Source organism: Zootoca vivipara, chromosome 2 (genome assembly GCF_963506605.1).
Source record: "Zootoca vivipara chromosome 2, rZooViv1.1, whole genome shotgun sequence".
Lineage (NCBI taxonomy): Eukaryota > Metazoa > Chordata > Lepidosauria > Squamata > Lacertidae > Zootoca > Zootoca vivipara.
In genome coordinates this window covers 25732-155174 of record NC_083277.1, presented here as the reverse complement: position 1 = coordinate 155174, position 129443 = coordinate 25732, and the positions used below count along the sequence as shown (strand labels likewise).

Genomic DNA, 129443 nt, shown 5'->3' with positions numbered 1-129443 from the left:
CACTTTTCACCATCCAAAGGCGGCCATAGTTGAGGAAGAAAGAAGATTCCACCTCAACATTAGGAAGAACTTCCTGACAGTAAGAGCTGTTCGGCAGTGGAATTTGCTGCCAAGGAGTGTGGTGGAGTCTCCCTCTTTGGAGGTCTTGAAGCAGAGGCTTGACAGGCATATGTCAAGAATGCTTTGATGGTGTTTCCTGCTTGGCAGGGGGTTGGACTGGATGGCCCTTGGGGTCTCTTCCAACTCTAGGATTCTAGGATTCACTTTCACCATCCAAAGGCGGCCATAGTTGAGGAAGGCTTTCTGCCTTGCAGGCGGTTGGACTAGATGACCCTTGGGGTCCCTTCCAACTCCATGATTCTATGACTTGCCAGAAGCAGGTCAAAAGCAACACCTTGAATGGCGCCAAGGAGCCATGGGTCCTGGCCGCCATTGTTCCATGGAGGTGGCAGCGAAAGTGTGGGTCTTTGTGCTGGTTGCAAACCCCACCCCACCCCACCCCCAGGGACCTGGGCTTTCATTGCAAGGGGTTTGGCCTGGATCAGTCCTTTACAACTCTCTGATTCTATGAGAACCCACCTCCTTCCCAAGGAATCTCTTCCACTGTCAGAAAGTTTTTTCTTGCTGTTTATTTGGGGTCCCCTATGTCGCCCCCCACCCTGCGACCTGGCTTTTTATGGCTGGGCAGTACGGGAAAAGCCTGGGAAGACTTAATTCTTCCATAGTGGGGGGGTTTGTGGCGGGTGGAGAAGATTCAGGGCCCTGCCGTTTCTTCAACCTCCCCGTTCTGAGCAGGAGCAGCAGAGATGTCCAAAAAGGAGGGAGGTTTGTTTGGAAGTCTGCAGGAGGCGGAAGCTGCCCAGGGCATGAAGATTTACTTAAAATAAAATAAAATGAACGTGCCCCCAGCCCTGGTGCTAAAACTGGTTTTCTGTGTTTCCGCTAGATACCTTTCTGCATTGCGTGTTGCTTCTCTCACTGCCTGCTAGAACATCCAGTGCCAGAAGCACAGAAGCAATGAGAAGCAAATGCTTGGGGGGGATAACCTGGTATTTTAATTGGGGGGGGGGACGACAAAGAGTCAGTAGCTGTGGAATGGCCAGAGGTGGGGGGTCAGGTATCCCGGAGGCGCAAGAGGAGCAAGCCCATCCTGTTGGGGGGGGGGTGGTCTCCACGACAGCATTTCACGGCAGCTCTCGCTTGGAGCAAATAAACACTCTTCCAGTCGCATTGTCTGACAATCATTTATTGGTTTGTAAAAAAATATATGCCGCCTTATCCTAAAGTGGTTTGCAGCAATGCAAGAACACAAAACCAAAACGTAAAAATTGTAATGAGTAAAAAAAGAAAGAGAGAAATTAAAAGCCTCCAAAGACCATGTATTCTTAGCTGCCTGCGTAGGTCTGTGTCCAGTTCTGGGCACCACAGTGCAAGAAGGATACTGACAAGCTGGAACGTGTCCAGAGGAGGGCAACCAAAATGGTCAAAGGCCTGGAAACAATGCCTTATGAGGAACGGCTTAGGGAGCTGGGTATGTTTAGCCTGGAGAAGAGAAGGTTAAGGGGTGATATGATAGCCATGTTCAAATATATGAAAGGATGTCATATAGAGGAGGGTGAAAGGTTGTTTTCTGCTGCTCCAGAGAAGCGGACACGGAGCAATGGATTCAAACTACAAGAAAGAAGATTCCACCTCAACATGAGGAAGAATGCCATCCAGTCCAACCCCCTGCCAAGCAGGAAACACCATCAAAGCATTCCTGACAGATGGCTGTCAAATCTCCGCTTAAAGACCTCCAAAGAAGGAGACTCCACCACACACCTTGGCAGCAAATCCCACTGCTGAACAGCTCTTACTGTCAGGAAATGATATTGTCAGGTCCCCCGCAGGAAAATCCGAGGCTGTGATGAGAGTAAGCCAGGAATGTGGGAAGGGCTGCCTCGCTCGCAGTTGCCCCTTAAGCCTGCCCCAGTCTTGAAGGAGCGGGGGGACCTGGGCGGAAAGCGCCCGCGGGGGAAGGAACTCCTGGATGCCAACCCGTTCATGCCCGAGTCCCAACGCTTCAAAATACAAATTAGCGAGAAGTCTTGGGCATGCTTCAAACATAGGGACTCTTCCCAGTTCAAAGCAAGAGGCACCCTTTCAGATTCCCCTGGGCCGCCTCCTCTCCTTTGCCCCACTTTCCTGAGGGAGTTTTCCTCCTGAGTTTCCCTCTTGGCTGCTCCCCCTCCCAGCTGCTCATTCATTTCTCCTCCTTCCTCCTCTTCCTGCCACCCCCCCAATGTTTGGGGGAAGCTGGATTCCCCCCCCCCTCCCCATGGCCAGGCAGGCCCAGGAGGAGCCCATGGAGGCGGCAGGGCCAGGAGATGGTGTTTCCCGCCCTTTTCGTAAATGGCGGGGACGCCATTTTGTTTCTCAGATTCTGAAAGGCGGGAAGTTGGGAAAAGGCGGGAAAAGCCCTTTCCCTCAGAGCTGCTGAGGGGAAGCAGCAGTGGGGGGGGAGGGGCTCCTCCTCTCTTTTCCCTCAGAGACACAACGGGGAGCCTCTTGTGAGGGGAGCAGAAAGGGGCGGAAGGGGGGAACCCCATTGCGTTCCTCTCATGGTGGAAGAAGGTGGGGGAGAAAAGAAACGGCCCTGCCTGTCTTAAAAGACGGAGGTTCTGTTTCCACCTCTGCTTACAAAAGGCTTGAACAGACACCCAAAAGAAGGGGGGCCCTTTGGAGAATGGCTTCCATAGCTGCCAAGTCTCCCGTTTTCCCCGGGAAAACCCCTTTTTTAATTACCTTTTCCCGGTGGTCCCCCGTATCACTTTGTCTCCCGTTTTTCTCCATTATTTTCTCCTGCCGGAGGCCATTTTTTTTCTTTCTGATTTGCCCTTCTATGGGCACCCAAAATGGCCGCCGCCAGCTTCAAAAGTCGTGTTTACGCATGTCCGGAAGTGCATAGACGTAACTTCCGGTGTTGGCGGCGGCCATCTTGGTGCCCATAGATGGGCGAAGCGACACCGGAAGTTGCGTCGGCACACTTCCTGACATGCGTACAAGCGACTTTTGAAGCCGCCAGCGGCCATTTTGGGTGCCCATAGAAGGGCAAAGTAACATTGGAAGTTACATCGACTCAACTTCCGGTGTAAAATGGCTGCCGGTCCCGGATTTTGCCGTCCGGAACCTGGAAGGTAAGATGGCTTCTCTTGACACCCTGAGTTGTTTCTGTCTCACAACCTGAGTTGCTGGAGACACTAGCAGATGTTGGACTCCACCAACTAGAAGACTCCCTCAGAGTCCCCTTTCCTAGCTAGTGTTACTGTGGGCTGAATGGCTGAACTGCTCCCCGGATGCTGCGTTCTGGCCCACAGTCGGCCATTGTCTCTTTGCTCTGCTTGTCCAGAGTTCAGTGGGTTTCGTTTTCCAAGAGGGGAGGAATCGTGGACGCTAAATCCCCTGGACTGTTTGTCTTCTTTTTGCTGTAACGTTTCCGAGCACAATTTCAAAGTGTTGGTGTTGACCTTGAAAGCCCTAAAGGGCCTCGGTCCAGTAGACCTGAAGGAGCGTCTCCCCCTCCATCGTTCAGCCCGGACACTGAGATCCAGCACTGAGGGCCTTCTGGCGGTTCCCTCCCTGTGAGAAGTGAGGTTACAGGGAACCAGGCAGAGAGAGGGCCTTCTCGGTGGTGGCGCCCGCCCTGTGGAACGCCCTCCCAGCAGATATCAAGGCAATAAGCAACTACAGTGGAACCTCGGTTTATGAACACCTCGGTTTATGAATTTTTGGTTTATGAACGCCGCGGACCCATCTGGAACGGATTAATTCATTTTCCATTACTTTCAATGGGAAAGTTCGCTTCAGTTTATGAACGCTTCAGTTTATGAACAGACTTCTGGAACCAATTGTGTTCATAAACCGAGGTACCACTGTATTTTACTTTTAAAAGACAACTGAAGGTGGCCTGTTTAGGGAAGTTTTCAATGTTTAATGCTGTACTGTTTTAATATTCGGTTGTATGGGACGCAAGTAAAGCAGTCATGAGAGGTTTCCTGATCCAGCAAAATTCAATAAGAAAGAAAGTTCAAAATGAAAGGAAGGACATTTTTTTTATATACAAATAAAGGAAAAGGAAAAAGAATTGAGATCTACACCTAAGAATCAGCAAATTCAAAAAGAAATAAAGGCATCGCAAGTACAGTTTTTGCAACTGATTAACCAGGAAATTGAATGGAAAATTAAAAGGATGAAACAAAGAACATTTGAATCTGCAAATAAGTGTGGAAAATTGTTAGCTTGGCAGTTTTAAAAAAAAGGCAGAAGCAAAGTACAATTACAAATATTATGCTGGTTGGGGAAAATGTTGTGAACCCTGCAGAGATAAGGAAAGGTTTTCAGATATATTACAAACAATTATATAAGAGAGAGAAAGAGGATAAAGATAGGTTGGAACAAGTTTTGGACAAAAATGGATTGCATAAAATCCCATTGGAGAAAAGGACCCGACTAAATCAGTAGATTTCAAGACAAGAAGTTGAAGCTGCGAGTCAGCAGATGTAGAATATGTAGAAGAGAGATTATTAATGATATTGAAAATAATAATTTTTAGACAAAAGAGATAATGTGAAAAAGTATGTTGAGGAGATTACTAAAGAGGAAATATGTTGAAAGGCAGGGGGATTTGAAGAAGTCACCCCATAATGTTAAGATCAGATGAAAAAATGAAAATCAAAGATTTTTGGTTTTTTTGTAGTTTTTGTTGTGTTTTTGTTTTGTGTGTGTGTTGTTAAATTGTTGGTTTTGTTTTATGACAAAATGAATAAAAAAAATCTGGAAATGAGAAAGATGGGCTCTGCTTTGGCAGGTAGCCCCCACCCCATCATATGTAAACTGAAGTTTATGGTAAGAAATTTTTTTGTTTTAAAATGCATTGCTGATTCATTTTTTGAATGTTTTAAAGAGTTGCTTCTACCAATAAGTATAATGTTTCAGTCTCCTAAATCACTTTCAGTTTTATTTTTATTTTTCAATCCGCCCAGTCAGCGGATTTTTCAATTACCGCCCAGTCAGCCTGACATCAATACCAGGAAAGATTCTAGAGCAGATCATTAAGCAAACAGTCTGTGAGCACCTAGAAAGAAACTCTGTGATCACTAAAAGTCAGCATGGGTTCCTGAAAAATAAGTCATGTCAGACTAATCTGATCTCATTTTTTGACAGAATTACAAGCCTGGTAGATGAAGGGAATGCTGTGGATGTAGCCTATCTTGATTTCAGCAAGGCCTTTGACAAGGTGCCCCATGATATTCTTGTAAAGAAGCTGGTAAAATGCGGGCTAGACAATGCTACCATTCAGTGGATTTGTAACTGGCTGACTGACCGAACCCAAAGGGTGCTCATCAATGGCTCCTCCTCATCCTGGAGAGTAGTGACTAGTGGGGTGCCACAGGGTTCTGTCTTGGGCCCAGTCTTGTTCAACATCTTCATCAAGGACTTGGATGATGGGCTTGAGGCATCCTGAGCAAGTTTGCAGATGACACCAAATTGGGAGGGGTGGCTAATACCCCAGAGGACAGGATCACACTTCAAAATGACCTTAACAGATTAGACAACTGGGCCAAAGCAAACAAGATGAATTTTAACAAGGAGAAATGTAAGGTACTACACTTGGGCAAAAAAAATGAAAGGCACAAATACAGGATGGGTGACACCTGGCTTGAGAGCAGTACATGTGAAAAGGATCTAGGAGTCTTGGTAGACCACAAACTTGACATGAGTCAGCAGTGTGATGCAGCAGCTAAAAAAGCCAATGCAATTCTGGGCTGCATCAATAGGAGTATAGCATCTAGATCAAGGGAAGTAATAGTACCATTGTATTCTGCTCTGGTCAGACCTCACCTGGAGTACTGTGTCCAGTTCTGGGCACCACAGTTCAAGAAGGATACTGACAAGCTGGAACGTGTCCAGAGGAGGGCAACCAAAATGGTCAAAGGCCTGGAAACAATGCCTTATGAGGAACGGCTTAGGGAGCTGGGTATGTTTAGCCTGGAGAAGAGAAGCTTAAGGGGTGATATGATAGCCATGTTCAAATATATGAAAGGATGTCATATGGAGGAGGGAGAAAGATTGTTTTCTGCTGCTCCAGAGAAGCAGACATGGAGCAATGGATCCAAACTACAAGAAAGAAGATTCCACCTCAACATTAGGAAGAACTTCCTGACAGTAAGAGCTGTTCGGCAGTGGAATTTGCTGCCAAGAAGTGTGGTGGAGTCTCCTTCTTTGGAGGCCTTTAAGCAGAGGCTTGACAGGCATATGTCAAGAATGCTTTGGTGGTGTTTCCTGCTTGGCAGGGGGTTGGATTGGATGGCCCTTGTGGTCTCTTCCAACTCTTTGATTCTATGATTAATCCAGTCATGTACTGTATATGTGGGAGAAATTCAAAAAGAGGTTCCTAGACTGGAGATTACCCACAGAAACCCAGAAGAAAAGGAGGAAGTCTCCAAGTGGAAAGATAGGCCTTTATTGAAAAACAAATTTCCTTGCAAAGAACCACATCCCAAAAAGTGTTTCCACAGAAACTAGGGAGCTAAAGATCCTTTTCTGGCAACGAGGCAGAATGTCATGGCGAAAGTCTTGAGGGCAGAGACCGGAAAATACTGGTTCCTTCCAGAAGGTTCTGTTTGTTTTCTGCTGAGGCAGCTGGATATATTAGGATTAGTGTTTTGTTATCTCAAGACCACAGTGAGCCAGAAAGATAAATCTGTCAGCTCAGTGGGCTGGTTTCTCTTTCTTACTTTCACGTCCACTAAATTTCCTGAAGTTTTTTTCAGTAACGAAGCTGAGAAACCTTTAGTCAAAAGTTCTTTTGCCAAAGATCTTTGCCTCTGAGTGATTTATTGAGAACCAGATGCATCCACTCCAAATAAGCTTCTGCAGCTCTGCCCTCCATCCAGACATGGAGCGCCTTGGCATTGAAGACCCAGAAAAAGAGACCGAGGGGAATGTGTGGGTCCGAAGCTGGGAGTGGTTGGAAAGGAGTCGCTGGGAGAGGCAGAAGGTTGTGTTGAGCAGGCGAGGGAAGAACAGGAGGACAGAGAAAGAGCTCGATTGAAAGACGACGTTGGGCTGAGCTGGCATGGGAATGATCGGCAGAGAAAAATTGACAGCCAGCAAAGGGGGATGCAATGCATCTCCTGAAACTGTTGACAACACAAGTTATGATCTTGTTTGATAAAAGGGAATTAAGTGTTGGCATTTGCCCGCCTGGGGCCAGTTGTGAAACTGCCCCAAAGCTGGAACAAAACCTTGTGCACATTCCCGGCTACTAGAAGAGTCCGGTGGCACATTTATATGCGATTGGTCCCCAGTGTGAAGAACAACACACACAAGTCATTGATAGAGTCTAAACTATTTATTGTATGCAAAACGCAGAGTGTGTCTCTGCTTGCCAGCTCAGAAAGTCAGCTGTGCATAAGAGTGTCCGGCATCTCTCTAGCCAGAAGAGAATGTCAGAATGTACAATAACATCAGATGGTAGAGAAAGCAGATAAGGCAGCCAAACAGAACTGGCTTTCTCACGGGTAAAGACAGACACTCGCTGCTGCTGCTGCTTTTGCAACTCAGCCTGTACAAATATCCCAGCATTAAGATGCCTTCTTCCTCATCCCCTGTGGATTAAACTGTCCAAAGATTAGGAAAAGAAGAAAGAACAGGAAGCAGGATTGGATGAACATTATAAGAAACAATAATTTTGGATGCACCCAGGGGAGAGGTGGGGGAGCCTGCCTTTCTATGTGTTTACGGATGATATGATATGATATATTGTCAGAAAACCAGCCGGCAGTGGTGTGAACAAATTGTGAGACAGCAGTCGGTAGATGCAGAAAGTGTGGAGGGAAGTGCTGAGATCTCACTCAGCCTCAGCCTCCTTATTAAGCATTCTCCCATCATAAGTATACATTAACCTTTAACTTAAACATCACTCATGCTGACAAGGAAGATGTGTAAACAGACAGACTGGCGCCAGTGGTCCTGTGGTCCTGTGGTAAATCACTTGATGGATTACCCACCAATAAACCTTGCCTTGTACAGAGAATTCCAGCTGCACACCCCCACATCACCTCTTTCTGTTAATTTTTAAGCAACAGAGTTAACTAACTCATCGGAAACCTCGTTGGGGAGTCGCTGATACCTCGCAATGAAGGCTCCACGTGAAATTCCAGTGGAGGGGCGTACAGCCTGAAACCAGGTCATACATTGACCAAGGAGAGAGGGTAAACATTGAATGCAGCAACATAACATAACCAATCCACAGGCTAATCCTATAACCGTCAAGAGTATCTTCCTTATCCAGTCACCGTGAGGCAGCCAAGACATCAGCCATTCCCAGGGATCAAAACCCACGGCAGGTTGCAGGGGCCTTTCAGCCACTTTGGGTAGTGACATTGAGAAAACAAGAACTACCATTAACATACTCATAAGTCCAAGTACAATAAGGGTAATGACCTAAAAATCTGCTACTATCGTGATTAAAACGAAAACATCGTGGAGCAATTTCTAATAATGATAATATAACGGGGGGTGAACTAATACGATTACTTTTCATATTATTACTAATTCTATAAGAGTCATTGATTGGAATACCATGAAATAATATACCCGAGTGTCTTGACTGCGGGGGAATATGTAAGCAAACCCAACAATCAGAGTAATTAAGCAATTTTGCAAACTGAGAAATATCCTGGTTACAGGTAGGTAGCCGTGTTGGTCTGGGTCGAAGTAAAATAAAAAAAATTCCTTCAGTAGCACCTTAAAGACCAACTAAGTTTTTATTTTGGTATGAGCTTTCGTGTGCATGCACACTTCTTCAGATACAGTGAAATAGAAGTCCCCAGGCACTTATGTAGAGAAGGGGTGGGGATGGGGAGGGGAGGGGGGATCACTCAGAAGGGTGGTGGAAGTGGGTGATTGACTGACTGATAGCTGTTGATGACCGAAAACGACTGCAAATGGTTTTGCATGAAAAAGCAAGGGTTGAGATGGCTGAAGATCGCTTATCATGTATAATGAGATAAGAATCCGATATCTCTGTTCAAACCAGGTCCCTCCATGGTTTTGAGCTTGGTGATAAGTTGTAATTCAGCAACTTCTCTTTCCAGTCTATTTCTGAAATTCTTTTGTAGTAAGACAGCTACTTTGAGATCTTGTATAGAATGTCCTGGGAGATTGAAGTGTTCTCCTACTGGTTTTTCTGTCTTCTGGTTCCTGATGTCAGATTTATGTCCATTTATCCTTTGGCGTAGGGTTTGGCCTGTTTGTCCAATATAGAGAGCTGAAGGGCACCGTTGGCATTTGATGGCATACACAATGTTAGAAGATGAACAATTAAATAGTCCTGAGATGGTATGTTGGATGTTGTTGGGGCCAGTAATGATGTTGTCCGGGTGTATGTGGCAGCAAAGTTGGCATCTGGGTTTATTGCAGGCTCTGGTACCAGTGTCCATGTTAAGTCTGGTGGTTGTATTATTGTGGGTGAGGAGTTGTTTAAGATTGGGTGGCTGTCTGTAGGCAATGAAAGGTCTTCCTCCCAGAGCTTGAGAAAGGGAGCTGTGAGAAATATCCTGTACATAGGTATTATTATTCCATATGGAATGATAAGAGTCGGGTCTTTGATTCTTCTGTAAAATGGCAGCACGCCTAGGGCGATTATGGCCTGTAGATCGAATAGATGGAAGGTGATCTTGACGGAGTGCAGCCATATTTAGAGCACGATGCCGCCAGGTGCAATGGTGGTTCAGACCGGGTGACAGGCGCTGTCTTCCAGAAAGAGTGTAGAAAGGTCTGTCTCCACTAGGCAAGGCGAGGCAACTGCAGAAGATGAACGCCAGGGCCGTACACAACGCGCTGGTACCCACAGGGGGTCCCCATCGATATCCACCGCGGCGTATCCGCGTCCCCAGGTAATCAGCGGTACAGGTCCACGCCATGCTGGATCTGGAAGTTTCCTGAAAGACACAAGGGGGCGAGGCAGCTCCTCCTCTTTTCTAAAATGCAATTCTGCTGGAGTATGCTGCTTATTATGTGGGTACAAGAGATGATTTAGAGTAAAAAGCACTTGATGCACAATGTTAGGAATTTCAGCAATAGGAGCGTTCTTTCCACTTAGTTGTTTAAAAAGCAGAGATTTAAAAGTTGAATGCGCTCGCTCAACAATTGCTTGTCCTGTAGAATTAAAAGGAATACCATGAGTTAATTTCACATTCCACAATTTACAGAAATCAGAGAATTGCTTAGAAATATACGCGGGGCCATTATCCGTTTTGATGCTGCTAGGCTTTCCCATGACCGAAAAACAGCGCAGAGTGTGCTGTATTATGTGTCTGGCTGTCTCCCCTTTTAGAGGGGTTGAGATGTAGCCCGAAGACGTGTCCACCGTGAGGTGAAGTTTCGAAAAAGGGGCTAGCAACGGGGTGAGAGTGACATCCATTTGCCAGATTGAAAGAGGGGCAATCCCTCTGGGATTAACAGCATCAAAAGGAATCATGGTAGGGGCTTTAGAACAAGAAGAACATTGCGAGACAATGTCCCGTGCCTGAGAAATTGGTATTTGAAAAGACTTGGCTAGAACCTTGGCGGATTGATGGAAGGTGGCATGGCTCAGCAGAGGGTCAGAAAACAAAGAAAAAACCTGCTCTTGCTGCAAAGCAGCATCTGCTACAGCATTACCATGTGCCAGAAATCCTGGCAAGTTAGAATGAGAGCGCAGGTGGGCCACAAAAAAGGAGTGCCTTCGAGCTTGTAGCAGACGCTGCAAAGAGAGAAATAATTGCAACAAATCATCATCGAGAGCAGGCGTAATGTATGCCACTGGCAAGGATGTTAAAAGTCTGGAGACATACTGAGTATCAACAATCAGATTAAATTGCACATCCTGAAAAAGATCAAATGCCAAGATCACCGCAGCCAATTCAGAACGCTGAGCGGATTTCTGCTCCATTGTAAATCTTGTCTTCCACGCCCCCTCCTCCCGCCACACTACCACCCCCCTCGCCTTTGTCCCATCAGTGAAGAGGGTGAGAGCAGAGGGGATGGGGGTGGGGGAGCACAGGGAACGGAGGGAATAGGAGACAGAGGAAAGAAAGGTAAGCCGTAAGTCAGTAGGTGGATTATGTAAAATCCTTCCAACAAAGTCTGCTAATGCCACTTGAGTACAAGTGGACATAGCAAATGCTGAACCTCGTCCTGTGAAAAAGGTAGAAAAATAGCTTCTACCTCCATTCCTGTCAATGCCACAGCTCGTTGTCTTCCCTTGATAACAATGTCCATGACAGCAGCTGGAGAAGTATATACGTTTTGCGGTGGTGTATGGGGCAAGTGTAGCCATTCAACAATACAAACGCAAGACTGAGAAAGTTCTGCAGGCCGGTAGAGAACAGCTGTAGGCAGCAATTTTGTGGCAAAAACTGCCAATGACAATGGTCCTGTGGAATCCAGGCGGTCCACCATAGATTTTTGCAAATGGTGATTAATCGTCGCCAGGGCTGATTCCATGTCCTGGGTTACCGGTATGATGTCCGCCGGTTGCTTATGTCCTTTCAGGGCAGTGTACAGGGGTGATAGTACACACGTTGGTAGGTCTATGTATGATTTTGCCCAATTCAGATGTCCTAATAACTGCTGTAGATCCACCAGCCGGAGTACCGCTGGAAAATGCAACTGCGGTATCAGGGGGGATGCTGCTTGTTGCGTAACCTTGTGTCCAAAGTATGTGATAGGCAGAGTGCGTTGAATTTTTTCCGGGGCGATTTTAAGCCCTGCAGAGGTGAGGTCCTCTGTTAACTGTTGCACCCATTTTTCCATAATTGAAACATTCTCTCCCAGCTGCTGGATTTACTGCTGGGGTTAAGGCAGCGGCAAGCAATTTTGCCTTATGGCTCTCGGTGCCCACTGACTGGCAAGCTTTAAGCATATCGGCAATTGCCACGTGTGGTGTGGATAACAAAGGGCGGAGCACTTGTTTGCAATCCTCATTGGTATTATCAAATGCCAGCTGCCTGACAATAACTTCTTGTGCCGCCACGTCTTGCACTTGGCGTTTAAGCGTGTTGTACAAACGATCAATAAACGCCCCATGAGGCTCAGAAGGTCCCTGACGGACACTGCCCCAACGCCCACCTTTTTCAATTTTGTCATCTGGGACCGCAGCAAGGGCTTCCTGGGCAGCTGCAGTGGTGGCTTCCCAATAAGAGGGATCCAGACCCAATTGTTGTTGTATTTGCATAAAATTTCCTTCGCCGGTTAAGCCGTTAAGCACATCAGCTGGAGTCAGCATGACGGGTGCCGGGGGGGCTGCCCCCGCACCGGCGGCGACCACGGCTGCTGCGTGGGCTACTTGGGCAGCATTATTGAGGGTGGTTTGAATATTAGCTACCCTACGTTGGCATGCCCAGGTCCAACCTTGCATAAAAATTATCATTTGATGAGGTTGGAGGACGGTGCCAAAGAGGCCGAGGGTGTATAGGGAATGCAATCCATTGTCCCTTACTGACTGGTATAATTCTTTGATGAAGCGGAGTTCAAATTGCTCATGCCGTGGGGCCCCACCCGCGGGTCCTGCGGGCACTATCACAGGAAAAGCAGCTGACATTTCAGTGGAATCAAACGCCAACAAGGGGGCTGCTGCTTTAAGAGATTCCTGCAGCCTTGTGGTATTTTTCCCCCCCCTGCGTTACGGTGGGCATGGTACTTTGAAATGCTGGCAAAACCTGAGAGACATAGGCTGGAGGGGGTGGGGTGGCAGGCAAAGGAAGTTGCTGTTTTACTGGCGGAGTTAGATTAGGTGGGTCCGGTGGCGGACCAGGAGGCATGGGCGCAGGCAATGCCAGATAAACAGAAGGCGTTGGTGGGGCAGGCGTGGGTGCGGGCGGTGCTGACGGAGGTGATAAGGCTGGATAAATGAACGGAACAGTTGGTGCAGCGGAGGATGCGGCCAGTAAAATATTTTTTGGTGTTACCAAGGCCAAGCATGCTCTGATTTTTCCCCACGTACTTAAAACACGCACCCCGATGCTGGGATGACCATGGAAATGTTCACCTAATTTATCCCATTTATCCAGTTCCCAGGTTCCATCTTCAGGGAACCATGGGCAATGCTCTGTGATGATATTAATGAGAGCAATTAAATCGTCCTCTGATACATGCTGACTGTTGGAATTCAGCAGGTGCTTTAAGTCTTTAAGAAAACGTTTCTGTGGCACGGAAAGCGAGGTGCCCATGGCAACGCAGGGAGAGAAGGGTATGCAGTAGCAGGGGCTACTCACCGGGGATCTGAAGATGAAGTAGGCGCCTGAAGCCCTTGCCGGGCGGGTGAGTAGCGATGCAGGACCATGACGTGCGTCCTTCCAACAAAGGCGTAGAACAGAGCCTCACACGGGGCACCACTTGCCGGAAAACCAGCCGGCAGTGGTGCGAACAAATTGTGAGACAGCAGTCGGTAGATGCAGAAAGTGTGCAGGGAAGTGCTGAGATCTCTCTCAGCCCCAGCCTCTCTATTAAGCATTCGTAAGTATACATTAACCTTTAACTTAAACATCACTCATGCTGACAAGGAAGATGTGTAAACAGACAGACTGGCGCCAGTGGTCCTGTGGTAAATCGCTTGATGGATTACCCCCCAATAAACTTTGCCCTGTACAGAGAATTCCAGATGCACCCCCCCACAATATATATAATACAAATGTGATAAAAGGTATTATTATTCTCCCCCCCCCTTTCTCTTTTCTATATAATTGTGTTTTGTAATGGCTGTTTAATAATTTTAGCTTCATTATGTTTCTTTTTGGGTTTTCCCTTTGTATGAATTCTTTGATGGGAAGTGAGACTCTCCTTCCGACTGAAGCTCTTTCCACATTCCAAGCACTGATAGGGTTTCTCCCCTGTATGAATTCTGTGATGGGAAGTGAGATTATTCTTCTGACTGAAGCTCTTCCCACATTCAAAGCACTGATATGGCTTCTCCCCTGTATGAATTATTTGATGGGAAGTGAGATTATTCTTCTGACTGAAGCTCTTCCCACATTCTGAGCACTGATAGGGTTTCTCCCCTCTATGAATTCTTCTATGTATAGAGAGATATCGCCTGTAACTGAAGCTCTTTCCACATTCAATGCACTGATAGGGTTTCTCCCCTGTATGAATTCTTTGATGGGAAGTGAGACTCTCCTTCCGACTGAAGCTCTTTCCACATTCCAAGCACTGATATGGCTTCTCCCCTCTATGAATTATTTGATGGGAAGTGAGATGTGGGCTTTGACTGAAGCTCTTCCCACATTCTGAGCACTGATAGGGTTTCTCCCCTGTATGAATTCTTTGATGGGTAGTGAGACTATCCTTCCGACTGAAGCTCTTTCCACATGCCACACACTGATAGGGTTTCTGCCCTGTATGAATTCTTCGATGCATAGTGAGATCTTGCCTATAACTGAAGCTCTTTCCACATTCAATGCACTGATAGGGTTTCTCCCCTGTATGAATTCTTTGATGGATAGTGAGATGTGGGCTTTGACTGAAGCTCTTCCCACATTCAAAGCACTGATATGGCTTCTCCCCTCTATGAATTCTTCTATGTATAGAGAGATATCGCCTGTAACTGAAGCTCTTTCCACATTCAATGCACTGATAGGGTTTCTCCCCTGTATGAATTATTTGATGGGAAGTGAGATGATCCTTCCGATTGAAGCTCTTTCCACATTCGAAGCACTGATAGGGTTTCTCCCCTGTATGAATTCTTTGATGGGAAGTGAGCTTAGTCCCCTTCCGGAAGCTCTTTCCACATTCAAAGCACTGATAGGGTTTCTGCCCTGTATGAATTCTTTCATGTAAAGTGAGACTATACTTCCAACTGAAAGTCTTTCCACATTTCATGCAGAGATATGGTTTCATCCCAGAATGCACTCTTTGATGGGAAGTGAGACTCTCCTTCCGACTGAAGCTCTTTCCACATTCCAAGCACTGATAGGGCTTCTCCCCTGTATGAATTTTTTGATGCAAAGCGAGATTCCCCTTCTGACTGAAGTTCTTTCCACACTGAAGGCATTGAAAAGGTTTCTCCCCTGTATGAATTCTTTGATGGAAAGTGAGCTTATTCCCCTCCCGGAAGCTCTTCCCACATTCAAAGCACTGATAGGGTTTCTCCCCTGTATGAATTTTTTGATGCAAAGCGAGATTCCCCTTCTGACTGAAGTTCTTTCCACATTCCAAGCACTGATAGGGCTTCTCCCCTGTATGAATTCTTTGATGCCAAGTGAGTTTCTGACGTTGACTGAAGCTCTTTCCACATTCACTGCACTGATACAATTTCTCCCTACTCTTTGTTCTTTTTTGTGAAGTGAGGCTATCCCGCTGAATTAAGCTCTTTCTTTGATGGGAGGTGGACTGGGAGCTTTGACGGATGTTCTCTCCACACTCTGAATATCTATTTGACTTCTCTGCTACGTGGATTTTGTTGTGGTCCCTCTTGTTCTTCCCTTCCAATTCAGCACCATCTGCAATGAAGAGAGAAGCTAATTAGAGCCTCAGAAAGAAATGAGAGCTCCAGATCAGGCATCCCCAAACTGCGGCCCTCCAGATGTTTTGGCCTACAACTGCCATGATCCCTAGCTAACAGGACCAGTGGCCAGGGAAGATGGGAATTGTAGTCCAAAACATCTGGAGGGCCGAAGTTTGGGGATGCCTGCTCCAGATTATTGAACAATATTAATGAATGCTTGTGAAAGAGGAGGAACTAAAAATAGATGTGGGGCCTTTCTATAGTTTTCACTGCCTTTGTTGGCTGGTATTTACTGACATATTGCTTGCCTTTTATCTGGAATGGATTTTGTTCTGGCTCCATCCTGGAATCCACTCCATCTCCAAGGTCAGTCATCTATTTGGTCAATCACATGCAAAGAGAAGCAAAAACAACAAACCTGACAGAAGTTACATCAACTTCCCCAAAAACTCTGAAGCCCACATTTAAGAAGGCCTGGGCGGTTCAGAGAAGCCTGGTCATTGTTTTAAAAGGCATGACTAGACGAAGAACATTCACAGAGGAAACAGTTGATATCCCTCCATTCAGGGTTCACAGTTGGGGATGTTAGAATCCCAGATGCTGTTAGTCTCCATCGAAATAGTGGAGGTTCACTTTGATCCAATGGGGAATTTTACCAAGAGGGTCCATGATCCTATGATTCCCCTCTTTGACTTTCTTATGGAAAGCTCTCTGGTCAGGATCCAGCAACATCCACGTCTCGTCTGTGAAAGAAACAGCAACATCTTCACCTACACACTCCCTATCAGCTGTTGCCTCAATCTGGTCGGTCTAAATTTAAATTTATACATAAGTCACTTACTTCACTTTGAACACCACTCCCATGTCCATGAGGAGACCAACTCTGTATTGTTCCATTAGCAACAGAAGAAGAAAAGAGACTATAACTCACGCTTAATCTAAGGCGCACAACGGCCACAAGAGCTCCTAGAATCATAGAGTTGGAAGAGACCACAAGGGCCATCCAGTCCAACCCCCTGCCAAGCAGGAAACACCATCAAAGCATTCTTGACATATGGCGTCAAGCCTCTGCTTAAAGACCTCCAAAGAAGGAGACTCCACCACACTCCTTGGTAGCAAATTCCACTGCCAAACAGCTCTTACTGTTTAGGTGGAATCTTATTTCTTGTAGTTTGAATCCATTGCTCCGTGTTCGCTTCTCTGGAGCAACAGAAAACAACCTTTCTCCCTCCTCCATATGACATCCTTTTCTATATTTGAACATGGCTACCATATCACCCCTCAACCTTCCAGGTGAGGTCTGACCAGAGCGGAATACAGTGGTACTATTACTTCCCTAGATCTAGATGCTATACTCCTATTGATGCAGCCCAGAATTGCATTGGCTTTTTTAGCTGCTGCATCACACTGCTGACTCATGTCAATATTGTGGTCTACCAAGACTCCTAGATCCTTTTCACATGTACTGCTCTCAAGCCAGGTGTCTCCCATCCTGTATTTGTGCCTTTCATTTTTTTTTTTGCCCAAGTGTAGTACTTTACATTTCTCCTTGTTAAAATTCATCTTGTTTGCTTTGGCCCAGTTGTCTAATCTGTTAAGGTCATTCTGAAGTGTGATCCTGTCCTCTGGGGTGTTAGCCACCCCTCCCAATTTGGTGTCATCTGCAAACTTGCTCAGGATTCCCTCAAGCCCATCATCCAAGTCATTGATAAAGATGTTGAATAAGACTGGGCCCAAGACAGAACCCTGTGGCACCCCACTAGTCACTACTCTCCAGGATGAGGAGGAGCCATTGATGAGCACCCTTTGGGTTCGGTCAGTAAGCCAGTTACAAATCCACTGAATGGTAGCATTGTCTAGCCCACATTTTACCAGCTTCTTTACAAGAATATCATGGGGCACCTTTTCAAAGGCCTTGCTGAAATCAAGATAGGCTACATCCACAGCATTCCCTTCATCTACCAGGCTTGTAATTCTGTCAAAAAATGAGATCAGATTAATCTGACCTATGCTTGACTAGGCATTCGGCTTTGCGATGTTGAATGTTCTCTTTTCTCTGCTGTTTCCCCCTTTTTTATTTCAGTTTAAAGTAAAAATTAAATAATATTCCTGCAATTTTATTCTGCTATTTTTGAGATATACAAATAACATGAGAAGACTCGGTCTACATGTTTGTATCATAATTATTCCTATCTTCCTTGTTTTTCAAAGCAAATAAAGTGTTATTCTACAAATAAAATATAAAGGAAACACATGGAGGCCCTATCTGTGTTCAATCTGCAAAGCAGGATCAGGTTACTTTAAATAGTCGTGGCTTCTAGTGTTGCACGATGGATCAATGAGTTGTCTGACATTGGTAGGGAATCCAGATCATGGTACTGGTTTTAGACATTTTGAGCTGCCAATACATTGTGGTGGCCGGGGAGCTGTGATGTATTCCTAAGTCAAATTGCCTGAAGAGGACAAAGGCGAAGGCAGGCAGGCAGGTGGAGGAGCCCGGAAAGGTGCCCTCTTTCATAGAATCCTAGAGTTGGAAGAGACCACAAGGGCCATCCAGTTCAACCCCCTGCCAAGCGGGAAACACCATCAAAGCATTCTTGACATATGCCTGTCAAGCCTCTGCTTAAAGACCTCCAAAGAAGGAGATTCCACCACACTCCTTGGTAGGTGGTCTTTCTCCATCTCCATCTTGGTCTTTCTCCATCTCCCTCCGCCTGCCTGCCTCCCCCCACCCCCAAGCTGAGCAAGCCCCAATACCTCTCTGGCTCCATCCCTCCATGTCCCCATCTCCACTCCCCTGGAACTCACCAGATCTCTCGAGGGTCCCTGGGAGGGAACGCTCAGAGGTTGTGGGGAGGGATGCAGGAGACAACCTGACCAGCTCAACCGTCCATCTTCCCCCTTCCATCCTCACTAGCTTTGCAGGATCCGTCTCTTTCATCCTTCCTGAGGAGTCAAGGAGCCAAAAGAAGCTGCAGGGTCCTGGGAGAGAGGAAGAACCAAAGGGAGCCTCTGTGTTATTGTGGGTGAGGAGTTGTTTAAGATTGGGTGGCTGTCTGTAGGCAATTAAAGGTCTTCCTCCCAGAGCTTGAGAAAGAGAACTGTCCTTGTCCAGGAGAGGCTGTAGATCTCTGATGATGCGTTGTACTGTTTTAACTTGGGAGCTGTATGTGATTACTAGTGGTGTTCTGTTATTTTCTTTTTTGGGTCTGTCTACCCTACGCCAAAGGATAAATGGACATAAATCTGACATCAGGAATCACAAGACAGAGAAACCAGTAGGAGAACATTTCAATCTCCCAGGGCATTCTAGATAGGATCTCAAAATAGCTGTCATATTACAAAAGAATTTCAGAAATAGACTGGAAATACAAGTTGCTGAATTGCAACTTATTACCAAACTTAAAACCATGGAGAGACCTGGTCTGAATGGAGACATTGGATTCTTATCTCATTATACATGATAAAGCTATTTTTAGCCATCTCACCCCATTCCCACCACCCTTCTGAGCAGAATAATAGATTCTAGGATTACAGATCCAGCCTCTTCTAAACTATTTTGCTGAGCTCAGAAGTCCCAGGAATGAGGGAGAAGCAAAGGCAGCCTCACAGACCCTGCAGGGATTTTCTGGCTGGAGGGGAAGCCTCCCAATATGTCCACAGTTTCCACAGCATAATCCCTGATTCATCTCATTTCTGGCCAGAGAGCTTTCCCTCTTCCACCCTCCCTCCATGTCCCCATCTCCACTCCCCTGGAACTCACCAGATCTCTCGCAGGTCCCTGGGAGGGAACGCTCAGAGGTTGTGGGGAGGGATGCAGGAGGCAACCTGACCAGGTCAACCGTCCATCTTCCCCCTTCCATCCTCGCTAGCTTTGCAGGATCCGTCTCTTTCGTCCTTCCTGAGGAGGAGCCAAAACAAGCTGCAGGGTCCTGGGAGAGAGGAAGAAGGAAAGGGAGCCTCAGAGGCCCTGCAGGGATTCTCCTACCCTAGATGTTCTCCTGCCCCCAGAGAAGCACAAATGGGGCAGCCCCTTTCCAACAGAAGCCCCATTTCTAAACCTCTCTAGTGGTTCCAATTTCACCTGTTTGCTCCTCACCCCACTTCATAAGTCTGGCATGGTCTGCACAGTAGTGACCTCAAGGTAGAACCCCTTGAACTCAGTGGGGTTTATGGACAGGACTTGGTGCAAAAATCACTCACCATCCTGTCCCCAAGCCTGAAAACTGCCACCCCAGAGCATGGGCAGAAAACAGACGAGTAGCTCTTACATGTAGATGCCCCCATGCTAGGTGCTTTGTACAGAGCAGGCGCCGGCAACGTTTTTGGCCCGTGGTCCGGAGGAGTCCCACGGACGATACATGGGCCGCACAGGCGCAGAAGCAATTTCCAGTGCCGCGCTGCCCACGTCCGGAACACCAGAAATGGCTTCTGCGCATGTCCGCGGCTGTGCAGAAGCAATTTCCGGTGCTGGCTGCCCATTTCCAAAATGTCCGCAGCGCCAGAAATCGCTTCTATGGCTGCGTAGACGCGATTTCCGGTGCTGCCATGGTTTGAAAAGGCAGCACTGGTGGAATAATATTCCCGGACAGAACAGGAGATACCCCTCTATTGATAGTTTTCCATTCAAGGAGAGTTGTGGGTGTGTTAAAATTTCAGATGCTGTAGGTGGCGCTATTGGGGTCCCTCAAAATAGCAGAAGTTTGTCCTGTATGGAGTTTCAAAGCTGAACTTATGATCCAGCAGGGAGCCTTACCAGAGAGGCCATGATCCCACACTTCTCCTCCTTGACTTCGAAAGGAACAGCTAGGTCTTCAAAGCACACTGGACCCTAAGAGAAAGAGGGAGCATCAAGATGATCTTCTACCCATTGCTCTGTTCTTTTCTGAAACAATTTTGTTGTTGTAATGAAGTGAGGGATCGCCTTTCCATCTCTCCCCCTGCCCTCCAGCCCCTTCTCCGAGGGTCACTGGGAGGACCAAGCGTACGCCCCTGTACGTCAATGGATCGAGCGCTCAATAGCCTTAGGTATCGCTGCCACCACTGAACTCCTCGGAAGGAAGTCCAGACAAACTGTAAACCTGGCCGTGCGGGCGAGTGGGTTTAAAGACTGGATTCAGCAATGCAGCCAAGAAGAATAAAAGAAACCAAAGGAATACCTTTTAACTATTTATTCTAAGAAGCATAGTTAAACAAACAGAATACAGTATAACAGCTCTCAAATAAGGTTACAAAGTAAAACAATTAAAGCATACTAACTTACAGGTGCATACTCAGAAAAAGTAACAAGGTATCGAGGCTTCATCTTTTCCAAGTGGCAGGATGCAGCCAGAGCTGGCAAACCTTTTTGCAAAGCATTCCCCCTTAGCTCCCAAAAGACAAGGACAAGTTCCTTTCTAAAGGCAAAAGGACAGGTTCCCAAAGGCACAGCTTCACTCCCAGATTCCTTCAGCACATTTTCTGCAGTGAGCCAAAGTTTGGTTTGAACATACTGATTTTGCTACTTCATGACAGTTGTGTATTTAAACGATGGGTACGAATCTTTGTGTCAATGGGGCAATTCCACAAAATCATATTGTATTTTCTATACGGCACTCATCTTCAAGTTATTCTTTGCAAGCATTCCCATTTTCCAGATGGAAGGACCTCTCCTCTCTTCATCTGGTGGGGCGGACCCTCCCAATGCCCTCAAGCCAACTTCAAGGGGCGCCAGGAGGGGAGGGGAGGGGAAGCCCCATTATGCATTGTGTGTGTGTGGGGTGGGTTTGGTTGGTTGGCCTCCATCTGTCTTAGGAGACAATGGAAGAGTCTTCCTTTGGGAGTGAGATCTAGGGGAGAGACATGTGTTGTTGCATCTGGGGCAGAGAACGTGGTCCGTTTGTGCTGCTGCAGATGCAGAAGATCATTTCTTCTTCCATGTGGAAATGTTTCCATCTGGCTGCAGCCTCTGTTCACAAATGTGACCTTTCCCTCCATCTGAAGGGGGTTCATTTTCAAGCCCACTTTTCCTTGACCCAAAGCCCCCTCCCCAAAAAGGAAGGCAGCATCTGGACCCAAAGGAAGAGCAGAGCTCGCCCCCTCCCTGGCTTGGCAGAGAGGACAAGGGAGGACCCTCCGCTCCCTGACTTGGGGGTCTCCCCCCCCACCAGGCATGATCTGAACAGGGACCCCCATTCCCCCTCCCTGCACCCCTGGGTCCCCCTTCTCCCCATGGCAGCCTCAGGGGGAAGAGAGAGAGGGGAGACTCACCCGATTCCAGGAACCAAGGAAGCTTTTGCAAAGGAGAGAAGAAAGTGCAGGAAAAGATGCGGGAGGGAGGGAGGGAATTCAACCATGGAGGACCTCACCTCCCCCCTTCACTTCCTGTCCTCTCTAGGAATGCAGCTCTGCTCCTTTTAACCCTTGCACAGCCGAGCGCACGGAGCCCGCCCCTCTTTCTCCCTGCCTGCAGTTTTCCTGCTTCTGCGCCTGCGCTCTAAGGGCTGCCCCCCTCCCCTCTCTTTGCCAAGGACTCTGCCCCAAGGTGTGCCCAAATCTTATCCAGACTAACCGCAAGAGAGACGGGGGTGGCCATGGGGGGGGGTGTAGTAAGATTTCCCTAGCCAGGGGAGGGCTCCCCCCCCCCAAACCCTATCTTCACAAAACAAGCCAATTGATAAAACAAAATTTAAAAAATCCTTCCAGTAGCACCTTAGAGACCAACTAAGTTTGTCATAGGTATGAGCTTTCGTGTGCATGCACACTTCTTCAAATAGGTTAGTGTATCTGAAGAAGTGTGCATGCGCACGAAAGCTCATACCTGTGACAAACGTAGTTGGTCTCTAAGGTGCTACTGGAAGGATTTTTTTGTTTTGTTTTGACTCTGTCAGACCAACATGGCTACCTATCTGTAACTAAGCCAATTGATAGAAATGCTGCCCCCACCCTTTGCAAATAGCTGCTGCCAGCCCAAACCGAGGGAAAAAGGGATCAGTCCCTCTGCTTTTCCGGCTGCACAGCCTGAGTTCACTTTCCGTGAGCACAACTAAATTCCAGAACAGTTGGAGCGAGAAGTGTGGAGCACTTTAGACTTGGCTTTACCTCATGGAAGTTCCCAAAAAATCCACAGACTCTTTTTAAGGTTAATTTAAAGAAAACCACATATCATATCAAAATTACATAGTTCCCAATTACAGGTTACAGGTAAACAAAATAAAAACATTGTAAAATATACTGACTAAACTCAATAAAGTACAGACAAACAGAACAGAAATTAATAACACCTTGGCTCCTCTCCCGAAGGTAGGAATCAGGCAAGAGCAGGCATCCCCAAACTTCGGCCCTCCATATGTTTTGGACTACAATTCCCATCACCCCTGACCACTGGTCCTGTTAGCTAGGGATCATGGGAGTTGTAGGCCAAAACATCTAGAGGGCCGCAGTTTGGGGATGCCTGGGCAAGAGTCTTAGGCAGGTTCCTCCAAGAAGTGACTAAAATACTCTGCTTAGAGCAGGGCTAAGAACAATCCCCATAATGGTTAAATGGGCGCAGGATGTGGGCAAACCAATAATGTATGAAAGTTGGGAAAAATTGTGGTTAAGGGATATTAAAATGGTTATTAGTTATGATTTGAAGGAAAATATTTATAAAATGCAATTTAGGTGGTATCTAACCCCGGTGCGCCTGGCAAAGATATACAAGGGAAACAACAATACCTGTTGGAGGTGTGGGGAGGAGATCGGAACATTTAAACATGTCTGGTGGTGGTGTAAGAAAATAAGAAATTTTTGGGATGAGGTATATAAGGAGTTAAAAAAGATAATTAAGACATCATTTAAGAAAGAACCGGAGATATTTCTTTTGAGCATGGTAGGCGAAGAAATTAAGGCCAAAGATAGATGTTTGGTAATGTACAGCACTATAGCCGCCAGAATTCTAATTGCACAAAATTGGAAAAGTGACAAAATCCCAAATATTAAAGATTGGCTGATGAAATTAGTGGGATATAAGAATTTGGCTATTCGAAATGGGATATCAAAAGGATTGGGTAGGGAAAAAGCGGGTAAAAATTGGGAACCTTTTGAATCATATATGAAAAATAAGGCAAAATGAGCGAATCTTGAGGCAGAGATATGAAGGGCAAGGAAATTAAGGGGCAGGAGAAAATTGCATTAAGCATGCATCAGAACAAAGAAATATAATCAACATACAGGAATGACTGGAAGTCACCAGGGTGGAGGGTATGGGGAGGGTATTTAAGTCTCTCTTAACAGATTTAATGGTTAAGATGAATTGGACCAGAGTCCATAAATTAGGGGGTTGAGTATGAATGACTGTCTGAAGAGATATTTGATTTGTTTATTCATTATTTGTTTATTCATTATTTGCTTCTATTTTAAATCTTCTGTTTGATGATTAAGATTCTCACGTTAAAATTTTTGTTATAATTATGATTTGGATACTTCACAAATATTATTTGGATTCTGCTATGTCTTATTCTTACTTTGTTTAAGTGATTGTTTTCGAATATAAGGTTTTTCTTTATTTTCTTTTTTTGTATTATATTAGTTTTGTTTTTCTTTACTTTGACGTTATACGTGTATGTGTATGTTTGTGAGTGTGTGTATTTTAAATAATTCCAAATAAAGTTTATTTTTTAAAAAAAAGAACAATCCCCATTACAAAGAACGGGACTTTTATCCCTCTCAGACCCACTGATTCCTTCAGTAGCACCTTAAAGACCAACTAAGTTTTTAGTTGAGGGGGGGAGGATGGGGGGGCCTTCCCAGCCAGGAGATCCCTCCCCTCCCCAAAACAACCCCTCCTCTGCCAGGAAAAGGATCTAGGAGTCTTGGTAGACCACAAACTTGACATGAGTCAGCAGTGTGATGCAGCAGCTAAAAAAGCCAATGCAATTCTGGGCTGCATCAATAGGAGTATAGCATCTATATCTAGGGAAGTAATAGTACCACTGTATTCTGCTCTGGTCAGACCTCACCTGGAGTACTGTGTCCAGTTCTGGGCACCACAGTTCAAGAAGGATACTGACAAGCTGGAACGTGTCCAGAGGAGGGCAACCAAAATGGTCAAAGGCCTGGAAACGATGCCTTATGAGCTTAGGGCTTAGGGAGCTGGGTATGTTTAGCCTGGAGAAGAGAAGGTTAAGGGGTGATATGATAGCCATGTTCAAATATATGAAAGGATGTCATATGGAGGAGGGAGAAAGATTGTTTTCTGCTGCTCCAGAGAAGCGGACACGGAGCAATGGATTCAAACCACAAGAAAAAAGATTCCACCTAAACATTGGGAAGAACTTCCTGACAGTAAGAGCTGTTCGGCAGTGGAATTTGCTGCCAAGGAGTGTGGTGGAGTCTCCTTCTTTGGAGGTCTTTAAGCAGAGGCTTGACAGGCATATGTCAGGAATGCTTTGATGGTGTTTCCTGCTTGGCAGGGGGTTGGACTGGAGGGCCCTTGTGGTCTCTTCCAACTCTAGGATTCTATGAAAAGAGGCAGATGAGGAAGTGTCCCATGCAAGGATTGAAACACACCAGCGATCCGGGGGGGGGGGGCTCAAGGGGGCAGATGTGATAGTGTAATAGGAATTGCTGTGCTCCCCAAAAAGGGGTCCCAGCCTCGTAGGAAGGACCAGGGGGTTTTTAGGCTCCTCTCCGGTCGGGAAAAATGACAAGAGACCACGCCAGGATTCAAGAAAAGCATAGAATAATAGAATCATGGAATCATAGAATCAAATCATAGAATCATAGAATCAAAGCAAGGTCTGGTCCTTTATTTAAAAGATACAGAAGACTGCTGCAGCAGAAAGACCCAGAACGAAAGCCCGCCTGCCCCTATATAGACAATTTAAAATCCCCCTCGTCCAATCAGAGCCACCCCAGGATACGTCATAATACATCACATCATACATCGTATCTGAAGAAGTGTGCATGCACACGAAAGCTCATACCAAAATAAAAGTCTAAGAAAGAAATCGGAGTCCGTTGTTTTCCCCCAGGTCTGTTAATTTTCACTTGACAGGGGAATCTGGCCAGTCCTTTTGTAATTGAGACTTAGTTCCTGAGCCAGGACCTATTCACACCTTAAATGTGCCTTTAAGGCAGGATTTGTGAGCACAGAGAGAGACAATGAGGAGGGTTTTTTTTTGGAAGAGAAACATTTGGTCAGTTTGGGAGAGCCAAAGTGGCTCCAGGACTGTCCTCTGCCACTGCTTTAGACGTGTGTGTGTGTGTGTGTGTGTGTGTGTAACAAAAGCCCCCCCCCCCATATGCAGGAAAGGGGAAGCCCAGGATAGGGGAGGGAGAGCACCTGTTGCTCAGGGGGGCGGCCCCTCCCTCTGGAACTCTCCCCAGTTCAAAGCAAGAGGGACCCCTGTCATCCTTTCCCTGTTTCTCCAGGCAGAAAACCAGTTTCTACGGGGCTCCCAGAACCACCTGACCCCATTTCCCACCCCAGAGCAGGGATGGACCAATCAGAAGCCTCTCCATTGCACAGCTGGCCAATCCCCGTTCAGATTCCCCTTGGCCTCGTCCTCTCCTTCGCCCGGTTTCCTGAGGGAGTTTTCCCCCTGAGTTTCCCTCTTGGCTGCTCCCCCTCCCAGTATCTCCTTCATCCTCTTCCTTCCCCCCCCATTATTTGGGGGGTAGCTAGATTCCCCCCCCCCCTATGGCCAGGCAGGCCCAGGAGGAGCCCACGGAGGCAGCAGGGCCAGACGGCAGTGTTTCCCGCCTTTTTTCGAAAAAGGCGGGAACGCCATGTTGTTTCTTCCGGAGGCCTCAGCCGCTCCCAGAGACGCCATGGCTCCCCTGTGGGCCCCGTGGGCCCCACATTCTTGGGGTCTCTCTCTCCTCCCGGCTGAAGGAGGGCGGCACCTTTGGGTCCTCAGCAGCCTTCCTGCCATGATGGCCCAACGGAGGAGGCCTCTCTCTCCATTGGGAGATGGCAGGCAAGCAGCCTTGGGGGATCCGCCAGGTTCTGGGCCAGGACAGGCGAAGGGGGCCAGGAGGGAAAGGCCCTCTCTGTCTCGGAGGCCCAAGAAGGAGAATAATAATAATAATAACAATAATGGCTTCATCTCCTCAGAGGTGGAGGGTTCCCTCAGGGGAGTTTGACCCCCGGACCAGCTTCCTTGGTTACCCTAAGAGTCAGCATATTCGGCATATCCCCCCCCCCGAACCACCTGTAAACTGAACGTAATTGTCACAGTGGCCTGGGTGGGCTACTTCAGAGTAATGACTCCACACAGCTCTGCATTTTATCCTTTTATTGGTGCTGTGTATTTACAGTGCTCAAAGCAGTGCTATTTACAGATAGTGGTACATGTTGTCAGTCTTCCGCAGAACCTCCGAATGGCGATTCGCGCGTTTTCCCCCAGCAAAGTAATCTTGGCATACTGAATCTCTGCCCCCTGCGCTTTTTACGCAATTCCGGAGTAGCGGGGATCGGCCTCTTTCCCACCGTCTCCCTGCTTCCCTGTTCCTTTCCCCGGAGGTGCCTGTGCTCCGCTAAGGTACTCAAGCTCCTGTTTCCACTTCCTGAATCACCACTCGAAGTCTCCCCCTCCCCACTGGGGGAGGAGCTGGTATTCAGGATGGGAGGGGGCTGTCGGTACCTCTTATCCCTCACAGTAATGGTAAGAAAAGTTTCTGTTTAAAAATATATTGCTGATTCATTTTTTGAATGTTTTAATAAATCCACTCCTAAAGGCTTTACATTGGTTCCCAGTATGTTTCTGAGCACAATTCAAAGTGTTGGTCCTCATCTTTAAAGCCCTAAATGGTCCTGTATAGCTTAAGGAGCGTCTCCTCCCATTGTTCTGCCCGGACACTGAGGTCCAGCGCCGAGGGCCTTCTGGCAGTTCCCTCCCTGCGAAAAGCAAAGTTACAGGGAAGCAGACAGAGGGCCTTCTCGGTAGTGGCACCCACCCTGTGGAACGCCCTCCCATCAGGTGTCAAGAAAAGAAAGAGCTAGACAGGAAGCCCTGAATCTGAAAGTTTTTAATGTTTGATGTTTTAGTATGGTTTTATATGTGCTGGAAGCCGCCCTGAGTGGCAGGGGAAGCCCAGTCAGATGAGTGGCGCATTATTATTATTATTATTATTATTCACACGGGCTGCTGATGGCTTCACCCTGGTGCCTTGCCAGCACGGGAGAGGCAGGGGTCTTCCTAAAAATACTTAGCTGATCAAGCCTGGATGCAGCTCCTGTTCCCGAGAGTGGCACGTGCCAGAGCAGTAGGTGGGCTTGCTCACTTGAGAGGGGGCAGGGGTGTTTATCTGCTGCTCCATCACAAAGTTGGAAACCAGATCTCCCCCATCTTAGTGGCTCCTCCAAAGGATCCTGGGGACCGGAATCGGTTCAGGACGCTGAGTGGCGAGGAGACATGTCCAGTCCTGCTGCCCTGCGGTCCCAGGGCTGCCATTCCTAGAGGGGTCAGCAATCCGCACCTCTTGCCAGGGAACTCTGGGAATTGTCGTTGGGCAGAAGGGGGGAGAGGGTCTCCCATCCAGTCTCCACACTTAGGGGGCGGCCTCTCCCCACTCCCCAGGGCTTCCCCTGCCTTGGATTCCTTGGGTGCTTATCTCAGTGTTATTCCATGCAGCTTCGTTGTCAGGGGACTTACTCCCTCCCCCACTCTTCTCAGGCTTTAGGAGCATCGGGAAATGACTTCCCATCTGTAGCACATAAATCAGGGCTACTTTCTTGCCCAAGACCTGCCGCATCGGCACGTCGCATCTCCCTAACTCAGGGGATGGAACATTTTCTTCCCAGTTCCCTCCATGTAAACTTAGGGAATGGGATCCATTCCGCAGCTTAGTTCAAGCTGGAACTCTTACTGTCCTTATCAGACAGCTATAAATCCTGGCAAAAACTTCAAAAGTCTCATTGCCTTCTGTGTGCAAGCTGCTAGTGTTGGCACAAAACAGCCCAGCCTGCCTTTTACTTTCACTTTTAGGCAGCTCAGCATACTCACAGTCTCCGTGCACTTGCTTTTTCTCTTCCGTCTCTGAAGAGGCTTCCTTCACGCTGCTGGTTCCAGGAGACCCCAACCGGGACAAAAACCAGCCCTGCTGGCACTGGGTCTGTGGTCCCGATCCCTGGGCACATAACCATTGTTACAGGAGCGCCCTAAACATGAGTAGGACCTTGGTAAAGACACATGCCCGACTGGCATGTTCTCTCCCTCCTGGTTGATCGATTGGGAGCTTCAAAAGCTTTCTCCAACACGAACATCACAGCGACTCATGTCTTGGAGACATCAGCACACTTAGGAATCCGCAAAGTCTTCGCAGTTTGCTTAACAGACCTCAGCAACTCAGCATTTTGGCTAATCTACTTTTATTTACATATAATACACTCAGAGCACTGCAACATGGCTCCCTCTCTCTCTAGCATCAGACAGCAAAGAGAAAGAACAAAGGACTATAGTCCCACTTCACGGAACACAGTATCACAAACATCCTGTCTCCATCACTTCCCACACTGTGGAATGAAAAACAAACACTGTCATATGATAGACAACAATCCCATGACTGCAGACACTGGGAATGAATCTTCAACAGACGGGTCCCAAAAAAGGGACCGAGGGGAATGTGTGGGTCCTAAGCTGGCAGTCGTTGGAAAGGGGTCTCTGGGAGAGGCAGAAGCTTGTGTTGAGCAGGCGAGGGAAGAACATGAGGAGAGAGAAAGAGCTCGATTGAAAGATGACGTTGGGCTGAGCTGGCGTGGGAATGATCGGCAGAGAAAAATGTACAGCCAGCAAAAGGGGATTAAATTCAATTCCTGAAACTGTTAACAAGCCTGGCTTTCTATGGGTTGATGAATGATATGATATATATGATACAAATGTCATAAAGGGTATTTTTAGTTCATCTTCCCCCCTTTCTCTTTTCTATACAATTGTATTTTTAAGGGTTGTTTAATATTTTTTGCTGTAGTAGTGTTGTTGTTATTATTATTATTTGGTTTTCCCTCTGTATGAATTATTTGATGGGAAGTGAGACTCTTCTTCCGACTGAAGCTCTTCCCACACTTTTGGCATTGAAAAGGTTTCTCCCCTGTATGAATTCTTTGATGGGAAGTGAGTTGGGAGCTAGTAGTGAAGCTCTTTCCACATTCCACACACTGATAGGGTTTCTCCCCTGTATGAATTCTGTGATGGGAAGTGAGATGGGAGCTATTAGTGAAACTCTTTCCACATTCCAAGCACTGATAGGGTTTCTTCCCTGAATGAATTCTTTGATGCAAAGTGAGACTCGTCCAGTGACTGAAGTTCTTTCCACATTCCAAGCACTGATAGGGTTTCTCCCCTGTATGAATTCTCTGATGGGAAGTGAGACTCTGCCTAAGACTGAAGCTCTTCCCACATTCCAAGCACTGATAGGGTTTCTCCCCTGTATGAATTCTTTGATGGGAAGTCAGATGCTGGCTGTGACTAAAGCTCTTTCCACACTTGAAGCACTGATATGGTTTCTCCCCTGTATGAATTCTTTGATGGATTGTGAGATTAAACCCATCCCGGAAGCTCTTTCCACATTCCAAACACTGATATGGTTTCTCCCCTGTATGAGTTCTTTGATGGGACATGAGATTGCCCCTCTGACGGAAGCTCTTTCCACATTCTAAGCAATGATATGGTTTCTCCCCTGTATGCATTCTTTGATGGGAAGTGAGACAGGACCCCTCACTGAAGCTCTTTCCACATTCGAAGCACTGATAGGGTTTCTCCCTTGTATGATTTCTTTTATGGCGAGTGAGATGGGAGCTACGAGTGAAGCTTTTCCCACATTCCACGCACTGATAGGGTTTATCCCCTGTATGAATTCTCTTATGGGAAGTGAGATTGGAGTTATGAGTGAAGCTCTTCCCACATTCCAAGCACTGATAGGGTTTTTCCCCTGTATGAATTTTCTGATGCAAAGTGAGACTCAGCTTGTGACTAAACCTCTTCCCACATTCCAAGCAGTGATAGGGTCTCTCCCCTGTATGAATCATGTGATGGGAAGTCAGTTGATCCTTCCGATTGAAGCTCTTTCCACATTCCAAGCACTGATAGGGTTTCTCTCCTGTATGGACTCTTTGATGGGAAGTGAGTTTCTGCCTAACACTGAAGCTCTTCCCACATTCCAAGCACTGATAGGGTTTCTCCCCTGTATGAATTCTTTGATGGGAAGTGAGATCACCTCTCTGACGAAAGCTCTTTCCACATTCCAAGCACTGATAGGGTTTCTCCCCTGTATGAATTCTTTGATGCAAATCGAGACTATACTTCCGATTGAAGCACTTCCCACATTCTCTGCACTGGTACAATTTCTCCCTACTCTGTGTTCTTGTGTGTGAAGTGAGACTATTCCTCTGAATGAAGTTCGTTCTTTGATGGGAGGTGGACTGGGAGCTCTCACGGATGTTCTCTCCACACTCTGAATATTTATAGGACTTCTCCACTATGGGGATTCTGTTGTGGTCCCCCTTGTTCTTCCCTTCCAATTCATCACCATCTGCAATGAAGAGAGAAGCTAATTAGAGCCTCAGGAAGAAATGGAGTTCCAGATTATAGAACAATGTGAATGAATGCTTTTGATAGAGGAAGAACTGAAGAAAGTTAGATGTGAGGCCTTCCTATAGTTTTCACTGCCTTTGTTGGCTGGTATTAACTGACATATTGCTTGGCATTTATCTGGGATAATTTTGTTTGGCTCAGTAATGGAATCCACTCCTTCTCCATGGTCAAGTCATCTCTTTGGTTAACCAAATGCAGACAGAAGGAAAAACAAAAAGAACAAACCTGACAGAAGTTCCCTAAAAACTCTGAAGCCAACATTTAGGAAGGCCTGGGCAGTTCAGACAAGCCTGGTCATTGTTTAAAAAGGCATGACTAGATTAAGAACAGTCACAGAGGAACATTCACAGAGGATATTCCTCCATTCAGGGTTCATGGTGGGGATGGGAGAATCCCAAATGCTGTTGGTCTCCATCGAAATAGTGGAGGTTCATCACATAGAGGTTACTTGCTTAATTCCAAAACTGATGTTATGATGGAACAGAGAGTTTTACTGCGAGTCTCCATGATCCCATGATTCTCCTTGACTTCTTTATGCAGAACTCTCTGGTCAGGATACAAACAGCAACATCTTCATCTGAAGAATCCCCATCAGAAGTTATCTCAATTGGCTTGGTCTAAATTTAAATTTCGTAAATCACTTTCTTCACTTTGAACCCCTCCTTCCATGTTCATGAGGAGACCAACTCTGTATTGTTTCATTGGTGACAGAAGAGGAAAAATGACTATTACTCACACTTAATGTAATAATAATAGTAATAATTTATACCCCCCCCCTCTGGCTGGGTTTCCCCAGCCACTCTGGGCGGCTTCCAACCGAATATTAAAAACAGTACAGCATCAAACGTTTAAAATCTAATCTAAGCACAATGGCCACAAGAGATCCTGACTAGGCATTCGGCTATGCGATGTTGAATGTTCTCTGTTCTCTCCTGTTTCCCCTTTTTTGTTTCAGTTTAAAGTAATTCATGAACCCAGAACTCATACAATGACCACTAATGATGAGCCATATGTTATAGATATTCCAGCAAATTTGTTCTGCTATTTTATATACAAATGACATGAGAAGACTTGGTCTACATGTTTGCATTATTTATTATTCCTATGTTCCTGGCAGGGGGTTGGACTGGATGGCCCTTGTGGTCTCTTCCAACTCTATGATTCCTTGTTTTTAAAAGCAAATAGAAAGTTATCCGAAAAAGAAAAAGGGAAAAAAGGCATTGCGTAGAGGCCCCATCTGCATTCAATCTGCAAAGCCGGATCAGGTTACTTTAAAGAGTCGTGGCTTCTAGTGTTGCACGATGGATCCGTAAGTTGTCTGGCATTGGTAGGGCATTCAGATCACAGCACTGGTTTTAGACCTTTTGAGCTGCCAATACATTGCGTTGGCTGGGGAGCTGTGATGTATCCTGGTTCAAATTATCTACAGATGACAAAGGTGAAGGCAGGCAGGCAGGTGGAGGAGCCCGAAAAGGTGCTCCCGTTCTCCTTCTCCATCCGCCTGCTTGCCTGCCTTCACCTTTGTCATCTGTAGATAATTTGAACCAGGATACATCACAGCTCCCCAGCCCTAATCCTAACCCCCAAGCGGAGGAAGTCCCAATACCTCTCCAGCTCCATCCCTCCATGTCCCCATCTCCACTCCCCTGGAACTCACCAGATCTCTCGGAGGTCCCTGGGAGGGAACGCTCAGAGGTTGTGGGGAAGGATTCGGGGGACAACCTGACCAGGTCAACCGTCCATCTTCCCCCTTCCATCCTTGCGTAGCTTTGCAGGATCCGTCTCTTTCGTCCTTCCTGAGGAGGTGCCAAAACAAGCTGCAGGGTCCTGGGAGAGAGGAAGAAGGGAAGGGAGCCTCAGAGGCCCTGCAGGAATTCTCCTGCCCCCAGAGAAGCACAAATGGGTCAGCCCCTTTCCAACAGAAGCCCCATTTCTAAACCTCTCTTGAGGGCATCCTGAGCAAGTTTGCAGACGACACCAAATTGGGAGGGGTGGCTAATACCTCAGAGGACAGGATCACACTTCAAAATGACCTTAACAGATTAGACAACTGGGCCAAAGCAAACAAGATGAATTTTAACAAGAAGAAATGTAAAGTACTACACTTGGGCAAAAAAAATGAAAGGCACAAATACAGGATGGGAGACACCTGGCTTGAGAGCAATACATGTGAAAAGGATCTAGGAGTCTTGGTAGACCACAGACTTGACATGAGTCAGCAGTGTGATGCAGCAGCTAAAAAAGCCAATGCAATTCTGGGCTGCATCAATAGGAGTATAGCATCTAGATCTAGGGAAGTAATAGTACCACTGTATTCTGCTCTGGTCAGACCTCACCTGGAGTACTGTGTCCAGTTCTGGGCACCACAGTTCAAGAAGGATACTGACAAGCTGGAACGTGTCCAGAAGAGGGCAACCAAAATGGTCAAAGGCCTGGAAACGATGCCTTATGAGGAATGGCTTAGGGAGCTGGGTATGTTTAACCTGGAGAAGAGAAGGTTAAGGGGTGACATGATAGCCATGTTCAAATATATGAAAGGATGTCATATGGAGGAGGGAGAAAGATTGTTTTCTGCTGCTCCAGAGAAGCGGACACGGAGCAATGGATTCAAACTTCAAGAAAGAAGATTCCACCTAAACATTAGGAAGAACTTCCTGACAGTAAGAGCTGTTCGGCAGTGGAATTTGCTACCAAGGAGTGTGGTGGAGTCTCCTTCTTTGGAGGTCTTTAAGCAGAGGCTTGACAGGCATATGTCAGGAATGCTTTGATGGCGTTTCCTGCTTGGCAGGGGGTTGGACTGGATGGCCCTTGTGGTCTCTTCCAACTCTAGGATTCTATGATTCTAGTGGTTCCAATTTCCTCTGTTTGCTCCTCACCCCGCTTCATAAGTCTGGCATGGTCTGCACAGTAGTGACCTCAAGGTAGAACCCCTTGAACTCAGTGGGGTTTATGGACAGAACTTGGTGCAAAAACCAGTCACCATCCTGTCCCTAGGCAAAAGTTCATAAAAGTTTTTATAATCATAAAAAAACTTGATTCTTAAAGTTTCGGAAAAATGTAAAGATTTAATTAGAACAGAAAACACCATGGTGGCTTTCCCCATTAGAAGCAAGATCTTAGAAAAAAGTAAATATGAAGACAAATTGGCAGACATATTACAGGTAGGTAGCCGTGTTGGTCTGAGTCGAAGCAAAAGAAAAAAATTCCTTCAGTAGCACCTTAAAGACCAACTACCGGTAAGTTTTTATTTTGGTATGAGCTTTCATGTCAAAGTCAAAGGGGGGGGGACCTCTGATATGAGATTACTTTTTATTTTTCTATGTGAAATGGGTGAAGCCCCCCTGAAAAGGCTTGGCTGGAAGTTCCTTCTTTTACTGATCGCAGGGACTTGTACACCATGAGCTGGGCTGTTGAGTAGTCTCTCAACCCGGAATTTCCCATAACACCCCTGTGCTCCTCCTCCCATGTGGAAATGTTCCCATCTGTCTTCACCCTCTGTTAGCAAATGTGACTTATCCCTCCATCTGAAGGGGGTTCATTTGCATGCCCACTTTTCCTTGACCCAAAGGCCCCTCCCCAAAAAGGAAGGCAGCATCTGGACCCAAAGGAAGAGCAGAGATGCAGACCTCTCACGAACTGGCCCCCTTCCTGGCTTGGCAGAGAGGACAAGGGAGGACCCTCCGCTCCCTGACTTGGGGGTCTCCCCACCACCACCAGGCATGATCTGAACAGGGACCCCCATGCACCCTCCCTGCACCCCTGGGACCCCTTTCTCCCCATGGCACCCTCAGGGGGAAGAGAGAGAGGGGAGACTCACCGGATTCCAGGAGGGGCACCAAGGAAGCTTTTGCAAAGGAGAGAGAATCAAGCAGCCTCCTCTCTGCTTGCAGGAAGGGATGTGGGAGGGAGGGAGGGGATTTAGCCGTGGAGGACCTTGCCCCCTCCCCCCTTCCTTTCCTATCCTTTCTAGGAATGCAGCTGTGCTCCTTTTAACCCTTTGCAAAGCCAAGAGTACTGAGCCGGCCCCTCCTCCCTTCCTGCTTCTGCCCCCCTTCTCTCCCCCCTCCTCCATCTCTGCCCAGAGGGGAGCCCACATCTGATCCAGACTGACCACAAGGGAGACCGGGGGGGGGGGGCGTTTCCCATGACTATTCTGCCATATACGGTTGGATGGATCCGTACTTTGAAACAGCTACATATTGTTCAACTTTTTATTCTATGAATCTTGATGAGACATTCAACACATATGGGGAGCATCCTTGAAAGCTCACTCTGGAGTGGAATTTGCTGCCAAGGAGTGTGGTGGAGTCTCCTTCTTTGGAGGTCTTTAAGCAGAGGCTTGACAGGCATATGTCGGGAATGCTTTGATGGTGTTTCCTGCTTGGCAGGGGGTTGGACTGGGTGGCCCTTGTGGTCTCTTCCAACTCTAGGATTCTATGATTCTAGTGGTTCCAATTTCCTCTGTTTGCTCCTCACCCCGCTTCATAACTCTGGCATGGTCTGCACAGTAGTGACCTCAAGGTAGAACCCCTTTAACTTAGTGGGGTTTATGGACAGAACTTGGTGCAAAAACCAGTCACCATCCTGTCCCTAGGCAAAAGTTCATAAAAGTTTTTATAATCATAAAAGAAAACTTGATTCTTAAAGTTTCGGAGAAATGTAAAGATTTAATTAGAACAGAAAACACCATGGTGGCTTTCCCCATTAGAAGCAAGATCTTAGAAAAAAGTAAATATGAAGACAAATTGGCAGACATATAGAGAGAGCTGTTAACAGACAACCAATTAGACTTCCACTTGAGCCGCCACAAAGATGGCTGGAAATTCCACCGCTCCGGGTCCCATGGGGTATTAGAGGCTGAGATGGGAGTAAGCAGCCTCATCCGCAGTTGCCCATTAACTCGGCTCCAAATTCGGAAGAAGAAGGGGCTGGCGGGCATTGGGTGTGAGCCCCCGAGAGAGTCCAGCCCCCCTTGAGGCTGCCTTTGCGAGCGCCTCAGGTTCCAAAGCTTAAGATGAAAAACTGGATTTAAGTTTTGGACATGCTTCAAGATCGGAGGTAGAGTTTATCTGCTAAATACCCAGCCACTGAGATGGACTGTTCATTTATAGCAAGCGAGAGTGGAAATATAAACGGTGTGGAAATTAATTAGGTGCAGGATAGCACCAGCGCTGAAAACCTTATCTTTTGGATGATTTCCCTGAATATCTATCGGAACTGTGCTCTGACTTTTGGAAATCTGCCACTTGCAATTAGACTCGAACTGTAGAATAATGGACAGTCAAAGGGGGGGGGACCTCTGATATGAGATTACTTTTTATTTTTCTATGTGAAAAGGGTGAAGCCCCCCCTGAGAAGGCTTGGCTGGAAGTTCCTTCTTTTACTGGATCGCAGGGACTTGTACCCCATGAGCTGGGCTGTTGAGTAGTCTCTCAACCCGGGATTTCCCATAACACCCCTGTGCTCCTCCTCCCATGTGGAAATGTTCCCATCTGTCTTCACCCTCTGTTAGCAAATGGTGACTTATCCCTCCATCTGAAGGGGGTTCATTTGCATGCCCACTTTTCCTTGACCCAAAGCCCCCTCCCCCAAAAGGAAGGCAGCATCTGGACCCAAAGGAAGAGCAGAGCTCGCCCCCTCCCTGGCTTGGCAGAGAGGACAAGGGAGGACCCTCCGCTCCCTGACTTGGGGGGTCTCCCCCCACCAGGCATGATCTGAACAGAGACCCCCATTCACCCTCCCTGCACCCCCTTCTCCCCATGGCAGCCTCAGAGGGAAGAGAGAGAGAGGGGAGACTCACCCGATTCCAGGAACTGGCACCAAGGAAGCTTTTGCAAAGGAGAGAAGAAAGCAGGAAGGAATGCGGGAGGGAGGGAGGGAATTTAGCCATGGAGAACCTTGCCCCTCCCCCTTCACTTCCTGTCCTCTCTAGGAATCCACCTCTGCTCCTTTTAACCCTTACAAAGCCAGAGCACCGAGCCCGCCCCTCTTTCCTGCTTCTGCGCCTGCGCTCAAGGGGCAGCCCCTTTTCCCTCCCCGCTTCTCCCTCTTTGCCAAGGACTCTCCCCCAAGGAGCCCACATCTAACCAGACTAACCGCGAGGGAGAGGGGGAGCATGGGGGGGGGTTACCTTGGCTCTCCCCCTCCCCCAACCTAGAGGCTCCTGGATCCCAGGGAAAGGCTGGGATGGAAAAGAGGGGAAAGTCTGCCTAGTGGCAGGAGGTTCCTTGGGCTCAGAAATGGCTCCGTCAAGACACCCTCTAAAAAAACACCACCCAGCTCAGCGAGTGGGGGGGGGGTAAGGATGGAGGGGGGGGCGTCCCAGCCAGGAGATCCCTCCCCTCCAGTGGATTTTTCTGCTTCTGCAGCCGCTTTTCATCCCAGGAAAAGAGACAGATGAGAAAGTGTCCCGGGCAAGGAATGAAACACGCCTGAGATTGGGAGGGGGCTGAAGGGGGGGCAGATGTGGAGGGGGCCCCTGTAAGAACCCCACAGGCAGGAAAGGGAGGGGGCGCATGTTGCTCAGGGGGGCGGCCCCTCCCTCTGGGACTCTCCCCAGTTCAAAGCAAGAGGGACCCCTGTCATCCTTTCCCTGTTTCTCCAGGCAGAAAACCAGTTTCTACGGGGCTCCCAGAACCACCTGACCCCATTTCCCACCCCGAGCAGGGATGGACCAATCAGAAGCCTCTCCATCGGACAGCTGGCCAATCCCCTTTCAGATTCCTCCTCTCCTTCGCCCGGTTTCCTGAGGGAGTTTCCCCCCTGAGTTTCTCTCTTGGCTGCTCCCCCTCCCAGCTTCTCCTTCATTTCGCCTTCCTCCTCTTCCTCCCCCCCATTATTTGGGGGGTAGCTAGATTCCCCCCCGGCCAGGCAGGCCCAGGAGGAGCCCACGGAGGCAGCAGGGCCAGACGGCAGTGTTTCCCGCCTTTTTTCGAAATAGGCGGGAACGCCATGTTGTTTCTTCCGGAGGCCTCAGCCGCTCCCAGAGACGCCATGGCTCCCCTGTGGGCCCCGTGGGCCCCACATTCTTGGGGTCTCTCTCTCCTCCCGGCTGAAGGAGGGCGGCACCTTTGGGTCCTCAGCAGCCTTCCTGCCATGATGGCCCGACAGAGGAGGCCTCTCTCTCCATTGGGAGATGCCAGGCAAGCAGCCTTGGGGGATCCACCAGGTTCTGGGCCAGGACAGGCGAAGGGGGCCAGGAAGGAAAGGCCCTCTCTGTCTCGGAGGCCCAAGAAGGAGAATGAGAAGGATAATAATAATAATAATAATAATAATAATAATAATGGCTTCATCTCATCTGAGGTGGAGGGTTCCCTCAGGGGAGTTTGACCCCCGGACCAGCTTCCTTGGTCACCCCAAGAGTCAGCGCTAGGAGAAGGGCTCCACCTTCAGGAATAGGGGAAAGACCAGGCTGGAGACTTCCCTTCTGGACCCCGAACTTGGGGTCCCAGGAGCCCTTTCTGGACAGCCCTTGCTTGTTCCTTCCCCCTCAGGTGGCAATTCAACAGGAGAAGCTGCTCCCACTCAGGATCCCTGCAGGTCTCTCGGGGCCACTGGAGCCCAGTGGGGGGACACTGGGGGAACTGGCTGAACTGGGGTCCTCCCAGCCCAGCCCAGACAAGAAAGAGAGGGCGCTCTCAGAAGAGGAAGCCATTTTGGAGAAGAACCGGACTTGGCTGCTCTCTGCTGAGAGTCTCCTGCCTTTCTTCCAAGGCTTCCTGGGGGCTGCAATGGCCAGAGGAAGAGACAGATCCCCCCCCCTGAATCCCCTGCAGGGCCCTGGGGAGCAAGCAGAGCCTGCCTCAGTTTCCTTCCCCAAGGCCTTGGAAGAATCTTGGGGTGTGGAAGGAGGAACCCCAAATAGGCTCCTGGCAAATGGGGAAAGGAACCTTATATGGCACTTCCAGATGAGTCTGGGAATCAACTCCAAGGTCCAGGGACTGATCCGCCCTGGCTTCCTCCTCGGAAGTCCCTTCAGAAGGAGAAGGGGTCCCATGTAGGCTCCTGGCAAACGGGGAAAGGCACATCGCATCTCCCTAACTCAGGGGATGGAACTCAGGGGATGGAACATTTTCTTCCCAGTTCCCTCCATGTAAACTTAGGGAATGGGATCCATTCCGCAGCTTAGTTCAAGCTGGAACTCTTACTGTCCTTATCAGACAGCCATAAATCTGCGCAAGCTGCTAGTGTTGGCACAAAACAGCCCAGCCTGCCTTTTACTTTCACTTTTAGGCAGCTCAGCATACTCACAGAGTCTCCACGCACTTGCTTTTTCTCTTCCGTCTCTGAAGAGGCTTGCTTGAAGCTGCTGGTTCCAGGAAACCCCAACGGGGACAAATACCAGCCCTACTGGCACTGGGTCTGTGGTCCCGATCCCTGGGCGCATAACCATTGTTACAGGAGCGTCCTAAACATGAGCAGGACCTTGGTAAAGACACATGCCCGACTGGCATGTTCTCTCCCTCCTGGTTGATCGATCGGGAGCTTCAAAAGCTTTCTCCAACACGAACATCACAGTGACTGATGCCTTGGAGACATCAGCACACTTAGGGATCTGCAGAGTCTTCGCAGTTTGCGTAACAGACCTCAGCAACTCAGCATTTTGGCTAATCTACTTTTATTTACATATGATACACTCGGAGCACTGCAACATGGCTCCCTCTCTCTCTAGCATCAGACAGCAAAGAGAAAGAACAAAGGACTATAGTCCCACTTCACGGAACACAGTATCACAAACATCCTGTCTCCATCACTTCCCACACTGTGGAATGAAAAACAAACACTGTCATATGATAGACAACAATCCCATGACTGCAGACACTGGGAATGAATCTTCAACAGACGGGTCCCTAAAAAGGGACAAGGGGAATGTGTGGGTCCTAAGCTGGGAGTTGTTGGAAAGGAGTCTCTGGGAGAGGCAGAAGGTTGTGTTGAGCAGGCGAGGGAAGAACAGGAGGAGAGAGAAAGAGCTCCATGGAAGGATGAGGTTGGACTGAGCTGGTGTGGGAATGATCGGCAGAGAAAAATGTACAGCCAGCAAAAGGGGGTTAAATGCAACTCCTGAAACTGTTAACAAGGCAATCTACACTCTTGTATGAGGGAAACTCTGAGGAAAGGGAATTAAGATGCCTTCTTCCCCATCCTCTGTGGATTAAAATATCTAAAGATTAGGAAATGAAGAAAGAAGAGGAAGCGTGAATGGATGAACATTCAAAGAGACAATAATTTTGGATTGTGATTTGGTTGAAATTTGTTGAAATGGTTTAAAAGGCTTTATAGAAAGTGGATGGAGAAACTGGAGAAATACTAATTTGGATTATGAGACGATCATTATGAGAGTCATATTGCACTGTCTGAGTGGTTAAGATTCGAAGGCTGTGGTAGGGAGGGAAATGTCATATTGCTGAAGGGGAGGGAAAAGGCTGGATATGAAATACAGCTGGGATTATTCTGGAGTGCATATTCTGAATAAATGTTGCAACAGATGATTTTCAGATGGAGACGGGAGTTTCCATTTCATCTACTTTTTGTTTGTTTTCTATATTAAGATTCCTTTATTTTGAATTAAGGAGGACACACATTGGAAGAGGAGAGTTGGAGGGACCTACAAGGAACTGAGGGAAGGAAGGATCTCCCAGGGTGGGAGACGGGGAGAAGAGGGGGCACCCAGGAGAGAGGTGGGGGAGCCTGGCTTTCTATGGGTTGATGAATGATATGATATATATGATACAAATGTCATAAAGGGTATTTTTAGTTATTCTTCACCTTTTTTCTATACAATGGTGTTTTGTAAGGGTTGTTTAATAATTTTTTTCTTTATTACTTTTCCTTTTTGGTTTTCCCTCTGTATGAATTCTTAGATGGGAAGTCAGACTTTCCTTCAGATTGAAGCTCTTTCCACATTCCAAGCATTGATATGGTGTCTCCCCTGTATGAATTCTTTGTTTAATAGTTTTTGCTTTATTGCTTTTCTTTTTTGGTTTTCCATCTGTATGAATTCTTTGATGGGAAGTGAGACTGTGCCTGACACTGAAGCTCTTCCCACATTCCAAGCACTGATATGGTTTCTCCCCTGTATGAATTCTTTGGTGGATCTTGAGACTCAAGCTTTGCCTGAAGCTCTTCCCACATTCGAAGCACTGATATGGTTTCTCCCCTGTATGAATTCTGTGATGGGAAGTGAGATGGTGGCTGCGACTAAAGCTCTTTCCGCATTCGAAGCACCGATAGGGTTTCTCCCCTGTATGAATTCTGCGATGGGAAGCGAGATGTGAGCTTTGCCTGAAGCGCTTTCCACATTCCAAGCACTGGTAGGGTTTCTCCCCTGTATGAATTCTCTGATGCGAAGTGAGACTCAGCCTGTCACTGAAGCTATTTCCACATTCCAGGCATTGATATGGTTTCTCCCCTGTATGGGTTCTTTGATGCGAAGTGAGATTGGAACTCTGACTGAAGCGCTTTCCACATTTGAAGCACCGATAGGGTTTCTCCCCCGTATGAATTCTTTGATGGGAAGCGAGATGATTCTTATGATTGAAGCTTTTCCCACATTTCACGCACTGATAGGGTTTCTCCCCCGTATGAATTCTGTGATGGCTATTGAGATGGTGGCTGTGACGAAAGCTCTTACCACACTCAACACATTGAAAAGGTTTCTCCCCTGTATGAATTCTTTGATGGGAAGTGAGATGGGAGCTATTAGTGAAGCTCTTTCCACATTCCAAACACTGATACAATTTCTCTCCACTGTGATTTCTTTTGTGTGAATTAAAGCTACCCCTCCGAATGAAGCTCTTTCTTTGATGGGACGTGGACTGGGAGCTCTGACCGATGTTCTCTCCACACTCTGAATATTTATTTGACTTCCCTACTATACGGATTCTGTTGTGGTCCCCCTGGTTCTTCCCTTCCAATTCATCACCATCTGCAATGAAGAGGAAAGCTTATTAGAGACTCAGGAAGAAATGGAGCTCCAGATTATTGAACAATGTGAATGAATGCTTTTGATAGAGGAAGAACTGAACAGCGAGATTGAGAGTGCTCCATTTCGGCCTCAAGAGGACATCCTTGGAGTCTAACTTAGTGTCATTGTTGATGTGTGGCATCTCTTACCCCCCAGCATTTGAGCATGCCTATGAGGCACCTGACAATCTTGAAACCAGTAGGGGGCCACTGCTAGCATGCTGTGACCGGGTCGCAGATGACACAGAACCATCAAACCCACCACCTGACACCTCTCCCAGCTATGTTAGCATAAGTCAGGCGAAGGGGACGTGGTTCACATCCATTATTGAACAAATAAATGCTTGTGATAGAGGAAGAACTGAAGAAAGTTAGATGTGAGGCCTTATTATAGTTTTCGCTGCCTTTGTTGGCTGGTATTAACTAGCATATTTGTCAGAGGGCCTGGTATGGCTACTCTAGAGTAACGACTCCAGCATGGTCTTTTAAGGTTTTTATTAAGTGCTGATTATTTACAGTGTTCAGAGCAGTAAAAATGCATCCTTAAGGTGAGGTGTCTGAACTCCCGAATGGCGATTGGCGCGTTTTCTTCCAGCACCACAGCTTTGGCAGACCCAACCTCTTCCCCCTACGTTTGCGTCGCAATTCGGGAGTTGGGGGAATTGGCCTCCCCCCTGTGCGTCCTACTTCCTGTCCCACCTGCGGCCTGGGCTCCACAACCTTGCCTGAGCCTCGGACACCACTTCCTGACTCTCCGCTGGAGGCAGAGCTCTCCTTACTCTCTCCCGCGCTTGGGGATGGGCTGGAACTTAAGATGGGAGGGACTTCCCTGTATCCCTCGTCCCTCACATCCATCCCCCTCCCAGGCTCCTCTCCCCCCCTTCCTAGTGGCTCTCCGCTTGCTGGGGACGAGTGAAACCCCAAGAAGTCTGTGGCATCCGAGCCTGTGGGTGTAAAAATTTCCCCCCAATCCTGCGATCTTTCTCCTTCCCCCTGAGAAGACGGGAATCCCAAGAAGTCAGTGGCGTCAGAGCTGGTGGGAGTAAAAATGTTCTGCCAGTCCTCTCCTGCCTCTGACGTCGTTGACCTCGGTGAAACCCACACCTCTTCTTCCGTGTCCTCAAATTCCGCTTCCCATCTCCATGGAGAGCTGCTGCCTGCTATCCCTTCCTCCTGCCCCTCCCCCTCTCCCTCCCTTTCCATGTGCCAGGGCTTGGGCCTGTGGGGGAACAGGGCGTGGAACTCTTCCACTAAAAATTCCTCAGGTACTTCTGTGGCCGGTATCCACTCATTGTGGGACGGCGGAGTGTCCTCCCATGCTGTCAGGTACTCCAGTCCTCTCACCCCTCTCCTTGAGTCTAAAATCTCAGTTGCCTCATTGAGCTGTCGGGCGTCTCCCGTCTCCCCCCCTCCCTCTGGAGGCTGATCGCTGTCCCTGAACCTGGTACTTTCCCTGTACGGCGACAGCAGCGATCTATGAAACACTGGGTGCACTCTCATGTCCTCCGGCAGTGCTAGCCTGAAGGCTACCGGGTTGACCTGTTGCGTGACCGTGAAGGGGCCCAGCCTCCTGGGTGCTAACTTCTTGCATCGCCCCCTGGTGGGAAGACCTTCCGAGGATAACCAAACCTTGTCCCCCACCCTGATGACCTCTCCCGGTCGCCTGTGGCGATCTGCCCCCTTCTTGTACGCTTCCTTGGCCCTCTCCAAGTGTTCTCTGAGCTGCTGGTGCACCGTCTCCAGGTCCTCTGCCCAATCCTCTGCCTGTGGGCCCTCTTCCTCCTCCTCCCCCTCCCTCTCCGGGAAAGATCTGAGGTCGCGCCCGTAGTTGGCCTTAAAGGGCGACACCCCTGTGGAGACGTGCACCGCATTGTTGTAGGCAAATTCTGCCAGGGGCAGGCGATCCACCCAGTCCGTTTGCCTCTGGCTGACGTAACATCTCAGGTACTGCTGCAGAATGGCGTTGACCCGCTCCGCCTGTCCATTGGTTTGCGGGTGCCTAGCCGTCGACAAGCTGACCTCCACCTGCAGGAGGTTCATGAGCCGCCTCCAGAACCTGGAAACAAATTGGCGGCCACGATCCGAAATAACCCTTAAAGGCAATCCATGCAGTCTGAATACGTGGTCAACAAACAGTTTGGCCGTCTCTTCTGCCGAGACCGCCCTGGCACACGGTATAAAATGGCACATTTTGGACATGAGGTCCACCACCACCAACACTGCGGTCTTGCCCCTGGACGACGGCAGGTCTGTGATGAAGTCCATGGACACTACTTCCCACGGCATGTGCGGTGTGGCTAAGGGCTGGGTGCCGGTGGCAACTCCTCCTCCATGTACTCTGGTTTGCGGGAGAGGGCATCCGCCCTGACATTCTGCTCTCCCGGGATGTAGTGGATGGAGAAGTTGAAGTTCGAGAAGAACTCTGCCCACCGTATCTGCCGCTGGTTGAGCACCCTGGCAGTTCTCCAGAACTCCAGGTTCTTGTGGTCTGTGCACACCTGGATGGGGTGCTTGGCGCCCACCAGGAAGTGTCGCCAGTGCTGGAACGCAGCGTGGATCGCGAGAAGTTCCCTGTCAAACACTGTGTAGTTGCGTTCCGGCTGGGTCAGCTTCCTGGAGAAGAAGGCACAGGGTCTCCACTCTCTGTTGGCGTCCAGTTGCAACAGAATCGCTCCCAGAGCCTTGTCCGAAGCATCTGTCTCCAGGCGTAGGGGCGCATCCTGCACCACGTGGAACAGGTGCTGGTCTGAAGCGAATACCCTCTTGAGGCTTTCGAACGCTGCTTGCGCCTCTGGTGTCCACCGGAACTTCTGCTTGCCTCTCAGGCAGTCGGTGATAGGAGCCGTGACGCGAGAGAAGTTCTTGATGAACTTCCTGTAGAAGTTCGCGAAGCCTAGTAGGCGTTGGGCATCTTTGCGCGTCCTGGGGCTGTGCCAGTCCAGGATGGCCTGCACCTTGTCCTTGTCCATCGCCAGCCCCTTGTCTGACAGCTTGTAGCCTAGGAAGTCCACTTCTTTGGTGTGAAACTTGCACTTCTCCAGCTTCACATACAGGTGGTTGTCCTTCAGGCGCTGCAACACCTCCCTGACATCCTTCACATGCTGCACTGGGTCATTGGAGTAGATAAGGATGTCATCCAGAAAGACCAAGCAGTTCTTGAAGAGGAGGGACCCCAGGACGTGGTGCATGAAGGCCTGGAAGCATGCTGAGCCCCCTTGCAACCCGAAGGGCATCACCAGATATTCAAAAGAGCCCAGAGGCGTGAACATCGTGGTTTTCCATTCATCACCCTCCCGGATCCTAATCAAGTTGTACGCCCCTCTTAGGTCGAGCTTGGTGAAGATCTTGCCCCTGTGTGCCGCTGTCAGGAGATCATCCACTCTGGGCATGGGGAAAGCCATTGGCTCTGTCACCGAATTCAGCCGTCTAAAATCCACCACCAGACGGCGCTGTTGCGTGTCTTTCTTGTCCACCCAGAAGACCGGGCTGCCCCCTGCTGCCTTGCTTTCTCTGATGAACCCCCGCTTGAGGTTCTTGTCGATGAAAGCGCGCAGATCCTCCAGTTCCTGATCTGACATGGCGTACAGCTTGGCTGGGGGTATAGTTGCCCCTGGCACCAGGTTGATCTGGCAGTCAAAAGGCCTGTGTGGGGGTAGGTGGTCGGACTCCGCTTCGCTGAAGACCTCCTGCAGGTCCCAGTACGGCTTGGGTATTGCCTCACCCCCCTTGACGTGCATGGTGGCCACCGTGGCTATCGGAGGCCCCTCCCCTGGTTGGTGCTGCATGCAATGTTCCAGACAAAAGTCCGATCCAAAAGTGATGCATCTCTGGTGCCAACTTATGGAGGGGTCGTGGCGCGTCAGCCAGCTCATGCCCAAGACGATGGGGGGGTCTGAGATGGTTGTGACGTTGAAAGCCAGTGTCTCTGAGTGCCTTCCCACCGTCATTCTCATGGGGGGGGGGTTTGATGCGTGATGGCCCCTCCCAGCAGCTCTCTGCCGTCAATGGTGGCCACGTGCAGGGGAAAATCCAGCTGCAGAAGTTGGATCTGGTGCTCTTCCGCAAAGTTTCTCGAGAAGAAGTTGGCTGAGGCACCACTGTCAATTAAGGCGAGGACTGTCAGGGGATAGCCATTTGGGAGCGTGAGCGTGACTTCTAGAACCACTCCTGCTCTGGGAGGGGTGGGCTGGCTGTGCTCCTCTCTGTGCGGGTGGGCGGGCGGGGGCTGTTGTCTGCTGACTGTGCCTGGCCGCTCCCCCTTGTCTCCTGCAGCCAGGCTGTCTCGTTTCCCTGCTGTGGTGCTGCGTCAGCTGGGGAAGGTACAACCGTTCCCGCCTTTCCTTGCCACTCTCTGCGATGAGGGCAGTCTCTGACGCGATGCCTGGGGGAGTTGCAGAGAAAGCAATTCCCGCCTCTTCCCTCCTTGCGTCTTGGCGCCGCCGGGGTTTGAAAAGCCCGCGCGCGCGCTCCTCCGATCTCCATCGGTTCCGGCTCTGGGCTTGGCCTGGGTGGGTGTGGGGGCGGGCCCTGGGGTGGGGTTTGGTGATGTGGTCTGTCCTGGGAGCGTGGGAACCAAGGTTTTGCTGCGCGCGTCGCTTGTTTGTCATTCCATCTGGATTCCTGTCTCACCCCCACCGCTAGCGCCGCTTTGCTTAACTCATCCATAGTTCGCGGTTTGGGACCTCTTGCCAGCTCATCCTTAACGTCTGCGTGCAAACCCATGTAGAAGGCTGATTTCACTGGCTCACTTTGCAGATCCCACCCCAGTTTGTGCACCAGCATGGTGAATCTCGCCCAGTAGTCCCTAACTGTCGATTTTCCTTGTGTTAAGTTATGAAGCTCCTCTTTAGTGGCCTCCATTTCACTGTCACTAGCGTACATTATTTTTAAAGCTTCTAGAAATAATTTTGCGTTCTTCATGCAAGGATTTTTTTGCGCGATGAGCGGTCTTACCCATTCTCGGGCGGCCCCCGTCAAATGCTCTATGATAAAGGAGACTCTGTGCGCGTCATCTGGGAATTCTGCTGCATGCAATTCCAGCGCATAATTTATTTCTGTCTCGAATCCTAGGTACTCCCTAGGGTCGCCGCTAAACTTGGTGACTAGGCTCTGTCCCCTTCTCACTTGGACTAGCTGCGGCTGGGGCACCCCCCCACCTCTAGCGGCTTTCTCCTCTTCCAACTTCTTCTGTAGGTCCAAAACCATCACCCTTAGCTGTTTCTCAGTCTCCTCTTTTGTCCTCACCTGGTCCACCAGCTTGTTCAGCTCCTCCTGCGCCCCTCGCGCTTCCTCCTGAGCGGCATGCAATTGCTGCTGTGCGTGCGCTGTGAGGTTCTGCAGCTCCTGCTTCGCTGCTTCGGCCTCCAGCCTCCAATGCTCAGCCTCTTGAGCGCTCATCGCTGCACTCCAAAGTAGCCAAAAAAAAAGATTCGGGAGTTGCTGTCAGAGGGCCTGGTATGGCTACTCTAGAGTAACGACTCCAGCATGGCCTTTTAAGGTTTTTATTAAGTGCTGATTATTTACAGTGTTCAGAGCAGTAAAAATGCATCCTTAAGGTGAGGTGTCTGAACTCCCGAATGGCGATTGGCGCGTTTTCTTCCAGCACCACAGCTTTGGCAGACCCAACCTCTTCCCCCTACGTTTGCGTCGCAATTCGGGAGTTGGGGGAATTGGCCTCCCCCCTGTGCGTCCTACTTCCTGTCCCACCTGCGGCCTGGGCTCCACAACCTTGCCTGAGCCTCGGACACCACTTCCTGACTCTCCGCTGGAGGCAGAGCTCTCCTTACTCTCTCCCGCGCTTGGGGATGGGCTGGAACTTAAGATGGGAGGGACTTCCCTGTATCCCTCGTCCCTCACAATATTGGTTGGCTTTTATATTTTATCCTGGAATCCGCTCCATCTCCCAGGTCAGTCATCTTTTGTTCCAGTACCAAAAAAATCCAATCCGGAGAATCCGAATGACTTTCGTCCAGTAGCACTTACACCCATAATTATGAAGTGCTTTGAAAAGCTGGTACGAAATTATGTCATTGCCTGCCTACCAGAGGGATTGGACACATTCCAATTTGTCTACAAAACGAAAAGATCAACAGAGGATGCCGTGGTGATTGCCCTCCAAGCTGTTCTTGCACATTTGGAGCAGCGGGGGAGCTACGCCAGACTGCTTTTTGTAGATTTCAGCTCGGCATTCAATACCATTCTACCGCGACGTCTGATAACTAAATTGGGAAATCTGGGGCTCCCGCTATCACTCTGTGGGTGGATACTGGACTTTCTCTCAGATCGCTCCCAGAGGGTCCGGTTGGGCCCTTATATGTCGTACATGCTTAGGACTAACACAGGAACACCACAAGGATGCGTACTTAGTCCGCTCCTTTATACTCTTTATACATATGATTGTGTCGCTGCCCACCCTAGAAATAGGGTTGTCAAATTTGCAGATGACACAACCGTGATCGGGCTCATCTCTGATAAGGAGGGTGAAACTGAGTATAGAGATGAGGTGGAGCGACTGACAGAGTGGTGCAGAGTCAACAACTTGCTCATTAATACAAAGAAAACTAAGGAGCTTGTGGTGGACTTTAGGAGACAGAAGAACGAGGTCCAGCCACTCTTGATTGACGGAATTTGTGTGGAGAGGGTAACAATGTTTAGATTTCTAGGCATTGAGTTACAGGAGGATCTGTCCTGGAGTGTTAATACAAGGGGGCTTGTGAAGAAGGCGCAGCAGAGACTGTATTTTTTGAGAATTTTAAGGAAAAACCATCTTCCACAAAAGCTGCTGCTTGCCTTCTATCACTGTGCCATACAGAGCGTGCTCACGTACGGTTTATGTGTGTGGTACGGAAGCTGTACTTCCCAGGACAGAGCAGAGCTGTGTAGAATTATTAAAACAGCAGAGAGCATTATTGGCTGCTCACTCACCACCTTAGAACAAATTTACACCACCAGGTGCCATAGAAAAGCACTAGATATATCAAGAGATCCAACGCACCCTGGCCACCATTTCTTTCAGCTCCTGCCATCGGGACGGAGATATAGAACAATGCAGGCAAGAACGAGCCGTCTCAGGAACAGTTTCTTCTCTAGAGCAATTTTGGCCTTAAATGGAAAGCCTGGACTTTGAAGTCATCTTATTTTACTTGTTATTTTGTATTATATTTACTGTTTTTAATTAGGTTTTTTATAATTTTGGATTATGCGGAATGCTTTATCTGAGTGGATGTAGCAACCGAGTAATTTCGTTGTTCCCGCAGGGGGACAATGACAATAAAGATATCTTATCTTATCTCTTTGGTTAACCAAATGCAAACAGATGCCAAAACATCAAACCTGACAGAAGTTACTTCAACTTCCCTTAAAGCTCTGAAGCCCACATTTAAGAAGGCCTGGGAGGTTCAGACAAGCCTGGTCATTCTTTAAAAAAGCATGACTAGACGGAAAACAGTCACAACGGCCACAAGAGCTCCTAACTAGGCATTCGGCTATGCAATGTTGAATGTTCTCTGTTCTCTGTTGTTTCCCCCTTATTGTTTCAGTTTAAATGCCCGACCTGAAGAATATGGAGCAGATGATTCAGCAGGGGAAACACAGCCCAGAATAAGTAAGGGGGTAGTACAAGAATACTTGGCTAGTTTAGATGTATTCAAGTCTCCAGGGCCAGATGAACTACATCCAAGAGTATTAAAAGAACTAGGAGAGGTGATTTCAGAACCACTGGCAATAATCTTTGAAAATTCCTGGAGAACAGGCGAAGTTCCAGCAGACTGGAGGAGGGCAAATGTTGTCCCTATTTTCAAAAAGGGGAAAAGAGAGGACCCAAACAATTACCGCCCAGTCAGCCTGACATCAATACCAGGAAAGATTCTAGAGCAGATCATTAAGCAAACAGTCTGTGAGCACCTAGAAAGAAACTCTGTGATCACTAAAAGTCAGCATGGGTTTCTGAAAAATAAGTCATGTCAGACTAATCTGATCTCATTTTTTTACATAATTACAAGCCTGGTGGATGAAGGGAACGCTGTGGATGTAGCCTATCTTGATTTCAGCAAGGCCTTTGACAAGGTGCCTCATGATATTGTAAAGAAGCTGGTAAAATGTGGGCTAGACAATGCTACCATTCAGTGGATTTGTAACTGGCTTACTGACCGAACCCAAAGGGTGCTCATCAATGGCTCCTCCTCATCCTGGAGAGAAGTGGCTAGTGGGGTGCCACAGGGTTCTGTCTTGGGCCCAGTCTTATTCAACATCTTTATCAATGACTTGGATGATGGGCTTGAGGGCATCCTGAGCAAGTTTGCAGACGACACCAAATTGGGAGGGGTGGCTAATACCCCAGAGGACAGGATCACACTTCAAAATGACCTTAACAGATTAGACAACTGGGCCAAAGCAAACAAGATGAATTTTAACAAGGAGAAATGTAAGGTACTACATACTACACTTGGGCAAAAAAAATGAAAGGCACAATTACAGGATGGGAGACACCTGGCTTGAGAGCAGTACATGTGAAAAGGATCTAGGAGTCTTGGTAGACCACAAACTTGACATGAGTCAGCAGTGTGATGCAGCAGCTAAAAAAGCCAATGCAATTCTGGGCTGCATCAATAGGAGTATAGCATCTAGATAAGGGAAGTAATAGTACCACTGTATTCTGCTCTGGTCAGACCTCACCTGGAGTACTGTGTCCAGTTCTGGGCACCACAGTTCAAGAAGGATACTGACACTGACAAGCTGGAACGTGTCCAGAAGAGGGCAACCAAAATGGTCAAAGGCCTGGAAACGATGCCTTATGAGGAACGGCTTAGGAAGCTGGGTTTGTTTAGCCTGGAGAAGAGAAGGTTAAGGGGTGATATGATAGCTATGTTCAAATATATAAAAGGATGTCATATAGAGGAGGGAGAAAGGCTGTTTTCTGCTGCTCCAGAGAAGCGGACATGGAGCAATGGATTCAAACTACAGGAAAGAAGATTGCACCTAAACATTAGGAAGAACTTCCTGACAGTAAGAGCTGTTCGACAGTGGAATTTGCTACCAAGGAGTGTGGTGGAGTCTCCTTCTTTGGAGGTCTTTAAGCAGAGGCTTGACAGCCATATGTCAATAATGCTTTGATGGTGTTTCCTGCTTGGCAGGGGGTTGGACTGAATGGCCCTTGTGGTCTCTTCCAACTCTATGATTCTAAAGCAATTCATGAACCCAGAACTCATACACTGACCACAACTGATGAACCATATGTTATGGATATTCCGGCCAGTTTATTCTGTTATTTTATATACAAATGACATGAGAAAACTCCGTCTTCATATTTCTATCATTTCCTAGTCCTATGATCCTTGTTTTCAAAAGCAAAGAAGAGTTTTGGAAAAGGTAACATACGAAGCCACATTTGCATTCAATCTGCAAAGCAGGATCAACAGTTGTGGCTTCTAGTGCTGCACAATGCATTGGTAAGTTGTCTGACATTGGTAAGACATTCAGATCATGGTACCGGTTTTAGACATTTTGAGCTGCCAATACATCGCGGTGGCCGGGGAGCTGTGATGTCTTCCTAACTCAAATTGCCTGCAGATGATAAAGGCACAGGTAGGCAGGCAGGCAGGCAGAGAAGCTCAAAAAGGTGCTCCCCTTCTCCATCTCCTGCCTCCCCCCACCTCCAAGCTGAGCAAGCCCCCATACCTCTTTGGCTCCATCCCTCCATGTCCCCATCTCCACTCCCCTGGGACTCACCAGATCTCTCGCAGGTCCCAGGGAGGGAACGCTCAGATGTTGTGGGGAGGGATGCAAGAGACAACCTCACCAGGTCAACCGTCCATCGACCCCCTTCCATCCTCGCTAGCTTTGCAGGATCCGTCTCTTTCATCCTTCCTGAGGAGTCAGGGAGCCCAAAGAAGCTGCAGGGTCCTGGGAGAGAGGAAGAAACAAAGGGAGAGAGGAAGACACAAAGGGAGCCTTTGTTGGTCTTTCTCCATCTCCATCTTGGTCTTTCTCCATCTCCCTCCGCCTGCCTGCCTCCCCCCATCCCCAAGCTGAGCAAGCCCCCATACCTCTTTGGCTCCATCCCTCCATGTCCCCATCTCCACTCCCCTGGGACTCACCAGATCTCTCGCAGGTCCCAGGGAGGGAACGCTCAGATGTTGTGGGGAGGGATGCAAGAGACAACCTCACCAGGTCAACCGTCCATCGACCCCCTTCCATCCTCGCTAGCTTTGCAGGATCCGTCTCTTTCATCCTTCCTGAGGAGTCAGGGAGCCCAAAGAAGCTGCAGGGTCCTGGGAGAGAGGAAGAAACAAAGGGAGAGAGGAAGACACAAAGGGAGCCTTTGTTGGTCTTTCTCCATCTCCATCTTGGTCTTTCTCCATCTCCCTCCGCCTGCCTGCCTCCCCCCATCCCCAAGCTGAGCAAGCCCCCATACCTCTCCAGCTCCATCCCTCCATGTCCCCATCTCCACTCCCCTGGGACTCACCAGATCTCTCGCAGGTCCCTGGGAGGGAACGCTCAGAGGTTGTGGGGAGGGATGCAGGAGGCAACCTCACCAGGTCAACCGTCCATCTTCCCCCTTCCATCCTCGCTAGCTTTGCAGGATCCGTCTCTTTCGTCCTTCCTGAGGAGGAGCCAAAACAAGCTGCAGGGTCCTGGGAGAGAGGAAGAAGGAAAGGGAGCCTCAGAGGCCCTGCAGGAATTCTCCTGCTCAGATATTCTCCTGCCCCTGGAGAAGCACAAATGGGGCAGCCCCTTCCCAACAGCCCCATTTCTAAACATCTCCAGTGGTTCCAATTTCCTCTGTTTGCTCCTCTCCCCACTTCGTAAGGCTGGCATGGTCTGCACAGTAGTGACCTGAGACCAGTAGAGACCAGATCCCATTGAACTTGGTGGGGTTTATGGACAGGACTTGGTGCAAAAATCACTCACCGTTCTGTCCCCAAGCCTGAAAACGGCCACCCCAGAGCATGGGCAGAAAACAGACAAGTAGCTCTTACATGTAGATGCCCCCATGCTAGGTGCTTTGTATAGAGCAGGCGCCGGCAACGTTTTTGGCCCGTGGGCCGGAGGAATCCCACAGACTATCGTCCGTGGGACAGACATGGGCCGCACAGGCGCAGAAGCAATTTCCGGTGCCGCGCTGCCCACGTCCGGAACACCAGAAATGGCTTCTGCCCATGTCCGCGGCTGCGCAGAAGCAATTGCCGGTGCTGGCTGCCCATTTCCAAAATGTCCGCAGTGCCAGAAATCGCTTCTGTGACTGCGTAGACGTGGTTTCCGGCGCCGCTCGGCGAGTCCCCGCGCTGCGCTGGTTTACCGCTCTTCTTTGTATGTACAAACCTCCTTTTGCCATGGTTTCCCTGTGGGCTCTTTTAACCTCCCTGGTTGATCTGTTTTTAATGGTAGGGAACAGGACCAGTGGTCAGGGATGATGGGAGTTGTAGTCCCAAAACATCTGGAGTGCCAAGGTTCGCCATCACTGCCTTATACCATTTTCTAAAATTCTATGATTATCCCTGCTGTGTTTTATTTAATGGAAATTGAGACTGGTTTTCCAGGTGAAGCTTTTTCCACATTCCAAAAAGGAAATATTTCATGGAAAATTATATTCTGACCTGTATGAAGCTTTTCCCAAACACTGTCCTGTATGAAGAATCTCATGGGAATTGAAAATGGAGCTGTGAAGGAAGCTTTTTCCACATTTCAAGGACTCATTTCCTCCCACCGTGAGTTCTTTCATGTGAAGTGAGGCTATCCTTCTGAATGAAGAGCTTTCCTTGATGGGAAGCGGACTGGGAGCTCTGACTAAAGTTCTCTCCACACTCTGAATATTTATATGGTTTCTCCATTGTGAGGATTTTCTTGTCTCCCTTCTTCTTCCTTTCCTATTCACCACCTACAACCCACGGCAGTATAATCAATCAATCAATCAATCAATCAATCAATTAATATAATAGCCTCAGGAACATATAGAGTCCAAAATGATTGAACAATGCAAATGAATGCTTGTGAAAGAGGAAGAAGGGAAGGGAGTTACTGCCTTTTTGGCTGGTAATACCTAACCTATTTATGGGAACGAGAGATTCAAAAAGCCTGGCTCTTTCCAGGGATGGATTTAATTTGGCTCAATCATGGAATCCGCTCCATCTCCAAGGTCAGTCATTTCTTTGCTCAACCAAAAACAGACAGATGCAGAAAGGAAAAGAGAAAAATGGACAGGATGTACTTCCACGTCCCTAAGATCTCTGAAGCCTGCATTTAAGAAGGCCTGGGCAGTTCAGACCAGCCTCACCATGGTTTGAAAAGGCAGCACTGGTGGAAGAATATTCCCAGACAGAACAGCAGATATTGTTAGTTTTCCATTCAAGGAGAGTTGTGGGTGTTAAAATTTCAGATGCTGTAGGTGGCGCTATTGGGCTCCCTCAAAATAGCAGAAGTTTGTCCTGCAGAGATCTGTATGGAGTTTCAAAACTGAACTTATGGTCCAGCAGGGAGCCTTACCAGAGAGGCCAGGATCCCACACTTCTCCTCCTTGACTTCCTTCTGCAGAGCTCTCTGGTCAGGATCCAGCAACGCCCAGGCCTCGTCTGTGAAAGGAACAGCTAGGTCTTCAAAGCACACTGGACCCTAAGAGAAAGAGGGAGCATAAAGATCTTGTTCTTTTCTGAAACAATTTTGTTGTGTATTTAAATGATGGGTACGAATCTTTGTGTCAATGGGGGAATTCCACAAAATAATCTTTTATTATCTATACGGCACTCATCTTCAAGTTATTCTTTGCAAGCATTCCCATTTTCCAAATGGAAGGACCTCTTCTCTCTTCATGTAAAACAAATATGCTAACTGATTTTTATTCTTTTTGAATGTATCAATGTAGTAAGGTAAGAATTTAAAAAAGAAGTTTTTGAGTTGTTGTTTTTTTAAAGAAAATTATTGAAGATTAATTTGAGCTTCATTTGTAATTTGCAAATGTTTCCGTCTGGCTGCAGCCTCTGTTCACAAATGTGACCTATCCCTCTGTCTGAAGGGGGTTCATTTGCATGCCCACTTTTCCTTGACCCAAAGCCCTCTCCCCAAAAAGGAAAGCAGCATCTGGATCCAAAGGAAGAACAGAACTGCAGACCTCTTGCAAACTCGCCCCCTCCCTGGCTTGGCAGAGAGGACAAAGGAGGACCCTCTGCAGAAAAGAACAGAAACTTCCAGAAGGTACCAGTATTTTCCGGATTCTGCCCTCAAGACTTTAGCCATGACTTTCTGTCCCACTGCCAGAAGCATCTTTGTTGTTGTTGTTTAGTCGTTTAGTCGTGTCCGACTCTTTGTGACCCCCTGGACCAGAGCACGCCAGGCACTCCTGTCTTGCACTGCCTCCCGCAGTTTGGTCAAACTCATGTTCGTAGCTTCGAGAACACTGTCCAACCATCTCGTCCTCTGTCGTCCTCTTCTCCTAGTGCCCTCAATCTTTCCCAACATCAGGGTCTTTTCCAAGGATTCTTCTCTTCTCATGAGGTGGCCAAAGTATTGGAGCCTCAGCTTCACGATCTGTCCTTCCAGGGAGCACTCAGGGCTGATTTCCTTAAGAATGGATAGGTTTGATCTTCTTGCAGTCCATGGGACTCTCAAGAGTCTCCTCCAGCACCATAATTCAAAAGCATCAATTCTTCGGCGATCAGCCTTCTTTATGGTCCAGCTCTCACTTCCATACATCACTACTGGGAAAACCATAGCTTGAACTAGACGGACCTTTGTAGGCAAGGAGATAGGCAAGAATAATCTTATCTCCCTAGTTTTTGTGGCAACACTTTGGCCCAAGTTTCCACCACAGAATCGTAGAATGGGAGAGTCAGGAGGGGTCCTCATTGTCACCTGCTCCAACCCCCTGCAAGGCAGGAATCTCCTCCAAGACAGATGGCCATCCAATCTCTGCTTTATCCTCTGCCAAGGAAGGAGAGTCTATCTACTGTCCTAAAGTCCTCCCTGAGGTTTAGCTGGAATCTCCTTTCTTGTAACTTAGAATCATAGAATCATAGAGTTGAAGAGACCACAAGGGCCATCCAGTCCAACCCCCTGCCAAGCAGGAAACACCATCAAAGCATTCTTGGCATATGCCTGTCAAGCCTCTGCTTAAAGACCTCCAAAGAAGGAGACTCCACCACACTTCTTGGCAGCAAATCCCACTGCCAAACAGCTCTTACTGTCAGGAAGTTCTTCCTAATGTTTTGGTGGAATCTTCTTTCTTGAAGTTTGAATCCATTGCTCCGTGTCCGCTTCTCTGGAGCAGCAGAAAACAATCTTTCTCCCATTGAAGCCATTGCTTCAGGTCTTACCCTCCCTGCACCCCTGGGACCCCCCTTCTCCCCATGGCAGCCTCAGGGGGAAGAGAGAGAGGGGAGACTCACCGGATTCCAGGAGGGGCACCAAGGAAGCTTTTGCAAAGGAGAGAAGCAAGCAGGAAGGGATGCGGGAGGGAGGGAGGGAATTCAGCCATGGAGGACCTTGCCTCCTCCCCCTTCACTTCCTGTCCTCTCTAGGAATCCAGCTCGGCTCCTTATAACCCTTGCAAAGCCCAGGGCACCGAACCCCCGCCCCGCGCCTGCAGTTTTCCTGCTTCTGCGCCTGCGCTCAAGGGGCTGCCCCCTTTCCCTCCCCGCTTCTCCCTCTTTGCCAAGGACTCTGCCCCAAGGAGCCCACATCTAACCAGACTAACCGCGAGGGAGAGGGGGAGCATGGGGGGGGGTTACCTTGGCTCTCCCCCTCCCCCAACATAGAGGCTCCTGGATCCCAAGGAAAGGCTGGGATGGAAAAGAGGGGAAAGTCTGCCTAGTGGCAGGAGGTGCCTTGGGCTCAGCAATGGCTCCGTCAAGACACCCTCTAAAAAAACACCACCCAGCTCAGCGAGTGGGGGGCGGGGAGAGGATAGAGGGGGCGCTTTTTAGCCAGGAGATCCCTCCCCTCCAGTGGATTTTTCTGCTTCTGCAACCGATTTTCATCCCAGGAAAAGAGACAGATGAAGTGTCCCGGGCAAGGAATGAGATGCACATGCGATGGGTGGGGGCTTAAGGGGGGCAGATGTGGAAGCCCCCCCCCGCTAATAGCCCCACAGGCAGGAAAGGGGAAGCCCAGGAGAGGAGAGAGAGGGAGGGAGGGGGCGCATGTTGCTCAGTGAAGCGCCCCCCCCCAATCTGGGACTGGGACTCCCCCCTGACAGCTGGCCAGGATTAATGGGAAGACCCTGCAGGCCTCACCCGCGGGTGCCCACTAATCCTGCTCCCAATTCCGAAGGGTGGAAAGCCCTCGAGAGAATTCGGCTCTCCTGGGCTTGAGTTCCATTACTTTAAGTGAATAATTCGGTAATAAGTTTTGGACATGCTTCAGACAAGAAGGAGGAAAGTGACAGTAAGAGCTGTTCGGCAGTGGAATTTGCTGCCAAGGAGTGTGGTGGAGTCTCCTTCTTTGGAGGTCTTTAAGCAGAGGCTTGGCAGGCATATGTCAAGAATGCTTTGATGGTGTTTCCTGCTCGGCAGGGGATTGGACTGGATGGCCCTTGTGGCCTCTTCCAACTCTATGATTCTATGATTCTATTATCCAGCCACTGAGAAGACAGGACGAGATTCATAGAATCATAGAATAGATTAAGAGGAAGAAGACATTAACCCAGGCATCCCCAAACTGTGGCCCTCCAGATGTTTTGGCCTACAACTCCCATGATCCCTAGCTAACAGGACCAGTGGTCAGGGATGATGGGAATTGTAGTCCAAAACATCTGGAGGGCCGAAGTTTGGGGATGCCTGCATTAACATCTTATCGGTACGTGGGAACGGAACGAAAGGGGGGGAGGGGCCCCACTCTGTGATATTGTATTTCGAAGCATAATATATTAACGTGCAAAAAAAAAAACCAGAAGAACTGTTTTCATTTGTTAGAGCAAGCGAGATCTGAAAGTTTGAAAGAATATGTGGATATTTTATTATTATTTTTTTAAAAAATAAACTCTGTGGAATTGGCCTATGGAATAATAACACCAATCCGACAAAATAAGACTTTATATTTGGAAGCAACTTCGAAGAGGATAAAAGAGAATAATAACACCAATCCGACAAAATAAGACTTTATATTTGGAAGCAACTTCGAAGAGGATAAAAGGTGCTTTGATCTGTTAATTGGCAGAGCTTCTCCTGAAGAATTTTGGATGTTTGCCTGGAACTACCTCGTTCTGTGATTAATGACGCAGTAATCTGTGAATCATTGAGGTCGGGGATAGCCAAAAAATAACCATTTATATACGAACTTACAGTTTGACAGGCGAACCCCCCCCCCTTGAAAGGCTCCTATGTGATTGGTTCGAAAGATATTTAGCAGAATATATTGTTTGGATTTACGGACTGAGCAAAGATGGTGAGAGTGGCAGATTGGGATTTTGGAAGAAATACCAGCATATCTGGAGGAGCTGTAATCTATGGAAAAGACTATGGACATAAAATCCACACAGGAATGTTATTTTGGCTGTTTATCTCACGATTGCTGGATAGTTCAGTGGCATGAATGAAGATTGAAGGACAACATCAGAAGGAGCAAGAATATTTTTGGCGGACTTAGAAGGCAATACAGATTTGTTTCAATTATGGTTCCTGAAAGCCTGAAGCATGGGAAGCCGATAAAGAATGATAATTCAGCAGTTTATTTGGATCTATTTGAAATATTTGAAGCATAATTGGAACATTTGATGTGATTATTATAATTGGAAACTAATAAAAAATTAATTGGCCAAAAAAAGAAGAACCACACCTTCTTCCCCATCCCCAGTAGATTAAAATGTCTAAAGATTAGGAAAAGAAGAAAGAAGAGGAAGCAGGATTGGATGAACATTAAAAGAGACTATAATTTTGGATTGTGATTTGGCTGAAATTTGTTGGAAGAGTTTTAATAAGGCTTCATAGAAACTGGATGGAGAAACTGTAGAAATACTAATTTGGATTATGAGACAATCATTATAAGAGTCATATTGATCTGTCAGAGTAGTTAAAATTTGAAGGCTGGGCTAGGTAGGGAAATGTAGGGAAAGTGTGATCTTGCTGAAAGGGAGGGGAAAGGCTGGATACTAAATACAACTGGGTTTATTCTGGAGTGCATATTCTGTTATTATTAATCTTTATTAGTTGAAAAATGAAACAGAAAAAGAGAAAAACAAAACACAAAACTTTTAAGTAAAACCATTCCTATATATAATGCAGCTACTCATAATAACAGACTAATAGAATCAAACGAAAGAGAAATATGAAAAATGAATAAAACTTCCAAATAGTCCTGTCATACTCTAATGAAACAGCCCCATTTTGATCTCCCATTAACATTATTTTCATCTCACAAACCTCAAATAGTTTCTCCTCTAGAATTTAATAGAATTCAGATACTGTATTGTCTCATTTGGAGTGTGCTTGGCACAGTCTTTTATTTGAATCTATTCTATGTGTTTCCTGTAAATATATGACGTCCAACTTTTGTTTAAGCAAGATGTGTGCTATTTGGTTTCTTTTGATTTTTTTTATTAAGTCCATTTATGTTCCACAACAGCACTTTCAGATCCATCCCAAGGTCCTCTTCTTTTGTCCCTTTACTGCTCTTCCTCTCCCTCCTCCTTTTCTTCTTCTTCCGCTTGTCAAGTTTCCTCTAATTCTCCAAAGTCTTTTTTATTTTTTCTCTTTAGAGATCTCGCCTTCATTGGTTCCACACATCTTCATTTTTTCCCTTGATAAATAAACGAGATCCCTTCCAGATATTCACAACAAAATGGGACGCTTTTCTTTTTTAGTGCTTCCGTCAACAATTTATAGTTAGTCCCATATTTCAATAGTCTTATAGGGATTTTCTTTAGAATAATAATTCTTTGTTCCTCTATTTGTAGTGATTTCCCATAGAAGATGGAGCAAGCTTGTTTCCTTCTGCTCCAGGGGATCCAAACGAATGGATTCCAGCAACAAGAAAGGAGATTCCTCCTAAAGATCGGGAAGAACTTTCTGATAGTAAGAGCTGGCAGTGAAAAGGAACTCTTTTGGAAGGCAGTGGACTGTCAGGGCAGAGCCAGGACGCTCCAAGTCCCCAGACATAGCTGAGCATGGGCGCTTAGAGACAGGAGCAGAAGAGGAATACGTGTATGCGGAAGAGGAGGGAGAAGAGTCCAGTGGGGCAGTGTCAACTCCAACAGGACCCAAGAATCAGCAAGAGGTGGTGGGTGAACAGGGCTATCCTCTGAATCGGATGAGGGCGGGAGATTTACGACGGCTCGCGCGAGACCAAAAGACAGGGTCAGAGGAGGAGGAAAAAGCCGTTAGCTGTATCTGAAGTGAGTGACTCGGATTGATGGATTGTATGGCTTCTGTATATAGTTGTAAATAAAGACTATAAAACTGTCAGCAGTCTGCCATGGTTTCTTGTGAAGAGAGCAGCTTCCAGCCCTGAAATTGACTCTCCTCCATTGGGGTTTTTAAAGAAGTTGGATGGCCATTTGTCATGGATGCTTGCAATGAGATTTCTGGAGGGGGGTTGGACTAGATGCTGAATCTACGATTCTATTATGTACCCTGCTGTGAGTTCTTAAATTTTTTACCAGTGAAATTTTATCCACATTCCTTGCGCTGATATGCTTTCAATCCTGTATGATTTGGTAGGACATGAGAGTGGCACTCTGACGGAAGCTTTTCCCACATTCCAAACACTAAGACGTTTTCTCTCTTGTATGAATTCTATGATGGGCAGTGAGAGTCTGACCGTGACTGAAGTTTTTACCACATTCGAAGCACTGATAGGGTTTCTCCCCTGTATGAATTCTTTGATGGTAAGTGAGAGAGTCGCTATGACTGAAGCTCTTTCCACATTCCAAGCACTGATAGGGTTTCTCCCCTGTATGAATTCTTTGATGGGAAGTGAGATTCGCCCTGTAACGGAAGCTCTTTCCACATTCAAAGCACTGATGGGGTTTCTCCCCTGTATGAATTCTTTGATGGCAAGTGAGATTCCCCATCTGACTGAAGCTCTTTCCACATTCCAAGCACTGATAGGGTTTCTCCCCTGTATGAATTCGTTGATGGGTCATGAGATGGGCAAGGTGATGAAAGCTCTTACCACACTCAACACATTGAAAAGGTTTCTCCCCTGTATGAATTCTTTGATGGGAATTGAGATTCACCATCTGACTGAAGCTCTTCCCACATTCCAAGCACTGATAGGGTTTCTCCCCTGTATGAATTCTTTGATGGGAAGTGAGAGAGATGCTTTGACTGAAGCTCTTTCCACATTCCAAACACTGATATGGTTTCTCCCCTGTATGACTTCTGTGATGTAAAGTGAGACTCTGCCTGTGACTGAAGCTCTTCCCACATTCCAAGCACTGATACAATTTCTCTCTACTGTGAGTTCTTTTGTGTGAAGTGACGCTATTCCTCCGAACGAAGCTCTTTCCTTGATGGGAGGTGGAATGTGATCTCTGACGGATGTTCTCTCCACAATCTGAATATTTATATGACTTCTCCACTATGTGAATTCTGTTCTGCTCCCCCTTGTTCTTCCCTTCCAATTCATCACCATCTGCAATGAAGAGAGAAGCTAATTAGAAGGAAGAAATGGAGTTCCAGATTATTGAACAAAGTTAATGATTGCTTGGCATAGAGGAAGAACTGAGGAGAGTCAGATGTAAGGCCTTCCTATAGTTTTCACTGCCTTTGTTGGCTGGCATTAACTGACATATTGCTTGGCTTTTACTGGGATAATTGGGGGGGGGGGCTCAATCATGGAATCCTCTCCATCGACATGGTGTGGGATGCGAGTAAAGCAGTGATGAGGGGCTTTCTAATACAGAAGAACAGTTTCCTGAAAAGAAAGACAGAGAAGAAAAAGGAGGAAATCCTGAAATATCTCATGGAGAACGAGAAGAATTTGATTGCAAATCCAGAGGATCGGCAAATCAAAAACAATATATGGATGTTGCAGACGCAGTTCTCCATGTTGGTAAATCAGGAGATAGAATGGAAAATAAAACAAATGAGACACACAAAAAATTGAATCAGCAAACAGAACAGGAAAACTGTTAGCTTGGCAATTGAGGAAATGTCAAAATCAAAATAAAATTAATAAAATTAAAACAGAAGATGGAATGACCGAAGACCTAAAGGAAATTAGAAAAGCTTTCCAAAATTTTATAGACGTTTATACAGCAAAGGAAAGGAAGAAGGTGGAAAAATTAAAGATTATCTGGATAAACATTGTTAATCTAAGCACCCCCTCAAAAAAAAAAAGTGTCCCCAGATTCTTTGAAAAAAATCTGGCAACCTTATTGCGCGATGGATCAGTGAGTTGTCTGACACTGGTAGGGCATTCAGATCACAGTACTAGTTTTATACATTTTGAGCTGTCAATACATCATGGTGGCCGGGGAGCTGTGCTGTATTCCTAGCTCAAATTGCCTGCAGATGACAAAGGTGAAGGCAGGCAGGTGGAGGAGCCCAAAAGGTGCTCTCTTTCATAAAATCCTAGAGTTGGAAGAGACCACAAGGGCCATCCAGTCCAACCCCCTGCCAAGCAGGAAACACCATCAAAGCATTCTTGACATATGCCTGTCAAGCCTCTGCTTAAAGACCTCCAAAGAAGGAGACTCCACCACACTCCTTGGTAGGTGGTCTTTCTCCATCTCCATCTTGGTCTTTCTCCATCTCCCTCCGCCTGCCTGCCTCCCCCACCCCCAAGCTGAGCGAGCCCCAATACCTCTCCAGCTCCATCCCTCCATGTCCCCATCTCCACTCCCCTGGGACTCACCAGATCTCTCGGAGGTCCCTGGGAGGGAACGCTCAGAGGTTGTGGGGAAGGATGCGGGGGACAACCTGACGAGGTCAACTGTCCATCTTCCCCCTTCCATCCCTTCTAGCTTGACAGGATCCGTCTCTTTCATCCTTCCTGAGGAGTCGAGGAGCCAAAAGAAGCTGCAGGGTCCTGGGAGAGAGGAAAGAAGCAAAGGGAGCCTCAGAGGCCCTGCAGGGATTCTCCTGCCCTAGATATTCTGCTGCCCAAATAGGGCAGCCCCTTCCCAACAGAAGCCCCATTTCTAAACATCTCCAGTGGTTCTAATTTCATCTGTTTGCTCCTCTCCCCACTTTGTAAGGCTGGCATGGTCTACACAGTAGTGACCTGAGAATAGATCCCCTTGAACTCAGTGGGGTTTATGGACAGAACTTGGTGCCCAAACCAGTCACCATCTCGTCCCCAAGCCTGAAAACTGCAACCACAGAGCATGGGCAGAAAACAGACGAGTAGCTCTTCCATGTAGGTGCCCCCATGCTAGGTGCTTTGTATGGGGAGCCCTGTTGACGCTCTTTGAGCTCTCTCATGGCAAGCCAGGCAGGTGTTGTGGCCCTATTTGCCTCTGTCAGGGGTTCCATGGGGACCAAATCTGTATGTGGAAGCAGAGGAGCTGGTGAGGCCACATTTCTGAATGATCTTGAGACGAATACACCCCTCCTCCTCCTTTGATACTCCCTGTGCTTATACACCATTCTAGCAAGTCTCCAGCCTCAAAATGTGGCCCCACCCTGGCATGGAAGCCATCAAAGTATAGATCTTCCACATGTCCTAAATGTCCCGTTACTAGTACAAACCACTCAATGGCTTATAATCGCTCCTCATTTGTCCCAGAATGTTGGGAGAAGGGGTCTTTTATCCTTGCTTTAGCATTTCCTGAGGATAGATCTGAAATTTGCTTTCACATTAGCTCCTCCACTTGTTTAGCCTGAATAGGGGAGAGACATGTTTTGTTGCATCTGGGACAGAAGAAGTGGTCGGGTTTTGCTGCTGCAGATGCAGAAGGGCTTTTCTTCTCCCATTTGCAAATGTTCCCATCTGGCTACAGCCTCTGTTCACAAATGTGACTTATCCCTCCATCTGAAGGGTTTTTCCCCCCCTTTCTTTTGTTATTCTTTGTTGTTGTCTGAATATGATTTTTTTTGTTAATATGCTATGTTGTGCCATCTGAAGGGGGTTTATCTTCATGCGCAGTTTTCCTTGACCCAAAGCCCCCTCCCCCAAAAGGAAGGAAGCATCTGGACCCAAAGGAAGAGCAGAGATGCAGACCTCTCACCAACTGGCCCCCTTCCTGGCTTGGCAGAGAGGACAAGGGAGGACCCTCCGCTCCCTGACATGGGGGTCTCCCCCCACCAGGCATGATCTGAACAGAGACCCCCATTCACCCTCCCTGCACCCCTGGGACCCCCTTCTCCCCATGGCAGCCTCAGGGGGAAGAGAGAGAGGGGAGACTCACCGGATTCCAGGAACCAAGGAAGCTTTTGCAAAGGAGAGAAGCAAGCAGCCTCCTCTCTGCTTGCAGGCATAGCTGCCAAGTTTTCCCTTTTCTCGCGAGGAAGCCTATTCAGCATAATGGAATTTCCCTTTAAAAAAGGGAGAACTTGGCAGCTATGCTTGCAGGAAGGGATGTGGGTGGGAGGGAGGGAGGGAGGGGCTTCTGCTCTAGAGAATCCTGACCCCCTCCCCCCATCACTGCTCCTTTTAACCCTTGGCAAGCTGAGGGCACCCCTCGCTCTGCCTTCCTGTGCTTTTCTTGCTTCTGCCCCTGTCTTAGGGCAGTGATGGGCAACCTTTTGAGCTTGGTGTGTCAAAATTCGCCCAAAAACCGAGCATAACTCGGTTGGTGTGTCACTTTGAGAAAAAAAACACCATAATTTCACGATATTTATAGTTTAAATAACAAAAATGTATAACTGTAATATATACTGTAAACTGTATTTAACAAACCAAAAACTAATTATTTAACTTAGCTGCAAAGGGGTTTTTAAAAAGTAAAGCTGAAAAAGTAAGAATAAAAATAGGGATAAAAATAACAATAATAATAGTAGCACAGGTAATAACAACAACAAAACAACCACAAAAATAAGAGAAAATAGAAAAGGATGTAAAAAAAAATTGTTCTCCCTTTTTTGAGGTAAAATGAAAAAATAAACAAAAATGAAAATGAAAGTATAAAAAATAAGAGATAAGAGACGAAAACAAAAATGAGATTTAAAAAGCAAAATAATAAGCAAGAGGTGGTTGCAACGGCAGTGCCCCCCTTAAAAAGGAAAATATTTTTTAAAAGGGAGATCTGTCTTGTTTTTGTTCTGTTTTCCAAATTAGGAAATTAGGAAAATACGGGGGCGGAGGGAGGCCTGACAATAAAATATAAAAATAGAAAAAATAAAAGTGGAATAAAAAATAAAAATCAAAAAATAGAAATAAAACTAGAAATAGAAAATAAAAATAAAAAGAGAGCTCCTTGGATGATCTCAGGCAGTGTTCTTCTCCCACGTGGAGTCCTCTGCCTCGCGGTTTTTTGCAGCCTCCCCGGCTCTCTCTTACCTCCGTTCTCCCGGCGGCGGTAAGCTGGGGCGCTTGGGTGGTCGGGGGTCCCTTCTTTTCTTTTCTTTTCTTTTCTTTTCTTTTCTTTTCTTTTCTTTTCTTTTCTTTTCTTTTCTTTTCTCCTCTCCCTCCTCTTTCCCCTTTCCTTTCCTTCTTCCTTTCCTTCTTCCTCCGGCGAAAAACCGGAGCAGCTGGGAGCCGGGCAAGAGGGAGGGAGAGATCCTGCCGCGGTCTGCTTAAATCAGGCAGGCCACGCCCCCCAGCCGACCGGATTGGGCGGCTGGTGGATGACGCGTCCGGGATTCCCCCCAACCAGGCAGGTCAATCGTCTCAGTTCCAATGGCCTTGAGGACCCAGGGAAGTGAGGCATAAGGGGAGGGGTCAGTGAGCCCCCCATCATCCCCCAGGACCGGTGAGATCCTGCCTCAAGAGGGGGGCCATGCCTGGATCTCAGGTTCTACCTGACGCCACACCTTTTCTGTGACAGATCTATGATGTCTTGAGGATGGTTCTGGGAATGTATTCTGGGAAACCCTAATCCCAGAATCCCAGAGGGGACCAGCAGGAAGTATTGGAGCGGGGGGGGTGGGGGTGGAGAGGCTCCCTGGGGGCCCAGACTCTCAGAGGGAGAGAGCAGAGGCTGCATTTCCTGTGTTGGGCGGGATATAGATATTTATTATTATTATTATACTTCACCTGCTCACTCACCTTTGGGGTCCCTTCCAACTCCACCATTCTGTGAATTTATTAAATGTAAAAGGGGAAAAAAGCTATGCCACTAATAAAAAAACTTATGCCAGCGGGACCTACCGGTATGCCAGACAGAGGGCCTTCTCGGTAGTGGCACCCGCCCGGTGGAACGCCCTCCCAGCAGATGTCAAGGCAATAAACAACTATTTTACATTTAGAAGACAACCGAAGGCAGCCCTGTTTAGGGAAGTTTTTAATGTTTGATGCTGTACTGTTTTTAATATTCGGTTGGAAGCCACCCAGAGTGGCTGGGGAAACCCAGCCAGATGGACGGGGTATAAATTATTATTATTATTATTATTATTATTATTATTATTATTATTATTATTATTATAGCGCTAAGGCTGAGGGCCAAATGGTGGCAGAGGGGCAGGAGTAGAGATGCTTGAGTTTCCCCTCCTTGGACACTGGAGCATAATTCCTCACTGCCTGCTGTTGTTTCTTAAGCCCACCATTGCAGAGACAATAGAAGTAGACAGGAACTAAACTGCCAACATCACATGAAGAGCAATGGCCTTCTAGTATAGTCCTGGATTCATTATGGGGGGGCTTCATTATGGGGGGGCCAAGACCTGGCTCATTTATGATTAAGTGTAAGACAAACAAAGGAGAAAGCATGATGGAAATGATGAAGAAACAGCTGGTTCATGACCAACAGTAGGAAGAAGGCAAGACAATAAGATGACCAGCGACTGCTGCTTCCTTTCCATCATGCTCCCCTCATGTCTTGCAATTAGACATACACCTACTAGGTAAAGGTAAAGGACCCCTGGACAGTTCCAACCACCTGTTTCCTTGATCCTTGCCCATCCTGGCTCATAAAAGCGAGCTGGGAAGGGCTGGGCGATGGGCTCCGCGGGGTGGTGAATGCTTCCCTCTGTGAGGGAGTCTTCCCAGCCCCGTTGAAAGAGGCGGTCATTAAACTGCTTCTTAAAAAAAACCATCTTTAGACCCGGCAAATAGGGCTAATTATCGCCCAGTCTCAAATCTTCCATTCTTGGGCAAGGTGATTGAGCGGGTGGTTGCTGAACAACTCCAGGCACGCCTGGAAGAAGCGGACCATTTGGATCCCTTCCAGTCAGGATTCAGGCCTCATCATGGGACTGAAACTGCCTTGGTCGTGCTGGTCGATGATCTCCGGCGGGCTAGGGACAAAGGTGAGAGCTGTTTCCTTGTTCTGCTGGATCTCTCAGCAGCCTTTGACACCATTGACCATAACATCCTTCTGGATGGACCGTCTAGAGGGGTTGGGAGCTGGGGGCACTGTCATACAGTGGTTCCGCTCCTTCCTCCTGGGCTGTGTTCAGAAAGTGATGGGAGGGGGATGAGTGTTCAGACCCCTGGGCTCTCACTTGTGGGGTGCCTCAGGGGTCCGTCCTCTCCCCCATGCTTGTTAACATCTATTTGAAGCCACTGGGAGAGATCATCAGGGGGTTTGGGCTGGGTGTCCATCAGTATGCAGATGACACCCAGCTCTACCTCTCTTTTAAATCAGAACCAGTGAAGGTGGTGAATGTCCTGTGTGAGTGCCTGGAGGTGGTTGGAGGATGGATGGCGGCTAACAGATTGAGGTTGAATCCTGACAGGACTGAACTACTGTTTCTGGGGGACAGGGGGCGGGCGGGTGTGGGGGACTCCCTGGTCCTGAATGGGGTAACTGTGTCCCTGAAGGACCAGGTACACAGCCTGGGAGTCATTTTGGACTCACAGCTGTCCATGGAGGCGCAGGCTAATTCTGTGTCCAGGGTGGCTGTCTATCAGCTCCATCTGGTACGCAGGCTGAGACCCTACCTGCCTGCAGACTGTCTCACCAGAGTGGTGCATGCTCTAGTTATCTCCCGCTTGGACTACTGCAATGCGCTCTACATGGGGCTACCTTTGAAGGTGACCCAGAAACTGCAATTAATCCAGAACATTGGCTCCCAGTACGTTTTCGAGCACAATTCAAAGTGTTGGTGCTGACCTTTAAAGCCCTAAACAGCCTCGGTCCTGTAAACCTGAAGGAGCGTCTCCACCCCCATCGTTCAGCCTCACCCCACTGAGATCCAGCTCGAGGGCCTTCTGGTGGTTCCCTCACTGTGAGAAGCAAAGATGCAGGGAACCAGGCAGAGGGCCTTCTCGGTAGTGGCACCCGCCCTGTGGAACGCCCTCCCATCAGAGGTCAGCGATATACAACTCTGCAATGGATGTGACTCTTCTTGGTCTATAGTAAGCTCTGTCCCAGCCATGCACTTTCCATTCTCCATTCTCCTCCGGCACCAGGAAAGCAGTGATAATTAACAGGCTGGTGAGGGGTTTGCCCTGGGGAAGAGATGTGGCCCCAGAAGAGTCCAGAGGGCTGGATAGAGAACCCTAGAGGGCCACATTTGGCAGCCTCAGACATGAGGTTCCTCCCTCTGGCTCTATATCAAAATATTTTCAGCTGTGGACCATTATTTATACAATTGATTGAATTAGAATTCCCAGCATTAAATATATTAAATAATCTTACAGGGGCTATCCTTGAGAATTTGCTATATATGGTTGTTCAATCCAGCGGACAGAGGTAGAAGGACATGATTAAATGTGGTAGTGAGATTTCTTAAAAAAATAAAAAATAGAATGAACTCTCTGTGTGGAATGGGGAAGGGAATTAACCCTTGGGATTGGCTTCCCATGAAAGAAATTAATCAGCATTAGACTCCCTATTAAAAAAAGATACAATGGGCCAAATTCTTTTTTAGCGTTTAATAGAGTGAGTTGCTACCAGAGGTGGTAGTTCTTTGGGAACTTAAAAACCTAGTAACGTGCAGATCAGTGAAATTTGATGCTTCAGATTGGGGTACCAATTGGAGCACTGGTTTCATTTATTTGCAAATGCATTCTTGTCAATGCAAATGACAGATCCTTCTTACTAAAAAGAAAAGTTTCCTGGATTGTGACTCTTCCAGCTCATTAAATTAAATCAGCCTCCTTTCTAGTGTCCCGGGGGGCTTGGCTTGCCTATTTCCAAAACACACCTCTCTCCCGCGAGCTTCCGTTGCAGTAAGGGAGTCAACACTCCACTGCATTATCAACTTTTGCAGACTTTTAATAAGGCCCCTGTATGCTGTTGTGCAAAGTATACTTTTAAAAGCAACTTGTCATTAGCCAACTTTGCAAATGGCAATACCCTAGATAGGCAATTATTTTTGTTATGAAGTGCAGGAAACTTCCACACTCCACTGTCTGATTTCTCATGGAGCTGGTTGGAGAGTTATGGCTGAATCAACCAAGAGCAGTCAATGTACTGCCCTCCGGCCGATGACCACAGTGGTTGGGGCGGATGGGATTGTGGTCCAAAGCATCGGGAGGGCGACAGGTTCTCCATCCCTGCTCTAAAGCCACAACCCCCTGATGTCTTTTACTAAGGGACAATTCACACAAAACCAGCTCAGATATTGGTGCCATGGGTGAGGAACTGGTAGGGTCAACATCGGGACTTGGTAGCGTCTGGCACTTTCAAGGCCCATGGTCCAGCAGGGGGCCAACTGCACAGCCTCCTGGCCCTGCTCTTCCTCCTATTTGCTCTGACTGCCTTTTCACCTGCCTTCCCCCTGGATAACGGTGTCATAGAATCATAGAGTTGGAAGAGACCACAAGGGCCATCCAGTCCAACCCCCTGCCAAGCAGGAAACACCATCAAAGCATTCCTGACAGAAGGCTGTCAAGCCTCTGCTTAAAGACCTCCAAAGAAGGAGACTCCACCACACTGCTTGGTAGCAAATTCCACTGCCGAACAGCTCTTACTGTCAGGAAGTTCTTCCTAAAGTTGAGGTGGAATCTTCTTTCTTGTACTGTAGTTTGAATCCATTGCTCCGTGTCCGCTTCTCTGGAGCAGCAGAAAACAACCTTTCACCCTCCTCTATATGACATCCTTTTATATACAGTGGTACCTCAGTTTATGAACACAATTGGTTCCGGAAGTCTGTTCATAAACTGAAGCTTTCATAAACTGAAGCGAACTTTCCCATTGAAAGTAATGGAAAGTGGATTAATCCGTTCCAGATGGGTCCGCGGCGTTCATAAACTGAAAATTCGTAAACTGAGGTGTTCATAAACCGAGGTACCACTGTATTTGAACATGGCTATCATATCACCCCTTAACCTTCTCTTCTCCAGGCTAAACATACCCAGCTCCCTAAGCCGTTCCTCCTAAGGCATCGTTTCCAGGCCTTTGACCATTTTGGTTGCCCTCCTCTGGACACGTTCCAGCTTGTCAGTATCCTTCTTGAACTGTGGTGCCCAGAACTGGACACAGTACTCCAGGTGAGGTCTGACCAGAGCAGAATGCAGGAAAAGTGGGCAGGAAAGCAGAGGGACAGTGATGACATGGACATGGAGGTGGAGGTGGGACTGCTTGGGGAGGCAGCCTCCGAGGGCCTCTTGCTTGGGAATGCACTAAAATCTGGAGTCTACCCATTGCTATTGGACACCAATGTTGTTGCATGAACAGGATATTGCCAGGAATACACCCTACAAACTGCAATCATGCCATGGTGGTAACACTGTGTGATGGTGGATGGAATAGTTAGATTAGAGAAGCTCAATCAATCAAGTGTTGACTAGGGTCAACGAACTATTAAACAGAGTACAAAATGCAAAGTAATTTGGAACCCCATCCTCAGTAGAACTGAATATGAATGATTAAAAGTGGCCTTAGGAACTCACCATCATAGCAAATCTGAGAGATATTGGGAATAATTCAATGTTGTGCAAAGTCGATTGTTCTGTTCGGCACAAGCATTTCAGCATGTCAGACAGAATGATCTGCCCTCTGCTCCCCCTGCAAGCTGTCTGGGGGTTCTCCCCCCCCAGCCAATTTTGGGTGCAGAGGACACTTTGGGGAGGAGGGGGATAAAAAGTCCTTGCAAAAGGACTCCACTGATGAATCCCACCCATTACAGCATGCAGATATATTGACAGCTGGTTGGTAATCAATTTAGAAGACACCTCAAGGAAGATACTTAAAATGTTAATAATAATAATAATAATAATAATAATAATAATAATAATAATAATAATAATTTATTTATATCCTGCCCATCTGGCCGGGTTCCCCCAGCCACTCTGGGTGGCTTCCAACAAAATATTAAAATACAGAAATCCATCAAACATTAAAAGCTTCCCTAAACAGGGCTGCCTTGAGATGCCTTCTAAAGGTCTGGTAATTGTTGTTCTCTTTGACCTCTGGTGGGAGGGCATTCCACAGGGCGGGCGCCACCACCGAGAAGGCCCTCTGCCTGGTTCCCTGTAACTTGGCTTCTCGTAGCGAGGGAACCGCCAGAAGGCCCTCGGTGCTGAACCTCAGTGTCCGGGCAGAGCGAAGGGAGTGGAGACGCTCCTTCAGGTATACTGGACCAAGGCCGTTTACGGCTTTAAAGGTCAGCACCAACACTTTGAACTGTGCTCGGAAACGTACTGGGAGCCAGTGTAGATCTCTCAGGACAGGTGTTATGTGGTCTCGGCGGCCGCTCCCAGTCACCAGTCTAGCTGCCGCATTCTGGATTAGTTGTAGTTTCCGGGTCACCTTCAAAGGTAGCCCCACATAGAGCACATTGCAGTGAGAGATAACTAGAGCATGCACCACTCTGGAGAGACAGTCTGCAGGCAGGTAGGATCTCAGCCTGCGTACCAGATGGAGCTGATAGACAGCTGCCCTGGACACAGAATTGACCTGCGCCAAAATGACTCCCAGGCTGTGCACCTGGTCCTTCAGGGGCACAGTTACCCCATTCAGGACCAGGGAGTCCCCCACACCTGCCCGCCTCCTGTCCCCCACAAACAGTACTTCTGTCTTGTCAGGATTCAACCTCAATCCGTTAGCCGCCATCCATCCTCCAACCGCCTCCAGACACTCACAGAGGACCCTCACTGCCTTCACTGGTTCTGATTTGAAAGAGAGGTAGAGCTGGGTATCGTCCGCATACTGATTAACACCCAGCCCAAACCCCCTGATGATCTCTGGGAATATGCAGGTAACCTTGGAAGGGACAGCACATGGAAGAATCCCGACCAAGCCTATGAAGAGGCGTGTAGTGGTGATAGGGGATTCCCTACTGAGGGGTACAGAAGCAGTGATCTGTGGGCCCGACAAGATGTCTCAAGAGGTGTGCTGTCTACCCAGGGCCAAGATCAAAGATGTAACAGAACGGCTGCGAGGAATCATAAAACCTACTGACAAATACCCTCTTCCCCTCTGAAGGGAGGTGGGACCGATTCAGATGGCCCACCCTTGCCACTTTTGTTTAGTCGTTTAGTCGTGTCCGACTCTTCGTGACCCCATGGACCATAGCACGCCAGGCACTCCTGTCTTCCACTGCCTCCTGCAGTTTGGTCAAACTCATGTTCGTAGCTTCGAGAACACTGTCCAACCATCTCGTCCTCTGTCGTCCCCTTCTCCTAGTGCCCTCAATCTTTCCCAACATCAGGGTCTTGCCACTTAATGGATACAAATGGTTTCCAGAGAGTCGTAGGTGATGTTTTATCCCATGTTGATGGCCTTTCAGCTGATTCCATGGTGGCCCACTGGAATGCAGGGTTAACCAGGGCTATCGACTGTCTGGCTCCGAAGCGCCCTCTCTGATTGATGGCCCCGTGGTTTTCCCCAGAGCTGAGGGCAATGAAAGAATTGCTGAGACTGCTAGAACACCAGTGGCAGAAAATGCATTCTGAATTGGACCGGACACAGGTTAGAGCTCAACATCGAGCCTACCAAGTGGCGATAGTGATGGCAAAGAGGACCTTCTTCACTGCCTCTATTGCATCGGCAGAAAACAGCAGCAGGAGACTCTTTCAGGTGGTTCGCAAGCCAACGGAACCACCTTTGCCATAGGGGCCTGGTAAGGACCCCAAGAACTCCTGCAGTGATTTTGCTAGGTTTTTTGCAGATCACGTCGCTCAGACCCACTGAAAGAGACCGTTATTAAACCACTTCTTTAAAAAAAAACATATTTAGAACCAGCCAATATGGCCAACTATCGCCCAGGCTGAAATCTTCCATTCTTGGGCAAAGTGATTGAGCGGGTGGTTGCTGAACAACTCCAGGCATGCCTGGAAGAAGCGGACCATTTGGATCCCTTCCAGTTCAGGCCTCATCATGGGACTGAAACTGCCTTGGCTGCGCTGGTTGATGATCTCCGGCGGGCTAGGGACAAAGGTGAAAGCTGTTTCCTAGTTCTGCTGGCTCTCTCAGCGGCCTTTGATACCATCTACTATAATATCCTTCTGGACCGTCTAGAGGGGCTGGGAGCTGGGGGCACTGTCATACAGTAGTTCCGCTCCTTCCTCCTGGGCCGTGTCCAGAAAGTAGTGTTGAGGCAATGAGTGTTCAGACCCCTGGGCTCTCACTTGTGGGGGTCCTCTCCCCCATGCTTTTTAACATCTATTTGAAGCCGCTGGGAGAAATCATCAGGGGGTTTGGGCTGGGTATTCATCAGTATGCGGATGATACATCTCTTTTAAATCAGAACCAGTGAAGACTTCCTGGTCCTGAATGGGGTACCTGTGCCCCTGAAGGACCAGGTGCGCAGCCTGGGAGTCATTTTGGACTCGCAGCTGTCCATGGAGGCGCAGGTCAATTCTGTGTCCAGGGCAGCTGTCTATCAGCTCCATCTGGTACGCAGGATGAGACCCTACCTGCCCGCGGACTGTCTCGCCAGAGTGGTGCATGATCTAGTTATCTCTCGCTTGGACTACTGTAATGCGCTCTACATGGGGCTACCTTTGATGGTGACCGGGAAACTACAATTAATCCAGAATGCGGCAGCTAGACTGGTGGCTGGGAGTAGCTGCGCTGAGACCACATAACACCAGTCCTGAAAGACCTACATTGGCTCCCAGTATGTTTCCAAGCACAATGCAAAGTGTTGGTGCTGACCTTTAAAGCCTTAAATGGCCTCAGCCCAGGAAACCTGAAGAAGCATCTCCACCCCCATTGTTCTGCCCGGACACTGAGGTCCAGCGCCGAGGGCCTTCTGGCGGTTCCCTCACTGCAAGAAGTGAGGTTACGGGGAACCAGGCAGAGGGCCTTCTTGGTGGTGGCGCCTGCCCTGTGGAACGCCCTCCCATTAGATGTCAAGGAAATAAGCAACCATCCTACTTTTAAAAGACATCTGAAGGCAGCCCTGTTTAGGGAAGTTTTTCGTGTTTGATGTTTTATCATGTTTTTAATATTCTGTTGGGAGCTGCCCAGAGTGGCTGCGGAAACACAGCCAGATGGGCAGGGTATAAATAAATAATTAAATAAAAAAATAAAAAAATTGAAATACTGAAGTGTAAACTGTGATGTATGATTGAAGGAGGTGCACTGCCTTGCCTTGCACATTGCAGGCTGTGCTGACGTCCCAAGACATAAATCCGCCACTGCAGAACTGCATAGATGGTACCCCTGGATTTAAGAAAAGCCACCATTTATTAAAGCCAGCCTGCCTGCCTTTCGAAAACAGAATAGAGAGAGCCTCGAAAACCAAAGGCCTTTTTTCAGCTGCACTGACTAAAATACGACTTCAATTAAAGCTTTAGTCAATCTACTGATTAATATTAGCAGCCCTAATTTCGTGTGTTTGAATTTTGATGCGGCATTTAAGTGCTGGCTCCTAAGTTTTTTAAAAAATAATTTATATTTTGAGCTGGCTGGGACACAATGAGGAGGAAAAATGGAAACAAAATCTAAAGAACACACATTATTTTGGAGTGATATTTCAAGCTATAACTACGGTAACATTTTAACATGTAATCAATACACTACCAAACTTTAAAACATTTTAAAGAATTTTAATGAATATATAAATAAGAATTAAACACATTTACAGCTTTAGAAATATCACCAACATCATAATTGTTTCAGAAAAAATAGCATACGTTTTTGATTTATGAATCAAATAAAATGCAATTGGAAGTCAAGTCTGCAGGTTTTCCCAAGCTATAACTTTGTTTGCTGAATGCTGTTTTGACATTTCTTTGCCAGCTCACTTTGCTTCACAACATTTGCATTATCCACTGAAATACCTATTTTTGCATGAGATCTACCCAGTCACAGGGTAGTTATGAAGATGAGCTTGAAAGAAAAGTGCTGGATCAGAATATCGGACTGTATGTTCATGTTATCTGCATGGGATCTACCAGTCAGATCCAATGCAGATAACTTGAACATACAGTCTAATATTCAGCACTTTTCTTTCAAGCTCATCTTCATAACTGTCTTGCGACTGGGTAGATCTCATGCAGAAAAAAATTGTGCTAACACAATACGACTTGTTGCTCCCTAGATCTGCTCTGGAGGGTTCAGGAACCCTCAGAATATATGGTAGCATTGTCTAGCCCACATTTTACCAGCTTCTTTCTTGTAAAGAAGCTGGTAAAATGCGGGCTACACAATGCTACCATTCAGTGGATTTGTAACTGGCTGGCTGACCGAACCCAAAGGGTGCTCATCAATGGCTCCTCCTCATCCTGGAGAGTAGTGACTAGTGGGGTGCCACAGGGTCTTGGGCCCAGTGTTATTCAACATCTTTATCAATGACTTGGATGATGGGCTTGAGGACATCCTGAGCAAGTTTGCAGACGACACCAAATTGGGAGGGGTGGCTAATACCCCAGAGGACAGGATCAGACTTCAAAATGACCTTAACAGATTAGACAACTGGGCCAAAGCAAACAAGATGAATTTTAACAAGGAGAAATGTAAGGTACTACACTTGGGGGGGGGGGGAATGAAAGGCACAAATACAGGATGGGTGACACCTGGCTTGAGAGCAGTACATGTGAAAAGGATCTAGGAGTCTTGGTAGACTACAAACTTGACATGAGTCAGCAGTGTGATGCAGCAGCTAAAAAAGCCAATGCAATTCTGGGCTGCATCAATAGGAGTATAGCATCTAGATCAAGGGAAGTAATAGTACCACTGTATTCTGCTCTGGTCAGACCTCACCTGGAGTACTGTGTCCAGTTCTGGGCACCACAGTTCAAGAAGGATATTGACAAGCTGGAACGTGTCCAGAGGAGGGCAACCAAAATGGTCAAAGGCCTGGAAATGATGCCTTATGAGGAACGGCTTGGGGAGCTGGGTATGTTTAGCCTGGAGAAGAGAAGGTTAAGGGGCGATATGATATATAAAAGGATGTCATATAGAGGAGGGAGAAAGGTTGTTTTCTGCTGCTCCAGAGAAGTGGACACGGAGCAATGGATTCAAGCTACAAGAAAGAAGATTCCACCTAAACATTAGGAAGAACTCCCTGACAGTAAGAGCTGTTCGGCAGTGGAATTTGCTACCAAGGAGTGTGGTGGAGTCTCCTTCTTTGGAGGTCTTTAAGCAGAGGCTTGACAGGCATATGCCAAGAATGCTTTGATGGTGTTTCCTGCTTGGCAGGGGGTTGGACTGGATGGCCCTTGTGGTCTCTTCCAACTCTAGGATTCTATGATTTAGGGATGCATGGGGGGAGGTGAAGACTGGTGAAGTCTTACTGCTGGCAGAATGTCCTCCTTAGTCCAATGTTGAATGCAAACCAGAGATTTGCAAACTGCATTGCAAAACAAATAAACCCACAAAAATATCAGAAAGCTTCACTTACTAGCATTCAAGCCAAGTGAGTTAAGCAGCACCCTATTCTCTGTTAGCCAGTTCTCTTTGAGTCCCTTGCACTTTAAGTTGAAGCACCAGAGCTCAGCTATGGCTAATATACCAGGCAGATTCCTGTACAGGCCCCTTCTCCACAATCTGTAGGCCACGTCACACAAGGCTTTCTCTAAACATTTCCAAAACCTGGCCAACATTTCCAAACCTGGTCGCCTCCAGGTGTCTTGGGAGCTTGTGTGTCAATGACCGTCACCCGCCTGGAGTAAATAAGACACAAGGACACATGATTTTAGGTTAATGGGTAAAATAAGGCCACAGCTTTATTGGTTATAGCATGTGAGTGGCATTGGCTTAGGCACTGGACAGGAACACAACACGTGACTCCACCCGTCCGGTGTGGAGACACTTAAAGGTACCCCTGAGAACTCGCCACACTGCCCGGGGCTGATGGGGACTGTAGTCCAAAACATGCACAGGAGACACAAGTTTGGTGAAGGCTGGTGCACCTCATGTGAATGGAGATCATGTGAACATGTCTTGTGCCCTCTTGGGAACTTGTAGGGACTGCTGTAACGCAGGTTTGGAGCAAAGCAGAAAATCCCGGGGTGGTGGATAATATTTGAATCCTGTTCATTATTACATTCCTCTTTTCAGCCTGTGTAGAAAAAGCGTCCCTTATTCATTTTCACCCCTGAGAGTCGAATAACATTCCATTTTTCCCTTGAGCCATAACAGAAGTTCAGCATAAAAAGGAATCACAGCCTTCTTTGGTATAGGAACAGGAAGAGATTGCCAGGTTCCCAGCGCCAGCTCAGATTCTGACATGTCTGAAAGCTTGGCAGCTCAGTCTTGCCAGGGTTGCAAATATGTCCCGTGTCACAGAAACGCCTAGAAGGGCATCATCTTTGGTCCAAATGGTGACGGACCCACTGTTTTCAGACATGGGTACCCCAATCTCACACTTTATAGACACTGACAGGAGCAGAGCAGTTATTGAAGGCTTGTGCCATTTCAGCCCCATTCCTGAAGAGGCAGCAAGCCCAGGAGGTATCGGATCAGTCCCTTCAAGCAGTAAGGAAACAAGCACTTGAGGGGATCTTAATTTACTGCACGACAGGAAAAGAAGACTTGTACCAAGAACAGATCGCCCATAGATCAAGGCACAGAGGAGACTGACCCATAACAGCGCCCTCCCTCCACAGATGTGCTTTACAATCTTTCGTGAGCATTGCACAGCAGTGAAAATCAAACATTTGTCCTTCTGGCAACCAGCAGTGCTACTCGAAACGGCTGCCTTGGGAGGTGTTGCCGTTTGTCCCATTACCCTGGAGACACAGAGGAATGGTCTCAAGTTAAGAGGCAGGCCCTACTGCTTGAGGAAACAATCCCCTCGCCCCTTATTTCGCCTGCCCAAGGGCATGTATAGCTGCATTTTCCAGCACATCCACCTTCTGGCCCTCCTTTCCTGGCATCACCACGTGATTCAGCATCGCCTGCGCCACAGTCACGGTAGGGACAGAAAGGGCCGTGGGGAAGACAAGGGCTACCACTCCGAGGCATTTCTGGGCCATCCACTCGGCCGGCCGAGACTCCTGGCGATCACACAGCAGCACTCTGCAGGAGACAGAAGGAGAAAACCATTTCCTTTCGGTTGTCTGATGTCACCAGGTATCACCGTTGCTCAGAATGGTGACTTCTGGAAGGCAACAGATAGCACATTGGAGCATAGCTGCCAAGTACCCCGTTTCTCCGGGAAACCCCCGATTTTACTTACCTTTTCTCGGTGGTCCCCCGTATCACTTCGTCTCCCATTTTTCTCCGTTATTTTCTCCTGCCGGCGGCCTTTTTGTCTTCTTTCCGATTTGCCCTTCTATGGGCACAAAAATGGCCGCCGCCGGCTTCAAAAGTCGCATCTACACATGTCCGGAAGTGCATAGATGCAACTTCCGGTGTCGGCCATTTTTGGTGCCCATAGATGGGCGGAGCGACACCGGAAGTTGTGTCGACGCACTTCCTGACATGCGTACAAGCGGCTTTCGAAGCCGCCGGCCGCCATTTTTGGTGCCCATAGAAGGGCAAAGCGACACCGGAAGTTACGTCGACGCAACTTCCGGTGTCACACGGCTGCCGATCCCGGATTCTGCAGTCCGGGACTTGGAAGGTAAGCATTGGAGATCTTTTAGAGTTATGAGCAAGCAGGGAGGGAGAGGCTGCGTCTAGCACGGCCATTTCTGAAGACAGCAAGACCAGTGAATCATATATAAGACCAAGTGTATTGGATTCATGACAGTGAAGGCAGTAATTTTTCAGACAGGACATATTAAGTATCTGCCTCAGGCCCCAGCACGGAAGGTATAAAGTGGTTCCAGCGTAGGGGCCCCTGCACTCCTGCTGAAACAGCAACCCAGTTTATACAGAGGTGAGGGCTACTGGTTTGGGAGTTATTATTTACTTATATTTATCTGTCACTTACTACAAAGAAACTGTCTCCAAGTGACTTGCTTTTATTTAAAAAAAGCATTTCAAATATATGAAAGGATGTCATATGGAGGAGGGAGAAAGATTGTTTTCTGCTGCTCCAGAGAAGCGGACACGGAGCAATGGATTCAAACTTCAAGAAAGAAGATTCCACCTCAACATTAGGAAGAACTTCCTGACAGTAAGAGCTGTTCGGCAGTGGAATTTGCTACCAAGGAGTGTGGTGGAGTCTCCTTCTTTGGAGATCTTTAAGCAGAGGCTTGACAGGCATATGTCAAGAATGCTTTGATGGTGTTTCCTGCTTGGCAGGGGGTTGGACTGGATGGCCCTTGTGGTCTCTTCCAACTCTATGATTCTATGATTCATAAAATAAAATTTAAAAAAATCCTTCCAGTAGCACCTTAGAGACCAACTAAGTTTGCCATTGGGATGAGCTTTCGTGTGCATGCACACTTCTTCAGATATCTACTGGAAGGAATTTTTTTATTATAGTTTTTGTTTCGACTACGTCAGACCAACACGGCTACCTACCTGTAACTTTAAAAAAGCATATAAGATTAAAATCCAAATACTTCAGAAGATAAAAACATTATCAACTAAAAGTGCTCATTCTGCGATAACATGAAAAGCCACATCCCACCTAACTGAAGTAATAACTCCCAATTAAGAGAGAAATGCCTGAGTGAATAGGAATGTCTTCACAGTAAAGGCGCTAGCTACATCTTTCTGGGGAGATAATTCTCGAGTCAGGGAGCCACCACTGAGAAGGCCTGGTCTTGTGTTGCCACCCTCCACACCCCAGATAATGAATGCAGGGTCTAGGCAGGTTAATGAAGGGAAAGGGGCAGCCCCCCAGGTAAGGCAATGCACTGGCGTGATCTAACCAGGAGGCAGACAACGGAAGCTAGGCTCTCTTTCTCCAGATGAAGTCACAGCTGGGCCACCAGCTGGAACTCATGGAAGACACTCCATGCCACCAAGGCCTCCAGTGATATGAGTAGATCCAGAAGTAACTCCACATTGTGCATCTGCTTCTATAGAGACCACATAACACCGGTCTTGAAAGACCTGCATTGGCCCCCAGTACGTTTCCGAGCACAATTCAAAGTGTTGGTGTTGACCTTTAAAGCCCTAAATGGCCTCGGTCCGGTATACCCGAAGGAGCATCTCCACCTCCATCGTTCTGCCCAGACACTGAGGTCCAGTGCCGAGGGCCTTCTGGCGGTTCCCTCCCTGCGAGAAATGAGGTTACAGGGAACCAGGCAGAGGGCCTTCTCGGTGGTGGCGCCCGCCCTGTGGAATGCCCTCCCACCGGATGTCAAAGAGAAAAACAACTACCAGACTTTTAGAAGACATCTGAAGGCAGCCCTGCTTAGGGAAGCTTTTAATCTTTAAGAAATTGTTGTTGTTGTTGTTTAGTCGTTTAGTCGTGTCCGACTCTTCGTGACCCCATGGACCATAGCACGCCAGGCACTCCTGTCTTGCACTGCCTCCCGTAGTTTGGTCAAACTCATGTTCGTAGCTTCGAGAACACTGTCCAACCATCTTGTCCTCTGTCGTCCCCTTCTCCTAGTGCCCTCAATCTTTCCCAACATCAGGGTCTTTTCCAAGGATTCTTCTCATCTCATGAGGTGGCCAAAGTATTGGAGCCTCAGCTTCACGATCTGTCCTTCCAGGGAGCACTCAGGGCTGATTTCCTTAAGAATGGATAGGTTTGATCTTCTAGCAGTCCATGGGACTCTCAAGAGTCTCCTCCAGCACCATAATTCAAAAGCATCAATTCTTCGGCGATCAGCCTTCTTTATGGTCCAGCTCTCACTTCCATACATCACTACTGGGAAAACCATAGCTTTAACTATACGGACCTTTGTAGGCAAGGTGATGTCTGCTTTTTAAGATGCTGTCTAGGTTTGTCATTGCTTTTCTCCCAAGAAGCAGGCGTCTTTTAATTTCGTGACTGCTGTCACCATCTGCAGGGATCAAGGAGCCCAAGAAAGTAAAATCTCTCACTGCCTCCATTTCTTCCCCTTCTATTTGCCAGGAGGTGATGGGACCAGTGGCCATGATCTTGGTTTTTTTGATGTTGAGCTTCAGACCATATTTTGCGCTCTCCTCTTTCACCCTCATTAAAAGGTTCTTTAATTCCTCCTCACTTTCTGCCATCAAGGTTGTGTCATCTGCATATCTGAGGTTGTTGATATTTCTTCCGGCAATCTTAATTCCGGCTTGGGATTCATCTAGTCCAGCCTTTCGCATGATGAATTCTGCATATAAGTTAAATAAGCAGGGAGACAATATACAACCTTGTCGTACTCCTTTCCCAATTTTGAACCAATCAGTTGTTCCATATCCAGTTCTAACTGTAGCTTCTTGTCCCACATAGAGATTTCTCAGGAGACAGATGAGGTGATCAGGCACTCCCATTTCTTTAAGAACTTGCCATAGTTTGCTGTGGTCGACACAGTCAAAGGCTTTTGCATAGTCAATGAAGCAGAAGTAGACGTTTTTCTGGAACTCTCTAGCTTTCTCCATAATCCAGCGCATGTTTGCTATTTGGTCTCTGGTTCCTCTGCCCTTTCGAAATCCAGCTTGCACTTCTGGGAGTTCTCGGTCCAGAAATTAGTGTATTTTAATATTTCTATTGGAAGCCGCCCAGAGTGGCTGGGGAAACCCAGCCAGATGGGTGGGGTATAAATAAATTATTATTATTATTATTATTATTATTTATTAATATTAATATTATCACCATCATCATCTTTAAGAAATTAGTGTATTTTAATATTTCTGTTGGAAGCCGCCCAGAGTGGCTGGGGAAACCCAGCCAGATGGGCGGGGTATAAATAAATTATTATTATTATTATTATTATTATTATTATTTATTAATATTAATATTATCACCATCATCATCTTTAAGAAATTAGTGTATTTTAATATTTCTGTTGGAAGCCGCCCAGAGTGGCTGGGGAAACCCAGCCAGATGGGCGGGGTATAAATAAATTATTATTATTATTATTATTATTATTATTATGGGAGTGCAACCCCATCCATAACAGGTTGAACCCCACCTATTCAGTCCAAGGAACCTCCATTAAAAGTGACTCCATCTTATCTGAATGAAGAATCATAGAATCCTAGAGTTGGAAGAGACCACAAGGGCCATCCAGTCCAACTCCCTGCCAAGCAGGAAACACCATCAAAGCATTCTTGACATATGCCTGTCAAGCCTCTGCTTAAAGATCTCCAAAGAATGAGACTCCACCACACTCCTTGGTAGCAAATTCCACTGCCGAACAGCTCTTACTGTCAGGAAGTTCTTCCTAATGTTTAGGTGGAATCTTTCTTGTAGTTTGAATCCATTGCTCCGTGTCCGCTTCTCTGGAGCAGCAGAAAACAATCTTTCTCCCTCCTCCATATGAAATCCTTTTATATATTTGAACATGGCTATCATATCACCCCTTAACCTTCTCTTCTCCAGGCTAAACACACCTGCAGAAATAGAGTTGCAAATCATCTGCAAATTAATGGCAACACACTCCACATTCCCTTCCAGTGGTTTCATGCAGATTTTAAACAGCATGGAAGATAAAGGAACCCCTGTGGCAGCTCACATCTCCCGAGCACAACCCTCTGGAGACGGCCATACAAACAGGACCAGGACCACTGTCAAGTGCCACTACCTACTGCCAATTCAGCTGCTCCAGAAGACTGAAAGAGAAGCAACAAAGATACTCAAACAGGATGACCAAGGCAGTTTCTGTCTAAACCAGGCCTAAACCCAGGTGGAAATTGGTCTCGTCCAAAAGAGCCTGGATCTGGTTAGGGACAATTCCCTCGAGAAAAGCTGGAACGCCCAACAGGATAGGAATGGCCCCATCTATATCATAATGCGCACTTAGCCACTGTTGGGAGTAAAATGATGCCAGGCGAGCTGTTGCAACAAGAGCCAGGGTTATGTGGGAGGGCTGAACGTGGAACTCGGGCGATCAAGATTCAAATATCTGTTCAGCCACAAAACTCACTGGGGAGGCCTCTGGTAAGTCAGTATCCTGGATTCCAAGTGGCCTCACCGTTTGAGCGGATTGTGTCATAACCTCATACCTGTGACCCTGGGCTTCCTATGATGATGATGATAATAATAATAATAATAATAATAATAATAATAATAATAATAATAATTTGTTATTTATACCCTGCCCATCTGGCTGAGTTTCCCCAGACACTCTGGGCGGCTTCCAACAGAACACCAAAATGCTATAATCTATTAAACATTAAAAGCCTCCCTAAACAGGGCTGCCTTCAGATGTCTTCTAAAAGTCTGGTAGTTGTTTATTTCCTTGACATCTGGTGGGAGGATGTTCCACAGGGCGGGCGCCACCACCGAGAAGGCCCTCTGCCTGGTTCCCTGTAACTTGGCTTCTCACAGGGAGGGAACCGCCAGAAGGCCCTTGGCACTGGACCTCAGTGTCCAGGCAGAACGATGGGGGTGGAGATGCTCCTTCAGGTATACTGGAGATGGAAAGATGTCTTATCCGCAGGTCACATTGGCTTGGAGCCTCCTCACGTCCACACACTGTGCTTTGGGACCTGCTCCCGAGTAGACATCAAGACAGGAGTTGACTAGTTTGTGCCTGTTGGGAGGAGGAGGTTCAAATACGCAGATCTGCAGGGGTGGGTGGGTCAATGCACAGAAGTGTAACCCGCCCCCAAGCGCTACAGGCTCCTCTGTGATGTGCCCACCAACCCCTCATCATCCCAAAATGGTCAAAGGCCTGGAAACAAACAAAGGGCAACCAAAATGGTCAAAGGCCTGGAAGCAATGCCTTATGAGGAACAGCTTAGGGAGCTGGGTATGTTTAGCCTGGAGAAGAGAAGGTTAAGGGGTGATATGATAGATAAATATATGAAAGGATGTCACATGGAGGAGGGAGAAAGGTTGTTTTCTGCTGCTCCAGAGAAGCGGACACGGAGCAATGGATTCAAGCTACAAGAAAGAAGATTCCACCTAAACATTAGGAAGAACTTCCTGACAGTAAGGGCTGTTCAGCAGTGGAATTTGCTGCCAAGAAGTGTGGTGGAGTCTCCTTCTTTGGAGGTCTTTAAGCAGAGGCTTGACAGGCATATGTCAAGAATGCTTTGATGGTGTTTCCTGCTCGGCAGGGGGTTGGACTGGATGGCCCTTGTGGTCTCTTCCAACTCTAGGATTCTATGATTCTATGATCCCCACAACAGCCGTCAATAGTTGAGTGCTTTTCCTTCTATCCCATCCACACATCCCCAATCTATATACAAACAAACAAACACTTTGTAGTACTTACGCTGGTCTAAAAATGGAGCAACGGTCAAAGCCAACTGCTTGGACCCTGTCCTCTGCTTCACCCTGTATGGGAAGAGGAAATGAAAGATGAAAGTTTTACCCTGCACTTTTAACAGAGATTCATTTTTCTAGGGTGGTTAACACAGTACCGTAGTGAGAAACAAGAGGTAACATTCAAAATATTACTGTTATTATTGATAATACAATGAAACTAAGACGGCAAATTAAAAACAATCTGAAACATCAACAGCCAATTTAAAGAGTGTAAAATCAAGTTGCTCCAAGTTTGATAATATTTCACTTTTTAAGAGACTGGGAAAACAACTTGTTTGGATTTTTATCTGGGACCTAAAATGTATTAGAATGTAGGGATTAAAACCAGTATTTTGAATTGAACCTGAAAACTCACTGGGAGCCAGTAGAGTTGTTTCTATGCAGGCAAGATATGATCGTTTTGCCTGATTCCTGTTCGCAACCTAGCAGTATTCAGGACTGTCTTCCATACTGTCTTCAAAGGCAGCCCTATGAAAAGCACACTGCAGGAATCCAGCTTCAAAATTACCAGGGCAGGGGCAGCTGATGAAGCAAAACTAGAATCATAGAATCGTAGAGTTGGAAGAGACCACAAGGGCCATCCAGTCCAACCCCCTGCCAAGCAGGAAACACCATCAAAGCATTCCTGACAGATGGCTGTCAAGCCTCTGTTTAAGATCTCCAAAGAATGAGACTCCACCACACTCCTTGGTAGCAAATTCCACTGCCGAACAGCTCTTACTGTCAGAAAGTTCTTCCTAATGTTTAGGTGGAATCTTCTTTCTTGAAATTTGAATCCATTGCTCCGTGTCCGCTTCTCTGGAGCAGCAGAAAACAATCTTTCGCCCCCCTCCATATGACATCCTTTCATATATTTCAACATGGCTATCATATCACCCCTTAACCTTCTCTTCTCCAGGCTAAACATACCCAGCTCCCTAAGCCGTTCCTCATAAGGCATTGTTTCCAGGCCTTTGACCATTTTGGTTGCCCTCCTCTGGACACGTTCCAGCTTGTCAGTATCCTTCTTGAACTGTGGTGCCCAGAACTTGACACAGTACTCCAGGTGAGGTCTGACCAGAGCAGAATACAGTGGTACTATTACTTCCCTTGATCTAGATGCTATACTCCTCTTGATGCAGCCCAGAATTGCATTGGCTTTTTGAGCTGCTGCATCACACTGCTGACTCATGTCAAGTTTGTGGTCTACCAAGACTCCTAGATCCTTTTCACATGTACTGCTCTCAAGCCAGGTGTCACCCATCCTGTATTTGTGCCTTTCATTATTATTATTTTTGCCCAAGTGTAGTACCTTACATTTCTCCTTGTTAAAATTCATCTTGTTTGCTTTGGGCCAGTTGTCTAATCTGTTGAGGTCATTTTGAAGTGTGATCCTGTCCTCTGGGGTATTAGCCACCCCTCCCAATTTGGTGTCATCTGCAAACTTGCTCAGGATGCCCTCAAGCCCATCATCCAAGTCATTGATAAAGATGTTGAATAAGACTGGGCCCCTATACACCGTAAAGTACACCAGGTCCAAACTCTGTTCAGGAGTGCAGCTGCTCCTGGCGGAGCTGGCCTAAGCCTAGCAGAGGGGAAACGAGCCTTTAAAACGGGGTTTGAGTAACACTTCCCTTTTCATCAGAGTAACTTAGACTAGGTTGCCAGGTCATGAGACTGAGCTGCATGGGCTGAGGAGCCCTCCCTCCCCCTCTTGCCCCACCACATCCCTTCATTAGGGCTTACATTGCCTTCGGATCTACAGCACACCATATTATGGCCAGGATACTGACCTTGACCTCTTCATTTTGAACCACAAACACTGTGTTGCTTCTGGGTTGTGTGTGTGTGTGTGCCCGTGCGTGTAGCGCTGAGAGTGTCAGGCCAGGACTGGGGAGACCCAGGTTCAAATTCTCCCTCAGCCATGAAAACTACGTGATGATCATGGACCAGTTACTAATCTCTCTCGGCTAACATACCCCAGAGGGCTTTTGTGAAAGTTAAATGCTCTGGGGGAGGGAGCTAAAACCCTGTAAACCACCATGAACCACCTTGGAGGAAAGGTAATAAATAATAATCATAATAATCATAATCATAATAATAGCTTCTGCTAATATCCAGAATATCAGTAGAATGAAGAGCAGAGCCTAGAGTCACAGCCATCTGAACATAAAATTAAAACCTAGAACTTGGCGTTTAAGGACAGAATTCAGAACTGTTCAGAAAACTGGCGTCTCCTCCCATACATTGATTACTTCATTTTGAAAGACAAGTCAAGAGCTGAAGAACCTGTGGCTCACCCAATGTTGCTGGACTGCAACTCAGGGCTGATAAGCGCTGGAGTCTGGCAACATCTGGAGGGCCAGAGGGTCCCCCCCCCCCAGGACTAGGCTCTCTCCAACAAGACACACCTTAACCCGGAGGTAGAGGAGGCGGCTGGAGCTATTGGCCCCCTTGCTCGACTGCAGGACAAAGTGGTGACAGCCGCCAGCTTTGGCGAGTTTTGCCGAGTGCTCAACGTAGTCGCGGTCGACCCGCACAAATCCATCCTGCAGGCCAGAGAAAGTAACATTTATTGATTTGGAAAGCCTCTCTATTCCAAAGGGTAAGGGTGACTCAAGCCATATTTAAATACCAATAATTTTCACTCAGTGGGTTGAACTAGCAGGCGACAGCTAGTGCAGGGCAAAACTTGGACTGGAAAGACCTGTCAAAAAAATAAAAATAAAAATAAAATTCCTTCCAGTAGCACCTTAGAGACCAACTAAGTTTGTCATAGGTATGAGCTTTCGTGTGCATGCGAAGTGTGCATGCATACGAAAGCTCATACCTATGACAAATTTAGTTGGTCTCTAAGGTGCTACTGGAAGGAATTATTATTTTTTGACTATGTCAGACCAACACGGCTGCCTACCTGTAACTGGAAAGACCTGTGTTCAAGTTGGGCAAGCTAGTCTTTCTCTCAGTGCAGTGTACCTCGCAGGGTTGTTGTGAACAAAGAATAAGATAACCTCATGCAACTTGGAAGAAATGTTGTGCACATATGTAATGAATGAACAACTCCTATTGCATCCTCAACAAGGTTACCCTATTCTGCCAAGGTCCCAAACACTCCCATTTCACCCTCACAGCTCTCAGACACAAAGGAGAAGAAAACAAGCATTAGGCCACACCAAAGTGCTTGGCTGGCTGCTTCACGCAGCTCCCATTTCCCTTTACTCCGGAGACAGGAGGCCACTTTTCCTTTTGAGCAGGGGTAGGCAACCTAAGGCCCGGGGGCCGGATGCGGCCCAATCACCTTCTCAATCCGGCCCACGGACGGTCCAGGAATCAGCGTGTTTTTACATGAGTAGAATGTGTCCTTTTATTTAAAATGCATCTCTGGGTTATCTGTGGGGCATAGGAATTCGTTCATTCCCCCCCCCCCCACGGCTGAAAAAGGTTGCTGACCCCTGCTTTTGAGAAAGCTTCTAGGGATCACATGCCAGTGGCAGAAATGTGCGGAACAAGAGATGTGAATTTTACGTTTGCCTACTAGGCTAGTTTCTTCGCAGGCCACTCTCCATCCTCCATGCAGGCAAGCAAGAAGCACCACCAGGAGATGGGGCTTGGGGGCGGGGGCTGTGGAGGGTGTGTGGCCTGGGGAGATGATCACGGGACCAATACAGGTGCTTGAATGGCTCTATTTGAATCATAGAATCATAGAGTTGGAAGAGACCACGAGGGCCATCCAGTCCAACCCCCTGCCAAGCAGGAAACACCATCAAAGCATTCCTGACAGATGGCTGTCAAGCCTCTGCTTAAAGACCTCCAAAGAAGGAGACTCCACCACACTCCTTGGCAGCAAATTCCACTGCCGAACAGCTCTTACTGTCAGGAAGTTCTTCCTAAGGTTTAGGTGGAATCTTCTTTCTTGAAGTTCGAATCCATTGCTCCGTGTCCGCTTCTCTGGAGCAGCAGAAAACAATCTTTCTCCCTCCTCCATATGACATCCTTTCATATATTTGAACATGGCTATCATATCACCCCTTAACCTTCTCTTCTCCAGGCTAAACATACCCAGCTCCCTAAGCCGTTCCTCATAAGGCATCGTTTCCAGGCCTTTGACCATTTTGGTTGCCCTCCTCTGGACACGTTCCAGTTTGTCAGTCTCCTTCTTGAACTGTGGCGCCCAGAACTGGACGCAGTACTCCAGGTGAGGTCTGACCAGAGCAGAATACAGTGGTACTATTACTTCCCTTGATCTAGATGCTATACTCCTATTGATGCAGCCCAGAATTGCATTGGCTTTTTGAGCTGCTGCATCACACTGCTGACTCATGTCAAGTTTGTGGTCTACCAAGACTCCTTGATCCTTTTCACATGTACTGCTCTCAAGCCAGGTGTCTCCCATCCTGTATTTGTGCCTTTCATTTTTTTTTGCCCAAGTGTAGTACCTTACATTTGGCTCCTGACCTGAGGCTCCCCATGGCTGTGTGGGCCTTGCCACCTTCCTCAGTTCCTGCCACCCACAAAATTGTTGCTCACCACTCCGGCTTTGGCCTTTGTTGTCCCCAGGCAGCAAAACCCAACATCATGGCCTTGGAAGGCAGCCGCCGATTCATCCAGTTTCTCAAAGTCAACAACTTCTTGCGACTGGGATGCAGAGCACGAGAGGAGACAAAAGAAGGGGGGAAACAAGATGCAAATCTTCAAATAATAAAATGACCCAGGTGCAGAAATGGAGCTTCAAACACATAAGTAAACTCACTTCTATCTCCTGGTATAGCTAAATTTAGATTTGGATTAAGATAAATTACAGGTGGAACATAGTTGATGCATTGAAGAATAGAAATAGTTGTGAGATACCGGTAATGAAAAAATGTATTAGAATGATTTAGGATAATAAATGAAAATTGCTTAATTTGGAGTTAAAAATGGACCCAGTGTGAGGGGAATTGAGGAAGTCTACAATGTTAATGTAATTAAAATGTTAGATTTGATATGTTTTTCTTTTTTATGTTTTTATTCCTGGTTTTTTTAATGTTTTTTTTCTTTTTGTTTTTGTGAATTTTTGTAATTTGGAATGTTAGAAAATCAATAAATATTATTTGGGGGGGGAAAACAGAAAAACAAAACAAAAGTGGGACAATGAACCAACAAACCCCAAACATTTGTGCTATGAAAAAGCATGGGATTTCAGTAGGAAATACAGTACAGGGTATGCACTAACTAGAAATGAAGCAGCACGATTGCCCCCAAACACCTGCAGGGGCAAAAAGTACGGAAAGGAGGATGGCGCATGACTAGCCCAAGAGCATCATGAGCACAAATGCAACATGAATGAGCCCTGAAAAGGATACCTGGAGGAGCCCTGGTGTGGTCTAGTGGTGGAAAAGTCAGGCAAGACTTGGAGGAGACCCAGGTTTGAATCCCCAGGAAGCTCAGGGGCTGACCTTAGTTGGAAGAGACCACAAGGGCCATCCAGTCCAACCCCCTGCCAAGCAGGAAACACCATCAAAGCATTCTTGACATATGCCTCTCAAGCCTCTGCTTAAAGACCTCCAAAGAAGGAGACTCCACCACGCTCCTTGGCAGCAAAGTCCACTGCCAAACAGCTCTTACTGTCAGGAGCTGTTCGTCGCCTTTGAATGGACAACCGCCCAGGGGTCCTTTACCTTTACCTTAGCTTAGTCTACCTCACAGGGTTGGTGGGAGGACAAAACAGGGGCGAGGGAAAGAGAATCAGGATCTAGGTTTAAAAAACAACCATGACTTAAGGAACATTTGCTTTCGTTACCACATTGCTGTAAAGCGATCCTTCCATCTTCCGGCGGCCGATAAGGGTAATCTTGGAGAAAAGCTGTTGCCTCAAGAGCTCGGCTAGGAGTTCCTTCCCGGTTTCCCCAGAAGCACCCAAGATGAAACAGGTTTGGTTCTTCTCCCGGAAACTCTTCCGGAAGCTCTTCATTTCTTCTGTGCTGGGGGCAGCCATGCTGTTGGCAGGTCAACGGAGGGGACCACAATCCTATGTAAACGACACACTTACCTGGGGATAAGTCATAAGAGAGTCAGTGGGGTATAGTGGTTAGAGGGTTGAGCTCAGACCTGAGAGGCCCAGGGTTCAAGTCCCTGTTCAGTCATGAAACTCACGGGCTGATCTTGGGCAACTCACAGTCTCTTACAGGGTTGTTGTGAGGATTAAATATGAACATACTTCTAGGGAAGTCATAAGGTAAAGGTAAAGAGACCCCTGACTATTCGGTCCAGTCGTGACCGACTCTGGGGTTGCGCGCTCATCTCGCATTATTGGCCGAGGGAGCCGGCGTACAGCTTCCAGGTCATGTGGCCAGCATGACAAAGCCACTTCTGGCAAACCAGAGCAGCACATGGAAACGCCGTTTACCTTCCCGCTGTAGCAGTTCCTATTTATCTACTTGCATTTTGACGTGCTTTCGAACTGCTAGGTTGGCAGGAGCTGGGACCAAGCAACGGGAGCTCACCCCGTCACAGGGATTCGAACCGCCGACCTTCTGATCAGCAAGCCCTAGGCTCAGTGGTTTAACCCACAGCGCCACCTGGGAAGTCATAGCATTGCTCTATTCTGCCTTGGACACACCAGGAGCCCTGCATACCACAATTTAAGAAGGATATTGACGAGCTGGAAGCTGCTCAGAGGAGGGCAACCAAGATGGTCAAGGGTCTGGAAACCAAGCCTTATGGAGAACGGTTGAAGGAGTTGGTAATGTTTCGCCTGGAAAAGAGGAGGCTGAGAGGAGATAGTGGAGCCCAGGGGCATGCCAGAGGGGCAGTAGACCAGGGCAGGGATTTTTTAGGGTACGTTAATCAGGTGCCCCCCACAGGTGCCCCCTGGTGTAGCGCGGCCCAGTCAGAGGAACCAACGTTTGCGGAGAGGAGCACTTGGCCACATGGGGGCGCCTGTGTGGCAGGTAGGAGGCGCAGCACAACCCTGCTTGGATCTGGGGTGGGGTCACTCTGGCAGGCTTGGCGGCAAGGGCTGGGGTGCCATGGTGGGCTCCTTCACCCTCTACTCCCGCCTTGCCCACATCCCTCCAGCTCACATGTGCCTCCCCAGGCGCCATGAGCTCCTGCAGCGCCACGGCGATAGCCATCTTCAAATATCTAAAGAGCTGTCACAAGGAAGATGGAGCCAGCTTGCTTTCTCCTGGTCTGGAGGGCAGGACTCGAACCAAAGGCTTAAAGTTACAAGAGAGGAGATTCTGACTGAACATCAGGAAGAACTTTCTGACCATAAAAGCTGTGAAGACATAGGAAGGGACTCTCCTTCCTTGGAGGTTTTTGAGCAGCGCTTGGATGGCCATCTGCCAGGGATGCGTTAGTTGAGATTTCTGCAGGAGGGGTTGGACTAGATGACCCTTGGGATCCCTTCTATCTCTACCATTCTAAGAATTTAAGAGCCTCCTGGAGGAGGTGAGAGGCTCATCTAGTCAGGCATCCTGTTCTCAGGTGGCCGTAGGAGGACCTTATTGCAACAGCCTTTATCTCCCCAATTGTCATCTCCAGAAGAGACCCCAAGGGCCATTCAGTCCAACCCCCTGCCAAGCAGGAAACACCATCAAAGCATTCCCGACATATGCCTGTCAAGCCTCTGCTTAAAGACCTCCAAAGAAGGAGACTCCACCACACTCCTTGGTAGCAAATTCCACTGCCGAACAGCTCTTACTGTCAGGAAATTCTGCCTAATGTTTAGGTGGAATCTTCTTTCTTGTAGTTTGACTCCATTGCTTCTCTGGAGCAGCAGAAAACAACCTTTCTCCCTCCTCTATATGGCATCCTTTTATATATTTGAACATGGCTATCATATCACCCCTTAACCTTCTCTTCTCCAGGCTAAACATACCCAGCTCCCTAAGCCGTTCCTCATAAGGCATCGTTTCCAGGCCTTTGACCATTTTGGTTGCCCTCTTCTGGACACGTTACAGCTTGTCAGTATCCTTCTTGAACTGTGGTGCCCAGAACTGGACACAGTACTCCAGGTGAGGTCTGACCAGAGCAGAATACAGTGGGACTACACAAATCCGAAGGGGTGTCCCTCCCTGAGACGGTGCGATGGCGCCTTCCACCCCTCCTGCCAGCAACTCCTGCGGGTGCCAAGCACATGGCTCTGCTTTCCTTGGCACATCAGTTCAGCTGAGAGAGGCTGCTGCTGACACAGCGCTTGGGCTTCACCCTCCGAGGCGCACTCCATTGTCTCTCCGCCCTCCGCCCGCCCCCCGCTGCGTCTCGGCCCCGCCCTCTTCCGTCACCCCAGATCCTCCTCCGCGTCGCCAGGTGCGGCCGCGCCTAGATTGCCCTCGGGGACGAAGGGGGTCGGCCGGGGGGGGCAGCACCGGCTCCTGCCCCCAGATCCCCCCGAGGGGCACCCCCTCCCCCCTGGCTCCTCTCCCGGGGGCAGTTTCGTTGCACAAAGCCCCTCCCCCCCCCCGCCACTCACCGGCCGAGAGCAGAGCGGAGAAGCGGGCGCCGCTCTTCCCTTTCTCCGAGGGGGGGGGAGCGCGCGGGGGACGCATGCGCACGTGGCGGGCCTCGCCCTCTCCGCCTCCTGCGCGGGATTGGAGAGCGGCGAGGCAGCAGCCCGTCACGAGGCGAGGGGCACCCAGAGCCATCTAGTCCACCCCCGCAAAGACAGGGAAATGTTTCAGGATGAGCTGCGCATTTCCCCCCATTTCAACCGCCCCGTCGGTGCTAATCTCGCGGCATCTTTAGGCTGATTCGTCTTCGCTTTTATTTGGGGTTTATTTTCCGTATTCTTTATCGTTTGACTGGTCCCGGAAACGCGTTTGCATCGGAGAATGAAATCTTAACAAAATGATCGCGAGCCTTTGCCTCCACCCAAGGAACTTTTTGGGGGGCAGGGCAAAGGGGGGCAGCGGGGCCGCTCCCCCATCCACAAATATTGCTGAATTTAGTGTTATAGAAAGAGCAGTTTTTTCTTATATTAGGAGCATTATCTGAGGTTCTCTGCCCCCTCCCCAGCACAGGCCTCCCCCACCTCCGCAATATCCTTTATATGGGGTATTTATACCCATGATTTCCCAAGAAAAGCTCAGCAACTTTGATTTCCTAAAAAATACCTACCCCCTAACAAAAATCCTGGCTACGCCCATGGGGTCGGATCATGAAACTGGTTGAACTTAATAATAATAATAATTATCATCATCATCATTTATTATTTTATTTATACCCCGCCCATCTGGCTGCATTTCCCCAGTCACTCTGGGTCGCTTACAGAATATATAAAACATAGTAAAATATCAAACATTAAAAACTTCCCAATACAGGGCTGCCTTCGGATATCTTCTAAAAGTTGTATAATTCTTTATCTCCTTGACATCTGAAGGGAGGGCATTCCACAGGGAGGGCACCACTACCGAGAAGGCTCTCTGCCTGGTTCCCTGTAACTTCAGTGTCCGGGCTGGATGATGGGGGTGGAGATGCTCAGGCCCGGCTCTAGGGGTAGTCTCGGTGGCACGGGGCGTGGGGCGGGCAGGTGGGCGAGTTGGAAGGGACCACAAGGACCATCCAGTCCAACCCCCTGCCAAGCAGGAAACACCATCAAAGCATGTAGGTCTTTCAGGTCTGGTGTTATATGGCCACTCCCAGTCACCAGTCTAGCTGCCACATTCTGGATTAATTGTAGTTTTCAGGTCACCTTCAAATGTAGCCCCACATATAGCGCATTGCAGTAGTCCAAGCGAGAGATAACTAGAGCATGCACTACTCTGGTGAGACAGTCTGCAGGCAGGTAGACTCTCAGCCTGCGTACCAGATGGAGCTGGTAGACAGCTGCCCTGGACACAGAACTGACCTGGGCCTCCATGGACAGTACTTAATGAAAGAATACAATAAAATACTGGCGTATTCTGAAGGGCCTTCTAGGCTTTGAGAAACTGCTTGGACCCATGCTTTCTAGGCGCGAGGTCAAGTCTGGATAAGCCCATAGTGCAAAGGGCACATGTGAAATGTGTCAAGAGCAGCGCACCAGCATCCTGGCTCAAGTAACTTTGGCAGTCCAGCCCAGGGGAAGCTGGTAAAGATTGGCCAAATGAGGGAGGTGCTTGGCATGATGCTCCAGATTGGCTGATAAAGCCCTGCCAGATCTACAAACGAGGCTGAAGCAGGCCTTCAAACCCGTCTTTCCTGCCTGTTGACGCCCACAAACTGATGAAATGTTAATTAATCTGTTTGTAACATTTAGCAATTAAATCTGAACTCTAAAGTGAGAGAGGCAGGAGAGGATCGTGATTTCCAAAACAAGTAAGTGGATCTGGGGCAGAGGAGTTCATTAAACCATAGAACAAGGGGGACCTGTACCCCAAATGTCCCACTATGCAGCGCTCCCTATCCACCCTCAGATTCTTTCCAGCACTTTGGTTTTCCTCAGTTAGCATTCTTTGCCGACTGAGCATGTTCAGACCTCGTGAGCTAGCTTCTTTTCCTTTTTGTTCTTCCACAAACCACAATGGAGCAGTTCCCTTATTGGGGAAAAGTTTCACTGTTCTGAGCTTTTTAGTTTAAGGAAAAGGCGATGAAGGACTCATACCTGCTTCCTTTTGCACCATGCTTTCCTGGCACAGGTCCGGGCTGCAAAGCTCTGTGTCTGATCAGGTCTTTTTGTCCTGGTGCTTTCCCCGGAAAAACCCACATTTCACTGTGGAATTGGAGCAAATGGCAATCTGTGGAAAACCTGACTGACAAAATATGCTTGGACACAGTAAAGCCCAGGGCTTCCGGTTGACCACGCCATCTTGCTCAGACGGGGGTCCGCACAGCGGAGCGGACCTCGGCGCTTCAGAGGTGGAGGGAATCGTTCCAGCGAAACGAAACCTCCTTAAAAGCCCCAAATCGTGCTTTTTGGGGACAGATTTTGCCTGGCGGCGCCAAAAGCAGGCTCTCTCCTCCCCGGATCGGCTTTGTTTAAGCCCCCGAGAGCGAGGAGGTGAACCGCGGCGGACAGGCTGACATTGCTGCTCTGAGAGTGCGAAGCTGCGAGTCTGGGAAGTGGAGGTGGCCAATTCTTCAAAGAACATTCAGCAAATGAATAGACTGTGAGTAATTTGGATTCTTTGGAATGTAAATTAAGGCAACAATTTGGACCTGGGAGAGAGGGGAAAAGAGGAAGCCACCCCCCCCCCACGGTAACATAAGAGACAGTAAACAGAAACCCGAAGCCGTAAACAGAAGATTTTAACTTAAAAGGATTCCTCAAAGGCATCAAAGAGAATCCCCCCTAAATGCAGGGTAAAAGGGGAGAGAGACTGTTGTGATTGCCCTGCAGAATGAAGTTAAGACTAAGAAAGACCTTTCTTTTTCTCGGGAGCCGGCAGCCCAGAAAACCCAGTGAGCTGACCAGGATTTATAGTTAAATTTTATTTCTATCTTTATCTCTGGACTTTTTGGGAATTTTTTTTTGGTTTATATGCTTTTGAAATGTGAGTTCGAACTTTATTTTTAAGAATGCAGCCAGCTTGTTAAAATGGAGTCGAGAAAATAGACTGCGATCATATTCCACCCCATGTGACAAGTTTTGACCTTGACAGGACTGAACTATGTCAACAAAAAGGTACCCGCCTGAGTTTCAGCGGACTGTTTTGACCTTAATGTGGGAAACAAGAATAGAACTATGTCAAGAGGAGACACAACGGCTAGTGTTACAGCAACAATTCCAGATTGTGATGACAGAATATGATTTCCTAGAAGATGAAGCTTTTGAAACTGAAGAAGATGAATGTGAGAATGACAATGATGACGACTGTGATGATTTAACACAAAATGAAGCCCATCACGAAAAAAATGATGATTTTACTCTACAAAAAGTTGGATGGAGTGCCTCCCCTTCGAGGGGGGCACGACTGGATTTACTGGAACTCCAGAATGACCACAGGGAAGAAGGAAAAATTAAGCAGAGAAGAGAAGAAGCTCAGGGGTCTGATATGGAGGCCTGGATGGCAAAAGACTGCAAACAGGGGGTGGGGTGAAGGGAAAGTAAAGTGGTGATTGTAAGGATGGGTTAATAGGACTATAACTGGACTGCTGACTATGGAACTTGCTGGATTGGAGGGGTGGAGCAGGTACTCGGGGGGAGTAAGGTTAGTTTGGGAATAGTTATAGGTTTAAAAAGTGAATTGATTCTGGAAAAAGGTGAAAATATGGAGGCCTATAGAGGGGTAAAAATTAGGCACGGGAAGAAAAAATGGGAGTTTGATTTCTCAGTGATTGGACAATAGGCGAAAATGATAATAGTTTAAAAGTGGTATAAGATATAAAGGTGTATGTTATAAAATATGAACTATGAAACTGTTGAAGATGATAAATAAGGGAGGAAAACCGGGGAAGGGTGGGAGGGTGGGGAAGCCCACAAAATATGGTTTAACAATTATGAATTTAACAATTATGATGAATTTTTTTTTTGTCTTTTTTCCTTTTTGTCTTTTTTTTTTCCTCTTCTCTTTTTTCTCTTTTTCTCTTTTTGTATTTTCTTTTTTTTTTTGGTATGACAATAGATGGTTGGATGGATGAACTCCTGCGTACTGCCCTGGTTCACTGGAGCTCCCTGGTGGCAGGGGGGGGCTTGGGGGGCAGGGGAGGGGGAGGAGGACAGAAACCCAATCATAAAATGGACCACTTCTGACTGATCACCTGCGTGGGATACTTCTGTGGCAGGGGAGGACCCATGGAGGGGGGTGGGAAGAAGGTGGAAAAGGTGTTTATGTATGTACCATCTTTTGTAATTTGTAAAAACCAATAAAAATTATGTAAAAAAAAAAAAAGACACAGTAAAGCCCAGACCTGTGCCTACAAACGCAGCACAAAAGGCAATCTGGAGGAGCACTTAGAATCCTACCCACAGCTATCCTGTTGGCCACTGGGAGAGCAGGACACTGGCCTGATCCAGCAGACTCTTCCAGTGCTCTTAAGCTGATATAATACCCTCTTGTGTATGCCATTTTGGCTACAAAAGGACCAGTGCTCAGAGAACTGAGACCTGCAACAGAAAGTTGCAGTGCAGGGTGTTAAGGATTCCAAGCATTCCATTATGTCCAAATTGCCTGTAGGTTTCCTGTTTCTCTTCCCAGCAATGCATGATCATTCAATGCCACTAAGCATGCTCAGTCCAACTTTCCTCTGAGCTGCTTTTTGGGGGGGGGGGTCCCAGAGGCGGAGCTAGTGGCTCCGGCACCCGGAGCAGCACACATGCTGTGCACCTGGGGGTGGGGCGAGCACCTGGGGGTGGGGGTGCCACAGTGATGTCACCCCCCTCAGGGATGACACCCGGGGTGGGCCACACACCCTGCACACCCCTTCCTCCACCAGTGAGGGGTCCCTTCCCCTGAGGGTTTATTCCCCTAAAGATTAGTTGTACTTCTGCAAAACTTAGGGTATCTTGAGTCAGTGGTGTATTGGGGGGCACAACCAGGACCCCCCACTCCAGGCTCCCTTCCAGGCTCCCACTGCCTTCCAGAACTGTGAAGAGGCAATTCATGCCCAGCCTGATATTCAGAAGCATTAGTGCCTCCGAGCATGAAGATGGAACTGCCACAGTTACTGACCATTGCTACGCGATTCAAACTCCAGCAAATCCTCCTAAAGAATTTCATGTGCTTGGTTTTCTGAAAATCAAGGGGTTGGGTTTTGAAAGGTAGGGGTTTTTCACATTAAAAATATGAGCACTAACCTCCCCAAACAGAAGATAATTGCACCTGTGTGTTGAATCATGGAATCATAGAATCCTAGAGTTGGAAGAGACCACAAGGGCCATCCAGTCCAACCCCCTGCCAAGCAGGAAACACCTTCAAAGCATTCTTGACATATGCCTGTCAAGCCGACCTGAGGGGCTCATCTTCCAGCGTCATAACTTTTATATGCCTGTTGTCTTTGTCCATGGAGTTTTCTTGGCAGGGATACTGGAGTGGCTTGCCAGTTCCTTCTCCAGGTGGATCACGTTTAGTCAAAACTCTCCACTATGACCTGTCCATCTTGGGTGGCCCTGCATGGCATAGCTCATAGCTTCTCTGAGTTATTCAAGCCCCTTCGCCACGACAAGGCAGTGATCCATGAAGGCGCTATCATATCATATTAAAGCCCTAAACGGCCTCGGTCCTATATACCTGAAGGAGCGTCTCCACCCCCATCGTTCAGCCTGGACACTGAGGTCCAGCGCCGAGGGCCTTCTGGCGGTTCCCTCACTGCAAGAAGCAAAGCTACAGGGAACCAGGCAGAGGGCCTTCTCAGTAGTGGCACCCACCCTGTGGAACGCCCTCCCATTGGAGGTCAAGGAGATAAACAACTACGTGACATTTAGAAAACACCTAAAGGCAGCCCTGTTTAGGGAAATTTTTAAATCTGTGATATTTTAATGTATTTTGGTATTTGTTGGAAGCTGCCCAGAGTGGCGGGGAAACCCAGCCAGATAGGCGGGGTATAAATAATGATAAATAATAATAATAATAATAATAATAATAATAATAATAATAATATCACCAGTGGCGTTCTTAGGTCCTCCGGCCCTTAACAACTTGGGTCCAGGAGACCTTGCAGACTACCTGACTTCTTATATCCCAAACTAAGCATGACAGAAGTCACTTTTAGAGAGCCCACAAGGCTTGCCTCCACCAGGAACTGTGTTTGGTACTGTGGACCCAATTCTGTGGAATTCTCTCCCACCTGAGACCAGACAGCCCCCCCCCCCTGTTGATCTGCTGGAATGTGAGGAACAATTATTATTTTTATATCTCAGCAGGCATTTAAAGCAAATTTTGTGATTTTATGGTTCGTTTTAATTTTCTTTGTTTCTTTTTAACATCAGAGAGTGACTATGGTGTTAAGCAGTATATGAATTGTTGAAATAGAATTAAAAAGTTCTTTTGGCGAGAGAGACATTTTATCTCAGCCTACGTTATTTGCCTTCAGCAGCATGCATCCTGTTCCTATTTTCCTTCTGGACTTCTGGGGGGAAAGGCTGGCAGATCTCCACGAGGACCAAACAAACTTATAAATGGCTCAGAGAGCTATTCCGTCTCTGCCAGCAGCCTGCACCTCCTGCTAGTGATGCATGTTCAGATTACAGCAAGCCTTCTTCCTACCTGACCACCTAGACTTAGGAATAAACATCTTCAGCATGAGAAGAAAACTTTGTAGTTGCTGATTCTTGACCAACAAAATGTCCAAACTTCTCAAGAAAAGAAGAATGAAAGAAATCAGACCTCTGACAGGTAAGGAATGGCAGGGTTTTAAAGTTCTGAAGCAGGACAATGTTTCCCAGGAACATAGGGAAGGCCAGAGCATACAGAGTCAGACCATTAGCCCATCTCCAAAGCAGATGCTCTACTAATGAGCTATGATCCTTCCTCTTTTCCGCTGCAGGAGTTGAGATTCATAAGCTACAGTTGGACTTTGCAGAGCATTTTTTCAGAATAGGCTTCAGCTGCTTTTTTGAGCTGCTCTTACTTTACTATGTTAAACTCTTCTGATAGTTGCCTGGAAGGGAAAGCAAAGAAGAAATGGACCCCAGGTTGGGGGAGCTTCATAGCCAAACAACAATGGTGGGAATGGAGAGGGAATTCAGGGGCATATAATTCCAGGAATTTCTTTTCAGAGCCAATGTAACGGAGGGACTCTCCTTCCTCTGGCAAGTGAATGTGGTGCAAATAAAGTTTTCAAGTTTGTTTGTGACAGATTTGCATGGAGGAAGCTGAAGAATGAGGACAATAAACAGAAGCTGGGTTCTTTTCTTTTTTAAAGGGGGGTTCCTACTTTACATCTACACTTTAAATGTCAAAACTTCTTTGCAAGATTGTTTCCACTTCTAATTAAAAGCTGAAGGCTGCCCTTTATCTGGATGAAGAGTTAGCCGAACCTCTGTAGCAGTTTTGTGACAGTCATGTTGAGCCTAATGAATTGGATATTATGCTATGCGGAGGCTCTTTGAGGAGGCTGCATGTTATATAATGAAATATATAGAACACTTAACTAAAAAAACAAACATCGGGGGGGGGGGTTTAAACACATGCACATGCAGATGCGCACATTTGTATGTGTATGTAATAAATGTGAAAAATAAACGAAACTGCCTGCGTTTTTGGACTTTCCTTGGAGACATGGCTAGGGAATTTCTTTTGCAGGCACGTCTCTGTGACAACACTTCAAAACTGACCACTGCCTAGATAAATAACACCTGTCACACCTCTCCACTGATTATTTATTTATTTATGTATTTACATTGATAGCTGACCTTTCTTCCAAGGAGCTCAAGGTGGGGAACAGGCTTCTCCCTCCATTCTCCATTCTCTCATCACGACCACTCAGTGAGGCAGGTTACACTGAGAGATAGTGGGAGCAGTAAGATTGCTACTATTTCTACACCACCTGCAATAATCAACCAGTTCTTTTAAAAATTAATCCAAAAACACGCAACCCTTACTCTGTTGTTGTGGGGATCTCATACATCCTACTGGTCTAGGTGAGTTATTTTTATAGGACAGGAATATAGGAAGTTGTCTTCTACTGAGTCAGACAAGGGCTTCCCAAACTGAGGTCTGTTGACCACCAGCCATCTGTGAGCTTCATTCTGTCTGTGACATATCTTTAAAGATAATAATAATAATAATAAATAAATAATAATAATAATAACCGGGCTCAGGGTGGCTAACACCAATAAAATTACAATACAATACAATAAGACATAAAGATACAATTAAAAAGCTATATCACATCTAGTAGAGTACATTACAATTGCCACAATGGGCAGAAAAATAATTCAGACCCTACGGGGATAAAAGTCTACAACTTTGGTTGGCGTGGCTCTTCCAAGTTTCAGGCAGGTGTCTTGCCCAGCCTTAACTGCAGATGCCAGGGACTGCAAGTGGGATCTTCTGCATTCAAAGCCGATGCTCTGCCAACGAGTGTTTTTGTTTCAGGAGAAAACATCACTTCCAGACTCTGTGTGCAGGGGGATTCCCTTTGCAGTGAGGCCATGAAGAAATATAGGAAGCTGCCTTGTACTGAGTCAGACCATTGCTCCTTCTAGCTCAGCATCATCCACTCCGGCTGGCAGCAGCTCTCCAGGGTTTCAGAGAGGAGACATTCTTAGCCCAATCTGGAGAATGGGCATGAAACCTTTGCATGCAGAGCAGATGCTCCACCACTCAGCAAAGAGTCACATGATCTGGTGCTAAGCTCCCAGTCCAGATCAGAGTGCCATACTAGTGTCCTGCTGCAAATCCGCCACCCCAGCTTTTATTTGGCCTCCAAGATGCTGTTTGCAGTAAATAAATACTGCCAACCAACTCTTACTGTTAAGTTTGTTATTTTAGTGTGTGTGTGTGTTTTTTTTTGCAACACTGTGTTTTTAGTCTGTATACTGCTATATCTTATATAAAAGTGAATATTCAAAGGGAGGGAGGGAGGGAGGGTGGGTAGCTGGGGAAGGGAAGTGATTTTTGGCACAAAACAGTTGTGGGTCCCAATCTGGGTTGTGAGCATGGCACTAGGTCAGGGTTCCAGCTGGCTGATTTCCCTTCACTTTATGTTGGACAGGGTTCTCGAAGCTACGAACGTGACGTTTGACCAAACTGCGGGAGGCAGTGGAAGACAGGAGCGCCTGGCGTGCTATGGTCCATGGGGTCACGAAGAGTCGGACACGACTAAACGACTAAACAACAACAACAAAGTATCACATACCATTTGGTCCATGATTTTCCTCTCCGCCCTCCAAAAACCACCACCACCAAGACCCCCAAACTGGGCTTCCAAATTGCAAAAAGGGGAAAGGGTATGTAAACATTGTGGCAACTGATGATCTAGATGTCTAGTTACATCTCAGCTAGGGCTGTCACCCAATGATTAACTGATCAATTTAAACTGCATACAATTACTTTGGACTAAAAGAGTAGTTTCAAAGGCAATCTTTTCATCTTTGCCTGTTGCCTCTTGCTAATATTAGTCTGCCTTTATTTGATCTTTGTTTTCGCTCTTGTGCAGACTGACCGCAAGCGCTGCCTGACAACTATGTAACCTAGGATGGAGCAGCATGGGCAGAACAAGAGCCTGGATGGTGATTTTTTCATGCTAGGATTCAGAACCGATGCAACTTTGCAGTCTCTGTTTTTTGCCTTGTTCCTCGCCATTCATCTTATCACTCTGTCGGGACACTTGGCCATTGTGGTCATAACCTTGGTTGACCCCGCCCTCTACACCCCCATGTATTTTTTCCTGCGCAACCTGTCTTTCATTGAGGTCTGCTACACTCTGGTCATTGTACCCAAAATGTTGGCCGACCTCTTGGCCAAGAGCAGAAGAGTCCCATTGATGGCGTGTGCTGCTCAGATGTACTTCTTCATTGCCTTGGGGGGCGCTGAGTGTATTCTGTTGGCTGTGATGTCCTATGACAGATATGTGGCCATATGCAACCCATTGCGCTACACTCTCATCATGAGCAGGAGTCTCTGCCTGCGACTCTTGGTGGTAGCCTGCACCAGTGGATTCACAATCTCACTGGGACTGACCACCCTGATTTTCAGCCTACCCTTCTGTGGCTCACACGAGATCAACCACTTCTTCTGCGATATCCCGCCTGTGCTGTACCTGGCCTGTAGTGACACACATTTCAATGAAGTGGCCGTGTTCCTTGTCTGCATGATGATCTTGCTCATTCCATTCCTGCTTATTCTCATTTCCTATGGATTCATAGCCAATTCCATCTTCAGGATCAAAGGTTCTGAAGGCCGGAAGAAGGCCTTCTCCACCTGTTTTGCTCACCTGATTGTGGCCATGCTCCACTATGGCTGTGCCATCTACATTTACATCCGCCCTAAAGCCAGCTACTCCCTAGAGCAGGACAAGGTGGTCTCTTTGATCTACACCAATGTCACACCCATGCTGTACCCCATGATTTACAGCCTCAGGAACAAGGAGGTCAAGGGAGCATTCTGGAGAATATGGGAAAGGAAATTCCCTTCCACTAAAAAATAAAGGGGCATATGCAGCCTCACCTTGCAAGGGTTAGGGAACTGTATGGTTACAGGTAGGTAGCCGTGTTGGTCTGAGTCAAAACAAAATAAAAACATTCCTTCAGTAGCACCTTAAAGACCAACTAGGTTTATATTTTGGTATGAGCTTTCGTGTGCATGCACACTTCATCAGATACACTGAAACAGAAGTAACCAGACCCTTATGTATATTCAGAGGGTGGGGGTGATGGGAATGGGTGATGGGCTGATAGGAGTGGTAAACCTGTTGATGACTGTTAACGACTGTTAATGACTGCAATTGGTCTTGCGGGGGGGGGAGCAAGGGCTGAGGTGCTAAGGAAAGTTTGATCATGTATAATGAGATAAGAATCCTATGTCTCTGTTCATTCCAGGTAGCTCCATGGTTTTAAGCTTGCTAATGAGTTGCAATTCAGCAACTTCTCTTTCCAGTCTGTTTCTGAAAATTTTCTGTAATAAAACAGCTGCTTTGAGATCTTGAATAGAATGTCCTGGGAGATTGAAGTGTTCTCCTATCAGCCCATCACCCATTCCCATCACCCCACCCCCACCCTCTGAATATACATAAGGAACTGTATGGGATAGCTCCATCCAGTGCTATTGCTGTGACCCACAGGCATGCTCTCCCCCAATTTCCACATGTCTAACTCATATCTGAAGGAATGTGTTGTTGCATGTCTTCATCCCCATCTTTCAGCCCAGACACTGAGGTCCAGCTCTGAGGGCCTTCTGGTAATTCCCTCATGGCAAGAAGGGAAGTTACAGGGAACCAGGCAGAGGGCCTTCTTGGTAGTGACACCCTCCCTGTGGATCGTGCTTCCACCAGATGTTAAGGAGATGAGTAAAATAAACCCCTGGATTTGTTGCACCAGGGCAAAAGAGTGTTTTGGTTCACTTTAATTATGTAAACCTAAATTTCTGTTATGCAGAATAGTGGGAGGTGACCACTATCAGTACATGGCTCTAGGTAGCTGATCTTTACATGGCAAACCTGCCATTCAGGATTAGGAAAGTTTTAACCTTTTCACCATTTCTGTCCCCTTGAGGCTTATGAGATAGAATCATAGAATTACAGAGTTGGAAGGGACCCCAAGTGTAATCTAGTCCAACCCCCTGTAATACAGGAATCTGAGCTAAAGCATCCCTGTCAGATGGCCATCCAACCTCTGTTTAATAACGTCCAAGAAGGGAGAGTCCACCACCTCTCATGGAAGTCTGTTCCACTGCTGAACAGCTCTTACTGTCAGAAGGTTTTTCTGAATGTTTAGTCGGAATCTCCTTTCTTGCAACTTGAAGCCATTGGTTTGAGCCCTACTCTCTGTCAGGGATTGGACTCTAGGGGACAAAATGGAGGAGGAATGGTGACCACCACCACCACCCATTCTCCTGATGCTGCGGAAGAAGAGGAATGCAGCATAGATTTACAGGAGGGGTTTGAGAAGGGTCACAGCTCAGAGTTCGACGAACAAAAGAGTTGGGAAGAGTTAGGAGAAGGGGAGGGGAGGCAGAGCCAGGGGAGATAGAGGCAGAGCAGCCAGCTGACACATTGTCACTGGAGAGTATTTCTGACCCCCCCCTTCTCCCAGAACTTGGTGTTCGCTGAGAGTGTAGGAACAAAGGACTCACAGACAATTGACCACGAGTGGCCACTGTAAGGGGAAATGCTGTTGCTAGGAAGGAGGAAGGAGGAGCTCAGTTGGAGCGACGTCATGATTAGGGCAGACGACGTTCTTTTGCCTCTTGCTGTTGTGAATGAATAAACTCATTAAAAAGGACTTTTTCTTGTTTACTCTGTTTGTTGCTGCCACTGGGGAAGGAATAGAATTCTTGAAGCCCTGACACCCTCCAGAGCAGGAGAAAACAAGTATGCTCCCCCTCCATGTGATAGGCCTTAAGATATTTGAAGACGGCAATCTCATTTCCTCTCAGTCAAAATGGTCAAAGGCCTGGAAACGATGCCTTATGAGGAACGGCTTAGGGAGCTGGGTATGTTTGGCCTGGAGAAGAGAGGGTTAAAGGGTGATATGATAGCCATGTTCAAATATATGAAAGGATGTCATATGGAGGAAGGAGAAGGATTGTTTTCTGTTGCTCCAGAGAAGCGGACACGGAGCAATGGATTAAAACTTCAAGAAAGAAGATTCCACCTAAACATTAGGAAGAACTTCCTGACAGTAAGAGCTGTTCGGCAGTGGAATTTGCTACCAAGGAGTGTGGTGGAGTCTCCTTCTTTGGAGGTCTTTAAGCAGAGGCTTGACAGCCATATGTCAAGAATGCTTTGATGGTGTTTCCTGCTTGGCAGGGGGTTGGACTGGATGGCCCTCGTGGTCTCTTCCAACTATATGATTCTATGATTCTATGATTCCTCTTTTCCAGGCTAAACATACCCAGCTCCTTCAAGCACACCTCGTAAGGCTTGGTTTCCAGACCCTTGATCTTTTTGGTTGCCCTCCTCTGCATGTGCTGCAGCTTGTCAACATCCTTCTTAAATTGTGGTACCCAGAATTGGACACAGTATTCCAGGTGGGGTCTGACTAAGGCAAAATAGAGCGATACTATTACTTTCCTTGATCTGGACACTAGACACTAGCATTCACTCTTTTTTTTGCTGCTGCTGCTTCTTTGACAATCACTCATAGCCGAGTAAAATTGTCTTCCATAAACATGGTTTTAACAGTGAGTCTGTAAGTGACTGTGGAAGCCAATTCTGGATCCACACATCCTTCCACAGTGGGGACATGGGTTTCCGGGCGGGAGTTGATCATGGTGAGGGTTTGCCAAGAGTGCCTTCCTCTTAGCATGTTTCTCCCTTTTGTCCTGAGTTCGAGTGTCTCCAAAGCCCATAGGCTTACACTACACCTTAAGTAGGCTGTCCTCCAATTGGAGCGCTCGTAGGCCAGTGTTTCCCAGTTGTCGGTGTAAACAAACAAACAAACAAACAAACAAATGTTATTGAAGTTTCTCAAAAGAATACAGCAAAATAAAAACAGTCTCCTCATAGGGGTATTACAAAACATGTCCATCTTAAAACACGGAATAGACCAGCTTAAAGATGTGTTGTGATGTAATGAAACCATAAAAGTACATTAACAGAATAAGGTGAAATACAGAAAACTGAGCACAAGTTTGATTTTAAAAACCCATATGAAACAATAGGACTGTGCGACCCAGTTGGTTCAGGACCTGCATTGGGTGGCCACCTGATCAGGGTGGCTTGGGTTCAGAACCAAATTTGGGTGGTTGCACAATCTTAGCATTCATTTAGAGGTCATTTCATTTAGAGGTTATTTTGGGATATTTATTTCCTTTCTATACTAAGTTTCTTTTGGAATATTTATATGGCACCGTGGAAGTTTTCCATTGCTTGATTTTCTTTGGTACAGCTGAGCCAGGTTCCACTAAAAGGTTCCCACAATAAATGGAAAAATTACAAATGAAAAAAAAATCACATATACAACAATATAAAATAATAAAATATAAAGTGGAAGTATACAAAAATAAACATTATTTTCCTATTTACTGTAGGTGTTGTGAGGTAGGGTTTGTGATTTCAGCCCTCTTGACATAATATGCTGGAGACAGTTCTCTAGTAACACTTCTTTATTAAGGTAAACAAGACTGGCTCTGAGGGCAGGAAGGCTACATTTATAGGGACAGGGAACTAGCTGGAAAGGGATACAATTTGGAGGGAACAATATCAGGCAATCATAAGACAGAGGATCCAAATACAGCAGCTTAAATGAACCAATAGTAGCTGTACCCTCTGGAACCAAAAGGCAGTTACTTTATCCTAATGCAAGTACAGACAATAATAATACAGATATAAAATCCTTTGACTCAATACACAACAATCCCTACGACTGCAAAAAACACCCCAGAACAGTGGCTCCCAATTAGGGCCCCTGGGAGTCCGCGAAACACACCCAGGGGTTCTGCAGCACCATCCCCTGCCAGGGACTCACTTATTTTGCTAATTGCACAGTGAAAGCCACAATGATGATCCACAGATCAGCCAGCCTCTGCTCATGAGCAGGGCCTGCTTGGTGGCAGGGGGAGAACATGTAAAAGAGTTGCTGGGTGGCAAGTGAGCAGGGATTGGGCAAAAACCTCGGACACAGTTTCTTTGGGCTCTTGTAATTGGAGCAGGGTAGAGAGAGAGCGCAAACGGCTTGCTCCATGGGTTGGGTTCACATGCATTTTTTTAAAAAAAGTAAGGGAACCCTTCCCCTTGCTCTATACTTTTAAACTGAAAATAACTTCTAATTGCTTAAACGACTATCAAGCTTATGAAATAGTTTATTTAAAAAGCCAGGACAGAAGACTACAGTACAGTAGAAGAAAGGAAGGAAAGAAGCACTGGCATATACAAAAACTTCATGATAATCTTCCATCAAAAACAGATACAGTGGTACCTCTACTTACGAATTTAATGTGTTCCGAACGCACATTCGTAAGTTGAAAAAAAATTGTAAGTCGAATCCCATAGGAATGCATTGGGAGAAAAAAATTGTAAGTTGAAGCAACCCTATCTAAAAATTCGTAAGTAGAAAAAATCCTATCTAAACCACATCCAAGATGGCGGACGGAGCTCCATTCGTAAGTAGAAACATTCGTAAGTAGAGTTATTCGTAGGTAGAGGTACCACTGTATATTTATTCTGGTGGATTCTTACCAATCAATCTGTACACAGCCCCCTTTACATCTTTGTTTCTCAAACTGTAAATCATGGGATTGAGCATAGGAGTTAGTGCCCCATACAGTACAGAGATCAGCTTGTCCCGATCAGAGGTGGGTCTACCCTGTGGCTGAAGATACATGAACATGGCTGAGCCATAGAATATACTGACCACAATCAGGTGGGAGCCACAGGTGGAGAAAGCTTTGCTTCGACCTTGTGCTGATCGGATTTTCAGCACTGCCTGGCCAATGCGAATGTAAGTCACCATGATGAAGAGAAAAGGAACAACAAGAACTGGAATAGCTCTAGCAATTGAGAAGATCTCATTGATGCGGGCATTGGAACAGCCCAATTTAAGGACAGCCTGCGATTCACAAGAAAAATGATTGATGATATTAGGGCCACAAAAGCTTACTGGTATGAAAAATACAGGGACCACAGCCAGCAAAAAAGCAACAATCCAGGATGAGGCTACTAAACTGATACAGAGCCTATTGTTCATGATTAAGGTGTAATGAAGGGGATGACACACAGCAGCAAAACGGTCATATGCCATGACAGCCAAAAGGAAGCACTCGGTCATCCCAAGGAAGAGTCCACAGTACATTTGGGTCAAACAATTTGTAACAGGAATGGTAGCTCTAGCAATGAAGCAATTGACTAAAATCTGTGGCACACTGCTGGAGGTGTAGAAAATATCTATTGAAGAGAGATTGCTGAGGAAGAAGTACATAGGAGTGTGGAGGTGCGAGTCAGCAATAATGACCACCATCATCAGACCGTTGCCAAAGAGCGTAACGAAATAGACAAGCAGAAGCAGGCAGAAGAGGACCTTCTGAGCTCTGGGGTGATCCGAGAGTCCCACCAAAATGAATTCTGTTACCATTGTATCATTTTCATCTCTCATAGCCTTCTAGAGCTATTATCTGTGAAGCAGAAATAGAAACGACATATTATGATATGCCTATAGGCTAGAATGAGGCAGATCAGAAACCAAAAAAATGAGTGCACAACCAGATCATAAATCGAATACACTCCTGATAGCTAACTCAGCTAGTAGGTTCCAACATGATTGTAGGCAAAATGGACAAAACAAGGTTTCCCCCACAGAATTGAAAGCTTCACCTACGTTATCTACTTCAAGGGCGGAGAACCTGTGCCTTCCATATGCTGTTGGATTCCAAATTTTATTAAGCCCAGCCAGTTATTTTCTTCTAGAATAACATCTGGAGGGTCACATGCCCATCATCCCTGATGTAGTTGTATCCTTGCAACTATCCTGTAAACATAGGAGCCAACTCCTAGGGGCCGAGGTCCCTTTGCCCCCCCAAATAAAATATGTGAAAGGGCCACCCTTCATGGTGTGCATACACAACATTTTGTGTTCGATTATGTGGGGTGGGGCTTACCTGCCCCCTGCACAATATTTTATTCAAGTTGGCACCCCTGCCTGGAAAATATTACTCCCCATATTGCAGAGATCATGCGGTTTTCCTAAGTTCATGGTGGAGCTGAGATTCAAACTAGGAACTTTCTGGTTGGTGTATGTCATTCTTAGTCATTGTGTTACACCAGATCTCAAAAATAATTTTCATGAGACAGATTTTGCACTATCACAGCACCTCTTTTCAGGTGCTGTATATAACACCCAGTCATGACCCAAACGTTAGCATTGGGAATTAACTACCTGTATGGTACCATGTCATGTTGACTTTCATTGAGACCCTGACCTGGTTTGCAGGGGTTTGGGCAAAATATACTGCTCACCCCTGGACCGCTGCATGGAAAATCTAGTGCCCCCATCTGCTGATGCAGAAGTTGGCCATCTGCAGACTGCCGTTTAGCCTATTACACAGAGGAAATAATCAGGGCTCTTAATTCAAAAGCTGTAGTTGGAAACAGGTATTCCTTCAAAGTTTATAAACAAAGGCTTTTGCCCCCACCCTATTATCTCTCACACTACCATGTCATTCAGCATGTGGTGGAGAATCTGGATCTGATCTTTAATCCCATTCATGTTAAACTTGCATTTTGAGATCTGTAGGATTTAAAGACCAGAATAAAAAAAATGAACCTCCTGCCTCAAAATACTTGCCAGCCTAGCAATGGTAATTTCAGAGAGGCAGTGGTGAGTCCCTCTTGGCTAAGATATCCTAGCAATGCCATAAGATGAAAACTGGGATTTACCAAAACTTGACAAATGTTTTCTCCCCCTGTTTAAAGCTCCCAGTGTAGGAGGACCTCACTCTATTCTCGTGGTTTTTGTTTTTTCATAAAAGAAAAAGACTTACATGGAAGTAACATGGGGTTGAGCTGTCCGTTATGGACTTGAGTATCGACATGGATCTAATTTAAAAGTGTTTTTGAAATCAGTCATCTGTCCCCAATAAGATAAAAGAAATTAATATAATGAACACTGGAGAAGAAGATAGCAAATAAATGTGTTACCTCAATTAACGAATATTGTTCTTCCATATCTTTCCATTTTTTATATTAGAGTCTTCCATCTGTACCACTGCTGAGCTTGCATATATAGGAATATCACACAGCAGAGGTTCTGTCTTCTAAAGCAGTCTCAGTCCCTCTCGAGCCATTACCTCTACGGTGATAGAGGTCCCTTTGGTGAGTGAGCAGCAAATTTGCTATTGCTTCACTCTAGGGATTTCTCCACTTTGGATCAGAATCACTGATGCACTGCATCCTAATATCCTTATAGACTAAAAATAAGTACTGGTACCTAGAAGAACAAAAGAGAGCAGCATCCCACCTTTTTTCCCTAAGGAGCTTGAAGTGGCACACATGGTTCTCCTCCTCAGGGCAGTCTCGAGCAGGTCGCGCGCCCTGGCTCTGAGGGGCGGAGATCGCTCCGGCGCCCCCGCCCTCACAGGGCGCAGCATGGCTTCCGCCCGGCTTCACCACACAGCGCCCTGCCTACCGGCCCAGCGGCCTGGCGCCCCGCGCCACCGGGACTCTACCTAGAGCCGGCCCTGCTCCCCCTCTTCCTTTAATCCTCACAACAACCCTGTAAAGATTTTGCTTGCCATGAGCTGTCATGATTACAACTCCCTGCACTGTTACATTTATGCTCCTGTATTATCATTTGGCATTCCATGATTCATAATATTTTGTTAAATAATAAAAAAAAACCCTATACAATCCAAAACACAATAGTTTTTTCTTCAGTTTTATTTGACTTCCCCTCCCGTTTTCCACAGGGTTTTCAATTTCTCCCCCTTGCTGCACCCTGTCTTTTCTCTCTCTCTCTCTCTCTCTCTCTCTCTCTCTCTCTCTCTCTCTCTGCATATAATAATCTCTAACTCCTTCTGTTGTTTATAGTTCAAATCCCGCTTGCAAATTCATCATACTATAATATTTCTTTAAATATTACAAAAAAGGGTTCCATTATTCCTCAAAACAATCCTCAGTAGGTGCTTGTTTTTGCTATCAGCTTTGCCAGGTCCACATAGTTCTTCTCTTTCCTTATGCATTCTTCTTTGGGGAGAACTTCTTCCTTCATTTTTGTGCATAGAGACTGTAGCTGGATGTTGTTACATACATAAATAGCTTAATCATCTTCTTTGGAACTTCTGTCCCTATAATCCCTAAGAGATTGTTGTTCAGAGTTGTTGGGGTTTTTTTTGGGGGGGGGGTGTATAATCACCTTGAGCATCTTTTTTATTGCATCATATATCATATCCCAATATAGCCCCGCTTTCTTACAAGTCTACCACTTATGAAAAAACCACTTATGAAAAAAAGACCCATCTACTTGTTTACACTTCCAGCAAAAAATAAAATAAAAACCTGCCAGATTTAAAGATATCTTCTGAGGCAGCAGCCTTTTACTGGATGAAAGAATGGTTAAGGATGAACAAACGAAATCTGTTATGATTGACTGGGCAAATGATGTAGGGCACAATATTATGATGGAGGATTGGAAAAGGTTGTGGAGGAAGAATATAAAGTTTACTGCGTGTAATGCTTTAAGAGAAAATATGATGAAAATGATGTATAGATGGTACCTTACACCGGTAAAATTAGCAAAGATTTATCATAAGCATGATGGTTGGAAATGTAAGAGTGGAGAAGGAACCTTTTACCATATGTGGTGGACTTGCCCCCAAGCAAAGAACTTCTGGGAAAAGATTAATAATGAAATGAAAAAAGTGTTGAAAAACACCTTTATCAAGAAACCAGAAGCTTTTTTATTTGGGATTGTTAGAGAGGAACTACCAAAAAAAGATACTATGTTTTTTCTGTATGCCACAACAGCAGCAAGGATTTTATTAGCTAAGAATTGGAAGAGTGAAGATCTACCTACAGTGGATGAATGGCAGGTGAAGATGGTTGAATTTATGGAACTGGCTGAACTGACCAGGAGACTCCGTGACCAGAGGGAAGAGTCAATGGAAGAAGACTGGAAGAAATTTAAAGTTTATTTAAGAAATAATTGTAATATTGAAAATTTTTAAGATAAGATTTGGAAGTACAGGGAGGTTGTAGAGGAGGATTTGTAGAGGTATTTAGTATATTAAGATTTAGATATAAGGGTAAGATAAGAATTGAATGTTGTTAAAGAATTAATATGAGGTGAATTTTTGTTAGTTAAGGTAAAAAGATGATTAAAATATGATATAGAAATTAATCAGTTAAGGTAATAATAAGATAATTGAAGTATGATATAGGAATTACTAAGGATGATATACAATGAAAAGCAGAAAGCAGGGACTTGAGGAAGTCAACAATGTTAGGATACATGAATAATAAATATGGTTGTTGTTTTTCTTTTTGTATTTTGTAATTTTGTGTTCTATGTGATTTTTTTTATTTTTGTGTTTTATATGTCCCCCCCGCCCTCAGTTTTATAAAATCAATAAATATATTTTTTTGGGGGAGAAATAATAATAATAATAATAATAATAATAATAATAATAATAATAAAATTCCTTCCAGTAGCACCTTAGAGACCAACTAAGTTTGTCATTGGTATGAGCTTTCGTATGCATGCACACTTCTTCAGATACACTGAAACAGAAGTCACCAGACCCTTATGTATAGTCAGAGGGTGGGGAGGGGTATTACTCAGAAGGGTGGTGGGAATTATTATTATTATTATTATTATTATTATTATTATTATTATTATTATTATTTTATTTATACCCCTCCCACCTGGCTGGGTTTCCCCCACCACTCTGGGCGGCCTCCAACAAGTACCAAAATACATTAAAATATCACAGATTAAAAACTTCCCTAAACAGGGCTGCCTTTAGGAAATGAGTGATTGGCTATTTTTAGCCATCTCAGTCCGTATAGTTAAAGCTATGGTTTTCCCAGTAGTGATGTATGGAAGTGAGAGCTGGACCATAAAGAAGGCTGATCGCCGAAGAATTGATGCTTTTGAATTATGGTGCTGGAGGAGACTCTTGAGAGTCCCATGGACTGCAAGAAGATCAAACCTATCCATTCTGAAGGAAATCAGCCCTGAGTGCTCACTGGAAGGACAGATCGTGAAGCTGAGGCTCCAATACTTTGGCCACCTCATGAGAAGAGAAGAATCCTTGGAAAAGACCGTGATGTTGGGAAAGATGGAGGGCACTAGGAGAAAGGGACGACAGAGGACGAGATGGCTGGACAGTGTTCTAGAAGCTACGAACATGAGTTTGACCAAACTGTGGGAGGCAGTGGAAGACAGGAGTGCCTGGCGTGCTATGGTCCATGGGGTCACGAAGAGTCGGACACGACTAAACGACTAAACAACAACAGCCATCTCATCCCTTGCTTTTCCTGTAAGACCAATTGCAGTCGTCAACAGACGTCAACAGGTTTACCACACCTGTCAGCCTATCACCCATTCCCACCACCCTTCTGAGATTAAACAATAAAGGTAAAGGTAAAGGGACCCCTGACTGTTAGGTTCAGTCACGGACGACTCTGGGGCTGCAGTGCTCATCTTGCTTTATTGGTTGAGGGAGCCAGTGTACAGCTTCCGGGTCATGTGGCCAGCATGACTAAGCCGTTTCTGGCGAACCAGAGCAGTGCACGGAAACGCCATTTACCTTCCCACCAGAGCGGTACCTATTTATCTACTTGCACTTCGTGCTTTCGAACTGCTAGGTGGGCAGGAGAAGAAGAAGAATTTGGATTTGATATCCCGCTTTATCACTATCCTAAGGAGTCTCAAAGCGCCTAACATTCTCCTTTCCCTTCCTCCCCCACAACGAACACTCTGTGAGGTGAGTGAGGCTGAGAGACTTCAGAGAAGTGGGACTAGCCCAAGGTCATCCAGCAGCTGCATGTGGAGGAGCGGAGACGCGAATCCGGTTCCCCAGATTACAAGTACCGCTCTTAACCACTACACCACACTGGCTCTTGGAGCAGGGACCGAGCAATGGGAGCTCACCACGTCGTGGGGATTCGAACTGCCAACCTTCTGATCGGCAAGCCCTAGGCTCTGTGGTTTAGACCACAGCGCTACCCGCGTCCCTATTTTAAACTATAGCAAGCAGTAAATTTCATATCCATTTTTCACAGCCTTTCCCACACATTCATTTCTATATTATGTCCTAGATCCTTAGCCCATTGTAATCATTACTGATGTAACCATTTCATCTTTCAGCTCCCGTTCTAATAACAATTTATACATTTTTAAAATCTATTTTTCCTCTTCCTTCAAACAACATCTTTAAGTCAGGACAGGTCTATAAAACCTTTTAATAAATCATTTTAAAAATACCAACCAATCCAATACCCTTTCTTGGATTTTTTCAAACTTTTTCAAATTGCAAACATTCCCAGAGAAACAAAATATGTCTCTATATCTACTCCAATTCACCTGCATGTATAATTTCTTTTGTGTACTAGTTTCTATAAAGGATAGCCATAAAGGTGTTTTCCTTTCAAGTAGATCTTGATATCTTATCCACACTCCATATATACTTCTTCTTATACAATACATATTTCTTCAATAGTTAGCTGATTTCTGATTTCAACTTTGTATACGGTTTTTATTGTATGATTTTATGTACAATTGTAAACTGCTCCGAAATTTTTATGGATAGCAATTTATGAATAAATGATTGTATACATATAATCATATCACATACGAACACATATAAATATGCATATAAATATGCCAGAATTGTTTGTATTTTTAGCAGAACGTTGGGGGTGGGGCTTTCTTCTTCTCAATTAATGAGGAAGCTGGGAATCAGAAAAAAATCATACAGATAAACTTAATATCCAGAATTTCAGAATATTCCATCCCTAATACTGTGCAACAAAGTTGTGGTGGTTGGATCCTCCTAATAGCTAGACTAATGTAGCCAGTTAATCTTGCACCATTAGGGCAATATATTCCTATCAAATATTTTTATTCTTCTGACAAGATTCCTCTGGCATTTTTTCAGAGCAGAGACTTCCTTTTTTGAGGGAGAGGGGAATTGTCAGCAGGTGAAATTTAATGGCAACTCTAACTTGAAGCCCTCTATTTATGCCTATTATGCTGAGCTGCTGATACACTTTTTGCAAAAGTAATCCTAACTGATGCACAAAATAATACACATGATAAGCAAAAATACATCTATTATTCATATAGTAAACCTGGAGTGTATGTGGGCATAATATTATACATATAATAATGTGTATAACACATATAATGAAACATAAAATATGTCAAAACTGTTTGTATTCTAAGGAGAAGTGGAGCAGCTCAATTAGGATATAAACTGCTGCCTTGAAAATGGTGAGGTATAAACATTAATAATAATAATAATAATAATAAACTGAGCAATTCAAGACACTGACCAAAATCACATGGGAACTAAAAGTGGAGCCTTATTTTGCACTGAAGGCCTGCTTAATCTTTCCAATAACCAGATTAACACAACCAGTTGATTTCCCACCATTAGAGCATGACAGAGTAGTTGTAAAGGACAGATTTTCTTACACAATGACTAATTTCATTTTGGCAGTTTCTTCTTGATCACTCTGCACACAGCTCTCTTTACTTCCTTGTTTCTCAAACTGTAAATCATGGGATTGAGCATAGGAGTTAGTGCCCCATACAGTACAGAGATCAGCTTGTCCCGATCAGAGGTGGGTCTACCCTGTGGCTGAAGATACATGAACATGGCTGAGCCATAGAATATACTGACCACAATCAGGTGGGAGCCACAGGTGGAGAAAGCTTTGCTTCGACCTTGTGCTGATCGGATTTTCAGCACTGCCTGGCCAATGCGAATGTAAGTCACCATGATGAAGAGAAAAGGAACAACAAGAACTGGAATAGCTCTAGCAATTGAGAAGATCTCATTGATGCGGGCATTGGAACAGCCCAATTTAAGGACAGCCTGCGATTCACAAGAAAAATGATTGATGATATTAGGGCCACAAAAGCTTACTGGTATGAAAAATACAGGGACCACAGCCAGCAAAAAAGCAACAATCCAGGATGAGGCTACTAAACTGATACAGAGCCTATTGTTCATGATTAAGGTGTAATGAAGGGGATGACACACAGCAGCAAAACGGTCATATGCCATGACAGCCAGAAGAAAGCATTCTGTCATGGCGAGGAAGAGTCCACAGTACATTTGGGTCAAACAATTTGTAACAGGAATGGTAGCTCTAGCAATGAAACAGTTGGCTAGGGTTGGTGGTATGCTGTTCGTGGTGAAGAAGATGTCTATCAAAGAGAGATTGCTGAGGAAGAGGTACATAGGGTTGTGGAGGTGTGAGTCAGCAATAATGACCAGAACCATCAGGCCATTGCCAAAGAGAGTAATACAATAGGCTATCAGAAGCAGCCAGAAGAGGACCATCTGAGCTCTTGGGTGATTCGAAAGTCCCACCAAAACAAACTCTGTAACCATTGTATTGTTTTCATCTGTCATAGCCTTCTTCAACTAGTCTGTGAGGAACAAAGGTGAGAAATATTGAAGCTAAAATAGAGTGGAGTAAACCAGATTTTGAATCAACGAATGAACATTTATCTAGGTAATAAATCATGTGCACTGATTTTTAATTGGCAATGTCATTGCTAAAACAACTGGACAGTCTCTGTTGGAGTCTTGCAGATCCTGTTGCCCTTCGGTCAGTGACCTTTTGCCATACTGACTGCTAGTCCAAAATATCTAGAAAGCAGTGGGCTGACTCTGTAAGTCTAACAACTGGCTAGGATTTCTAGTGGTATAGAAAGTGTGTATTAAGGAAAGATTGCTGAGGAAGAATTACGGAGGGGTGGGGAGGTGGAAATTAGAAATAATTACCACAGCCATAAGACCATTGCAAAAGAGAGTGGCAATGCGAACTAGCCAGAATAAGGCAGCCTCCACTCTGGGGTGATCCAAGATTCGCATGAAAATGAACTTGTTAACCACTGTATTGTTTGCATGTGCCATAGCCTTCTTCAGCTACTACCTCTTACTAACAAATAGAATAAATTGTTATGAAAATGAGAATTGAACACAGTTCAGAGATTCTCTAAGTGCTTCACTTACATTATTTAGTTCAGGTGTTGGGAACTTATGGCCTTCCAGATGTTGCTGGACTCCAACCTCTGATGCTCCAGTCAGGGATGATGGAGTTGGAGTCCCACCCACATCTGGAGAGGGGCAGGTTTCCATCTCTTACAACTCTCCCACTGAGTAAGTCATTGTGTGCCTTTCCTAGTGAGTGCATGGTGGAACTGAGATTTAGATGGGGACTGTATCTCAAGCTTTTAGTCTTGTGTGACACTAGTTCTCAAAAATAAATTTGCTTTCAAAAATTATTTGCATGAGGTAGACTTTTCACTTCCATGTGACACCCCTTTTCAGCTACTGTATATAGCACCCAGCCATGGCCCAAAGGTTATCATTGGTAAAAGTAGTGAGAATGCCATAATTAATTAAATTATTGTGTTCTCAGTACTATGTCATGTTTACTTTAATAGAAACACTGGCGCACTTTGCAAGGGTTGTATTGTGCAGCAAAATATACTTCTGGCCCCCGGACTACCTTATGGAAAATATAGGTCTCGCCTCTCCTGATGCAGAAGTCAACAATTTGCAGTTTAGTCTGTAGCACAAAGGGATAAATCGGGGCTCATAATTCAAAAGCTATATTCTTAGTTAGAAACTTAGGTATTCCTTCGAAGCAGATATTTAATAATAATAATAATAATAATAATAATAATAATAATAATAATATATTATTTGGAAAGCCTGGACTTTGAAGTCATCTTATTTTACTTGTTATTTTGTATTACATTTACTGTTTTTAATTAGGTTTTTGTAATTTTGGATTATGCGGAATGCTTTATCGGAGTGGATGTAGCAACCAAGTAATTTCGTTGTTCCCGCAAGGGGACAATGACAATAAAGATATCTATATCTATATATCTATCTATATTATTTATACCCCACCCATCTGGCCGGGCTCCCCCAGCCACTCTGGGTGGCTTCCAACAAAATATTAAAATACAGAAATTCATCAAACATTAAAAGCTTCCCTAAACACGGCTGCCTTGAAATGTCTTCTAAAGGTCTGGTAATTGTTGTTCTCTTTGACCTTTGGTGGGAGGGCATTCCACAGGGTGGGTGCCATTGAAGGTTCCTCCACCCATTTCCCTCACACATTACTGTACAGCATGTGGTGAGAAATCCAGTATCTGAGTGTGAACATTTAGCCCATTTATATTTAACCTGCATTTTGAGATCTGTCAGGTTTCCTAGACCAGAATCAAAATATCTTTATTGAACCCCTGCCTCAAAATAATTTACACTCTACCAATGATAATTTCAAAGAGACAGTGGTGAGTTTTCCTTATTTAATATATCATAGGAATGTCATCAGATACATGCTGGGATTCTACCAAGACTTAACAGATGTCTTTCCAAATGGTTAAAAAATAAAGCTCCTGGAGAAGGAGGCTCCCTCTCTTACTCCCATTGTTTTATTCTTTCATAAAAACAAAAAAGTCTCACCTGAAGAAATGTGGGGTTGAGATGCCTAATATGCACTTGGTTATCAAAGTGGATCAACTTCAAAAGGGTAACAGACACCAACTCTTATTTTGATTCTGCAGGCTTTTGAAGCCAGTTTTCTACCTCACCCCTAGTAAGATCAGGGAAATGAGCATACCAGACACTGGAGGAAAGGAGAGCAAACTAATGCTTCAGCTTAGCTTTTTTTCCAAATAATATTCTTATTCCAGTTTTATATCAGAGCCTCCCATTTGAACCACAGTAAAAGTTTTTTTTTCTAAAGTTGCCTTAATCCTTCTTCATATACCAAGGTAGAGTTAATGGTTTGCATGTCCCTATGGAGTCTGAGTGGCAGATTCCCTGTTGCTTCACAGCATTAATAATAAATGATAAGTAATGGAAACTCTAGAGATTCTTCCAGCTCATTTCCCCCCCAGAAATTTTTTATTCATTTTATAACTACAGGACATAAACAAAGAAAAACATAATACAACATACGAAACGAAAAAATTACTACAAAAAACAAAACTATGCATTTCTTAATTATCCTTCCTTTCTTGACATTGTAGGGTGACTTCCTCAAGTTCCCCCTCTCTGCGTTTCATTATAAATCATCATTAGTAATTTCTATTTCATAATTATAACATCTTTTCTCTCTTATCTATTATCTAATTTATTTACATACTCTTTAAATTCATTTCTATAAATTTTACTTATTTATTAATCATTACTTCTAAATCTACAACCTATAACAACTTCCAAAAATAATCCATATTCTCAAATCTTACAATATTTTTTAAAATAAATTTTGAATTTCTTCCAATCTTCTTCCAAGGACTCTTCTCCCTGGTCACGTAGTCTCCCAGTCAGTTCGGCAAGTTCCATAAAGTCCAACATCTTCATCTGCCATTCTTCCACCGTTGGTGATTCTTGTGTCTTCCAATTTTTAGCTATCAATAATGAGATATTGGACAAACAGGCCAAACCCTACGCCAAAGGATAAATGGACATAAAACTGACATCAGGAATCACAAGACAGAGAAACCAGTAGGAGAACATTTCAATCTCCCAAGGCATTCTAGATAGGATCTCAAAGTAGCTGTTTTATTACAGAAAAATTTCAGAAACAGACTGGAAAGAGATGTTCCTGAATTGCAACTCATTATCAAGCTTAAAACCATGGAGAGACCTGGTATGAACAGAGACATAGGATTCTTATCTCATTATACATGATCAAGCTTTCTTTAGCACCTCAGTCCTTGCTTTTTCCTGCAAAACCAATTGCAGTCATTAACAGTCGTTAACAGTCATCAACAGGTTTGCCACTCCTATCAGCCCATCACCCATTCCCATCACCCCCCCCACCCTCTGACTATACATAAGGGTCTGGTGACTTCTGTTTCAGTGTATCTGAAGAAGTGTGCATGCACACAAAAGCTCATACCTATGACAAACTTAGTTGGTCTCTAAGGTGCTGCTGGAAGGAATTTTTTTAATGAACTTTTACCTCAGCACTCAGCATTCCATGGTCACTAAGTCTGCTCACTTCTCATTTGGCTGTTCTTCCCTGCCCTTATGATTTATTTTCCTGGTGTTTCTGTTTTAAGTTCTGCAAACTTAAACCTGGTAAGTCCTTTTTGTGTGTGGATTGTATAAATCCACTCTGTTGTATAAATAAGGACTGGAACTCACAACTCACTGCTGCACTTTGAAAATGCAGGGAATGGAGGCAGTAGACAGAAGGAGGGAGGAATTCAGTAGAGCTGGTGCCAGAGCAGAGCAAGTAGAAGGACCGGCTATAGCAGGCATGTCGATTGATCGGTTAATCATGGGATGGATGTTTGTCAATCGCACTATGGCTCATAGGAATTGAAAGAGACGACCCGTTGCCTCCACCCGCTGCCCTCTCCCTTGTCTGCTGGGCAGGGCACCCTCAGCGGCATCATGCCCCCCCCCCCTCAGGCAGCACGACCAGTCGAGGCTCCGCTTAGCCGGGCTTGCTCATCGCCACCCTTCCTTCTCCCCTCCCCTGCTCCTTCCATGCCCTGCCAGCCTGCCGGCCCCAGAAAGGTGCAAGGCACGTGACTCCACCCCCAGAAGAGGAAGGCGGGGGGAGCAAGGACAAGGCACGTGGGCTCCACACGTGCTGTAGCGCTGCGGAGGGAGCTGTGAGAAGGCAGCGCTTGGAGAGAGACGGTGAGTGACACCCCTCGCCCCTCCCCCCTCTCGCCCTTCTGCTCCTAGTTCTGTGTGGACGCTGAACTTTCCCCACTTTTACAGCTCCAGTCTAGCTGCGTTTACTAAGCCACCGCCGCCCCCCATGTCCCCATGGAACTCATTGTCTGGTAAAGGGAGAAATTGGACCTTGGGGGGGGCATGGTGGGGGTTGTGAGAAGCCACCTTGCCTTGAGGGGAGCAGCATGATCATGGAGCGGTTTGTGCTTGTGTGAGGAAGGATGCAGGGTTCAAGGCCCCGGCAGGGCTGGGAAGATTCTCCTGCCCAAAGTTCCTGGAGAGAAGCTGCCAACCTGTGTCAGGACAGCCTGTCTTGGTATAAGGCAGCTTCCCAACCCCAGGAAATTAAGGGGGCTCACCTTCCTGCAGTGGGAAGCAAAATGGTGTCTTGCAGGGCTGGACATGGTCCTCCGCTAAGGCCTTGGGGAAGCCAAATATAAGCTCAGCCAAACAGAATATGTTTAAGTTGAAGAATGACAATGGAAGAGTGTGGTAGATCACTGCCAGTTTTTGATACTGGGTCACAGCCTACTTGAAGTTGGGCATACCTGTTCTATATAATCAACTGGTACTCTTTTAGCCCCACAGCAATAATAATGATAATGATAATGATAATAATAATAATAATAATAATTGTAATTTATTATTTATACCCCGCCCATCTGGCTGGGTTTCCAACCAAATATTAAAAACAGTTTGCTTTGCTAGTTCACAGCTAAAGGTAAAATAATAATTCTAAGACATGGAGAGGAAGATATTTATATTTAATAAATTTATTTAATACATAGACTATTTGCAAATTGTTTGTACTCTGAGTATGTAAAGGATTTATTTGATGACTGAAAATGGTACCCAAAATGTACTGCTGAGGGTTGTGTGGTAGATATTTCACATGGTAAACAGAAGAGTTGGACTTTGCTTACTGTGAAAGATGTTTAATATGATTTAATCTTACAAAGAACATTTTATGCACATCATGTACCACTCAAGTTTAAATGATATTACAACATGCTGATTTAAATTTTTAACATTTGGTTAGCTGGCCTAAAAAGTATGTTTTAATGCAGAATTTCTGAAGACAAACTAGGAAACAATTACTAGTTGCAATTGAAAAAATAAAACTGCTTCTGAGAGCATACAGTTTTTGGAAAGAGGATTTCAAGAAATCTGCAGAGAAGAAACCACAAATATACTTGCCTTTCCCTGTCCTCTATTGTCCCTCTTTTACACTTTTACTCAAGTACTGTCTGAAGCAAAGATGGGGAACCTGTGGGCCTCCTGATGTTGCTGGAATACAGCTCCCATCTTCCTTGATCACACTGGCAATGCTAGCTGGGACTGATAGAATCCTAGAATCATAGAGATGGAAGAGACCACAAGGGCCATCCAGTCCAACCCCCTGCCAAGCAGGAAACACCATCAAAGCATTCTTGACATATGCCTGTCAAGCCTCTGCTTAAAGACCTCCAAAGAAGGAGACTCCACCACACTCCTTGGCAGCAAATTCCACTGCCGAACAGCTTCTTACTGTCAGGAAGTTCTTCCTAATGTTTAGGTGGAATCTTCTTTCTTGTAGTTTGAATCCATTGCTCCGTGTCCGCTTCTCTGGAGCAGCAATTTTTCTCCCTCTTCTATATTACATCATTTTATGCACTGGATGATAGTTGGAGTCCAAAAACACCTGGAGGACTACAGGTTCCCCCAGCCCATGCCTATAATTAGATTTTAAACTGCTTGGGGTGCAGCTAAATATTTTCCTTTCCTCACTTTGAGAAGCTATATTGCCACCATAACCACCAGCAGCAATAAAAATATTGGACTAGATTCAATTAAATAGTCGTGCTTGTGGTAGCCAGCATGACTCATGCTAGTGGAAATGGGTCTCCTCCCCCCAATCTGGTCTGTGGGGTCCAGAGAACCACCAGAGAAGCACATCGAGGGGGGGAGTGGAAATTGATTCTCTTCAGAAAAGCAGAAATTCTTACACTGATGGAATCATCTCCTTAGCACTACTTTGAACTCTACCCATTTGCAGAATAACAAAACATTTTAGGTATTCCTGCTGATAAAATATCTATCAATATAGAATTTAATTTCTGAAGTGCTTTATTCCTCCACTTTCCTTCCAGTTGCTCTCCACAGGGCTCCTTTCACATCCCTGTTCCTCAAGCTGTAGATCATGGGATTGAGCATGGGAGTGACGACCCCATAAAACACAGCCACTACCTTTTCCTTGTCGGTGAATGTCTTGGCTTGAGGCCTGAGGTACATGGCCAACATTGTGCCATAGAAAATTCCCACCACAGCCAGATGAGAACCACAGGTTGACACGGCCTTACTACGCCCTTGTGATGAGCGGATACGCAGAACAGCAACACCAATGCGACCATAGGTCACCAAAACAAAGGAGAAGGGGAACAGCAGACCGAAGACACTGGTTATCATCATGCTGACTCCACTGGCTTGAGTATTAGAGCAGGCCAATTTCAACACTGCCTGGAGCTCACATTTGAAATGATTCACCACATTGGGCCCACACAAGCGTGCCTGCATACTGAAAAAGGGAACAAGGGTCAGGAGGAAAGAGCTAGACCACAGGCTGACTGCCAGAGAGATACACACCTTTTGGCTCATGATTAAGCTATAACGTAGAGGGTAGCATATTGCCACAAAACGGTCATACGCCATCATTGCTAGCAAAAGGCCCTCGGTCACTGCCATATACATAGCAATGCTCATTTGTGCAAAGCATCTTCCCTTGGGGATTGTGGGCCTGTCTGTGAAGCAGTGGGCCAGCATCTGTGGGACGGAGGTGGTGACATAGCAGACATCAATGAGGGAGAGGTTGCTGAGGAAGAAATACATGGGTGTGTGGAGGTGCGAATCCATCACAATGAGCACCACAATAAGTCCATTCCCAGCAACAGCAACCAGGTACATCAGCAAGAAGAGAAAAAACAAAACAGCACGCACTTTGGGGTTTCTGGAGAGGCCTATTAGAACGAACTCAGTCACTTCAGTTGTGTTGCCCCATTCTTCCATGTTACCTATAAAAAGTGATATCAAATATCATTCGACCTCATGTAGGACATTCCAGCCCTTCTAGTTATTTCCTCAGTCTGTTGTGAAATGTTATAAATGGAAAACAAATTAAAAGTTCATGTGTAGACATCATGACTAAGTCCCGGCCATTAATGAAAGGCAAAACGTAAGGCTTTTGTTGATCAATCTAATTTAGGTGACACATTAACATGCATCAGGTTGTACTGCAAACTGACTAACATTTGATAGGAGATTAAGAAATTCAATTGGCTCTGTGTAATTAGGAAAGCATGGAGGACATTTCCCCCCCTAAAGCCTATTACTTTCTTCATTTGCCTTTGGAGGGTGCATTTTACTGCTTTGCACTATGCAGGAACAGTGGTGAAAAAAGTATGTGTGTTCCCTACTAAATCTTTGAGGAAGATAACACTTTCCCTCCATTCTACTGAGTATTGGATATTGTGTCTGCATCCATTAATGCCAAACAAGCATAGATCCCCAGGTCACAACATACATTGGGGGGCTACAACCATACATTCGCCACCAGTCAAGCCATAAAGGGTGAAATAATTTGCAAGCAAACTCACTCCACCTCGCCCAAAGCCTCATTTAATTCATGTTGTAATGAAAGCCAAGAATAATATAAGATTTAACCTTTTTTTGGGGGGGGGGGGTATTAAGGTTTTCTTAAGGTGAGACCTGGGGACCTGGTGCCCTCCAGGTGTTTCTGGATTACAACTCGCATCATCCCTGACTTTGGCCAAGCTGGCTGGGGCAGATGTCTGTACAGCCATATGGGTAATCACTCACTCATGGCATATGGACTGGAAGAGATTTTATTCTGTGTTTTATATATCACTAATATTTACAGTTTTATTTCTAAACACTTTTCAGATTTATCTGTCCAAAAACAAACAAGCAAGCAGACAGACAAACAAACACTCCAAACTACGGTAGATAACAAATGGCTGACCTTCTTACTGCTTAAAACATTGAGAGGGTCATTTTGCTGTTCTTTCAAAAGGAAGGATCACTATAGTTTGGTCCTTGTGATCATTTTAAACATAGCTCCAGGTCAGATTTCATGCTTTATTGTCAATCTATATTAGGGTTGTCAAATGTCTGAAACTTCCTGGACGTATCTAGAATACTGCAGTCATCAGCAGTGTCTGGGCAAAAATCAGCCAAAAAAGTCCTGGTAAATCCGGACATATGGTAGCCCATGTCGACAGTGTCATTTTTGTCTAATTCCCATGAAAATATCTCAAAAATTGCATTTTAAGCTCAACAAATTTGGGCAAAACTAAACTTTTTTTAGTGAACCACTCAACAACTTTTCTGTTTGAAATATGGCAACCCTAATCTATATTATATTATGAGCTTATAAACTTGTCTTTCTCAGACTAGAGCTTTCCACATATTGGACTTCAACCACCACTTACATTTCAGGGATGAAGGCAATTGGAGTTCAACACCAAGACAACGCCAAGTGGTGGAATGTGCCAGTAAGTGTGGTAGTTCTGTCAGCTTTTGATTTTAAGAAATCTGGTTCTTGACTGTGGTCAGTGGTGGGGTCTGAACAGTAGTGTTCTGAATGATAGACCCTCGTTGACTCTAGTGTGAGTTTAGCTGATAACAAACCCTTGGTACTTAGAGATGCAGTGAGCTTAGCTTGGTACAGGAGCTGCACAAGTCGATAGAGGAAGAACAACCCCCTGAAATGCTACTGCCAATTTGCAAAATCCAGCCATAGTAAAGCACCTTTAAGAGCTGGTGATTTCTATGAGATAGAGATAGTCATGGGCGTACAGCCCTCTCTGAATAGTTTTAACACTCTCTCCCTCGTCCCCCCCTCTCACACACATATCACAAACACACACACACACACCACAAACACACATTACAAACACACAAATTTGAGAGAATATCTATATATTAAATATTCTTCACTGGAGTCCTGCAACATTTAGAGAGCACCAGGTTGGGGAAGAATCCTGTAAGTGTGACAGTGTTACAACCCCTGTCAAATTGCTGTGCCAATATCAGTCTTGTGTCCCTCAGCTCAGCAGACTTTTTTTTAAAACCCTCTTAAATCTGATCTCCTCAAAATGGCTCTGTATTTTACAAAATAAATAATCCTAGTTGCATTTTAAGAATGGTTGAAAATCTGCAGATATAGGACGATGGCAGGATTTCAAATGTGCAGCAGCCACTGCATCACAGCTACTGCTCCATTCAGTTCAGGGCAGGGGTGTGTGTGTGTGTGTGTGTGTGTGTGTGTACACGCACACACACACACACACACACACACATATCCTTTGTGCATGGACTCATTAGTTTCATAGAAATTAATGGGGCAGCTGGAACACAGAGAGAACATCTCTGTCAGGGTCAGAAGGACAACTCAAGACAATACTTTTAGCACCTGATGATTTTAGTTGGAGAGAGAGTACCTACGTTACATTGATGATATTTTTATTAGTTGGAGAGAGTTAGTCATGTGCTTACCTCCTTCACTGAAATAAGAGGAAGTCACAAATAATATATTAATTACTGGATCCGATACAGAGTTTGGATTAGGGGACATCAGCCCTATGTCCCACACCACACAAAACCAACCCACCTGAGAGAACCCACATATTGTTTTCATAGAATGGATTTTATTACCTTCACACCACAAGCTACTTAGCAAAGAACATATTGCAGATTTGCCAATTTTTGGAAACCTAAGCCGGCTGTTGGGCTGTATTTGACTTAATGGTTCACATATTGTTCAGATCTGTCTTCAAACCAAAGCTCCCCCACTCCTTTCACACTTGCTAGCTTTACTCACAATGAGCAAAAAAAACCATTTATTTATAGTATTTACTTAGGAGATTTTTCTCCTGCTCTTTGACTTTGACACCCTGAAGGTGTTTCACAAAAGACAAGAGACAGAAAGTGCAGTAAATAATAATAATAATAATAATAATAATAATAATAATAATCTGAAATAAATAAGGGTCTAACACCATGTTTGCATCACAGTGCATGGAATGGGGGAAATAAAATTTGGGGAGATGAAGCAACCATATAAAATATATCTAAGTGTATTGAAATACCATATACAACTATCTGTTTACTAGAAACTGTGTCATACACATCTTCAAAACTTTTTATCACACTTACCTCTCAAAGCACATCCACTGTGAATGTTCAGCAAAATGTGTATGTTCAGCAAATATCTGTTTTAACAAGAATTCCCTTCTATTTAGTCCTATTTATTGAAATTAAAATCTATAGATGACTCACCAGTGTTAAAGAATCTTCATCTGAGTAAGAAGAAAACATAGTTTCATGGGAACCAACTAAGGTTTACATTTTTATGGTATTGCCAAAGTATTTATATTATCCCCAAACATTTTTAAATGCATGATCTCATGTTGGAAATTCAGAACTGCTTATGGGATTCCAGAGGGACCACATCCCATGGATATAATTAAGAAGAGCAGAAGCTAGAAGCAACTTCTAAGAATTTGCAACACCAAAATATCAACCATAAACTGAAAAGGATAATATGACTTTTCTCAAGGGTTCTTAAAAGTGCACATTGTGTTGCAGAAATTTACTCAAGTTCCGAACTCCTGAACCCTTGGATTTGGTAATTGCTATAGCAGATTTTTTTAAATGAAAAAACTACCAAACCTTTGGCTCAATAGCTTCTTAAATTTGCAGCCCTAAAATATCAACGATAGACTGAAAGAATTAATGGGAGGAAATATTTCAGTGTTGCATTATTATGATCTTTCCATCAGTGTAAGCATCACGTTTTGTCAGTTGGAACAATCTCTCTCTCCCCCCCCCCTTCACCTGCTGTTCTGGGGGTTCTCCTGACCTTCCTTTTTTAAAAAAAAAAATATATATTTTTATTAAGATTTTTTAAAAGAAAAAGAAAAAAACAATGACACCTATATAACATACCATATTCAAACATCCACATTAACAAACAGAAAAAAGTGTTTAAAATAAAAATTAAAAATAAATAAAAATAAATCTAACTTAATAGTCCATTTTGCTCATTTCAATAGTGAACTTCCTCGAGTCCCCTTTCTAACGGTTCATTGCATATCATTCTTCGCAGGCTCTATTCATATTATCTATCCTTAATTACGATTACCACATCTTTTCTTTCACTTTACTATCCATTATAAAATTCTAACCTATTTTTGAATAGCTCTCCCTTAATTCCTAACCTGCAACATACTTAATTGCTTATATATCTCTTCATACATCAATTCTACAATATTTTTTATAATAAATTCTAAATTTCTTCCATTTCTCTTCCGTCTTCCCCTCTTCCCGGTCGCGTAGTCTTCCGGTCAGATCAGCAAGTTCCATATAGTCCAACATCTTCATTTGCCATTCCTCCACTGTGTCTTCCAATACTTTGCTAACAATATTCTGGCTGCAGTTGTGGCATATAAAAACAGATTCACATCTTTCATAGGTAATTTTTTTCCTACCATGCCCAATAGAAAGGATTCTGGTTTCTTAATAAACGTGTTTTTCAACACCTTTTTTAATTCATTAAAAATCTTTCCCCAGAAATCCTTAACTAATGGGCAGGTCCACCACATGTGATAGAATGTTCCTTCCACCTTTTTACATTTCCAACACTTAGTGTCTTGATTATGGTAAATCTTAGCAAATTTTACTGGCGTTAAATACCATCTATACAACATTTTCATCATATTTTCTCTTAAAACCGTACATGCCGTGAATTTCATGTTCTTCTTCCATAACCTTTCCCAATCCTCCATCATAATATTATGTCCCACATCCTTTGCCCAATCTATCATAACTTTTTTGTCTGCTCATCTTTCAAGTGCCACTGCAACAATAAACCATACATTCTGGAAAGATTCTTTGTCTTTGGCTCTAACAACTCCGTCTCCAG

The 129443-nt window shown here is 46.3% G+C and overlaps 8 protein-coding genes across 16 annotated transcripts; 1 reads left to right on the top strand and 7 right to left on the bottom strand.

The window, feature by feature from the left end:
• Positions 1 to 9102: 9102 nt before the first annotated feature.
• LOC118078033 (zinc finger protein 260-like) lies at positions 9103 to 37828 on the bottom strand. 5 transcript variants are annotated; one of them, XM_060271085.1, is made up of 5 exons: positions 36884 to 37828; positions 20286 to 20360; positions 19293 to 19461; positions 18338 to 18511; positions 9106 to 15524 (listed from the first exon to the last, which is right to left on the bottom strand). In XM_060271085.1, the coding sequence occupies exons 1-5, from the start codon at positions 37163 to 37165 to the stop codon at positions 13762 to 13764; spliced, it is 2463 nt and encodes an 820-aa protein (XP_060127068.1). In that variant the 5' UTR covers positions 37166 to 37828; the 3' UTR covers positions 9106 to 13761. The 5 variants fall into 5 exon arrangements, with proteins under 5 accessions (XP_060127069.1, XP_060127068.1, XP_034957640.1 ...); XM_035101748.2 differs by lacking the exon at positions 36884 to 37828 and adding an exon at positions 21779 to 22032 and having other exon boundaries at positions 9110 to 15524; XM_060271086.1 differs by lacking the exons at positions 19293 to 19461; positions 20286 to 20360 and adding an exon at positions 32741 to 32910 and having other exon boundaries at positions 9103 to 15524.
• Positions 37829 to 37874: 46 nt separating this feature from the next.
• LOC118078034 (zinc finger protein OZF) lies at positions 37875 to 56542 on the bottom strand. The gene is made up of 6 exons (XM_060271089.1): positions 56421 to 56542; positions 54526 to 54651; positions 52508 to 52676; positions 52140 to 52313; positions 51772 to 51945; positions 37875 to 42007 (listed from the first exon to the last, which is right to left on the bottom strand). Exons 3-6 carry the CDS (start codon positions 52605 to 52607, stop codon positions 40884 to 40886), a joined length of 1572 nt encoding a protein of 523 aa, XP_060127072.1. The 5' UTR covers positions 52608 to 52676; positions 54526 to 54651; positions 56421 to 56542; the 3' UTR covers positions 37875 to 40883.
• Positions 56543 to 60733: 4191 nt separating this feature from the next.
• On the bottom strand, positions 60734 to 64202 carry LOC118078045 (gastrula zinc finger protein XlCGF7.1-like). Its single transcript, XM_035101770.2, has 4 exons — positions 64142 to 64202; positions 62827 to 63000; positions 61466 to 61602; positions 60734 to 61279 (listed from the first exon to the last, which is right to left on the bottom strand). The coding sequence occupies exons 1-4, from the start codon at positions 64200 to 64202 to the stop codon at positions 60734 to 60736; spliced, it is 918 nt and encodes a 305-aa protein (XP_034957661.2).
• Positions 64203 to 77043: 12841 nt separating this feature from the next.
• Positions 77044 to 93096, bottom strand: HTATIP2 (HIV-1 Tat interactive protein 2). 2 transcript variants are annotated; one of them, XM_060271083.1, is made up of 7 exons: positions 93037 to 93096; positions 90361 to 90609; positions 89109 to 89216; positions 86993 to 87130; positions 84550 to 84611; positions 78205 to 78370; positions 77044 to 77411 (listed from the first exon to the last, which is right to left on the bottom strand). In XM_060271083.1, exons 2-7 carry the CDS (start codon positions 90553 to 90555, stop codon positions 77163 to 77165), a joined length of 918 nt encoding a protein of 305 aa, XP_060127066.1. In that variant the 5' UTR covers positions 90556 to 90609; positions 93037 to 93096; the 3' UTR covers positions 77044 to 77162. The 2 variants fall into 2 exon arrangements, with proteins under 2 accessions (XP_060127066.1, XP_060127067.1); XM_060271084.1 differs by having other exon boundaries at positions 77270 to 78370.
• A 1720-nt stretch (positions 93097 to 94816) lies between these two features.
• LOC118078048 (olfactory receptor 10K2-like) lies at positions 94817 to 103784 on the top strand. Of its 4 annotated transcripts, XM_035101772.2 has the most exons (4): positions 94817 to 94859; positions 99513 to 99814; positions 102138 to 102372; positions 102582 to 103784. In XM_035101772.2, exon 4 carries the CDS (start codon positions 102621 to 102623, stop codon positions 103569 to 103571), a length of 951 nt encoding a protein of 316 aa, XP_034957663.1. In that variant the 5' UTR covers positions 94817 to 94859; positions 99513 to 99814; positions 102138 to 102372; positions 102582 to 102620; the 3' UTR covers positions 103572 to 103784. The 4 variants fall into 4 exon arrangements, with proteins under 4 accessions (XP_034957663.1, XP_060127064.1, XP_060127063.1 ...); XM_060271081.1 differs by lacking the exon at positions 99513 to 99814 and having other exon boundaries at positions 94818 to 94859; XM_060271080.1 differs by lacking the exon at positions 94817 to 94859 and having other exon boundaries at positions 99435 to 99814.
• A 1125-nt stretch (positions 103785 to 104909) lies between these two features.
• On the bottom strand, positions 104910 to 109152 carry LOC132591777 (olfactory receptor 13H1-like). The gene is made up of 2 exons (XM_060272200.1): positions 108261 to 109152; positions 104910 to 104980 (listed from the first exon to the last, which is right to left on the bottom strand). Exons 1-2 carry the CDS (start codon positions 109150 to 109152, stop codon positions 104910 to 104912), a joined length of 963 nt encoding a protein of 320 aa, XP_060128183.1.
• Positions 109153 to 116224: 7072 nt separating this feature from the next.
• LOC118078046 (olfactory receptor 13H1-like) lies at positions 116225 to 117025 on the bottom strand. Its single transcript, XM_035101771.2, has one exon. The coding sequence runs from the start codon at positions 117023 to 117025 to the stop codon at positions 116225 to 116227; it is 801 nt and encodes a 266-aa protein (XP_034957662.2).
• A 6546-nt stretch (positions 117026 to 123571) lies between these two features.
• On the bottom strand, positions 123572 to 124507 carry LOC132591773 (olfactory receptor 13H1-like). Its single transcript, XM_060272196.1, has one exon. It carries the CDS (start codon positions 124505 to 124507, stop codon positions 123572 to 123574), a length of 936 nt encoding a protein of 311 aa, XP_060128179.1.
• Positions 124508 to 129443: the final 4936 nt, after the last annotated feature.

Excerpts from the sequence above, each read along its gene's own strand:
- LOC118078033 (XM_060271085.1), bottom strand. The coding sequence starts at position 37,165 with ATGTGGGCTCCTTGGGGGAGAGTCCTTGGCAAAGAGGGAGAAGCGGGG. Across the intron at positions 18,512-19,292 it reads AGGGACCTGCGAGAGATCTG|GACCCTGCAGCTTCTTTTGG; the intron begins GTGAGTTCCAGG and ends CCTCTCTCCCAG. Across the intron at positions 15,525-18,337 it reads AGGGACCCTCGAGAGATCTG|ATGGTGCTGAATTGGAAGGG; the intron begins GTGAGTTCCAGG and ends TCTTCATTGCAG.
- LOC118078034 (XM_060271089.1), bottom strand. The coding sequence starts at position 52,607 with ATGGAAGGGGGAAGATGGACGGTTGACCTGGTGAGGTTGCCTCCTGCA. Across the intron at positions 51,946-52,139 it reads TGGGACCTGCGAGAGATCTG|GACCCTGCAGCTTCTTTGGG; the intron begins GTGAGTCCCAGG and ends CCTCTCTCCCAG. Across the intron at positions 42,008-51,771 it reads TGGGACCTGCGAGAGATCTG|ATGGTGATGAATTGGAAGGG; the intron begins GTGAGTCCCAGG and ends TCTTCATTGCAG.
- LOC118078045 (XM_035101770.2), bottom strand. The coding sequence starts at position 64,202 with ATGTCAGGGAGCGGAGGGTCCTCCCTTGTCCTCTCTGCCAAGCCAGGA. Across the intron at positions 63,001-64,141 it reads GCCAGGAAGGGGGCCAGTTG|GACCCTGCAGCTTCTTTTGG; the intron begins GTGAGAGGTCTG and ends CCTCTCTCCCAG. Across the intron at positions 61,280-61,465 it reads CCCATCAAGGAAAGAGCTTC|ACTTCCCATCAAAGAATTCA; the intron begins GTTCGGAGGAAT and ends AGCATCTCTCTC.
- HTATIP2 (XM_060271083.1), bottom strand. The coding sequence starts at position 90,555 with ATGGCTGCCCCCAGCACAGAAGAAATGAAGAGCTTCCGGAAGAGTTTC. Across the intron at positions 84,612-86,992 it reads TCCTCTACCTCCGGGTTAAG|GGTGAAGCAGAGGACAGGGT; the intron begins GTGTGTCTTGTT and ends CTTCCCATACAG. Across the intron at positions 77,412-78,204 it reads CAGGAAAGGAGGGCCAGAAG|GCTGAAAAGAGGAATGTAAT; the intron begins GTGGATGTGCTG and ends TTTTCTACACAG.
- LOC118078048 (XM_035101772.2), top strand. The coding sequence starts at position 102,621 with ATGGAGCAGCATGGGCAGAACAAGAGCCTGGATGGTGATTTTTTCATG.
- LOC132591777 (XM_060272200.1), bottom strand. The coding sequence starts at position 109,152 with ATGGTAACAGAATTCATTTTGGTGGGACTCTCGGATCACCCCAGAGCT. Across the intron at positions 104,981-108,260 it reads GGCTGTGTACAGATTGATTG|CATCAGGAGAATGGGTGGTG; the intron begins GTAAGAATCCAC and ends CTTCTTCCGCAG.
- LOC118078046 (XM_035101771.2), bottom strand. The coding sequence starts at position 117,025 with ATGGTTCTGGTCATTATTGCTGACTCACACCTCCACAACCCTATGTAC.
- LOC132591773 (XM_060272196.1), bottom strand. The coding sequence starts at position 124,507 with ATGGAAGAATGGGGCAACACAACTGAAGTGACTGAGTTCGTTCTAATA.